Source organism: Peromyscus californicus, unplaced genomic scaffold, assembly GCF_007827085.1.
Source record: "Peromyscus californicus insignis strain IS unplaced genomic scaffold, ASM782708v3 Scaffold_6__1_contigs__length_162567912, whole genome shotgun sequence".
Lineage (NCBI taxonomy): Eukaryota > Metazoa > Chordata > Mammalia > Rodentia > Cricetidae > Peromyscus > Peromyscus californicus.
Window position 1 is genome coordinate 126,953,857 of NW_026294584.1, and position 143,646 is coordinate 127,097,502.

Genomic DNA, 143,646 nt, shown 5'->3' on the forward strand with positions numbered 1-143,646 from the left:
TCGGCCTCAAGGATTATCATGACCATGGGCTATAGAGGAGCCAGACATCCTAACAAACTATTATTTGCTTCCCTGGTTTCTGGTACAGTCAGAAGGAGCCTTCAGTTCCCAGAGGCCAAAGGTTCTAATTGGTTCTTGTTCCAGCCCATAACATCACTAGCACCCCGGAACTAATCATATTATCAGACACCTACGTTAGGTCCAGCATTGCTGTCCGAGTTCTGACTCTGCTTTCCTTATTCCAACATTATGAATATGTTTCTTTTTAGAACGGTGTTTTGGTTGGAAAGCTCTGTATGTCCTCGCTGGAGTCTTCCAGAATTTACTGGCACCTAAGGAGGCCCCTTAAAAAGTCAGTGGCAACAAATGAAATATACCTGCAATGGATACACTTGACAGGCAGGAAATGAGATGAACAAGATCAAGCAAAATGGTAATGGAATGGAAGGGAAAAGTGGTGACAGTCCTCGGGTTGCGGATGTGCCACCCAAGGACCACTCCTCATCCAGCAAGTGGTTGTTTACTTGGCCAGTGTTCTCCATTCCACGGATTTTAGGCATGTTTGCACACTCAATGGGAAAATGGAAGAAACAGGTCATTGAGACCTCTCATTTTTCTCATTCCTCTCATATAAACATGAAGAAATTAAAATGCTACTAAGTTAGGGCAGCCCGAAGATAGTTCAAGCCCACACTTTGGCCATTTATTTCTGTTTGATGTAGCTTTCTTCTCTTGCAACAGATGAAAATAGTGCTTTCCATGGCAACACCATGTAGAGATATGGCAGGCTTTCTTTAAAAACAAAAGAAAGAAAGAGGCCATGCTGTTTATCTTGAATCTAAACCAGACTTTCCCCTTTTCTCTCACACACGGCCACACCAGGGTTGGCAGGTTCTCTCAAGGGCATGTGAGGATGCTTAGTTACCTTCGCCAAAAGATTTTCATCCTCCTTCTCCAGCCCCCCATATTACGCTGGTCTTGAACACTTGAAAACGCTTTCAACGTTGGGTACTCAAGGCCAAGTTCTCAGCTTACTGTTCCTGGCTCCCCACGATTGTCATGCCTCCCTCTTTATCTTCATATCCTGCAATGACTCTCATCTTACCCTCCAGGCTAACACTACTGACCTGGTTATTATATGTACCTAAATGTATTTGGCTTTCATGGCAACCTGCTGTTTTATTATAGTCGATTTCAACCTGACTTCATCACTGCATCCATAAGCTGAAACAGGCATATGCAGAAATACATAGACACATATACATCTTCCCTATCACAAGCCACTGGACAATAAAGTCAAGTTGTACTGAGGGCCTAAGGGGAGAATACTAACAAGGGGATATCACCTGTCAAATGTACTTTACAAATTCCTCTCAAAATAATTCATCAGTTCCTCGGACTTCACAGGATACCTGATGTATCTCTTTCCTCCATTTGCAAAACTGCTGTCTAGTTGACATCAGCTCTTCCTCCCTACCCCTTCCCTAGTTGAATAGTCCACTGAGCAGAGTGAACTTTCCATGACACCACATCATCAGGCAAGTTCTGACAATTCGTCAGTCCAGCGTCAGAGAAAGGTGGATACTGATCTCGGTTCACCAGAACTGGTACTTTACAAATATACTGGGCACCAACGGCTGCATGAGGGAGCATGCTGGTTCCCTCTTCCTGGAATACGTTTCCACACTGCCTCAGTGATGTAACTTTTAAGGTTTCAAGAACCAAGCTGAAAAGTAAAACACTACTGAGAAAACTTGGGCATTTCAGATTCTTTGTTGTTGTTCAAAGGGGAAATGGAAGTAGAGTGTTGATAACTCTGTGGTGCACTAGTTGAGATTTACATAATACACACACACACACACCACACATTAGCACGCTAGCACACTGGCACACATACAAATACATCTTAAAAGAATCACTACTTATCAAACTTCTCTTTGTGGCAGATAGAAATCACCACAAAGGCCAGGCGGTGGTGCCACACACCTTTAATCCCAGCACTCGGGAGGCAGGGCCAGGCGGATCTCTGTGAGTTCGAGGCTGGCCTGTTCTACAGAGCGAGATCCAGAACAGGCACCAAAACCACACAAAGAGAAAAAAAAAGAAATCACCACAAAATTCACAGCCAATAAGAAATGTAGACTTGTAGATCCCAGTCCCAGAGGATACACCTACATCACAATGCCTGTACCCAAGGCTCAGGCATCATTGTTGAAGCATGGGCAGAAAGATTGTTAAAGCCAGAAGAACAGTAAGTTTGATGTGAGATTGTGTCTCCTAGGAATGTCAGAAGCTACACCCATAAAGTATCACCAACATGAATGCCTAAACATGAGCTGAATACAGATAATAATAATAGACATGCTAATATGGACAGGGGCTGGGGGAGCCCAAGAAGCCTTGAACCTACACAAAGAACTACAGGCAACTAAGGAATGCTGAGAATGAGAGAAAAAGTCTTTTCAGGAAAGAGCTCACCAATTGGTTATCCAACACCAAACAGTCAGCCCTGAAATAATACATATAAGCAACAGTATAAAGGTTAAGCAGGTTGTATTTATGCATTTGTGTATGTATGTAATTCATGAAATAGGCAATTAATGTGAAAAAGAGAAGGTAGGGTTTTGAATGAGGAATGGGAAGGAGAAATGATGTAATTATACCATAATCTCAAAATAATAATAATAATAATAATAATAATAATAATGATCAGCTCATGAAGGCCCTGTCTTCTTTCCTCTGGGTCTAAGAGGTGGTGCTCCTCCATCATCCTGAGGCCCAGAGTAGAGATGGTGAGGGGCAGAAATAAATCTGACCCATTGAACCGTATAGCACTTTATTCTGTAAGCCACTGAGATTTTAAGGTTACATAATACCTGCCTCAGTTAACTTAACTGACAATTTGACACAATCTAGAATCATCTAGGGAAAGAATCACAGTGGAAGAATTGCCTAGATCAGGTTGGTCAGTGGACGTATCTGAGGGGGATTGCTTTGATTATTAATTGATGTAAAAGAACCCAGCCCACTGTGGGTAGTACCATTCCCTAGGTGAATGGTTCTGAACTGTATAAAAAAGCTATCTTGGCATGAGCCTTCCTTCCAGCCTCCATGCAACACCCTCCATAATTTCCTGCTTTCTCTTTGTGTCTTTGGCTGTGAAGTGAAGTCCTTGGTCAGAAGTAATGATGTGTGGAATAGCAAGAAGGCCTGCCTTCCAGTTCTTATTTTGGCTTCCCTCAATAATGGACTATGACCTGGAATTGTAAGTGAAATAAAATTTTTCTCCTCTGAAGCCTCTTTGCCCCAATAATAAAAATGAGGCTAGAACATTTCATTGGCAGAATGTAGTCTAAGCAGACTAACAAACTCTAATGCATATATGGTCTTTCTGTAGTGTCCAAATGTCAAACAAAAAGATTAACATCTATCTCTTCATACAAGCATTAACACATTAGCACATCAATCACATTATTATGGTGTTTAAAAGTCATTAATGTCTCCCAATTGATCTAGTTTGGTCTCCCAGGACCTGACCATGCCTTCATCACCAGTCACTTCCTGTCCCACCTTCTCATTTGTCTTCAACAGTCCACCTTGCTAATCTTCTCACTCTCAAAGAAGCCATATTATTTCTAACCTTCAGGTTTGCCTAGACTCCTACCTGGGATTCTCTGGCCTATTCACCTTCATTCTCCATTGCATTATTCAAATGATACCTCTTTGTTGAAGCCTTTTGGCACCCCCTAGTGAGAATTATGGTCAGCCCCACTTATTAGGTGTGTTCTTTGAAGCATGTGTTTTATTCATAATAATTTGCAATATTAGATGTGTTTATAGGGTTGTTTAATGAAACCATTTCCCTTGCTAGAATATGTTTCTGGCAATGGGAATCACATCTAATTTATCCCTACCACCTAGACAGCCAATAGCTTAAACAATGTAGACATTCATGGCATTTTATGGATGAAGGAAAAGTGCAGTGTGAATGGAGACCTTTTTCCAGTCTTTGGCTCCTTGCAAGACTTGAGAAATAAAGTTGCTCTTTCCATTAAGCAAGAATCCAGAAAACTCTCCTCCTTCAGTCTGTTGGGTCAGAAAACTCACTATGTATCCAGGTGCCTCAGAATGTCAACTCATCCACTTAGGCCTTCTGGTCATGGAGATAAAGAAATAAAATTTAGGACTTCTTTGAACACAGGCTCTGAACCAAAAGCTTGTAAGAGGAATGTGAATACTCCACAAGTAGGGCTGGGTTTCCACAGCTCACAGTTAACACACTCATGAGCTAAAATGGACTGTTTGTGTTTTGGAATGTGTCCGGATGGTGACCAGAAATGGAGTACTGGATGCTATTTTCTCTCCATAGCCGACTATGGCTTTAGGCATTCCAGGGGCATGGTCTGAGCAGTTTCATATAAACAACCCCAGAGGCCCAGAGCAGGACCCCTCTGTTTTTCTAGGCCACTGGTCAAGACATTGGCTGTGCCACTGTTCTTATGGACAGGGGTTAGAGGGCAAGGGCTGGGCCAGCTGCCACAAGATGCACTGTGAGCAGCAAGATGCACTGTGAGCAGCAAGCCTTGACTTACTGAGTCCAAAAAAGCAGCCTCATCAAAAGTCACAAGAAAGAGGAGCCCAGGTGAGATAAGATGGTACCACCAATGGACCACATTATCTTTGTTCTTTGGGTTCAAATCAAGCATAGCCAATGATTAGTGATACAAATTTGAGCATGGCACCACACTTCTCTTAGTCATATTATGTTCAAACAGGAGGTGAAGGGGCTGGGAGATGGCTCAGTCAGTAAAGGGCTTGCCTTGCAACGTGAGGCCCTGACTTCAGTTCTCAGAACTCATGTATAAACAACCAGGAATGGTAGCCTGTATTTGTAATCACAATACTGGGGAGGTGGAGACTGGCAGATCTCTGGGTTCACTAGCCAATTAGAGAGCTTCTGGCCAATGAGAAACCCTATTTCAAAACTCAAGGTGGCCGGCTTCTGAGGAAATTACACTAGAGAAAATATCACACACACACACACACACACACACACACACACACACACACACACACACACACACACACGTTCATGCACACATGCACATAAAGATAAGCAAAAATCCTTTCTACTTGCAAGCATATTAAGTGATGTAATGTTTATGAAGCATCTACCATGTAGCAGGCTCTTCATGATAATCCACATCTCTCCACTTGTGTTTATGACTTTTCTCATGGCCAATAGCAGCAATTTAAAGTAGATAAGATTTTGGTCCTTGGTTTCAGAAGGAATGGTCCATCATTGTAAGGAAGGCATGGTAGCATAGTGGATCTGTCCATGGTGACATGAGCATGCGGTGTCTGCTTGTTAAAGCTTGGTAGATCAGGAAGCAGAGAGTTCACTAGGAATTGATATAACCTTCAAGGCCTATCCCCAGCAACCCACTCCTGCTAGCTAGATCCTACCTCCTAAAGGTCCAAAGACAATTCAGGATAAAACCATAAACTATCCCTAACTCTTCTTCTGATCAGGCAGTTGACTCAAATCCTCAGCCAATGTCTCAATAACAAACACGGTGTTCCAGTTTCATTCTGTTGCTATGAAAAAAAACTGATCAAAACCAATTTGGGGGGTATGGGGCTTGTTTCAGCTTACACTTCCAGGTCACAGTCCATAACCAAGGCAAGCCAGGGCAGAAACTCAAGAAGGAACTGGAGCAGAAACAATAGAGGAATGCTGTTTACTGCCTTCTCTCTCTCTCTCTCGCTCATGCTCAGTAGCTTTCTTATATAGCCTAGACCTACCTACCTAGGGATGATGCTGCCCACAGCTGACTGGGCCCTCCTACCACATTTGGAAATCAAGACAGGCATGCCTACAGGTCAATATGATTGAATCAATTCTCCAATTAAATTTTCTTCTTCCCAGGTGACCCAGGTTGTGCCAAACTAACAATAAAAACTAATCATGGCAGAGTATGAATCAAGCTTTCATCCATGCTTTAGCAGAAGGGAACAAGTTTTTAGCTTCTTTGTAAGTATGAAAGTTAGGGGTGAATTCCATGATAATCAATATGACGCAGTAGAAATGGCCAAATATTAGTCAATGGCCACCTCTGCAAGAGCATCCCCCAGGGACCAGGCACTCCTGTTGGCAGTATTTCCTTAGTAAGTTGTTTATCTTTACAACTATTCTAATAGGCATAGTGATGCCTTCATCATTTGTGTGTGTGTGTGTGTGTGTGTGTGTGTGTGTGTGTGTGTGTGTGTGTGTGTATCATTCCTCAGGAGCTATTCACCTTGCTTTTTGAGACAAGGTGTGGTGGTTTGCATGAGACGTCCTCTATAGTCTCAGGCATTTGATTACAGGCAAGGACAAGGAAGCAACTTGTATGGTGAATGTGTATTATGGTCTAGATATGAAATATTTCCCCAGACTCACTTTGGTGATATCCATACTTTGGTCTGTCATTGGTTCCCTACCTGGAGTGAGTAGATATTTGTCTATGTCTCCCCAAGAACAGTGTCACACAACAGAAAAGAAAAACCTAACAGGTTTCTTACATCTTCTAATGATCTCAGAAAGAATCAACATGTCTGACCTTTGTTCTGATATTGCCAGATACCTTTATAATAACATTTTTCTTTCACTCTCTCATGGTGCTTTGCCAGTGTTAACTGGTTTAATCCCAATGACTTCCTAGGAGGTGCTTTCATGGTTTCCCACTTTAAAGATGTGGCAACTGAGGCTGATGGAAGTTATGTGATCACACAGCACAGAAAAGTCATGTCTAGATGATTTCTAACTCCAGCCACTACATTCTCAATCATAGTCAGAAACCATGTCTCCATGATAGCCAGTATTTGTTCCAACTCTCAACACAAGATCTGACCCCTCCTTGGCCCTGGGAATTTAGTGGCACTTTTTCCAAATATTTATAGACAGCCTAAAACTTCACCATGGGAGCAGAAGTCTGCTTGCACATGGGTCTAGCATGTGGAGTTATTCAGTCACTGAAATTCTGACCTCCTGAGACTCTCCTTCAGAGGAACTGGGTGTTGATAGATGAATTCTCGAAGCAGAGAGCCCCAGACTGGTGTGTGTGGGAAAAAGCTACAGAGTGGCTTTGACTTTGTGAATCTTCAGGCATTTGCACATGGAATAAACTGAACATTATTAACTTAAGAACCAGTTTCTTATTTTTTTCCTTTTTTATTTTCCTTAATTTTTTATTTTCTAAGAAACTAGTTCTTAAACACTATGTAGCCAATGCTGGCCTTGAACTCATGGTCCTTCTGCCTCAGCCTCTCAAAGGCTTGGATTACAGACATGTCCCACCACACACAACTGAAGACTGAAACCTAGAGTGTTTCCAGTCCACGAAGTTAGGAGGAAATGAGATAAGACTACCTATGATCTGATTCCAAACACTTCTCCCGCCCTGAGCCCAAGTCCATAGCATCATCAGAGACCTGGATAGTCTTTGGGGGTCTTCAGGCTTTTGTTTATGTGCCCTAAATTCTGTTCCCCACAAAGTAGCCACAGACTGCTTAACCAAATGTAAATAGTACCCAGCTGAAAACCCTGTGTGGCTTTTCAATGGCGAAAAACCATATCCATGCTCTTTAGTGCAGCCCTTAAAGCTTGTGAGATCAGCTCTTGCCTGTGTTCTCAACATCCTCTTCCATCATCTCTCCTTAGTTTCACATACTCAGCCCACTGAACAGCCAATTTTTGGCTCCTCAGACAGAACAAGTTATTTTCCTGCCTCAGGGCCTTTGCACTTCCTGCTTCCCTACTTTCGGGGAGACTTCCTGGATCACCCCATTTAAGGACCTTCTTGTTCCATCCATAATTTAGAACTTCACAGCACTAGCCACTTGCTTGGTGCATTTCTCTGTTTGGCTATTTATTGTCTCTTTCACCTTCTAGAACATAAATTCCAGGAGAGTAGTGACTCTGTGGTGCTCACAAGTGTCTTCTCGGCATGCAGAGTGGTAACAAGCGTTCAGTTAATGTGTGCTAAATGAACCAATGAGTGATGGAAATCCAACATACACCCCAGGTGTGATGGTACACACATGTAATTCTAGGACTTGGGAGGCTAAAACAAGAGGCAACAACAGGATTATAGATCTAAGGCCAGCCTGGGATGGATGCATAGAGAGTTTCAGGCCAACCTGAACTGCATAGGGAGACTTTGTCTCAAAAAACCTAGAAAGCAAGAAAGTAAAATGGAGGAAGAGACGAGGTCAGGGAGGCTTCAACACTGGGACCTGTGGGAAAAGGAAACAATAAACCCTAATTTTCACAGTGTGTGCCTCCAGAGCAAAAGGAGTGATTGGCAAAAAGAAGCCATTGGTAGTTCCCAGGGCAGCAGGTTACCTTCTTCCCATGCCTTTCTTGGAATGAGCTATAAGTTTCCTTATAGCACCAGCTGTTTGGGGCAGGAACTTAGGGCATGAACAGGGTACTCACTGGTGTCCCAGCTCAGTGAGTTGACCTGAACTCCCTGGAAATCCTACTGTGGTCTTAGATCATGCTAATCCTGAGTCAAACTCTAAGAGCAAACTGTGTTTGAAGTTGCCATTCATCAAACTCTTGGTTAAATTTAATGACACACGTGCAATGATCCTGAAGGAACATTTTCATTTTGCGTAAGTCATTCAAACTAGTGTCTTGTGATGGCTGCCTCCAAGCACTACACATACTTTTTAAATCAAAGTTGAAAGATGTAGGGCAGATCCAAGAGAAGATAAACGATCACGAATAGTCAGGAGAGCCACATCCTTCCTAGACGTCATATTTACATGGCCATCCATCTCTACCTTGAGCATGGAATGCTTGACATGGACATCTTTTAGGTGCACCCCAGCCACATTCTGGGTTCTAGAACCTTCTGAGAGCAAGGAGAAGGAAACCCAAGACAGGAAGAGAGGGGTTATTGGGACAGAGTGGAGTAATGGGGATATTTACAGAAGCAAGAAAAACATGTGAGAAGGGAGGGGCATGTGCTGCAACAGGGTAGAGATGAAGTGAAAGAGTGAGGGGGCACTGCACTCAGGCACTTGGGCAAGACCCATAGTCTCTCTCCAGTGGCGATCATCTTTCCTGCAATGTGCACTACCATGCATGGTTTCTGCATGAGTAACATCAGTCCTACCTATATAAACCTGTTGAAAGCACAAATTCTCAAGCACCACTGCTCAATACACCAAGTGGTGTATTGGTTACTTTTCTATTGCACTGATGAAACACCATGATCCTGGCAACTTATAGAAGAAAGAGTTCACTGGTGCTTATTGCTCCAGAGATAAGATCCATGATCACAGAGTGGAAGCATGGAGCTTAGAACAGGAAGCTGATCCACAAGCAGGAAACAGACGGCAAATTAAAAATTGTGCAAGTCTTTAAACTCTCAATGTCCCTCCCCCACCTATGGCATAATTATTCCAGCAAAGCTATTTCTTCTAACCCCACACAAAAACATCACCAACTGAGGACCAAATATTAAAACATATGAGACTATGGGGGACATCTCATTCAAAGCACCACAGTGGAGTTCATTATTCCATGAAAAAAAAAAAAAAAAAAAAAAAAAAAAAAAAAAAAAAAGGCCTCCAGGGGATCCTGGTGCACAACCAAGTTTGAAGGATATAGTTCCTGTCTCTAGTACCCTCTCATAGTCTCCAAGTGTCTAGCTTACAGTCCTGTCTAGATAATCATTTAACTTTGCTTGTATTGTTCTTGTCTCCCTTCATGAATCTTATGAGTACTGTTTACTAGGCCCCTTCATCCCTGCTATGGCTGAACTGAGCCGTCTAATAGATGCTTATATGTTAATGGGAGTCATCAAGTGAATTACTGACCTTAGTTCCTTAGCCCTCCCTATTTCCAGAGTCCTTTTTCATGAAGTAATGAACTTCTTCCACAAAAGGTAGACTAGGTATTGCTACCCTTCTCTGTGTGGTTTGCTTTGGCCAAGAGGAAACTAGCAGATGTGCCTTGAGCAAGGCCTTGAGATGTGCTTAAAATTACTCTGGCATACCTTAATCATCCCTGCACTTCTCCAGGGGCATGCTTCCCCTTAGCCTGGTCCCAGAATGAACCCAGATGAAACAGACATAGCTTGTCCACTTAAGCTGATGTACAATTCCTAGTGAATGAAACACTTCTTGTTGCTAACCATAAGACTCTGGGTTTATTCGTTACCCAGTAATATCCTGTTGCATTGAGCATCAGTGGGCTCTGGTTGCCTGGATGGACTATTTCACTTACAACATGGGCTTTCTGATATCCTAGTGTCTTATGGTGAAGGAGGACTTTCAGAACTTTGCAATTAGAGAGAGGGAAATATATTCTAGGGCAATCACACTGGAGATGGGGAGGGTTCTGCTTCTCTCCAGCAAGCCTGATCATCAGTCTGGGTTCTGGAGTCAGATGATACAAAAGACACTAAGGGTAGAATGGGAGATAAGACGTGGAAAAAAAAAGAAGTATGGGTTTCAGTAGTTAGGACCAGAAGATAGAGACATGGTAATGGGCCGGGTTAATTGGGGCTGAAAATAAAGGGTATATTGTCAGACTAGAGAAGCCCCCTCTGATGGAAGGTGATGGGATGCTGTTTACCTGAAGGAAATGATTTGCTCCAGGCCCAGACCATCCACCCAGTTTTGCTGTGCAACTGGTTGCTCCCTGTGTACTTTCTTAGATGGGGATCATGTCAGTAAAGTGTCATGTGTACTTCCAACCAGCTATCTGGGCACCTGGATGGTGAGACAAGGCATGGGAGTCACATACTATATGGTCATAGGGAAGGTGGAGGCTACTTCTGGTCATCTGGCACTTGGCCTCCCATTGACATTCCAGAGGCATGCATCTTCTAGGTTGATAAAAGAAGAAATTAAGGCGATTTCTGGGTAGTCAGAGGTAGGTACATAGATTTTTTTTCAGTACTGATAGGACACAGATTTAGACATACAGCAATATACCCTTCATTCTCAGCCCCAACTAACCTGGCTTGTCTGGGACATACTAGTACTATCCACCCCACCTTCAGTGCCGTAATAAGGGGATAACCAGCTACGAAATAAGAAAGAAAGAGATGGAATGAGGAAGGGAGAGACAGAGAACACTGTTGTCTGAGGGCTTACTGGTTGCTAGGCACTATGGGTAGTGGTTTACGTAAATCACCTCAATCATATTCCTGATGTTGTATATTTATCCTGTTTACAGATAGGAATCTTAAAACTCAGGAAGGTGAAGCAACTACCCTGTCCTAATTAGTTTCCTGTTGCTGTGATAAAAACACTGACCAAAAGCAACTTGGAGGAGGAAAAAATGTATTTGGCTTGTACTTCTATGCCACAGGCCATCACTGAGCGACATCAGAGCAGAAACTCAAGCAGGAAAACCTGGATGCAGGAATTAAAGCAGAGGTTGTAGAGGAATACCGCTCACTGGCTTGCTCCCCATGGTTTGCTCAGCCAGCTTTCTTATACAACCTGGGACCATATGCCCAAGGGTGGCACCTCCCACAGTGTTGAACCCTCCCCCATCAATCATTAATTAAGAAAATTCTCTATAGACATACCAATAGGCCAATCTGATGGAAGAAATTCCTCAGTTGAGGTTCCATCTTCCCAGATGACTTTAGTTTGTGGCAAGTTAACCAAAAAACTAGTTAGCACTAACTAGATTATAAAACTGCTGCTGAGTAGGGAACCCAGAGTGGAACCCAGGCTTACCCAAATGCCAAGGTTCATACTGGTGCTATAATCCATGACAAGAGCATCTTCATTTTATTTTCAATTATGTTACTGTTGATTCCTTAAAATAACAGGGTGGCTCTTATCTCTCCTGGGTTAAGTTTTATAAACACCATCTCGTGTCTTCTCAAAGCTAGTGTCATCCTCCTTTCATACATGGAAAATAATAAAGCTAAGGAAAGCTGAATGACTGACCTAACATACACAATGTGGTGCTTTGAAAGAAAATGGCCTCCAAAGGGAATGGCACTACTAGGAGGTGTGGCCTTGTTAGAAGAAGTGTGTCACTGTGGGGTAGGCTTTGAGGTCTCTTTTGCTCAGGCTTCTCTCAGTGTGACACTCAGTCCACTTCCTGTTGCGTTCTGATCAAGATGTAGCCAGCACCATGTCTGCCTGAACACCGCATGCTCCCTGCCACGACCATAATGGACTAAACCTCTGAAAGTGTAAGCTGCCACCCCAATTAAATGTTGCCATGGTCGTGGTGTCACCTCACAGCAATAGAAACCCTAACTAAAACACACAATAAGCATCAGAGTCAAGATTGGAACCTATCTCATTTCAGAACCCATATCCCTAGTCAGGAAGCCATCCTTCATGTTGTCAGTGTCAACATACTACAGTCCAAATATGTTCATCAAAAAGTGATTATGAGCCATGAAAAGAGTACTCTGAAGAATACAGCTTTCATGGAGCCACAATACACACCCAAAATCTCATATATGCAAGTGACTCTGGTAACATCTGTGCCTATGGCAACCCTGAAGCACTGAATATACATTGGGAATGAACTCTGCCCCAAACACAACTACACTGTACCATCATCGGAGCTTATTTCTGGGAACATCAATCATGAATAATCATGGCTTCTGGGTGTGTCTGGGTTCCACCATGGTCTCTCATTTAGCAGTGTTGTAGTCTTGGGGCACCTAATAACACACTTTTGGGCAGCATGACACAAGCTAGAGTTATCAGGGGAGAGGGAACCTCAGTTGAGGAATTGATTCCATTGGTGATGCCAGAGCACCAGAATGACCCTCTGTGAAACAAACCACAGTTGGATAGAGTGGTATAGACCTGCCATCCCAACATCAGGAGGCCTAGGCAAGAGGATTACAAGTTCACAGCCAGCTTCAGACAGACAGAGATCCTGTCTGGGTAAAGCAAGGGCTGGGGATATAGCACAGTGGTTGAGTGCTTGCCTGCCACATGAAGGTGCTAGGTTCTATTACAGAAAAAATAAACAAAAGAAGTAAGTCACTCCTTAGCTGAGAAGCAGTTTTAAAAATCTATTTCAAAGGTCCCTGAAAGAGTTATGTTCACAGGCATGACCCAGGATGGTGATTGGCAGGGACTAGAGGGGAGAGGGCTGGAGAGCTAGTATGTAACGCATATGGAGGTTCAGGTTGGAAAGATAAGGAATATTCTAGATATAAACAGTGCTACATAACACTAAGTGTACTTAACATCGCTGAACAGTAAAACTGGAAAATGGCCAATGTAGGGACTGAAGAGAAGGTTCAGTGGTTAAGAGCACTGACTGCTCTTTTCAAAGTACCTGGGTCTGGATCCCAGCACACATATGGTGGCTCACAACCAATTGTATCTCCAGGCCCAAGGGATCTGACATCCTTTTCTGATGTACACAGGCATTGGGCATGCACAAGGTACTCATACATACATACATACAGACAGACAGACAGACAGACAGACAGACAAACAAGCAAGAAAGCAAAACACTCACAAAATACAATACATAAATAGTTAAAAATTTAAAAAGCAGGAAATCTCGCCACAGCTCCCCTTCTGCCTATGGCTCCCCTGAGCTTGTGGATGAATGCACTTTCTCCATTCTTGTGTAGTATGTGCTTCTAAACAGCATTCAGCTCTTGTCTGGTAAATAACAAGACCCAGTTGGTTTGGGAGCAGGCTGTTTGAATAGGGAACCCATGAAGCTGCCGAGATGTGTGGGACCTCCTCTTTCCTTCCTCCCACATGCCCAGCCTGCTCTCTGCCCTGGTCTTCTGTGGGATTTGACCCGGAATGGCCTCTGGCTTCCACCCAGCTGTTGGTAAAAGTTTTCTTGCTCCTCCCACGTGACCCCAGGAACAGAGAAGTCATTTAAGCCTTATAAATACTGGCAGGCTCAAAAAGTAAGTCTCCAGCCTCAAAAACATGTCTCTGTTTCCTTTGGCAGATTGGCAGATCCAGTAATATTTTCAGATAAGAAGGTAAACAGTGGGTGGAGGGGATTAAGGCGTCTAACAAGGCCAGTGTCTTTACAGAGAGAGAAAGAAGAAATACTACTCAAGTCTTTACAGAAAGGGAAAGGGAAGAAATATACTCAAGTCATTTCCTTTGGGGGAGAAGGAAAGAGCTGAGCCCATCAGAGGCCCCAGAGCTTGGAGAAGTGGGGGAGGGTTATGTGGGCATGCCTCTCTGTACTTTCAAGGAAAAAAAATGGGGACACTCGAGGACAGGCTGGAAGACACAATTGTAGCACATCTCACTCTCAGAGCTTAGAGACAAGGAAGAGGGTGAGAAAAGAAGTTTATTCAAAGCCAGGCAGTGGTGGCCCATGCCTTTAATCCCAGCAGGGCAAGCAAATCTCTGAGACTAGCCTGGTCGAGAGAGAGAGAGAGAGAGAGAGAGAGAGAGAGAGAGAGAGAGAGAGAGAGAGAGAGAATTAGTTGAAACCCCAGTCTGAGTTCTGGAGTGTTGTGGTCTTTGAGAGCGCTAGCAATGTCCTACTCCTTACGAAGAAAAAGGATGCCTTGCTTTGTGCTCAGCCCTCGGAAGCTGGGGAGGCAGGGAAGATGGACTCCAAGACAGAGGGGTAAAGTCTACACAGTTCAAGTGTGGGTGCGTGCAGAGCTTCTATAATAGTCCGGAAGAAAGATAAGAAGCTGTAGAAGAGAGAGTATCTTCAGGGCTTGTGTCCCCAACCCTCGCCCCCAAGCTTTCCTTTGTGTCACTGAATTCAGGCTCAGGGAAGCAAGTATTTTTATAAAACTTACGGATACACTCGACCCAGAAGGGAGGCCCAGGGAAGAGGGTGAGTCTGCGTGTTCTATTTACTGTCTCTATGTCCTAACACATATTAGGTACTCAGAAAAGTATTTATGAAGTAGATGAACATCTCTAGCCAGAGCCTCATCTTTTATCTGTTTTTTTGATGTGGCTTGGTGTAACCCACAGATGCACTATGAGGGATCTTGGGAAATACCCATCTTCAGATCCTATCTGTACTGAGCTGGTTGTTAACCCCCACCGCACATTCTAATAATCATGTCAGGAATCCAGTGTCTTCACACCGCCACAGCAAGGCTACCTTCCCCAGTGTAGAAGGGAAGGTGGTAACCGTGGCTCTGAAAGCCAGCTTCATAAAAGGCTTGCTCTGTCCTGGGCTTGCAACCTTTCTGTTATTGACATTGAAACCTAGTTGTGTTGACCTTGGTCTCCAAGGTAAACAAGCTGTGTAGAGGAAATGTTTGGACCTGAAGATTCCTGTTTGTTTCCAATTTGGCCTAATGGCTGGAATCCTCAATGGTTCCATTCTCTTTCTTTTAAAGTGCTTCTGATATGTAGCAAAAGGGACAGTCCCAGACTATTGGTCCTTTTCAAAATCAGGCTCAGGCATACCATTAGGACTCCCCAGTCTCATGGAACTGTACTTACAAAGAAACACTGGACCTATGCTTTTCCAGGGTCCCCAAGATGCTGAAGAAGAGCTAAGGGGACAAGAAGAAGGAAAGAGTGTTGTGGTCAGTAGTTGCTGTTCCATTGTGGAGTTTTTGATTGTATTTTTTATTTAGTTGGTGTGTACATGTGTGTGCCACGTGTGTGTACAAACAGGGGCAAGAAGTCAAAGCCAGGGATCTTTCTCAGTTGCTCTCCACCTTATTTTTTTGAGACAGGGTCTCTCACCAAGCCTGACTCTCACTGATTGGCTAGACTGGCTAGCCAGTGAGCTTCAGGGATTCACCCTCGCCCCTGCAGGTGGGATTACAGATATCCACTGCTGTGCCTGGCTTTTTATGTGAATGATGGGTATTCAAACCTGGTCCCTCCTGTGAGGCAAGCACTTTATCAGCTGAGCCTTCCCAAAGCTGTGTGTGTGTGTGTGTGTGTGTGTGTGTGTGTGTGTGTGTGTGTGTGTGTGTGTGTTTCTGGCAATCAAGGCTTGAACTCGGGACCTTGTGTAAGACCTTGCAGATCTGGACATCGATTAAATACCTGGAGCAAAGTTAAGACTTTCAAATGAGTGGTCTCACTGAATCCTTTCAATAGGCCCAAGACAAAGGCTTCATTTTCTCCACTTTACACATGAGAAAACCAAGGTCCAGAGATGGTCCATGGGCACACAGCTGAGATGGGAACCACAGATGCCTTGGTGCCAAAGCCTTAATCACTAGGTAATGCTGCCTCTCCAAGCTTGTTCCCCTCCCTCGTACCATAGCATTCCTTCCCCTGAGTATGAGGGTTGTTTCTTAATTAAACAGTCAGATCTTGGGCCTGGAGAGAAGAGACAGTGATGGTTGGATGAATAACCTCCTTCTTAGAGCATCCATTCAGAAGACAGAAGATGGCAGAGGCTGGAGCTGGAAGCGGAGTTTGGAGATGGGCAAATGAGCTTGAACTTCTCTAGAGGACCAGAGCAGGCTTTGGATGGGGGCAGGGCATGGCCATACCTGTGTGTTGGAAATAACATGCCTAAAGTGGCATGCCAGGCCTCCTGGTGTCCCAAGCAAGACACACACTGCTGAGCTGAGGAAGTTGTCTCGCCCGCAATTGGCATTGTCGGAAGGCGCCTGCCTGGCAAACCATGGCCTCCTCATAACCCAGTCTGGAAAGTTGGCTTCTGTTGAACTTGGCAGGGAGCCCCTTGATGAGCTCAGCAGCAGAGAATGCAGAGTGTCACTACTTTCCAATGTAAAATGCTCTGCTCAATCAGGACCAGAGCTGGACCATCATATGGGGGCCCGGGAACATGTCCAGGGCCCCCCATGTTTTCTCACACATGTGGTAACAGATGAGCTGAAGGCAGGCTCATCCTTGGCACACAGAGTCTTAAAAGTTTCAGCATGATCCCTGGAAACCTCAGTATTCCACATGCGATCTGGGTACCAATTACATGAGCATCTCTCCCACCATTCATCAGAAATGCAAAGTCCCAGGCTGGGGAGTTGGCTTAATGGCTTAAAGAGCTGGCCACCACACAAGCCGTGGACCCAAGACCTGATTCCCTGAACCTATAGGAAGTCAGGCATGGTTTCATGCACCTATCATCCCAGCACTCCTATGGCAAGATGTGAGTTGAAGACAGGAGAATCCACAGGAGCTGGCAGGCCAGCTAACCCAATGCACACAGTGGAGAAAAAAAAAAAGACTGCTTCAAAAATATGCAAGGTAAGGGTTAGCACCCAAAGTTGTCCTCTGACCTACATACACATACAACATCACACATGTGAGCCCACCCCCACACACAGACACAAAGATAAATTATAAAAGAAAGAAAGAAAGAAGTGCAGACTCTGGGCTCCACAGACCCACTGAATCCAAATGTGTGTTACCAAGCTCCCGACGTGAAGAAAGTGTAGACCTGCTGTCCTTCACCATGTCCTGGTAAGATGAGTCAGACATCCTGAAGCTGTACTTACCCAATCTGTGTTCTTTCTGAGACTGAGCTAGCTGCACAGTGGAGTTTGGATACCAGCACAGGAAACCTTTGAGACACTCTAAAAGATCAATCATGCTACACTGAAGCAATATCTTGTGTATGCCTCCCACAGTCAACAGTGCCACAAAAATTCCCTTTGAAGGGGTGTCGAAAGCATCACCAGACCATTTTTAACCCATCTAATCCCTGCTAAGGTTTGGAGGCTGCCTGTAAGCAGAGGGGGTGGCCTGATGAGGAGAATAAGGGTGTCCTGAGAAAATCCGCAGTCCCATTGCCCATGAATCCACTCTCATGGGAACAGAGCCTGATGTCCTTCAACTGGTTAGCACTGTGATTGCTTTTTTAAATGAGTTGTGGGGGCTGGAGAGATAACTCAGCGGTTAAGAGTGTGCTCTACTCTTGCAAAGGATCTGAGTTTGGTTCCCAGTACCCATGTTGGATGTTAACTCCAGCTCCAGGAGATCTGACAATTCTAATCTCAACAGACACTCATGTGTTCATACAGACACACATGCACACACATAATTAAAAAGAAAAATATTTTCAAAGTTTGTTTTGTTTTGTTCTGAATGAAAAAGCATACTTACCCTAAAACTAAATATCTTAGTTATGGTTTCTATTGTTGTGATAAAACGCCACGGTCAAAAGCAACATTGGAAAGAAAGGTTTGATTCACCTTATATTTAGAGGTAACACAGTCCATCACTGAAGGAAGCCAGGCAGGAACTCCCGCAGGGCAGGAACCTGGAGGCAGGAACTAATGCAGAGGCCATGAAGGAGCACTGCTTACTGACTTGCTCTTCGTGACTTACTCAGTCTGCTTTATTACAGCACCCAGAAACACCTGCCCATAGGTGGAAACTGCCTACAATCAGCTGGACCCTCTCACATCACTAGTCAAGCAAGCAAATGTCCCACAGGCTTGTCAACTGGTCCATCCAGTGAGGGAATTTTCTCATTTGAGGTTCCCTCTTCCCAAATGACTCTAGCCTGTGTCAGGTTGACATAAAACTAGGCATCACATTAGATCACTTGTAACTCCAGAGTCTGGTCTGGGGTGTGTGTGTATGTGTGTTGATGTATGTACATGCATGTGCAGTGTATATAGGTACATGTGTATGTGTGCACATGTGTACACATACATGTGGAGGCCAAGGATCAACATCAAGTGCCTCCTTCCACGGATCTCACCGTAGTTTTGGAGTCTGGGTCTCTCACTAAACCTGAAGTTTGCTGATTTGTCTAATAAGTTCACTGCTGTCCAGTAAGCCTGGAGATTCTCCCAATTCCTCCACCCCAGCTCTAGGATTTCAGGTAAACACACCATACTTTCTTATGTGGGTTTTGGAGATCTGAGCTCAGGTTCTCATTATTTACACAACATGCATTTCACCAGCTGGGCCATTTCTCCATCCCCAGTCTGTTTTCCTTGATGACAGTCTCTCGGCCAATAGAAAATCCCGACGGCTGTTTCCTTCTGTCTTCACCTCCCATCACACCTTGTCTGCACACCTGCAAGGTCCCCCAGCTGATCCCCCTACTGCTATGCCTGCCCCTCTGCTCTCTGCTCCGTGAAGCCACCAGGAGGTCACTGAAGAACAGACATCAAAGATGCTTGAAATCCAGATGAAAGCTGAGACCTTCCTGGTCTGGCTTTCCTCAGCTGCTGTGAGAAGTGACCCCAACCACAAGTGGATTAAGAAAAAAGAATTTATTGTCTCCCAGGTCTGGAGGCTGGAAATCCAAAATCAATCTCATCAGGCTAAAAACACTCTTCTGGGTGATCCAGAACCTATTGCTGACCTGTTCCACCTTCTAGAAGCCTCCTTTATTGGCTAGCTTCTGGCTACATCCCTCACTCCCTGCCTCCACCATTGCATGGCCTTCCCCTCTGTTCTCTGTGTCCTATCTTCCTCTCCCTCCCTTTAACAGGGATGTGTGTACATGATTTCGTTGTGTGCCCCACATGCTTAACCATCCGGACTCCACAAAGCCTGACTTTGTCTTGTCTTCTGACATTTATGATTTCAGGGAGAGGATGTGGGTGTCTTCGGGGAAGGGGCATTTTCCATCTACTGCATGGTCATTCCAATGCACTTACCAAAACCTAAGCTCTTTATTTACTGTAACCACTAAGGTGACATGACCCCTGACCATCTCCGAACTCTTCTTAGTCTACCTTTTTCCTCTCGCAGCCCATTCCTCTGCTCTGCTATCAGCTCGTCAAACAAGTGTGTGCCTGCCACAAGGACTTTGATCTTACTGATTCTTTGCTTGGGATATTACTGCTTTTGGTATCATTCCCTGAAAGAATGCATGAATTAATGAATGAGAATGAATGAATGCATGAGTGAATGTCTTATTCCCAAATATATCAAAAATACAAGCAGCCTCATGGATTGACTAGCTTCATCTACTTCTTAGTTTTTCTCAGTCTGAATGAAGACCTTTCCACCTAATCATTTTTTTTCAGTCACCAAACACTTGGAAACACCCAGAAGTCTTAGCTCTCTGCAGGCTGCCTAGAAAGGAGCCATGCTCTCTCATTGTGATAAAGCCTGAACTGAGGACCAACATAACTAGTGTTGTATAGCACCTTGCCCATCTCTTTGTTCTTGCAGAAGAAAAGCCCAAGGAGTAAGAATCTTCTTGGACATTCAGCAGTGGTTGTGATGAGGCTTTGTCAAGCGGCCAGTGAATACTCATGGCAGCAACAGTGGCTCTTTTACAAACACCACTGCTCATAGGCTTCATCTTACCCTGGAGACAGGATGCCTAACTGTAGCCAAATGACCTTGAATTTCTTTCTGACTCTAAGAGCAGGACTATCATCAGTGAAAATCTATTAAGATATCAAGATAAAAGCATAAACAGAAGTTGTTGTGGTTTTATTGTGGTTGTTCCCAAAATAAGAATTCTAACATATCTAGATCTACAAATTAGTAGCACTTATTAGATTATAAACAGATCTAGAGAGAACAACTCAACTCCCTCTGATTTGTCTGGAATTTTCTCTGTTAGCATTTAAATCCTGCATCCGAGGGAAAACCCCCTTAGTCCCAAATAAGCCAGGACAGCTGGTTACATAGTGGTGGCTTACAGGCCTATCCCTACCACTTGAGGGTTGAAGCAAATGGGTAGAAGAGGGGGCCACGTAATGTATGTCCAAATATGTACAAGTCGTAAATCAAGCTAACATACTATGGAATAAAAATACGTTTCCTCCTCCTACCCATGACAAATGGTCTCAAAACAACATGGGAAATCAGGTCTGAATTTCAAGTTCATGAGTGTTTCTCTAGTTGCTGTTTTTTTTTTTTGTTTTTTGGGTTTTTTTTTCACTTTTTCTTCTTACTCATATCTCCGTGCTACACCTTTAGGAATATTACATAGGTGGGGACGTTCAAATTTCATCTACACATATTAGGATGGCCAGTTCTTAATTATTCCTTGGTCCTAGGGTAAACTGTGGCTTTCTTATACATCCAGGACCACCTGCCCAGGAGTGGTACCATCTACAATGGGCTGAACCCTCCCACATCAATCACTAATCAAGAAAATGTCCCACAGGCTTGCCTGCAGGTCAATCCTATGAAGTCCTATTAAGGCATTTCTCAATTGCGGTTCCCTCTTCTCAGATGACTCTAGCTTATGTCAAGTTGATTAAAAACAACAACAACAACAAAACAGCCAGGATAGGTGGTGAAGACAAGAAATATGGATGTTGAGGTGGATAGCACAGAATTAGGAAGGGTGGATTTAGATATTGCCGCTGAAATTTGTCACCAGTGTGACCCTAGGTGAGTTTCATTGCTTATGTGATTCTTGGTTTCTTCTTAACCAGCATATAGTACATAGAATTGGAGGGAAGATGGGCAGAGATGGAAGAGATAAAGGACATACAACCCGTGCCTATGGCATCAAGTGTCAAATCCCACATCTTCATAGTAACAGGCGTGCTGGTGGCTGTTTCTCGAGAACTACACTAGAACAGTTCTAACTACCATCATGGCACGCTATAGTCACAGTGCTGTGAAGTAGACTAATTAACTCTGAGGCTTACCATTAAGGAGAGACAGCTTCAATGATGACTGAGCTGTCAGGTAAAGAAACCCTGCTGGAACACAGAGAAAACAGCTCTGTTGGTAAAGGACTTGCCTTGCAAACCCAAAGACCTGAGTTTGTTCCCCAGGAGTACTGGTACACATCTGCAATTTCAGCCTGGGGAGGTCGAAACAGGAGGCTCCCTAGGGCTGCCTGGCCATCTGGTCTAGCCAAATCAGCATGCCACATGTCCCTGAGAGAGACCCTGTCTAATAACCAAAGTAGATACCTTCGGAAGAATGACATTCAAGGTTGGTCTCTAGCCCCCATATAACCTACACATAAATTTACACACACACAAAAGAACCTCTCTCCCATTGGAGATGGGGTTGATAGACTAAGTCTTTAATAACTACAGAATGGCCAAGAAGAACCCACAGGGAGACACTTGAACGCACAGATCGTTCATGTCTGTCTTGGAATAGGCAGTACAGGATGAGCAGTGCCCGTGAGCACAGACACATCGCAGACTACATGGGACACAGAAGAGCAGCTATGAAGGGAGCTAACCATGGTATTCACAGTCACACTGACGCCACCCGAGTCACTGCAGCCATTCAGTCACCTCTCACGTAACAGAAAGCAGGTCACTCATGGGCAAGCCCTAGTCACCATCACCTTCAGTGACTGTCCTGAACTTCAGCCAGACATAGGCAATGACTCAAGTTGTGCATGAGTCATTTCTAAATTAAATGTGAACATCACCAAATTAGCTCAAAAATGATCGAACATCTGGACCAATGGACCATATCACTAAGTCGAAGGAAGGAGACATAAGGAATTAAGGGGGAAAAAATAGAAGCTTACATTCTTTGAAAAAAAAAAGTTTGTTTTCTTTTGAAATACAGGACTATTTTTGTAAAAAATGACTGACTCACTTCTTTTTTTATCTTTGTAAAGGAAGGAGAATGTGTGTAATAGATTGCTTTACAACCAAATGAAGATGTCATATGGACATTAAGCTTGCTAGTTTGGTTTATATTATCCTAGCAACATTCAAAATGTGCACATGAGCCTAAGATTGATTCGTTTCTGGGTTAGATTGCTTAAGGTCTCTCCATGATTGCAAGGAACTTCCCGAAAAGCTTTCTCATTCTTCCTGGGAGGCAGAAGCATGGCTTACCCCCAAAATACTCTCTGGCCCGATCACCCTAAGTTCTTACACTTGTTCTCACGGGGTGGGAACCTTATTATGGAATCTTAGGAGTAAACTAAGGTCAAAAGATGCTTCCTACCCTGAGTTCTTGATAGCCTGTGTCAAAATTTTCCCGTTCAGGGGACCGGGACAACAAAGAGCATGAAATCAGACTGACCAAGGCTCCGCTCCTAGTAACAAGCTGCCCGCTCTTTTGGAGATTTAGCTTCCTCATCTGTGAAATGGGGAGACTCAGGATTGTTGGGAGGATTAAGTGTGACTATCTTTGTAAAGGGCTTGGCTCTGTGCCCAGCCACCTGGCACAAACGGCACAAATGCTCTCTCTTCTTTCTAATGTAGGAGTGTTTGGCATTATTTATGCAGACACTCCAGAAGCTAAGCCACTGGAATCTCAACTTTGGGGTCATAGAAAACTTTTAAATCTCCGGCCAAAGGGAACTTTTGCTGCAAGGCTCTTACCCTCCCTGTCACAATGTTCCCCCATTTATCACCTTTTGTTGTAATTACTTGTTTACAGAGTCTGTCTTCACCAGAATAGCCGATCCTATGTGTGTCTTATTTCACTGCCTCCTGCCCAATGCCCAGCACAGTAAGGTGCATAGAAAGAAAGCACACCAGTTATTCATCTAGTTAGTGAAAGACTGGACAATTAATGGACCCATAGAATGGCAGATGGAATGAAGCATGGAACAAGAGTAGACCGGATGAATGAATAGATGTTTCCATTGATGGAAGTAATGAATGAACGAACTAAGAGATTGAGGTTGGTTATGTGTGTTTAACTGAGTCAGATGAAGGTATTTTGCATTCATGATACAAGATGAACCTAACTACACTGCGTCAGGTCTTAGCTTGGAAAGAGTGAGTTCTTCGGGGATAGATGATAGTTATTTTTGAATATCTTGAGGAGTTGGAGTCAGTGCTAGGATAGGTGATAATGCCCTACTGGAAAGCATGACTCACTCCATGCTCATGTGGTACACAAATTGCACGTCCCTCTTACCTTCCATCACAATCCAGGATCTATCTGGCAGCCTCTATTCATGTCAAATGACATCACCACCAAGCCATGTGTCTGGGGCTGTGACAACAAGTGGGGACATCAACAGGAGTCCCTTCCCACCCCCAGAGATTTTAGAACTTGATTTCTGATAACTAAGAATCTTTCCTGAAATCTCTCACCCACCCCTTCTTCTGGGTGAGCTCATCTGGTCTTTCCAGAAGGATGATCATCAACAAAGCATTGCTGGACTCCATCAGGGGGATTTGGTGTCTACATAGCCTGTGCATCAGCCATGGACACACTCATCTTTCAGCTGCTCTGGAGTACTGCCCATGGCTGTCTGGGCATTCCACTGCTTCCCCAGCAGTCTCCACAACGCCCAGGGTTAGCCAAAGGAGGTCTGAATGATGATTTTCAAATTGCAACCTGCCTTGAACTGATGTGTTTAAAGTGACCATTGTGAACTATCCAAACCTCCTCCAAATGTGTGTGACTCTAATGGGGTAAGGGGGAATACTTAATTAATGCCACTTTTATTATCACAAAGGAAGAAAGACCCTACACCCTTGCTGAGTACAGCCTTCAAGGTCACTAAGAAGATTTTTCTAAGGTAAACAAGCACAAGGATCACTCCCTACCTGACAATTAGCAAATCAGCCTTCACTTGCATTTTCCAGGCTAGGCATGGGAATGCATATTCTACAGACCTCTGCACATGTGACCCACATGCCCAGTGCCAGGAGCTTGGTCAGGCTGCCTCTGTTTTATAAGTAGGTGAACTGAGCCGGTGGCCAACAGAGATTTGAACCAAGTCTGCCTGGCTTATGAGCAGGTACTCTTACTGCTCTGTACACTGTAGCATGGCCCACCAAGATAGGAAGTAAGGGTGACATCTCATGGAACACACTTAAGAGAAAGAAAACTGTCTATACCTGGAGGGAAATAGGGGAAAGACCTCTTGAAGATACAGTCACAGTTTCCATGCATGTGTGTGTGTGTGTGTTCATGCATGTGTTCATATTTATGAGTGTGCAAGTAAGTACATGTGCACATATGTGTGCATGTGTATGGATAATAGATGACAACCTCAGGTTATTGTTTGTTGGACATTTTACATCTTGGTTTTTTTTCTTTTAAAACAGGGCCTCTCCCTGGCCAAGAACTCATCAAGTAGGCTAGGCTAGCTGACCAGTGAACCTCAGGCATCTATTGATCTCTGCCTTCTATCTCACCATCACTGGGCTTACATGTAAGTCCCACCATGCCTGGCTATTTTACATGTGAGTTCTGGGAATTGAACTCATGTCCTGTGTTTGCAAAGTGAACACTTTACCAACTGAGCTGTCTCCCCAGCCCTGATCACAGTCTTCTAATAGTTCACTATCTTCACGTGCATAAGGGCAAAGCCTTTCAGATACATTATGAAGGCAAGAAAGGGACAGAGGAGTGACATTTTCAGAGAGGCAGATTGTTGTGGAATATTTGTTTAAGCAGGCAAAGATGTGTTACATTTGTTTATGACATAGAATATTACTTTAACTGTGTAAAGGTGTATTATATTTGTTTATGCTATATTTGTTTAACAATGTAAGGATGTGTGTTTAATTATGTACAGATGTGCTGCTGTTTCACCTTGCCTGCCTAAGGCATCTGATTATTCCAATGAAGAGCTGAATGGCCAATAGCTAGGCAGAGAAAGGATAGGTGGGGCTGGCAGGCAGAAAGAATAAATCTTGTGGGCCACAAGAATATATTCTAGAGATTCAGCTGTATATTAAAGCTATACCTAGATATTTTAAGGCATTTTTCTAGAGGAAGCCATTTATCAAGGAATATTTGGTGTTATTCAGTTTTTAATATTTCAGCTGTCTTCTGCTATGAAATTCTTGTGGGCCCATATACTACTAGGTGAATAGTTTAGCTTCTCAGACCTACTGCTGATCCACTAGGTAACTAACACCCCTACAGAGCCTAGGAGACAGGCTGGCTGTGGATGCATAGCTTTGTTTCTTGTGCAAACAAAGCTCAGACCATCCCTTTCCTTCAGGCCTAGTAGCATCACAGAGCTATTGACTCAGGACAATAGGGCTTTTTGCATAACCAGGTTCAGTAAAGACTGGGGCAGATTTCCTGGCCAGAGCAGAGTCACGTGGCAGGGAGAGAAAGAACATGTGGCCAGAGGAGAAGAGAACAAGGAAAGTTTCTGTAGATGGTAGGCAGAGCCGCATGGCCAGAGAGAAGAGAAGAAGACAGAGTTTCTCAGAGCCAGGGGTAAGGAGCAAGGAAGAAAAGATGAAGGACGAAGGAACAGAGGGTGAAGATGAGGTCAAAAGCATAGGGGCTTAATTAGGACTATGAGAAGACAGGAAAATTAGGTACAGAGAGGAGCTGAATGTGAGAATGGAGCTGAAGCTGTGTAGATAGACATTTGTTATAGAGAAATAAAGTAACGGACGAAAGAGCATGGTGTACGTAGATTCTTTTCCCGCAGAAAACTCCTCGCCGGACATAGCATCTTCCCTAGGACTCTGGGAGGAATCTTCTCAGGACAGGCCCTTGGGAAAATTCTGTTACATAAATAGGAGGAGAAATCTAGGCTCAAAAGGAAAGAAGGAGAGAAGAAGGAGAAGAGAACGAGGGAGAAAGAGAGGGACACACCCAGGGCCAGAAGCCAGGCAGCCACCAGACAGACAGACAGACATGAAAAGCAGTGAAAATAAGATATACAGAAGGAAAGAAAGGTAAAAAGTCCTGAGGCAAAACATAGATGAAGAGCAACAAGTTAAATTATTAAAGCTAGTGGGACAAGCTTAAGATAAGGCTGAGCATTCATAAGTCTCTGTGTTATGTTGGTGGCCCAAAAGATAGCCTGGTACAGCAGATATCAGCTCATGCTAAAAAGAAAACTTACAATAGTGAGATCTTATGTTTACCTAAATGGTTCTAGTATTAATGAAAACTGGGGAGTCATAAATTGAGATAAAAATCCTGATAAAACCAAGAACAGCAAAGAGACAATCGGCTGACACTACTCTCCACATTTTTCCAGTCCAAAAATCCCGAAAATCTCCCTCAGCCCCTCCTGTCCCTCTCTATCCAACTTCCCCAGCCTTCAACATCTCTATGACTAATCCTGGTCAGCCAATCACTGACTCCTTCCTTGATTCAAGGTGGCTTTATTGGCACAGCTGAGGGGCAGTGCAAACAATTCTCCAGCAACCATGAGAGACCCCAAATACCTGGAGCAGGCTAGTGAAAGGATGAGCTCTCACAGACAGCATCAAGCAGAGGATGGCAGATGTTAGCAAGGTGACACGGGTGTAGGAAACAGGATTCCTGAGAGGTTTTGCCAACTCCGTCTCCTCTTTGAGCATTAAGCATCCAAGACAATGTACCCTGCACTGTAACAGGCAGTGACTTCCACACGACTACTGCTGTTTATACCCATAAGCACAGGAACATCTTGGGGAACCAGGCCAAGGTTGCAGTGTTGGGTGCTAGGGAGAAAGATAACAATGGAGGCAACTGGTATTCTGAACCATTTGTAATCGAGGAATAACTGAGTGGACATTAGGAGGGAAGGAAGTTTTAGGAAAGAAAGTAAATTATGATGCCACTGTATGCCAACATCCGTGGGGTACTTTGTTGATGAATTTCTAAACAGTCGTATTAAATAAAAAACACGGAGCCAGATATAGGGGTGAAAGCCTGAGAAGAGAGTTCAGGGAATTAGGGAAAGCCACAGCTAACCTTACCTCACCAACTCGGCAACTTCCAAATATGACTCACTACCTGTCTACCCACACCTGTATGCCTTGCTGTTCTGCCATCTGATTTGCTCTCTCTGTCCAGCTACATCACTTCCTCTTCCTGCCCAGCTCTGTCTCTTCCTGTCTGTCTGTACCAACCTCCAGACCTCCATGGTTAACTAGTGTTGGAATTGAAGGCGTGTGCCACCACACCTGGCTCTGTTTCCAGTATGGACACACAGAGATCCTGCCTGTCAAGTGATAGAATTAAAGGCGTGTGCTAACATTGCCTGACTTCTGTGTTGTGGCTGGCTTTTTCCTCTGATCTCCAGGCAAGCTTTATTTATTAAAGCACAAATAAAGTATCACCACATTTTAGCACAAATAAAATATCATCACAGTACTTTATATGTCTATCTTCCTCTCAGGGGGCCCATCCTCTCCAAGCCAGGCTCACAGTCCCACTTCACAGTTAGGAAAATCAGGATAAAGTACAAAGTGCAGGAAAGCAGGGATTCAGCCTCAGACATTCCTGACTGAAAAGCCACACTTTCCTCACCAGTATCTGTCAGACCCAGTGGGAGAAATATGGGAGAGGACCCAGGGGCAGCAGTCCTCAGGGTAGTCTAATGGTCAGAAAGGACAAAGCAAGCTGAAGCATGGAATGGGTCACAATGGATTAGACTAAAGTGGGATGCTCAGCCAGGGAATCTATTCCCCCAAAGAAAGTTGGGAAACAGGAAATGACTGGATTAGATGCTTGTCTCATCACAGGGTGACTTAGTTTGACTTCTGTGTATGTGGTAAAGCACTGACCAAAAGCAACTTAAGAGAAGAAAGGAATTATTTCACCATATAACTTCCTGCTCACAGTCCATCACTGAAGGAAGTTAGGGCAGGAACCCCAGATCAAGGAGCAGAGAGCTCAGGCTGGAAGCAGGGTTGGCCATCACCCACAAAAATACATCCTCAATGACCCACCTTCACAACTAAGCCCTGCATTCCCCTAAAATTCAGGCTGGGGACCAACTAGATCTGTGGGGGACACCCAGAGTCAAGCCATAATGTGGACCAAATCAGACATCCCCTCATTTAAATCAGAGTCTAATTTGGGCCTCAAACCCAGCCATAGAAACGAATGTAAGTCATAAATGATGCCATAAATGAGACCTCACCCTTTCTGATAGCCACAGAGCACATGCACATCATTCCTGGGGCCAGATAATACACACATGCATTTTTATCAGCATCCCACAGGGAGACATTACCAGGTAATACAGTGTCAGAATGCCTTGGAAAATTAAAATGCCAATATGGCAAACAGGGTAGAAAGTGTAGTCATGGAGAAAGCTATTAATGAAGGGATCAGCATACTGATTTTTATATCTTCTGTCTTTTCAGTTTGCCCCAGAGTGAAGAATGCTATAATATTTACCTCTACCTCTCACTGGTGAGAGATCTCCTGAGGAACTGAATAGGCTCAATTTTCTCCATTCCCTGTGTTCAGATTATTTTAAAATACAACGTTATTTTAAACAGTTCCCTGGAGCTGAATAGATAGCTCAGCCCACAAAGTGCTTGTTGTGAAAGCATAAGGACCTCATATCAATCCCCAGAACTTACATCCAAATCAAAGCCATATGTGGTGGTGTGTCCTAGTGACCCCAGCCGTGGAGACAGGCTGAGACACCCGCAGATCCCTGGGCAGCCAGCCTAGCCAAAGCAGCAAGTCTCAGGCCAGTGACAGACCCTGCCTCAGAAAAACAATGTGGATGGTGTCTTGAGGAACGACAGTTGAGGTCAACTTCTGGCCTTCACATACATTTACACATATGTGCACACCCATATACATAAACACATACATTCACACTCATACAGGCACAATAATAAACAAATGGTATCCATAATTAGGTAATTGAGGGACATATACAATCAACCCACAGGTGTTAAGTGGTGAGGAGGCAAGAGAGAGAATAATTTTCATTTCTAAGCCAGGGACCAATGATATACATATACGTGTGTGTGTGTGTGTGTGTGTGTGTGTGTGTGTGTGTGTGTGGTCACTTGGCACATGGCCAATACCTCATTAGGGGCTGCTGGTGTTTTTAGCTGTTGTTTATAGTCTTAATCAGTATTAACATTGAAATCTTGACACATGTAAGCTCAAATCAAAGGAAAATTACTTAGTGTCTCTAAGGATCCTAGTTAGCATTAACTGTCATTTCAGCATACACAGAGTCACCTGAAATGAGTCTCCATGGAGTAATTGTCTTTACCGGGTTGGTCTATAAACATGTCTGTGAAGAACTGTTTTGATAATCAGGATGCAGGAAGGGCCAGCCTGCTGTAGGTTGTACCATTGTCAAGTCTGGAGTTTTATCAGACAGTGATCTAGAGAGTAATCCAGCAAGCACTGTTCCTCCATGGTTCCTGCCTCCAGTTTCTGCTGTAACTACCCCTGAAATGGACTGTGACCTGAAAGTATAATCCAAATAAAATTTTTCCTCTTCAAGTTGCTTTTTTGATCAGTGTTTTATCACAGCAACCGAAATCAAACTAGAATGCCAGGACTCAATGAGATGGGAACAAGATCACTTTCCTCAAGGAGGTTCCATAGGAAGATTCCATGAAACTTTGCATAGATAGAAGCTGGCCATGTCCTTTCAGTATCAGCCCAGAAATCACACTTGGTACCAACTATCTGGAGTATGTCATTTGAAATTGGGAAGTCCTCTCTTTACCAAGCCACTGGAAATCTATGAGGCAACCCCTTCTAAGCTAGTCCATCTCGACCCCTACCCTCCCCAGCCTCCAAGGCTCATAATGATTTCTAGGCTAGGAATTTTGGATCTCTATCACTGAACTTTAATCCTGATGAATGTGGTTCATCGTTGGTGAGTCATGGCACCATCTCCCTCCCACTGGGTCACACAGAACACAAACAAGTATTTTCCACACATTGTTTGCAAACTGCATACCAGCTAATCACACGGTGATTCAAGCTCAGTCAGTCAGTCTAGAAAACTTCTCTGATAGCCCCAATGTCTCATACCCAAACCTAATCCCTAAAAAGTCAAGATGAGATTGATATTATCAAACTCCTCCACTGAAGAAGACTTTACATGTGAAGAGATGGGTAATATTCCTTTAAACCATGTACTATGGTGTGACTTAATTCTTCACTTTCCTATGGTAAAATTTAAGCCCCACAAATCATATGTTGATGGTGTGTGGAGGCAGTATCTTTGAGGGGTAATTAGGATTAAATGAAGCTGGGAGGATGGGACCCCCATGATGGCATTATATATGAAGAGGAAGAGAGGGACAGTGAGATTGCTCCATACATAAAGGCACCTGATGTCAAACCTGATGACTTTTATTTCCAGAATGGACATAGTAGGACCAACTCCTCCAAGTTGTCTCTAGATCTCCACACATAGACTAAGTAATTAAATACAATTAAAAAGGGAGAAGAGGAGAAGGAGGAAGATAAGGAAGAGAAAGAAAGGGGGAGGAAGTAAGAGGGAGAAGAAATGGAGGAAGAACTGAGGAAGAAGAGGAGAGAGAAGTGGGGAAAGGAGGCAGAGCTGAGATGTTTTCTGCTTCCCCACATAATGCCTTCCACAATGTAACCACGTACCCTGAAGCCCCCCTCCCACTATGTGCCAAATGCATTGCAGTTCCCTGCCCCTGGATTTCCCAGGCTCTAGAACCATCAGCCAAAATAAGTCCATTTTTTTATAAATTACCTTGTTTCAGATATTTTGTTATAGCACAAAAAAATGGACTGTGATGCTAAGCTTTTATCTAAACCCCACATTCCCACATCTACTCCTCAAAGCAGAAAAAAAATTATTGACAGTTATTTTAATAACTTTTTCCTTGCACACCCTTCACCGAGTTTACACAGCAGTTCTGTGTGTAGGCATTCCTGAGCATAAGGCCGATGGCCTAGGATTAAAATAGTTTTCAGCTAAGAGAAAACTATAAAGGAGAAAGGAAACTCCTAGTAAGCAAGAAAGCTTTGTGCACCTGTGGCCTTATCATCCAGGAGCTACAGCCTGTGGTACCTGGTGGTACCCTGTAGTACCCTGGTGCCACTTGCCATGCCTCATGCAAACACTGAGGGTGATAATTGCCTGTATTTCCCACTCTCTTAATGTTCCTTTAGTAGAGTCTCTGCACTAGATATTCTGTATTTACAAATTAATTACTCTTTTTTTGTGACCCTGGGTACAGAACTCAGGGCCTCCACCATGCTAGGCAAATGCTCCACCACTTAGCCATATCCTGGACCCAGCTACATTATTTTTAATATAGGGAGACTGAGGCACAAAGGACATGCATGCCTGAAGCCACACTCCATGGCTGAATAACTTCACAGTTGGTTTCCTGTGACCTCAAAGTAGGTTTTCTGTGACCTCAAAGCAGCCAGTAAGCCAGCCTATAAGGTACCTCATTTTCCACCTTAGCTTCTTAGCATTTCTAACTGATTTTCATGTTCTAATTGATCACCAAGCCTCACATCCTTAAGTTGACTCACATATAGCAGAGAACACAAAAATCTAAAAGAGGCCACAGGGAGTCTGCCAATGAGCTAGCTAGCAGACACCAAGCCAACCAAGGAGCATGGCATTGTATGACAGAGTTTTAGTTAGAAATCTTGAAAGGGAACTAAAGAAGGGATTTCTTATAAAGAAGAAAACAGGGATCAGAAGTTACTTAAAGAAAATGGAAGCATCCAAAGACAGCAGCAATAACTAGAAGCAGCAAGCTAAAGTGGCCAAGGGACAGAGCTGTCACCATAGGAACTGTGCTCTACGGAGGTGTTCTACTTTCGTTTCTGTTGCTGTGTTAAAAACACCCCCAACAGCTGGGCAGTGGTGGCACATGCCTTTAATCCCAGCACTTGGGAGGCAGAGCCAGGAGGATCTCTGTGAGTTCCAGGCCAGCCTGGTCTACAGAGTGAGATCCAGGACAGGCACCAAAACTACACAGAGAAACCCTGTCTCAAAAAAACAAAAACAAAACCAAACAAACAAACAAATAAAACCACCCCAACAAAAAGCAATTAGGGGAGAAAGGTTTATTTCAGTTCACGATTCCAAGTTAAAGTCTGTGCCTTCTGAAAAGTCAAGGCAGCAGGAACTTGAAGCAGTTAATCATACATATCCACAGTCAAGAGCAGAGAGAAAGAGAGGCACACATACTTAGTGCTCAGCTAGCCTTTTACACTTACATTCCTCTGCTTAGGGAATGATGCTGTCCAAAGTGGACTAGGTCTGCCCACATGAATTAACATAAATAAGAAAATCCTCCACAGATATGACCACAGGCCAACCTGATCTAGATAATTCTTTATTAATACTCTATTTTTCAGGCTACGGAAGATAGCTCAGCTGTTAATGGCTCACAGCCAAAACTTCAAGACTCTCTTACTAATTGGTTCTGCATTATGTCAAGTAGACAAGTAGAACCAGCCGTCACAGTGGGGGACAATGGCCAACACAAAATCCTGCCAAGGGAGGACAAGAGGAGAATAAATATGTGTACATCTAATCTACCACTGGCTGGACCCAATGAGAAGACAGCAAAGTACACATGTGTGGAGTCTGGGGAGCTGCTTCTGGCACAGAGCCAGAGGAAGAAGGAAAAGTGGAGCCAAAGGCCATGTGAGAAACATCCACACCAAAGGCTGGGGGTCCTATCTTTGCCCAGGAGGTCCTCGCCCAGAAGCCAGGGATCCCCTGAGTGGCCCCATTGTGAACTTGTATCCCCACCATCTAGGAGGCTTTGAGCAGCTAAACTGACATGGCTGAGTTCCAGATTCTCATCTGGAAATACAAATGACAACCTTTGGCCATTTCAAGGCTTTCACTCACAAAGCACTAAAGATGCAAAGCAAGATGGGCATGTGTTTACTTTCTTCCCGTTACCCGGATTTGTTCTCGAAACAAGACAGAACAGATATGTACACATGAATGCATACACACATGGGGGGCAGATAAATTAGAGAGTCATTTAAACAGCTTATTGAGTTAAATTTAATGTGTGACTTGGTTGAATCTTCCAAACTCTAGCTAAAAATTTCTCCATGATGCTGATTGTGAGATGGTTAATCTTCATTGTCAATTAGACTAGATTTAGAGTCACCTTTGAGGGCATTTTCAGAGAAAATTAACTGAGGCAGAAAGAACCACTCTGAATGTGGGTGACATCATCCTGTGCAAGGGAAAAGGAGGATACCAGCTAAATTCCAGCATCCCCCTTTTCTCCTTCTTGATACACATAGATGTGTGTAAGCAGCCTCATGCTCCTACTGCAACTGATGAAAGCCAATCATTCTGCCATGCTTCTTCTGCATCTCTCGGGCTTGTATGTCCTTTAGATTTCCTGTTCTGGAATAAACACTCTTTATGGATCTATGTGTGTTTGCTTATTGTAGTGTAGGAGATGGAACTCGGAGTCTCAAGCATGCCTGGCAAGTACAGGTATATGAGTGTTCACACAGGTATATGTACATGTGTAGGGAGATCTGAAGTTGATATTGGTATCTTTATCAATCATTCTCTACTTTATTTTGTATCTGCCGTCAGGAAACAGAGAGTGATGATTGTCAGTGCTCAGCTGGCTATCTCCTCTGTATACAGTCTGAGAGTCCAGTCCATGACATGGTGTCACCCTCACTTAGGGTGGATCTTCTCATCTTAATTAACTTAATCTAGATATTACCTAACAAACATGTCCAGAGACTTGTCTCCTAGGTAAATCTGAATTCTATCAAGTTGACCATATCAGCTATCTCAATCACAACAAGTCTATCTTAAACTGAAACTATCTTAAATCCAAAATTCATCAAATAGCCCAAGCAAATGCCCCAGCTCAGCAATATAGCCACTTTGGAGTATCAGATATTCACCCACTCTTGAGATTGTGTGGCTGACCAAGAGTTGTAAATTCCTGCCCAGAAACTACTGGACCATAGACTGATACGCCAGGAAAAGATAAAAATTCAAACACTGAAGTCAAGTTCCTCACTTCCATACTATCATAAAGTTACAAAAAAAGAAGTCAGAGGCCTGGAAGATGTCTCAGTGGGAAAAGCTTTTGCCACACAAGTGTATAAATTTGAATTCAGGTAGCCAGAGCCCATGGAAGAGCTAGATAAGGTAGTGCATATCTGTAATCCCAATGCCCTGTGGTGAGATGGATGGCAGAGTTGGGGAACTCCCTGGAAGCTTGCAAGGCAGCTAGCCTGGCAAAAGCTGGAGCAAACAAGAAGTCCCAATTCAAGTGAGACAGTGAGAAATGATACCTGAGACTGTCTTCTGACTTCCTCATGCTGTGTACCAACACAGAGGAGCATGCACGGACAGACAGACAGACAGACAGACACACACACACACACACACACACACACACACACACACACACACACACACACACACACAAGAAAGGGTAAAAAAGAAGTAAGTTTAAATCACTGTTAGAATGGTTTGGGGGTTCAGGCACACTTAACTGGTTAATTGGGTCCCTGGCTCAGGGCCTCACAAGACTGAGTTCCAGCTGTCAGCCTGGCATGAGACATCCTCTGAGACCTCCTCTGAGACAGGCTCCAGTCCTCTTCCAAGCTCATCTGCTGTTGGAAGAATTCATTTTCTTGCAGATGTAGAACTGACTGATTCCTCAGATCCAGGAAGACAGAAAGAAGGGCTATTTCTGCCATCAATAGACTCCCTTTTCATAGCCTCAGACCAGGTTGGCTGTACACAGGAACATCTCCCCTCTGTCACTTATTCTAGACCTTAACTATGTCTGCAAGATTCCTTCATCTTTGCCAGAAACACAGTATAATCATAGCATGACATAATCACAGCATGATTTCCAACACCTTCACCATCTTCTGTTCATTAGAAGCAACTTACAGGTACAGCATGGGGAATCACTTTAAAATTCTGTATACTGCAAAGGGAGCAAGAAAACCGTGGGTGCATTTGCAATAAGAGGGCAACAACCATCATTATCCTCGGTTTTCAGAGAAAATGAGATTCTCAAGTGTCTTCTTCTAACCTCTTACTTCGTCCATGGTAGAGCTGAAGTGAGCACCCATTCTCTCCCCCCCCCCCCCCCCCCGCTAATTTTAGGTATACACCCTGTACTCGTTTTTTGTACTCCCTTTACCTGATTAAATGGGAAAAGGTTACTATTGCATCTTCAGGTAGATTGTAAAGCTGACACTAAGGACCAACTTACTAGTCCTTCTAGGAACTTAGAGCAAACTTGAGTTACAAGGTGGGGGAAAGCCACAAGATGTTAGCAGAATTGGGATCAATATTCAAGACTCTGGCTCCCGGCATATTGCACTTTTCAAACAGGGAGAGTCTCCTCATGTCTTTCCCCATCCCTGTCAAAGACTGCAAAGCAGAATGCCAGTTGGATCCAGCAATTGTGGTTTTTTAATCCAGATGTTTTGACCCTATAGGCAAAGCCTTTCTGGATCTGGGAGGCTATCCAAAAATCTGGAGAAAATTAGATCTTTATTCTAAAATTAAAGTTCCTGTAAAAAGAAAATAGCAAGAAAGAAACCAAAAATTTAAGTTGTGGACAAGTCACAAAATATATGGCACAAATATGGGTTGAAATTAACACAAATTAAGCTACAGTATGTCACTCATGCATATTTATAACAGCTAATTAAAATAGACTATGTGGTCTGTGGATTATTTATATCTACTAATCCTTAAGTGTTAGGTATTTTTAATGAATATGGGATGTTCTTAAAAATCACAACCAAATAAAAGCCATTATTCATGTTCACACATGGAGACAACTTGGGCCATGACTGCTATACCCTAACAGCAAAAGCACTTGTGAACTGTGATCAGTGGGGATGCTTGAAAGTATCTGGTGTGAAGCCAGGAAATCTGGGTTCAAATCTTGCTTCTACTTCTCCCTGCCTTTGTAACTTTGGAAAAATCATGTGTCCCTCTTAGTGCAGGCTCCACAGCAGACCATAGGAGGCCAGTCAGTAACTGACTTCATAACCCCATAATTTCTCCAAGTGGCAATGGGGGATAGAACGTTAGTTATCAACTACATTTCTATTTGCTGGTCATGGGTTTGTTTAATTTGCAGTGAAGACCTGCTCAGCCTAAGATGGTAGACCCTAACCACGTGAGGCCACTGAATATGTGTAGTATGGCTAATCTTTAGGGAGATGTGCTGAAAGGATAAGATCTTTCAAAGATGTAACACAACAAAATAACAGAAGGGGTTGAAGAGATGGCTCTGTTGCTAAGAGCACTGGATGCTCTTCCAGAGGACCCAGGTTTAATTTTCAGCACCCACATGGAGGCTCACAATTGTCCAAAACTCATCTCAGGGCACTGGATGCCCTCTTCTGGGCATGCACATGGTTCACAGACCTGCACATTGTGCAGGCAAAACACCCATACACATAAAATGAATGGATGAATTAACTTTTTAAAAGAACAGGGAACATCTCAGTGAGTCTTATATCAAGCACAGCTGGAGATGGCAATACTTTGCTGACATGTTAAATAAAATTCATTATAAATGTCTCATCTGGTTCTTTTTGCTTTCTGTAAATATGGCTATCAGGAAGTTTTAAGTGCCACATGTGGAATGCATTGTACTCCAGTTGAGAAGCTGGAACAGGTAACATCTCATTGTTCTCAGAGGGGAATTTTAATTCCTTGATGTGGCTATCAGGGACATTCCCAGCACTGCAAAACAATGAACCTTGAGAAAATCATACCTCACTACTGTTCCACTCCCTCCCAAAAAATTCCAGTTTTCTATTTTCTTCCCCAAAGAAATAAGAGGGAGTTCAGTCCACAAAGTACACAAAACCATAAAGCTACACAAACAAGAACCAGAGTTCAATTCTCTGTACTCACACACAAAGCCAGGCATGGAGGCATACATGCTTATATCCCAGCCCTAGGGAGGTAAAGACAGAGGATCTCTGGGGCTCACTAGTCACCAGCCTAGCCTAGTTGGCAAGATCCAGGTTCAATGAGAGACTCTATCTCAAAAAAGAAAAGGTGTTACACACAAGAGTTTGACTATGAATCTCTACATGTATACCATATATGCACCCATATACACCATACACAGAAAGAGGAGAGGAGGAGGAGGTGGGGAGGAGGAGGGGGAAGAGGAGAAGTGAGATATCTCAAAGATGAAGTACAGTGGCCACATTCCCTTCATGTAACTGAAGAGTTTGGCAGTCACACATGTCTACAGCTATAGGACTCCCTTTAGTACATGGTTCTGCAGAAGGATTTCAAGGATAGGCATCCTGAGCAGGGATGGGGACAGGCTCTAGAGGACAGCAGGGATCTTTTGTCTGCCCAGGGTAAGTCGTTTTCTAGAAAACAGTGGATGGGGCACCCAGGCCAGCAGCTGCTGCATTCTGGTCTGAGAAGGTGCTGTGACATCCACATCCTTCAGTGTACATGGAGACAGAGGTAGAGATAGGGAGAAGTGGAGGGAACCTAGCTGACACGATACAGTATGAAGTTAATGCAGTTACCATGATCTGCAGAACAACGATTTCTCAAGGTGAGGCAAGCAGAGTGACTGGGAAGGGAGTGGGCAGTGACTTCACTGGGAAGGCCTCTGCCTGGTTGGAAAGGGATAAAGCTTGCCTTTGTTATACTCCTGGCTTCTGTTCTCATTGCTCTGAGACATGAAAGCTTCTGGCATGATGTCTCTCTTTAGCACCATTGTTCTGAGGATTTGCCACTCAGAGAGCTGCTCACGGGAAAGCTTCGATCCAGGGCCAGGCTTCTGTTGGCCACCGTGGATGTCTGACATTTCACATGCAGCCCACCTTGTAAGTCTGAACGAAGTGGACAACGTATACCCTTGTGCGAGCTCTGCTCACCTCACCCGGCCTGATCAGTGTTAATGAAAAGTCAGAATCCCAGCTGGGACGAGGGCTTAGTCGGTAAAATGCTCACCTAGTAAACATCAGGACCTGGATTCAATCCCCAAAACCTATGTAAAAGAAGCCTGGGGTTGTGGCATGCTCAGAATCCCAGCACTGAGGAGGCAGAGGCAGGTAGATCCCTAGGAGCTCACTAGCCAGCCAGCCAAGCCTACCGGGCAAGGTCCAGGCCAGTGAGAGACCTTGTCAAAGGTGGCCAGCCCTTGACAAATAGCCAGTGGTGTCCTCTGGCCTCCTCGTGAACACACACACACACACACACACACACACACACACACACACACACACACACACGCCAGAACCAGATCTTTATTCATTCATTCATCCATCCATCCATCCATTCACCTATCCAGTTAATGTGCCCTTATATGCTTGACAGTTGCAGTTAGAGCTAGAAGTAAGCAAAACTAATCATAGCAGAAACCTGTGAGAAAGAAATAGGTTCTCTGTCATCTTAGGAGGAAAAAAAAAAAGGCAAAATCACCAATGGATAGTTTTTTCCAGGAATGTGAAAGGGGAATCACAGTTTGAGGCAGAAGGGGCTAGGGATGATTTGAGATTCCTGAAGATGAAGGGTTAAATACTCAGGAATGAGAATCTTCTGATAAGAAAGTTTCAGTATTCAACCCACAGTCCCAGTCACTAATGAGTCAACACTAAAGGATATACTTTAAGGTCACTATTGAGTCTCCTACAACCAATCTTTCATGTTAGCACACCGGAGCCCTGGTTTCTGGTGGAGATCTCACCAACATGGGTTGTAGAAAGACCACCTCACCTCCTTACAGATGAAGCAGGACTATCTTGAATAAAAAGGTGCTTGTGCTGTTTTCTCTTGGGGGCAGGGGGACCCAAGTCTGGGGGAGCTTCCTCGGAGAGCAACGTGAACTCAGTAGCAACAAGCCTGGCGTAGCTAAGCAAGCCTGGCCAGTTTACAGAGATCGTAGTCAGATGTTACATGGACACTTCAAGGATGGGAAAATTCAGATAGACCCTTGCTCATCCAGACGTGCAAGACTCGATTTGTGTAAAAAAATCACTGATTTTCACAGTATATCATTTCCAGTCTTGAGCCCGCTCCCCCGGCCGGTTCTTTTCCCACCTTTTCAGGTTAAATCGAGTCTTGTTGTAGAGCACAACTTTGATCTCTCCTCATCTTCCTAGTCGGAGTCATAATAAAACTACATGAAGTAATTTTGAAGCTATAATATTGAAATGGCGCCCTGGATGAGGGTGTTTGCTGCAAGGCCTGATGATCTGAGTTCCATGCTGGGAATCCATGTGGTAGAAGGAGAGAATTGACTTCCACAAGTCATTCTCTGACCTCCACACAAGTGCTGTCACACACACACACACACACACACACACACAAACATAAAATAAAGATTGCATTCTTTTCCTCTGAGAAGGCAAGGCCAAACAAGTTATAAAAAGTTATTTTATCAGTTATTGGATGAAGGATCTATTGGCTTTTTGGAGCCCATTCCCTGTGGAGGGGCACCTTGCTCAGCCTTAATACAGGCGGGAGAGGCTTGGTTCCGCCCCAACTTGACATGCTGGGCTTTGTTGACTCCCCATGGGAGGCCTTACCCTCTCTGAGGAGTGAATGGGAGGAGGGTGTGAAGGGGAGGAGCAGCGGGAGGAGGGGAGGGGGGGGGGGAAACTGGTTGGTATGTAAAATGAAATTTAAAAAAAAATCTTTTAAACAAGAAAAAAAAGTTATTTTAAACTTTTTGTTATTATTGTTGTTTTTAAGAAATTTTAATTTACTAGAGTCTCTTCTCTCTGGTGACTAAAGACCTTACCCAGGTTAGGGTCAGGCCAGACTTCTGCCGACCACCTGCCTGGCGCACCCCCTGGGACAAGGGGGAAGAGGGTGGGCAGAGAGGACTGCTCAGCGTTTATTTTTGGGAGCCAGCTCTCTAAAAATACCCTGGCTCTCCTATTTGCTCTCTCTTTTGACCTGAATGGATCTGCCTGGGTCTCGTCCCCCCCCCCTCCCCGCCCCCCCCCCCCCCCCCGCCCTGCTCCTTGCCCTTTAAAGGAGAAGGGCGTGGAGAGGGATTCCTGCCGCCTAGGGGACAGATGTGAGCCCTAGGTGGCAGGGCAGCACTGACGTCAGGGTAGAGCTTAGCCGCTTTCTCAGCCTCCTTGCAGAGGCCACCCTAAGGGAGGGGAGCAGCCCTTTTGCTCTGATTGGCTGGCCCCAAGTGGGCGCCCACGCACATTGGCTGGCGACGTTTTAGAGGGAGTCCCGCTCTCCAATTAAAGCGGACGGCAGCTCGGTGCTGAGCCCAGAGCAGCCCCGCTGAGCGCGCAAACCTGAACTTGACCCATCAGCGGCACAGTCCTTTCTGCACGCCCTTGCGCCCCTGCCTGAGAAGCCAGGAGCTGTTTCTGCATCCCCAGGATGGCGAAGGTGGCTAAGGACCTCAACCCCAGAGTACAAAAGGTGAGCCTGAGCCGAGATTCCTCTGTATTGGTGTATCATCCTGTTCCCCTTGCTCTCAGACACACCGAGTTCCTAGAGACACCCTAAGGGATGCATCAAATCCACAGAGCGAACAGAAAACAGAATTAGGTGGTAATACGTATTTGAGTTAACAGGCACACCCGTCAAATTCACTCTTTAAAAGCCATTGTTAAGGAAAGTATTTACACTGAGTCTTGGTTTTTTATTGATGCCGATTAAAGGTGAATTAAAGTAAAAATGTAGGAGGAAGAGATAGGCACTTGTTTGTGATCACGGGAAATGCCCTGGCTTTCCCCTCCCTGCCCCCTCCACTTCTCTGCCTCCCTGATGTGGCTTTGGTGAAGGTTGGGAGTTTAGGCAGGATACAAGTCCTCCCCCTCTGCTACCCTCCCAGAGTTGTGTGGTTTCCCCAGCACACAGAACAGTTTCTTTTGGTACTGTTGGCAGTAGTAGCCATTCTAGCACAGGGGAACTAATTTTTGTCCCCAGGGTCTGCACGTTTCCCTTTCAAGAAGGACTGGCCCAGAGCCCAGAAGGTCACGGGTAACTTGCTGCAGGAGGGGCCCCCAGCTGTGCCTACAGCTCCAAGCTGGCTGCCTGCTTACCTGAGGCACTCTGAAGGTGGGCTGAACTGTGAGAAGACATGTGGGACAGGAAGGCAGCAGTGACAAACCTATGCTTCCCAGATGGAGAAATAGGGCATACAGGGTCATAGAAAGATAGCTCCGGGGCGGGGGGGGGGGGGGGGACCAGAGTGTTCAAACCCTGGCCCTGAGTCTGGCACATTTTAGCTGTACAACAGTGACCAAGTCACACTTTCCCTATCTATAATGTAGGGAGGAGGGACACCCCTGCAGTTATAATAGCATTGTTGATAGTGTAGCTTAATCTCCCCAAGTCATAGTTATTAAGATCTGCTTTCAGAGTATTTCAGCTTGCAGGGCAAAGTCCTCCTTTGCTGACATTTTTGTGGGAGGTAGAGAGGCAAAAGAAAAAATTAGAAAGACATGAGTAGAGGGCAGGAAGAAGAGAGAGGGTGGAGAGGAGAGGAAGCCCCAGACCTCCTGCCTTCCCACTCCTGAGCCTAGTGAATCCTTCTGCACATGGCATCCAATCAGACCTAATCCAGGTATCCCCCTGACGCATTCACCAGACTGTTTGCAGAATCCGGTGTCACCTCTCCTCCAGAATTCCCAGAACACGGAGACCTGAGTGAGGGAGTATTCAGGTTTCTCTCTTACTGTGCTGTGTATTTTTCTCAAGGGTTTGAAGATAGGCCTCATTCTTCCTCACCTCTGTTCCAATCTAGAGTCACATGCCTACAGTGAGACTCAGAAAACACCTACAGTGCAGAACATCTGGCCGCTAGGCCCACGCTGGCTGCTTAGGGTGCATGTGGAATTATCTTTCCACTTGTGGCACTGTGGGATGGTATGTTTGGTTTGCTGCCCCAAATTCAGTCAAAATACCAGACTTCAGGGATGGTGACAGCATTTCGCCGTCCTCAGAGAGGTCAAATGATTTGGGAGTGTGTGACTATAAGCTGGTTGACATGGTAGAATGTGAGATAGAGTCTATAAAGACACTCCCTCCCTTCATCAAAAGCCCAGGCCATGATTGGAGAAAACCTTGTTTTTATTGTCCCTTGCATAGGAGGGTGCAATTCTCTGGATTAGAGATGGAACATGTTCCTCCTCATGTCACCGTCTAGTGCCAACTTCCTTGCCTGCAAAGGTTTTATTTTCCCTTTAGATCCAATTACAGGCTTAGAGAAAGAATGAAGTGGGTAGAGATGAAAGGGCTGGTATTTTTTACCTCTTGGAATTTCAACCATTGGGAAGATCACCACGGGGTGGATTAACCAATGTCCTCAACCTAAAGAGTGGAGAGAAAAGAAGGGAACCTGAGATAAGAAGGCCTTGCTGAATGGTGCAGCGTGACTAAATACTGTGTCCGATCAACAGCCTGCTGAAAAGAGTTTATTGCATATTTACTTTAAAATCTGCAACTGTCGGGGGGGTTATAACATTTGGCTTCGGAGAGCATAATCACACTTAGACATTCTGAACCAATTTCAGACTCTTGGAGTTGCAAAGGACCTATTTACAAAATGTGAAAGGGCTTAACACGGATTGCAGTGTCCCCATTGCCCTGCCCCCCAAGGATTGGGAGGGGTGGGAATCCCCAGCAGCTGGGAAGTCATAAAAAGGTCTTCAAGAGAAAATATAAAATCCCACACTGGAGTGGCCTTGGAGATCATGGACTGAACCCAGACAGGCTGTCGGCCTTTCTAGCTGTGGGATGCGTCCTCTTGTCCACAGGGGTAGAGGTTGGGGAACAGTCCCAAGCCACTGGCTCTTGAACCATCATTTGCTTTTCTCTTGGGAAAGAAGATATTCCCCAGGACAGACAGGTCCCTGGGCATGGTGAAATTGCCAACATTCCTTGGCAAAAAAAAAAAAAAAGACCCTAGAAGGCCAAATGCCCATCTCTAGGTGAAATCAATTGCTAGGATAAATTTGTTCTTCTGGTGCTTATTAAGAATTCTGCTTACTGCCACAGGCTTTGGCATCAAATCTGAGTTCAAATCCCAGCTCCACCACTTACTAGCTTTGCACTAGAGCAAGGTAACTAACTTCTGTGTTGGTGTTCTAGAGGTAATAATGGCATTGACTTCTCACAGTTACTGTGATAATTAGTGAAGTGATGTATATTAAAGGCTCAGCATCCACACACTTAGTGAAAACCACCCATTAGTAGGAGTAGGAAGATAGTTCATTTGGTAAAGTGTTTGCTACACAATCGTAAGGACCTGAGTTTAACCTTTAGCACCCACAGAAAGAGCCACGGCACGCATGTGTAATCTCAGCACTGGGGAGGTAGAGACAGACAGATCCCTGGGACTTGCTGGACACCCAGTCTAGCCTGCTTGACAAGCTCCAGGTTCCAGTGAGAGACCCTGTCTCAAAAACAGGAAGTGGATGGCTCCAGAGGAAAAATAGACAAGATTTGGCCTTAGGCCATCACAGGCACTTGTACACACACACATACACACACACACACACACACACACACACGCGTGCACACACACACCTGCACACAGGTGAACATACATAAATACTATGCACACATATACACACAGAGGCACACAAAATCAGCCGTTAGGATGTTTAGTGTTTATTTGCATTTTGATAGTATGTGGGTACAAAAAGTACATGCTTTAATTTTTGCTGTCCCAAGTAAATCGTAAGCAACTTGCATTCAGCTATTCCTCAGCTATACCTAAGCCAGATGTGTCCAATACCCTTTGATAAGTTGGGGAAAAGACAAAGGACCTTGCTTTCATTCTCACCCAACACATAGAGCGTGTGTTCATGTAGAATCAAGTCTCTCCTTCTGAACTTGGAGGGCCAGTCAGTGAGTAGTTCACCTCAGAGATATAGAGTTGGGCCCTGGTGGAGGCGGGCGGGGGGGGGGGGGGGGGACTTGGAGCTCTTTATCACCTTTTATCTGTGGAAAGTGAGGCTCAGAGGAGTCAAACTACTGACCAGAGGCTGCTGAAAAGGTGCCTAGAAGCCTAGCAGGCTCTGAAAGATCCCCTGATGGCCAGGAGACCCTTGTAGGGATTTCAAATGAACTAGATAAAGACAAAGAGATTTAACACTCACTATGGTGCATGTACCATTGTCCCTGACTCTAAAGGGCTGTTTTTCACTCTGCAACACAACACCCAAGGAGCAGTGAGAGGTGGGATATCCAGGTTTGTGTCCAGGTTCAACTAGGCATCGTTCTCCACATGTCTCCACATCATATGCTTCCTGGCTAGCCCACACTCCAGGTTAGTCCACAGCGACGTCCAAAGCCCTTCCTGTTTTCACCTCTGATTCCTGCTGTGTGCAAAATTTCTGGCACATGGCTTGGGCAGGCCAGTCCAACATAAACAGGCCTCCTCAAGAGTCGCCATTGGCTCCCTCAGTCTTAAAAACATATTAAGCTGTCACTTAAAGACCTTAACAGCCAACACATTGGAGACATGCCCATAGGTGTATAATGAAAGCAACTTGTCCCCCAAAAGAGCTGAAAGGGAAAGATTGTTGTTTTTATTTTATTTGTGTGTGTGTGTGTGTGTGTGTGTGTGTGTGTGTGTGTGTGTGTGTGTGTGTCACAGCACATGTGTAGAAGTTAGAGGACAGCCTTCAGGAGTCAGTTTTCCCTTCCACTCTGAGTCCAAAGGAGCGAACTCAGGGGGTGAGACTGGTGGGGTGAACGCTTTTACCAGCTGCCTCATTCCACCAGCCCTCTCCAAGTCTTTTGTAGAGAACCACTACGCTGCAGATGGCAGACGCTCATTCTGACAGGCAGGTGTGTCTGAAGCGGCTCACTGAGGAGGTCACAGGTAACCTGCAGCACAGTAGCAGCCACCTGCGATGGTAGGAGGGGGATCTTCTGGTCGTATGGACTGGAGGGTTGCTGAGGCGGGACAAGAACACGCTGAACTCAGCAGAGCAGAAAGCCAGCCCACCCTTCGTGCCACTTCCAGGAGGAGACGACGGGGAGCCAGCTGGGTTCCAGAAGAGGCGCAGGGCGGGAGAATCACCTTATCTTCCCCACTCGCATATTCAAAATAGTCTATGTATAATAAAGCAGAGATTTGCCATGATTCATAGCAGGCCTGGAGTACTCCTATCTCACCACCACTTACCCAACACCATTTAAACATTCATTTTTCTAGCAGGTGGTTGAGTCACTGCAGTTAATATAGGCATGAGAGGAGAGGAGCTTCAGAGGTAAAACATGTGCCTAGCACACTCTAGAGCCTGGATGCTATCCCAAGCACTACAAAATCAATGAACTAAATAACAAATAATCATTACTATTATTCCAGGCATTTACTTGCTGTAGGACTATACACAGGTCATTTTCCTAAGAAGTGGCAGAAGTTGGATAAAATCTAGTTTCCTTCTACCTACATTCTGCTGCTTTTTATGTCCGACTGTCCCCTAAACAACAAGTGATTGTGGCAAAGCAGACCTAACACTCCATTCTTAGGAAATCACAGTATTCAGTAGCCTTCTAGAACATCCCAAAGGAAGAGACAACTGTACTCTTCACTACTATCCTTTGAAACTATTCCTCTTCTTCCATTATAATACAGGAAGAGGATTTGGTCAGCAGCTGCCACCGCCTTGACAGGTGTAGGGCCAAAAGCCACTTCTATGAGATTCCTTCAAGATCAAGGGGCTTCCTTGACTGCACTTGGGACATTTTTGGTGTCCTGAACATTCTTGGTGTCATGTATGTCAACAGGGTAAATTTCTTGGAGCTTTAGAAAATGCCATCTGTGGAATTTCTCTAGGTTAAAGGTAAAGCAGGGGAGTCTGTGGACGCTGAGATTCTTTTTAATAGTAGACACATATTTGGTATCTAAGCTTAGATACTTGAGGCAGACATTTGTTATTTTTCTTACACTTATTTATTTACTCATTTATTTATTTATTTATTTATTGTGTGTGTGCGGGGGGTGTATGTGTGCGTGTGCGTGTGCGTGTGCGTGTGCGTGTGCGTGTGCGTGTGCGTGTGCGTGTGTGTGTGTGTGTGTGTGTGTGTGTGTTATGCTATGGTGCACATGTCAGAGGACAACTTTCAGGAGTTCTTTCTCTCTTTCTACGATGTAGGTTCTGGGTATCTGGCTTGATGACGAGTGCCTTTACCTCCTGAGCCACATTATCAGCCCAGATCCTGGCTTTTACAAAATCAGAAATGACAAGGCAATCATAAAGCACGAAATTCTCACATCAGCTCTGTAGCTGGAGTCTGCTCTTTTATATGAGAAATTAACCTGTCCACTTTTTTTCCAAAAAGACTGTACTTGTTCTAACTGTTGTCAACTGTTCAAATTCCTTCCTCCCAGCAAGCTTGTCTGTTCTCTGTTAAGACAGACAAGCTTGGGGAAAAGCAAAGGGGAGAAAGGGTAGACCCCCCTTCCAGGGTGCTCAGGATGCCTGACGTGGGCTCTGACACCATCACAATTAGCCTTCAGAGCCACCACGTGAACACAGCAGTGTCCTTTCCATGTATGAATACATTTAGGCTAAAAGTTTAAATGGCTTGCCCAACGTGACAGGCTAAGAAGTCAAAACTGGGTCTCTCCAATCACAAACCTTAAGTTCGTCTATCCAAAGAAAGAGGGTGACTATTGCTGTAAGTTTCACACATAGATGTTGCTAATGTTTTCCTGCCTGGCCCACAGTCAGGACAAATCTCTCACCCGCCAGTCCCCAAGCTGACTTTGGAGATGTGTAAAGGTTAAAACCTTCCTTTTTAAGAAAAGAAAAGGGGAAGTGCTGTGGGATGGTCTGTATGTCAAATGTGTTGCTGATTGGTCAATAAATAAATCACTGATTGGTCTGTGGCCAGGCAGGAAAACTGTAACAACACATAGATTAAGTTCTTACAACTCACTAAACTCAGTGATAGTCTGGGAGACAACTTCCCAGCATTTGCCCAATGTCACCAAGCATCTGTTCTCCTGGGATGTATGTGAGCACTACCAGGAGTATACTGTCATCCTCATCAATTCAAAGTCATTCCCAGGGAAACTACACAAACTTTCTATATTCGTCCTGATTTTCTAGAAGGCTGGTGATATCCTATAGTCAAGAATCTTGTACAGGAACCATTCAAGGAATCACATTATTATCCTATTATTCTGGTTCTTAAAATAAATCCTAGCAATACTAGACCCAAAGATTCCAGGCTATATTAGTATGAGGATAAGCTTTTCTAGAGAATGTACATCTCAACATGCTTGGTCAGCTTGACTCATGCTTTGCCCAGGAATATATGAATCAGGACAAGAAAACCACAGCCCAGGTTCCCACAAGGACATGCTTTAAAAGGACATAATATTGCTAAAGGGGAAGAAATTAAAGGCTCTATTTAGCCACTATTATTTTGAAGGACAAAGACAGCCCCGGGTGGCTTTTGTAAATCCATATTGTTTGTTAGTGGATTGATTTTTTTCTCTATTATTTTAAAACATTTGATCTAATGTAAAAAACTATCTATGGAGACAAATGCAAATTTGTCTTTGTGCCAAAGAGCTGAGCAGACTTGAATGGTATTCTCTCCTGCAATCCTAGAACTGTCCTAGGTATAGACAAGAGGATCTCTAGAACTTACTGACCAGCCAGTCTAGACTACTTGGTGAGCCCTTAGGTCCCAATGAGAGGTCTTATCTCAAAAATTATGGTGGAGAGTGATTAAAGAAAACACTTGATATTTACCTCTTGCCTCTCTCTCTCTCTCTCTCTCTCTCTCTCTCTCTCTCTCTCTCTCTCTCTCTCTGTGTGTGTGTGTGTGTGTGTGTGTGTGTGTGTGTGTGTGCACATACTTATACATACACATGTACACATGGGGTGGGGGGAGATCCACATATTGCAGTCATAGTGATCTAGAGAAAAGATCTAATTCTGTTATTTACCAGGTCCATAATTTTTGCCAAGTTACTTATCCTTGCTGAACTAATCCCTCATTTTAGAACACAGGCTAATAGCAGTTCTACATTTTAAAGATAGTTTAGTGAGGTAAGCAAGCAATAAACATGTTCCCCCTGCTGTTATTGGCATTCCTTCCCATCAGCACAAAGCAAAAATCTCATAGGTCATTAAGTACTGGAATGTTGAAAGAGCAAGTTCAGTTTGTCTACATCACATGTGGCAGCTTCTAAGATATCAGATTGCAGGACCTTCTTTTTGTAGCTAAACTTGATCCAGCCATAAATATGTTCGAGCCACACCATATGCAAAATCATGGGAATAGCTGCAGTTCATCTTAGATCTCTCATCGCCAACCTTTCAACAGCAGCCTTCACCTTGTCCAACCTCGCCCTTGTGATCTTACACAGGCACTCACTCTTAGATACCTTGCCTATAAAATAGAGTGAAATATACTCATTTCTTCCTATGCAAATATTTATTTAACATTTACTAGGTTCCATCCACTATCTTGTCATACTATACAATGAATACAAAAGCTCTGAGATTCCTACAATGCTGACTTGAATCTGGTGGAATTCATTTTTCATATGGTAAGAACAATGTCAATGTTCTAGATTTTATATATTCCTTGACCTCCCACCTGATGCACACACACATACACACAAGCATACACATGTGTGAGCACCCTAATCCTCTTTCCTTGGCCATCATCACATCTCCCAGGACTACATACCTTCAGAGAAACCCCAGATATACTGCCTCACTGTAACAGTGGAGTGTATCAATTATTTGCCCACTTTTTAATATCCTAAATAGGACGCTTAGGAAAGCAACATCAGAAACAGAGTTAAAAAATAGCTCCCAAGCCCCATCAGTACCTGGCTTAGCATTCATGCTGATAGAGAGGTAGATCAGTTGTCTAAGTATATGTCCTCAAAGACTGCTGAACCCTAGGTTGTATTTTCTTCATTGTGTTGATTTCAGGGACACCAAAGGATAAAAGAACAGGGAAAGGGCTACTGGCTGAGTAATGCCCTATAAGAAACCTGTCCTTAAGAAGACAGCATCTATTTGGGCCACATGACTAAGTGGCATTTCTAGCTACTGATTCATGAGACTAACCATCAAGGTGACTGGCTCAAGTAATCTGCTGGCTACAGGATGGTAGAAGGAAAGAAGATCCCAGCTTTGCCCCCATCCTGGAGGACAGCCACCCACCCCCTAAGGGATTCCTATGTTCTCCACCTCAGCTGGCTGTGGGGCCATCCAGATTCCTACTTAAGAGTACTTGGCTCTAATGAGAGGGACAGTGGGTAGAGAATTATGTAAGGGAGATTCTTTTGAAATTGTGCTGGTCGATAAAGGAAGGGGTACTTTTCTTTTTCTTTAGTGAAATGGGGTCTCACTGTGTAGCTGAGGCTGGTCTTGACTCAGATTTTCCTGCCTCAGCCTTTCAAGTTCTGGGATTCAGGTGTGTGCAACTATCCTGGGCCAAATCATTTTACTTTTATTTTTTCAGTACTAAGGATTATACCAAGGACACTGAGCTTTTTAGACAAGCCTTCTACTGCTGAACTATATTCCTCAATCATTAGAGAGCTGTGTCTTTCAATGAGAGATCTGTGGCTATAACTGGGGTTACCAGGCAACTTAGTGAACAAAATTGTTGCATCTTCACATCTCTACTCTCTCATTGAAAGTTAGGGCTTCCTTCTATTAGGAATAAAGGCAAAGGCCCTGGAAGTTTAGAGCCCTAGGCCTTAAATACCAACGGATATCAGTAATTATTCAGCTAGGTTGAATTTGGACATGCCATTTATATTCACCCTTGCTCTGAAAAGATAGTCATGATAGCCACCAATATTTACTAATAATATTTTAAAGAACGCATATGTTAATAAACCAAAGTGTAGCTGGAGAGTTTTCTCTCCAGGTCCCGCCAAGCCCAGGCAGTCCGACAGCCCACTTATAAAATAAACACACAGACGCTTATATTATTTAAACTGTTTGGCCTAATGGCTCAGCCTTCTAGCTATCTAGTTCTTACATCTTAAATTAATCCACTTCTATAAATCTATACCTTGCCACGTGGCTCGTGGCTTACCGGCATCTTCACATGCTGTTTGTCATGGCAGCGGCTGGCAATGTCTCCCTCCGCTTTCCTGTTCTCTCAATTCCCCTCTCTGTTAGTCCCATCTATATTTCCTGCCTGGCTACTGGCCAATCAGTGTTTTATTTATTGACCAATCAGAGCAACACATTTGACAAACAGACCATCCCACAGCACCACAGCTCAGAATTTATGTGTTTATATAATTTCAACAATACTGGTTTTCTTTGGGATTTTGACTTATTCACTCAAAACAGTATTCTGAGAAGAGATCCCTTCTAATCGGACAGCCAGGAAGTCCCTTCTCATCACAAATAAAGCTTTAACAGCATTACACACATATATTTATATACATACACACAGAGATATAAATACATAAAAGCTTATATTCATATATGTATAGTGATAGAGAGCTGAGGCTGCTGAAGTAGACAAACAAGACTCAAATTGAGCCCTGCTACTCATTTTCTATTGTCTTGAGTAAGTCATTTTGGAAAGGAGCCTCAGTTTCTTCATCAGTAAATGGACCTAAAACCCCTTTCATTACAATAATCTTTTGAGTCCTTAGCATAGCACTTGACATATAACAGTTGTGTTAAATCATCACCATTAGAAGACATTCCAAGAGTGAAGTCTTAAACAGACAATAAAATATTATGCCAGTGAAACTCTCTAACCCACATTTGACTTGGTCAAGTTAAGAATTTGCTCATTTTTAAAGCTAAGCATGATTGTGCACACTTGTACTCCTAGCATTCAGGAAACTGAAATAAGAGGATTGTCACAAGTTCAAGGCCAGGCTAGGCTATGTAACAAGTACTGGTTTAGCTGGGGCTACATAGTCAGGACTTGTCGAAGGGAGAGAAGGAGGGAGGGAGGGAGGGAGGGAGGGAGGGAAGGGAGGGAGGGAGGAAGGGAAGAAGGAAGGAAGGAAAATGAAGGAGCAAGCATTTAGTCTGTTCACACATGTATTACACAGTTATTACTTGCTGGCCTGAGAAGTGGAGAAATGGAAGAAAAGGACTCACAACCTTGATGATTTCTAAGGAGGAATCATCCGAGAATCCCAGCAGTGTCTTGACTGGAGGTACAAAAATGAGTCTGAGGAGGATGAGAAGTAGTTAATGTCCCTCAGGGAGGTTAGGGAAACCTCCCCAAGAAGGCAATTTGAGCTGTGTGTTGAAAGATGAGGATCGACACAGACCAGGCCACAGTCCCGCTGTGTGCCTTCCAGATCTGCTGCTAACGTTCCCCATCACACTTGCTGTCTAACTTAGGGATACCAGCTGTCTCAAACTGTAAAGATGCATTCCAGGGTAGTCCTCCATTCTAGCCATGAGTCTTTTATTTTCCTATCTGAAAACATGTTCCTTTTTCTCAATGAAGACCCTCTGGGCTGGTGGGATATTAGGGCTGGCCACCATGGCAATGGAGAACATGTCTTGATGTACCCTGAAGATGACAGTCAGCCTCCTAAAAGGCAGATCCTTGGTCCTCAGACTTACAGAATCTTACATCGCAGTGATTTCTTTCTGAAAATTCGGATTCTCTCTTAAAGCATTACAGAGCAGGTGATAAAACATAATGAAATGTACAAGGGTTGAATACCAAAAAAAATCACTAGATTGACTATTCTTGATTTTTGTTAGTTACGTGTGGTGTGTGTGAGTATATGACCTGGGAAAAACCCTCAGATGATTTGCCGCCAAGTGTTTTTGAAAAAATGAAAACACAGTCATCATAGTTATATTTGCAAGGACTTGAAGAAAGGGTAAGATTTAATGGAGGAACTCAAGTCTGTCCTCCTACACAGCTGGCAGGCCCCAACAGCTCAGGAGGAAAACACAACCCCAGAATAAGATTCGTAGCTAATTAGGCTTGCCATCACCGCCTCCACCTCTCCTGGGGCCCAGGGTTAGGACTGTCACAGGGGAAATCGCTGGAGTCTTATTTGAATAATGCTTGTGCTCTGCATTTAAACAATTAAAATTAATTTTTAAAGGGTGGGAAAGACCTCAGAGAGCCTCAGCTTTCTTTCTGAATGGACGAGGCCACAGACCCAGCAAGGCCAAATGACCTGTTCAAGGTTCCAAGGCTGGTCTGTAGAAGGTCAGGAATGTAGCTCAGTGGGAGAGTATTTGTCTAGCATGGACAGGTCTCTAGGATCCCACCCCAGCAATGGAGACAAGGAGGAGAAAGAGGAATAGGAGAAATCAAGGTGCCATAGTATTCAAGTACATGGCTCAGTTGCTGAAGCGCTTGCCCAGCGTGCACGAAGCCCTGGTTCCACTCTTAGCACTGCATAGACCAGGCGTGATGGTTCAGGTGGGAGAGACAGAAGTACCAGAAGCTCAACTGAATAATGAGTGTGAGGGCCACCTGGGCTCCATGAGGCCCTGCCTCAAAAAGAAAACACAACACTATTTTGCCTAAACCTCCATGGTCGGAACCATCAATCAGGATGAAGTGGGGAGAGATGAGGACATCGCTGCCTCCTGAACAGATCTGGTTTGTTTGTTTGTTTGCTTGCTTGCTTTTTAACTTCTCCAATCTCTAGAGAGCTCTTCCTTCTCTTGAACTAGAAACCCTGTCTCTGCAGCTTCTCCCCAGCAGCTCTCTCTGCTTCCATGGTCAGCTCAAGACTGAACTGGCCAGTTGTTTCCTGAAATTCTATTTCCAGGTCTTCTGCCAAGTCTTTCACGCTGGTCAGGTTGCAAACTGAGGCTTCCATTCCCGGGGTCATTTTCCAGCTCCTGGAGACCTAGCATAAGCCTTCAGCTGAGGGACATGGACCTTCCTTTAAGTTTGGTCTGGAGATCACTTTTGTGAGTGTGTCGTTTCTCTGTCTGGGAAGGGCGTTCTCTCCACCCATCCTCGTGCACTTCTGTGCCTCCAACAATCCTGTTCTTGGGAGAGGACTTTTAAAATGGAAAAGCCAGACAGGTAATAATAAGTATAAATGAGTTACTAAATAAATAAATAAATAAATAAATAAATAAATAAATAAATAAATAAATAAATAAACCTCCCACGCTCCTGGGTAATACTTAAGAAAACTCAGCACTGTTGTTCCCAGTGTAACAAAAAGGTGGGGAAGCTGTGTACATTAAACCTGAGAAGACTAAAGAAGGAAAGTAGAATTACTATTAAAGAAAAGTAATAGCACAGTTTTTCAGGTGTGTGGGGGGGTGGGCGGGTGTGAATGTACGTGTGCATGTACATGTAGGACAGTGAGCCATAGGGATCCACCTGTCTCTATTTCTCCAGGACTGAGAAGCATGCATCACCAAGCCCAGCTTTTGTATGTGTGCTGGGAATCAAACCTTCATGCTTGCACAGTAAATACCATCGCAAGTAAGTCATCCCTCAAACCCCTGGCCAAGATATTTATTAATTGCAGAGTATTCGTAATTTGTTGCCATATGGAATGCTAGAATTGTGACACTGTGATCAAGATTGTACCTCTGTGACTCCTCATCTGGAGGGAATATGCAGCAAATAAATGAGAGAGCTGTTCATCAAAATTACCTTGCTTTCACTAAAAGGCACCACCAAAAGGTGAAAGGTAAGACACAAAGAGAAAACATCCCAAGTGTTACACACATGGATGCATTTGACAAAGAGTTGTATCCAGAGTATATAGATAACTTCCACAAACTGATTCTAAATGTTCAACTTAAAAACCATTTTATTTAAATGATAAGCATGGGTGTGGATACCTGCATATCAGTATTGCACCATGTGTGTGCAGGTGCTTATAGAGGCCAGAAGAGGGCATCATATCCCCTGAGGCTGGAGTTCCAGACAGTTGAGAGTTGCCATGTGGATGCTGAGAACCAAATGTGGGTCAATGGCAGGAGCAGCAAGCACTCTTAATCACTAAGCCATCTTTCCAGCCCCCCAAATTAAAGACTGGGTGAGGTACATCAAGAAGAGGCCTAAATAGCCTATATGTGCAGACAAGGGGGGTTGACATCTTTATTTCTCCTAGAAATACAGCATAAAGAAAGAAAGAAAGCATAATGAGGTTGTGTTGGATACTCAGTGGAAGGCTGAAATTAAGTCAGGCATTACCAAGTCTGGGAAAGAAGTGGAGCAACTAGACATCACATGTTGTTGCCAGGGAAAATGTAAAATAAAATGATACTACAAGAAGCTGCTGGTAGCTTCTCGTGGGGTTTAACCTGGGTCTGCCTTGTAACAGTTTCACTCTTAAGTATATGTCCAAGAGAAAGGATCAGGGGGTGTCCACCACAAGCACTTACACAAGAGTGTCTGGAATGATTTGTACCTACAACAGCCCTTGATTGAAAACATTTCAAATCCCCATTAACATGAGAGTGGATATTTAATAATACTGCTAAGTTTTTTTTTTTAATCCAATGCATGAAAGCACCTCGGTAATCTTAAGCAAGAAGTAAGAAACAAAATAATATAATATCATAGAATTTCTTTTGTATAATGTTCAAAACAGGGAGAAAAAGGAATCTACAGTGGTAGAACTCAGAATAGTAGCTATCTTTCTAAGAGATGGGGATTGCCAAGAAAAGGGCACTTGGGAACTTTCTGGAATGTAAGTTTTCTGTATTTTATCTGGTTAGAGATCTTAAGGAATACACATATAAAGTAATCAAGTGAATACTTGAGATTTTTGAACATTTTTAAACTCTAAAGCCAGACACAGTAGCACACCCATCTGCAATCCCTATGATCCTTCTGGAAGATGGGAGTTGAGTCCAGGAGAACCAGAAGCTCGCCACCCAGCTAGTCTGGCATATGCAGCAGGGAACAAGAGACTGTCTCTGAAAGGGAAAGATTCCCCAGGCTGCCCTCTGACATGCACACCATGACATACACAGGTACACACACATGGACATACATCATACACCCAGACAACATCATACATGCACAAAAAGGAGGAAAGCTCTGTGTGAATTTTGCTTTGAAGTACCACTAAAGGTTTTAAGAGACAATATTTAAGAATAAAGAAGACGGATCTGTGAGTAGATGATTAGGGCACCGTAGGCCTGAGGGCCGAGTTCTTGCAGCAGCCTGGTGATACCACACTGAAGAAGTCTGTCTCAAGGAGCTGCTGCTGGAGCTTTCAGATGTCCCTTCCATTAGTCTGGAGTTACCATTTCAGTGATGGTCCCTCTTCGGTCATGGACCTGACAACAGCTAGCCTACCCTGAATGATCTGCCACCAATTCCCTGAAGAGACTTTCTTGTACACTCACCTGCTTGCGGTGTGAGAGAGAAGGCCTTATTCTTCATGCACCCCTCTTCCATGAGGCTGGCAAGTCAGATGAGGCCCTCTCTGTTCTGAACTCCTAACCCTCATCTGCTTTCCTACTGAGCACATGTGTCACCTTCACAAGGGTCCAGGGACATCTGCAATTGTTGTCTTGTTTGTTTTAATTCCTGTATCACAATATCCTGTTTGTTCCGGAATCCCCCACCTGGCCTCTGTGTGATCCCTGTTAGTTTGGCACATGGGAAGGGCTCAGCAGCATGGCGGATGAAACAGAGAAAGTAAGGTGAGAAGGAGATGCATGGAGTTGAGGGAGGGAACGTTGCCCCATCTCCTGACACAAACAGTCATCTCTGGGAGGATAAAAGAGGGAAAGAGAACATGAGGATGGAGGGTATAATGCAGATGTGCAAGAGAGAGAGAAAACCACTTCCCTCTCCCTCAGTGGGGCCCCATGAGGGCTTCGCTGCTGTCTCTCCAGCCTTTATAGTGGTGAGCCATAACCAGAGCCATCAAAGGAGGAGTGGGATGCAGGGGTAGAGGAAGGCAGACCTCTTGATGTCTGTCCTTGGTGGTACCCAGGAGACATCTTAAGACCAAAAGGAAACCGGTGAAAGGCATGCCAAGCCAGACTCAGAATCTTTGACAAATATGTCAAAAGTCAGATTATCTTCCCTCAAACTTTTCTATGAAAGCAATGGCCACAGGATGCAGAGAAGCCACCATGCCTTGATATATTTCTGGTTTCCAAAGAACCAACTCGGGCCTCCCTGTGAATCCAGCAGCTCTTGCTTTCCAGCTAAAGGTCCCCTGAAAACAAACTCTAGGGATTTCCATAGGCTGGGGAGACAGTTGGCCCTAGTCTCCAAACAACAGCAGCCACAACTCAGAAGATCTGGCCCTCCTGAAGGGTGACTGAAAGCTGGCGGAAATTGAGGCCAAACTGCTTCTAGCTCAGACCCATATCTAGTTTAATTTTCTAGCCCTTGATGAATATTTATACCCAAATAGGCCATTGGAAAAGTTCCATCTGTGAGGATTTGCAGCGGTTTGTCTTCCTGTAGCCACCTTGACCAAGCTTAGGGAAACAGTGGACTCGATGCCAACTGTGGAGTCTTTGAAGTACAGGAGATGCTGAGAAGACTCTGGACCATAGTGTTTCTTCTTATCTTGAAGACTCTGAGTTGGCATTCCACCCTTTTTTTTTTTTTAAAAAGATGCTTAGTATCAATGCGGCTTAGTACTTTATAATTTTAGCCAAGCCTTCAATACCACACTGACTATGGTGAAAAGTATTTTGAAAGCGTGGATAACTCTATTAAAATTCTTTTCTGGGTAAAATTGCTCAGTTAGTCGGTGTTTTAAAAATTACTTTAAAAAGTGTTGAGGTGGGAGATAGTTAAGTTGGTGCAAGGCAAACACGAAGGCCTGAGTTCAAGCCCCAGAACCCACAGTTTTTAAAAAAGACCCAGCATGGTGTCATGCTCTTATAATCCCAGGACTGGGGAGGCAGAGACAAGTAGATCTCTGGGACTTGATGACCAACTAGCCTGGCCCACTTGACAAGTTGGTGGCCAGTGAGAGACCCCATCTCAAAAAATAAAGTGAGAAATGACACTCCAGGGTATCCTCTGCCCTCTGTGCACCCACAGCCCCTCTGTCTCTCTGTCTCTGTCTCTCTGTCTCTCTTTCTTTCCCTCTTCCACTCTTTCCACACACACATAAACCTGCATATCCATAAACAACCACTACACGCACCTACCAAATGCTACAACTAATTACTTTCATTATCCTCTTTTTTCCACCCATTATACTTCAAGCCTCCCTTATTCTAGGCAACAGTCCTCTTGTCTTTACTGGTGAAGAAATGTCCCCCAAACTATCTTCTTAGTTTATTATCAGCCATCCCCGACTCCTTAGAGCCCAAACTCCTCAACTCTGCCCTCCCCTCCATTTGAGAGAATAAAACAGCATCCTTGTTCTCGCATAAGGTGTGTTGACTTCTCTTTTGAAGCATAGGCAATGGGCCATGCATTGCACCGGGTCATAGCTTCTCGTATCTTTACAAGAATCTGCTTTTACAAGAGGGTGAACTCAGGCTCTGAGGCATGAAATGAATTGCTTTGGTTGTAGACTCAACTGTTGATAAAGGTGAAAGATAGGAAATTGAACCCTAGCTCTTCCCTCCTTTCCTAGTATGTTTCCAATGCTCTGAAGTCTAGGTCATAAATTTGGTCATGGGTTGAATTTGATCAATACACAGACATGGACATTTACCAGAACCTTCCTCCCCGTTTCAGATCTCAAATCCTCAGATTCTATTGGGGAGAAAGTCTCCTTCCAGCACTGACATATCTGACTTCTCAAACACTTACCCACATTCATGTTAAAGTCACAGTGAGCCAACCCAAGTACTTAGAAGGAAATTTCATATAATTAGAATTTAATGAAGCTGTTTCATTATTCACTTTATTTTTTAAAGATTTATCTGTTTTTATTTTTATGCATACAGCTGTTTTATCTACCTGCATGTCTGAATATCTTTGCATGCTTCATGCCCACAGAGGCCAGAAGAGAGAGTTGGGTCCCCTGGAACTGGAGTTACAGATGGTTATGAGCCACCATGTGGGTTCTAGGAATCAAACCCAGATCCTCTAAAAGAGCTGCCAGCGCTCTTAACCACTCACTGAGCCTTTTCTCCAGCCCCACTTGCCATGTCTTACGATTGCTTTCTATTTTAAATACATTTCAGGGGTAAAGTTATTTTTCAAGAAACAAGTTTTCAAAAAGTGATTTGTGTAACTATAAATAAGTAGATAGTCATACAGATGGCATGTCGAGGACAAAGTCCATAAAGAAGGAAGACGGGGTTCTGTAAACAGCTGATATTTGATTTCTCCCCATCTCCAAAACACTTTGTGTTTTCCAAAATATCTTATATGTATGATCATGTGAGAGTCTTACAACCATGCCATAGAGCTGCTAAAGACTATAATTCATGTTCAAAGACAAGAAAGGACTGGGGATTAGTTCAGTGGTAGGGTTGTATGCCTATCATATATGGGGCCCTAGGTTTCATTCTCAACACTATTACACAAAAAGTATAATAAAGCTGAATGTGGTAGTGCAAACCTGTAATCCCACCATCTTGGGAGTGAAGAGGGTCTAAAGTCCAAGGCCATCTGCAGCTATATAGCCAGGTCAATGCCAGTCTGTGATATATGAGATCCTATGTCTGAAAAGGAAAAGGTGTAATTAATATGGAAAAGTCTGAGATTGAAGGGCAGAAAGTGCTTTCTGGAGTTACATAGGTAGCATGAATAGTATCCAGAGTTTACATTCAATAGCACAAAGTCCAACATGCCCAGAACTTCCCTAACACTCTGTGAGCAACCCACAGCAACAGTGGATAAAGAGATAATACTGAGGTAATGTGCCAAGACCAAAAATGCCATGGAAAATCTAACCAGCTTAACAGGGCTCTCAGATTGGCCTGAGTTTTCACAATTTCCTGAAACTTATATATATTCTATTTCATGGAAAAGCCTGGAACAATCTCTCTACAGAGATGTGCTTTGCCCTTCCCTCTCTCAGGAGTCCCTTTCCAGAAGACAGTGAAGGAATGAGCTTTCCTGGCCAGGCAGTGTCTCCTACATTCTGGGTACTGGCATGTAAGCTATGGCATGAAGTAGAAATGGACCACTCTGTGAGGAAATGTCCAGCTCTGAAATAAGGAGAGCAGTTCTTTCCAAGTTGACTAGCCTTGAGTGGATGGCTGAGATTTGGCACTAGACCCAGATGCCTAGACAGATGGAGACAGCAAAAAGGGAGACAGGTACCAAAGAAGATAAGAGGCAGTTCCATTTGTCGACACTCAGTCTAGTAGCTGAGGAAGTTAGAGGTGAGAGCAGCAAGGGAGAGATGAAACCACTCGGTGGAGTCCAACAGGAGAGAAGAGCAGATGCTAGAACCTGGGAGGAGAGGGGGCAGCTGAGTGGGGCTCAGAAGGGACTGTCTCCATCACAGAAGAGAACCATCTAACGTATTAGCTTTTGATGCCAAGAAGCATAGACAGAAAGCAAAAACTGAGAGTGCAATCAAAGGGGCTTTCTAAACCAAAGTGTGCTGTAAAGAGCTGCCGTGAGCAAGGCATTGTTCTAGGGACATGCAGTGGACTAGTACTCCAGGGACTCTACCCTCTTATAACTTGCAATCTAGCAGGAAGAGTTGCTAAAGATCGTCACAGTGGGCAGGAGGTTATGCCCAGAGTGATGGGGACCACAAAGAAGTGAAAGGCACAAGCACTCCAAGAGCACATGACAGGGATACATGAAATTTTCTGCAAACTACCTTGGGTTCGTTAGTTTGGAATTTTTTCATTTGAATCGCGTCTAGTGAGTTTCAAAGGTGAGACCTTAATAGGGACTTATTTATAAGTGAATGACCACCTCGAATGTCCATCTCTTGTTTGGTTGGTTGGCAGGCTTTCTTCTCTGTTAGTTTTTATTTATTTATTTATTTTTTATTTATGATTATTAGTGTGTGTATGGTGTGTGGGTAGGTGTGTGCATACATGTGTGGTGTGTGTGGTAATTGTGTGTATGAGTATAGGTATGCACATGTTCCAGCATACACGTGGAAGTCGGAGGGAAACTTTCAAGAGTTGGTGTCTCCTTCCACTAGGGTTCTAGGAATCTAACTCAGGTCATAAAGTTTGTGTGACAAGTGCTTTTACCCCCTAAGCCATCTCTTTGGCTTTTGTTTGTTTATTTGAAACATAGTCCCCCTCTGTAGACCAGGCTGGCCTTAAACTCACATAGATCCAACTGCCTCTGCCTTCTCAGTGCAGGATTATAGGCATAAGCCACCATGCCTACAACTAATTTATGCTTTATAAAACTTGGCTTAGAAAAAAATTGACCTATGAACTCCTTAAGGTCCTTTCTCCTCTAAGGATCTACAGCTTTCTCATGTACAGAAGCCAACTATACCTAGTGTACAATTAGGTCCTTATGCAGTAGAGAAGTCAAGGGAAAAATGAAATATTTGGGCTCAAAAAGCTGTATTTAATATAAAATTAATTTAATTTTTTTAAATGTCAACAGAAAGGATAGAAGAGGAGTCAGTTATAAGAAGGGTGCCCTTTGAATGCAGAAAAACACCTCACTAAAGTCAGCATACTGAAACACAGTGTTATTTTGTCAAGGAGGCACTGATGTTGGTTTAAGCAACTCTCTCTCTCTCTCTCTCTCTCTCTCTCTCTCTCTCTCTCTCTCTCTCTCTCTCTGTGTGTGTGTGTGTGTGTGTGTGTGTGTATGTGTGTGTGTGTGTGTGTCTGTGTCTGTGTCTGTGTGTCTATGTGTTTGTGTGTCTGTGTGTAAAGCTTCCACTGTCCATAAGCTAACCTACAATTTAAGCTTGAGGTTCCTAGCAGGAGACATTTGCATAGTGAAACCTGCAGATTTTTAATAGCGGGGCCACAAAACACACTTAGACAGCATGTTTCCTTTCAAGGTATTAAGACTGAGACAGGCAAGATTCAAAGCCTTCCTGCTTGATTTTCTCCAGTTCCCCCTTTCCTAAGTTAAGGCCAGTAAAAGCATGTCCTTCTGAAAATTAGAATTCACACACACGTGCATGTGCACATACACACACACACACACACACACACACACACACACACACACACACACACACACAAACATTTTTTTTCTTACAGGATTACATTCTTAAGCTAGCACAATGATAAACTCACAAGTGTCTCACCAAACTGGAAGGTATAATAAACAGGTATAGCCAACCTTAATATTAAAGTTGACACTGGAAACAAGGTTTATGAAGAGTTGAAATGTAAGAACCATGAAATGAATTAGATTACGAGTGTAACCTGAAGACCTCAGGCCCAGGAACACCAGCAGCTTGTTCTCATTTAGGAAGTGTGGGTACAGGGGAGGAAGGAATCCCATAAAAGGGCCTTATTTTTTCTTATCTTTGCTTCCCCCAAGCTACTTGGATAAGATTCTCAAGGGAGTTTAACGTCTGGTTCATAGCAAGGGTCATATAGCTGTGCTCTATTGTCTGGAAAGCCGCAGATCATAGCCAAGGAAGGAAGGGTGTCTAGGAAAGGGCTGTCCAAGGAAGAAGCACTCGGAAGTGGTCAGAAGCCCCAGGTCAGCTACCACCTCTAGGATTCCCCTTCATAGCCTATGCCCATGCTGTGGGAATGGAGGTGTCTCACAAGATCCATGAGAAAACACAAGGGTGTAGATTAGGAGTGTAGATTTGTGGTAGAGGGCTTGTCTAGCTTGCATGAGGCCCTAGATTCAATTCCCTAGCACTTCCCAAAACATCAACAAATGCCCAAGTCGGGTATGGTAGAGTGCATGCCTGGAATCTTGGAGTTCATAAGACAACTGAAGTAGGAAGATTACCATAAATTCAAGGCTAGCCTGGTTTTACAGACTAGGCCAAACTGGGCTACAGTGTGAGAGTCTTTTTTTAAAAAAAAAAAGTCCTCTGGGGGGTGGGATGTAGTTCAGTCAGTAAAGTACTTGGCTAGCACTCAGAAAGTCCTGGGTTCAAGCCCCAATACATCATACACCATGAATAGTGGTACAGACCTATAACCCCAACACTCAGGAGGCAGAGGCAAAGTTAGTTCAAAATCATCTTCTACTATGCATGGAGTTTGAGGCTAACCTGGGCTCCATTCGACTTGTAACCACCACCACCAGCCCCAGGTAAAGCTGAGGGAACTGACGAGAGGACCCTCTGCTTTGTGCATTTCGCTTTTCATATTAGCCCATGCAACATTGGTAGCTGGTTCAAAGGCAGCTGATGCCAAAGGAAAATCTGAGTTCAGTCTTAAAAACCTGATCCCATCCATCCAGTGGGGTATCGCAGCAATAAGATTTGTGGACCTGCTTTGGATACTGCAGTGTGCAAACATGGGCTATCAGCAAGCTGCTGGCTGCCAAGGAGGCTGGCTTCCCTTCTCCTTCCATCACCGTAGTTCACACCCTGCCAATAGAAAGTTAAACAAAGCTGTCTGTGTCCAGGGTTTGGACCACCGAGCTCCTAGACTTTCCATGTGCTGTCGTCACACACAGCTGGTTGCTCAGCAACGGATCTCTCAGTCTAAGAGTTGGAACTTTGCACCTTGCCTTAACGCCTTTGTCGAAGTGACCCTAATCTCCTGACCTTGGGAAGATGCAGGTGTCTTTTGATGACCACATATAGACCATGTGCTTTCAGGGGCTCCTGCCAAGTCCTAGAAGAGAGGACTTGTCTGTCCAGATCATTTCATAGAATTTTGATAGCTCTCCTTTCTCAGTGTCTCTCATCTCAGGACTTTCTAATGACTGTAAAACCTTGGATGATCATTTCCCTTATCTTTTAAAATGTAAGAGCTAAGAGTACAAAGTAGTGAAATTATTTTTTAAAAGACAGTGGAAAGAAAAAAAAAAGGAATATAGACAACTTTCTACTTTGGCTAAGCAAGCACTTTCTCTGTTATATCCCAGAACTTATGTGGGGAGGTAGACATTACTAATAGACATACATACAATTTTTGTCTGCCAGTTCTACCTCAGTGAGGATGAAACTAAGTTCCCCACGTCACTCACAGTCCATGGACTGCCCTTCCTGGAGAGGAGTGTTTTCAGGAAGTCTGGCTTTTGTTTACTGTCCTCTCATGATGCTCACACCTTCCCTGGCATGGATCTAGCTTGGGAGTTTAAGGACCAAATGCAGTAATTGTCCTCCTAACCGGACACAGGGAAACCACAGCCCTTCCTCTTCCCTGGAATGTTGCTGGCTGCCTGCTCCTTCTCCAGGCTGCCACTGACAGCGACCCTCTGTCCTTCTTGGGGCTGATGGTGGCCCCTGCACCTCCCCAGCTCTAGGCTGAAGGGGACTGAGAGACTCTTCTAGAAGGAAGTATCCAACCCAGGCTCATAGGAGCTCCATGTCTGCAGGCTGCATGGAGAACCACTGCTTTGTATTATTTTCTTAAGAGGTACAGTGTTTTGGGGGAAGTGGTCTGGCTCAGAAGGCTTCTCTCATTCTTTTACTTAAGAACCTCTGGGGTCTTGACAAAAGTCTGGACTTCTACTCTGTGAAGTGTTCCAACAGTTAAAAAAAATGATGATGATGATGATGATGATGGTGAAACTATTCACAGCACATTGTTTGTAATCTAAGTCTGGACTTGCTCTTTTCTGTATGGATGCCAACTGGCCAGTCCCCCCTCCCTGGAGCAGATCCTGTGCCCCAGTGGAAGCTGACTTTTGTATCCAGATGTTTTCCCCCAATGCATTGCAAAATGAGTTCTCCCAATCTTGCCTTTTCCACTCTCAAGAACTGGTCCTCTCTGTTCATCCTCTGCATTGTTCCACACTCACCTCGCCAGGTTTTGGAAAATCCCCAAGTAAAAACCTTAGGCCAGGGCCAAAAAGAATCCTGTTTTCCCAAATATGGGAAGAGTGAGTATAGGCTGTATTCTAGAGGGTTCCATCAGTCCCTTCAGCAGGCTTCGAGGTAACTGACTCAGGACATGACAGCAGGTAAGGAGAGGCATAGAAATGGTCGCTGTCTTTCTCCTTAGTTGAGTGACTATCTGACCTGAGTTTTTCACCATGACAGGGAAACCAACCATGGCCATGACTGCACAGAGTCCCTTCTAGAACTAAGCCGAGTCCCACACAGATAGTGGCAAAGACCTTGTCTTTATTAGGGACACATAACAGGCATTCTTGGCATTCTTTGACTCTCTCTCTCTCTCTCTCTCTTTCTCTCTCTCTCTCTCTCTCTCTCTCTCTCTCTCTCTCTCTCTCTCTCTCCCTCCCTCCCTCCCTCCCTCCCTTGCCCTCTCCTCCTCTCTCCTCCCCTATGTGTGAGCATGGGCTCCTACAGTCTCCACATAGGGCATTTTGGGTTCTCATCTAGATAATCATGGATGAGAGTAAGTCCCTTCAATTCCGATATCCTTTCACTGAAGTGTGTAGTGAGGCTGAAAATTCACAGACTAAACAAACTGAGATTAGCTCTGTTGATCCAGTGCTTAGAATTCTAGGGGTGGAAAACTTCGTGTATTGTTTGTTAAAAACTTATTTGAAGCAACGATTAGTGGGTGACAAGCTGATGGTTGCCATGCCTGATCTGGGCTTCAGGGTAAAACATTACTGGTTTCCTTCTTTTTCAATTGGTTCATGTGGGCTGTAATTATCCCCTGGACCAGCTACAGTTGAGTAGAGGAAATTCTTGTACCCCAAATGTTATTTTACTATTTTCGAGACAAGGTCCCTAGCTGATTGGCCTCAAACTCCTTATGTGGCTGAGAAGAATGACTGAATTTCTGATCCTCCTGCTTCTACCTCCTTATTTTTCAAGACAAGGTCTCTCACTAGTCCTGGAGCGTACCATTTTGGCTTGACTGGCTGGCCATAAAGCCTCATGGGATCCAACCCCTCCCCCTCAGCACTGGGTTTACAGATGTACACTGCTGTGTCTGGCTTTAGCTCTAAACTATAATATTAAAACAAATGCTGAACAAACATATTGTACTCTGTATAAGAAATATTCCTTTGAAATTTCCTAGTTTTTTGACCATCCATTTATTCATCCACTCATTTTTTTTCTCAGTATAGTTTGTCCACATTCAGCTTTGGTACAATTTAAATCACATTCTCCTTGTCATCCTTCCCACTGCCAACATGCCATGCTTAACATGTAAGGACATCTCATTGAGTTATAAATGGCACACAGAAATTGCATGTACATGAGGTCTGTAAGCTCATGTTCCTATATCTGTGGACATTTTTGAACCCCTTGACTAATGAGCCTCCCCTACAGTTACCTTTTTCCTTGTAGTGAAAGTAGCTCTTGGCAATTTCTAAGTACAAAATTATAATCAAAACGCTATACTTTAGATCTCCCAGGTGTATTCTCATTCATAACTCATACTTAGTACCCATTTAGGACCATCTCCCCATTTCCCCACACCCTGGCAGTCAACATCCACTCTGTGTTTCTGTGGGACCCTGTTAGGATACCTACATGAGACCATGCAGGGTCTGCATTTCTGTGCCAGGCTTAACTCACTTAACCTAATGCTTCTGGGTTCATCTGAGTTGTCCTCTATCCATAATTCTTTAATGTTTATTTATGCTTATGTATGCAGTGCTTTGCCTGCATGTGTACCTGTGCACCATGTGTGTGCAGTGCCCCTGGAGGCCAGGAAAGGCATGAGATCCCTTGGGATAGAAATTACAGATGTTTGTGAGCCCACAAGTGGACTCTGGAAGTAGAACCTAGGTCCTCTGAAAGAGAAGGAAGTGCTCTTAACCACTGAGCCATCTCACCAGGCCCTCTATCCAATACTTTTTATCCAATGTTGATGGAATCCATGAATGTGGTATACACCAGTAATGAAGAACAACTGTATTTACTACAATTGCTGTTATTCCTATATATTATGAGAAAGATGGAGACTCAAGCCACTTGTGGGCTTAAAGGTCTCTGAGGGTTAGATACTTATGAAAAGAAGCTTAGAATGTTCATTGAAGACTCCCAGAGGCCCAGGTGACCACAAAAGGAATTTCAGTGGCAACAGTAAATGGAAATAGAAATGGATATATTTGAACTTGTGGCATGAACCTCATCAGGGAGCCCAATGACATCAACCTCAAGGAATCCTTATAAGAGTTGGGAATGAACCCAGAAATGACTTCCTCCTTGGTTAAGGAGGAAGTTTGTTACCTCTTATCTTTGTTAAGCACTGACAGTTTTGAGCAGTAGGCTTTTAGCATGTAGTCCCCAAACCACCATCTGTTCCATTATTTCTGCCATTTGGGTCCAAGATCAAGCTCCAGATCCATGATGCTGTATTAAGTATTTAACAACCTGAGTCTTTTTCAGGCTTCCAGGAAAGGGCAGAACATATGTGCCCCATGATTCTAATCCACTTCCTCTGACTACTACCTTTCCCTCTGTACTTGAAGTCTATCTGTTGCCTTGAACATCTTTTGGTTTATTGATCAAAATAAGAGCAGGTGGTAGAATCCTGAGGTCAAGGAAATTGTATCTGAACCCTACCCTATTTCTCATAAATCAAACCTTCCTAGGACCTCATGTAGTTGGTTTTTTCACTCTTGGAGGCCCACCACCCAGCTCCCAAATAAATACACAGAGATTTATTCTTGCTTATAAATGTCCATCCTTAGCTTGACTTGTTTCTAGCCAACTTTTCTAACTTAAATTATCCCATTTCTCTTTAACTACATTTTTCTTCTGGGCTTTTTACCTTTCTTTATTCTATAGGTCTTCCCTTCTTACTCCATGGCTATTTGTGTGGCTGGGTGGCTGGGTGGCTGACTCCTGGTACCCTCCTCTCCTCCTTTTCTCTCTCCTCCTTCTTCCCTTTTCTTTATTCTCTCTGCCTGGCAGCCCCGCCTATTTCTCTCTAAACTAACTATTTGCCATTCAGTTCTTTATTAGAACAATCACGTGTTTTAGGCAGGCACAGTAACACAGCTTTACAGAGTTAAACAACATAATGCAACATAAAAGAATGCAACACATCTTTGCATCATTAAACAAATATTCCATAGTATAAACAAATGTAACACATCTTAAACTATTATTCCGCAACAACCTCATGACCCTACAGACATGCATTCCCTCCTTTTGTTCCCAGATTCCCAGAATCAAAGACACCTTCAGTGAAAACTGTCTGGAATCTGGAGACTTCTGGTTTGGTAGAGAGTGAGACCTGGATTTTCGTAATTCAAGTGTGAATTATGTCCTAGGAAGTAAATCCCATCAGTTTTCTGGACTTGTTTTCCTCATGAGCAAAATGGAAAATACCTTCCTTGTGGGATCACTATGAAGACCAAGCAAGATAGGGATGTGCCCCCACTTGTAAAATGTAAAGTACAGTATTCTTGGTAGACTGTTCTATAGCACATTGGCTAAGGGAACACATAAAATAAAACCTGACTGGTGTAATATCATGGCTCAGTCACTTATACTCATCAATCTTCCAGAAGAGCATAGATATTTCTGGACCTCAGTATTGCGATCTAGAAATGATAATGATAAAAAGTACCTCTTTGGTAGGGTTGGTGGAATATTACGTGAAATATTATAGTGTGTAAATGCTAGACATTTTCCTGGCACCAAGTATGTACTCAATAAATGTTAGCAACATCTATGATCATCAGAAAAGACAGAGCATCACACAGGAGTAGATTTAGAAGCCCCTCCCTCCTCTAGAGGGCTATATTCCAGACCATTCTGAATGGGAACGTTGCTCTTCATCTGTTGATTAGGAATAATGGCAGTCTTCAAAGGTTGACCCTAATTGTTAACAAAAAAGAATGATTAAGGAAGTGAAATCACTTGGTAGACTGTAAAGCTGTTATTATTGGGATATTTATAGTAGTGGGATCGTTTTAGGATTGGTTTATCTGAATGTAATACTGGCTCTTTCTCAACCCTCTCATAACTTCAACCTGCTCCACTTATCTCTATTCTCACTCCCTGTTTGCTACTGGAATTCTTGTGAGTTTGATTTAAGTAACCTAATAGGTTAATCAGTAATCCTCAATGACCTATATCTATAGGACTTACTTGTAACAGTCCCTGTCAGGTAGAATCCAGCATGTATTTGAAAGATATTACCTCAGGAAACACTCGGGGTAGTCAGAGGCCATGTGCTAGCACTAATAGACCACTGGCAAATGGTAAGACCATGACCTTTATATAATCAAGAGAACCTCTTACTCATAAAATGAGAAAACCTGCAAGACGTTGGGACCAGCTCAAAACCCTTTAAGGAACCAGGTCTTTGCAGGTAATTTAATGTTAAGACAAGATGGATGACCAATTACAAAACTAGTTAATGTTTTCCAAGGTAATAAATCACAATCTTAGAAGTGAAATTTTCAAAAACAGAGAGATTATTTGTGTCTCCCAGGACCAAGAACTGCAACTAGACTCAGCATGCAGGCTAACTAAGTATTAGAACTGAGGGAAATAGATGTCGCTGAATGATTCATGACTCGGGGGCCAATAGCCAGTGTCCTCCTGCCATTATATAGCATTGGAAGATTATGTCAGCCATCTTTATGCCATATTACCAAATTTTTGATAATATTTGAAACAATGGTCCATATGTATCTCATTTTACAAACAACTTTTTCATTGTACATGAGTCCCACAAGGAGAAGGACACTGAGCTGGATACTTCTTTTCTAATTCCCACGTCTATCCTGAATGCCACACTGCAGTCTCCCTCTTAAATCCTCTTCCTCTCAACCCTATACTGCTCTCGGTGACATTTTGTTATCAGGACAATTCCTAGGGAGTGGGGCAGGTGGTCTCGTCTATGAACTGCCAAGCATGAGGGCCCAAGTTTGGATCATCAGCATTCTCATACAAGCAAGGCCCTGAGGAGTGGTGATGCATGCCTGTAACCCTGGGGTGGGGGAAAGGGTGGGGACAGGAGGATCCCTGGAACTTAGCGGCTAGACACTCCAGCTGAATTAGTGAACTACTGGTTCAGTGACAGACAGTGTCTCAGGGGGACAACAATAGAGAAGAGTACTCAATGCCAACCTCTGGCCTCCACATGCACACACACACACACACACACACACACACACACACACACACACACAGAGAGAGAGAGAGAGAGAGAGAGAGAGAGAGAGAGAGAGAGAGAGAGAGAGAGAGAAGAGAGAGAGAGAGAGACCCCAAAAGTTCACCAGAAAGCAAATGCTTAAAGGAGACAAGAGTCCCCAGGCTGTCTCTTGCTCCCTGTACCTCCAGGAGCTACCTAAGTCCTTTAAAGTCTTCAAAGGAGGTAGAGTGGGCTGGGAAGAGGGGAGGTAGGGGAAGCTTTGGTTTGGTAGTAAAAACAAGAAAATTTAAAAAAAAAAATTAAATGAGTGATTCAGTTCCAAGACATGCACCACATCCTACCAAACCAGAGCCAAAAACCGTTGTCAAAATGCACTTTGCTCCCCTCAGGAGAAAACTCGGATTAGACGCTGCATTCTAAAAAACCTTTGTTAAAGGGATGGTTCCCTTAAGCTTCAGTTCTCAGCTACTGGGAGAGGCTGGGAGACACAGGGCCATCCATCAACAGCGTCTACATCAGAGAAGTGCACTGTTTATTAACCAGAGGATCTTGTTTGGAGCTCTGTGGCTGGCTGATTCCCCTCCCCGCTCCTCAACATCATTTTCTCTGTGTTGAAGATACTTAGGTCTGCCTGGCTCCAGTGATCAGCATGCAGTGAACAAGTGACTATTCAGTATGTTGAACAGTCAGCCAGAAAACTCATTGCATGCATGGCCTGACTGCCCAAATGTAACTCTTCCTGGCAAGGCCATTTATTTTTCTTTCTAGAATGTTTGTTGTCATGGAAACTGGGCCACTGGCAGGCTGGAGACTGAGTTCTGCTTCCTATACCCACGTAGCTATGGCTACCTGACTCAAGGATAGACCTCTTGCATCATCGCTTGCTTAAAAATAGTGGCCTTTCTTGGTTAGGAACAGCTTCACTGAAAGAGATGATCAGGTACGACACAGCCATCAGCAGGTGCCTAAGTTGGGCCTGCATAAGCCTGGCCTGTCTGCAGAGAGTCGTAGATGAGAGAGGGGCTCATAGAGCCCTGACCATTTTGCTGAAATCACAACTACTGATAGTCAAGGAAGTGGTATGTCACTCTTTCCTGTTGTGTGTCCACCAGGCTCCAATGGACAGCTCCGAGCCATGGTTACACATACACAACCCTGGTTAAAACTCAGGAAATCACAAAACAGAATGGCATGATGTGAGAAACAGATTTGTAGGGACGGAGGGAGTTTTGGTCTGGTGGGGAAGCAGGTAAGAGGATGGGATGAGAGTATGAGAATGTGTTTATTATACATGTATGAGATTGTCAACCAACAAGTTTAATTAGTAGAAAACAGAACAAAACCAAAAGAGTTTCTCAAGGGCCGAAGCTAAAATCAGCCTTGCTTAATGACTTAATCACAAAGCATGGAGCTTGTGTTGGCTTTGTGTTTTGTTTTGCTTGCTTGCTTTTTTACTTCTTAAATCTAATCATGGAGACAACAAATAGATAAGGAAGAAAGTGGAGAATAAAAAACATATGGGGTCTGCCCTTCCAAAAATAATTCCCCAGAAGTCCCCAAGGAAGCAAGCGCTTGAAAGAAAGTTTCGGAACAACCAATTCAAGGTCTTTCAAACTGTCTTTCATAAGATCTAACGACAACAGCAAATACTCGGTGCATAATAAGTGTGCTAAATCCTTTCCAGTTTCTCATTTAACTTTCTGGGCAACTCCATGAGGCATGTGGGTTTCCTATTATCCCAGTGAGTCAGGAAGAGAGAGACTCAACAAACCCAGCCATTGGCCCTGTACAGTAAGAGGGAGGAACAAAAGTGGTACTAAACCCAGTCCAGCCTGACCCCTCACCAGGGCCCTTCTCCCTGAAATAGGGGCTCACTCCCCCACTCTCTTGGTGCAGTTAGCACAGGCTGGCATCTTAAAGGTTAGAAGCCTTTGCACATCCAGCGGCCACTACTTGTATTTGATCACGTGATCCTCGCTTCCACCCTGCTGCTGTGAACCGCTCTGTAACATCTCACAAGTGACAACTGTCGGGAACACAAGCAAGGCAGCCCCACCCAGGTGGTTTTCCAGTTTTACAAAGCAGAAACCTAATCTAGCAGAACAATGGCTTGCATCCAGTCACACACATAGCTGATAAATGCCAGACCTAACCCAGGGAGGCTGGTCCCCACATCACAGGCTGTCACACTTAGGAACAGCACTGTCTTACATCACAGTTTCTCAGCCGAACAGGAGCTAGCAGCCACACTGAGGCTCAACTCCAGATCAGTCATCAAAACTAATCCTCTCCTGGGAGGACTGTTAAACAGTCCCTCATTAGAAGATCAGCTCTGCTCAGGCCTGTTGTGCCACTTAGGAAATGCTTCGGTGAATGTCTTCTTTCCAGGCCTCTGGGTATATCTGAAACACTCCAACAGTGAAGCCTTATTCGTGAATTAAGTCAACTTGGAACCATTCAAATATTAAGTGTGGAAAGATTGCTATATTTCAGCTAGTATAATTCAAGGTGGAGGGGAGGAGGGGAGGAGGTGAATGGAAGCACACACGCAGGCCAATAGCTTTAAGGAACAAAGTTCTGTCTATAGAACAGGGCCCCCAACTTAGGGAGATAGTGATCTGAGCCATCTCAATGCTCATACTTAGCACAGATCTGTAATCTTAAGCCCCAAAGAGCTAAGGCAGGAGGATCTCATGTTTGAGGCCAGAAAGGAACACGTAGTAGGACCCATTTCGGGGCGGGGGGGGGGAGTATAATATGATTTTAGTAATAATCAGACACAAATATAAACACACGGTCCTCTGAATACCTACGACTAGACTGCTGGTCTAGTTGTTGGGAGATTTGGGTGCAGGAGAGAGAGACTGTAAAGGACCACTGTGCTGAATCCTAACACTGGCAAATGAACTTCACCAGGTCCCCACCTGACCCCCACCTCCACACACACCTTTCTTTTTTTTTTTTTTTTTTTTTTTTCTTTTTCAAGACAGGGTTTCTCTGTGTAGCTTTGCGCCTTTCCTGGAACTCGCTTTGGAGACCAGGCTGGCCTCGAACTCACAGAGATCCGCCTGGCTCTGCCTCCCGAGTGCTGGGATTAAAGGCATGCACCACCACCGCCCGGCCACACACACCTTTTAAAACCAAACAGAAGGCTATAGAAAAGTCACTAAAATTCTCACCTTACAAGCATGAGGACTTGAGGACAAAAGCCAGTGTGGTGATACATGCTGGCAATACCAGAGCAGGAGAGGCCGAAACAAGTAGATAGGCTGACTCACTAGACAGACAGGCTAGCCTGCGCCTGCGTTGTGACTTCAGGACAGGGTAAGACTCTTGCATAAGCAGTGTGGATTGTGCCTGAGGAGAAACAATACCCATCATGGTCCTCTCGCCTTCACACACACACACACACACACACACACACACACACACACACACACAACACAGTGAACCAGAAATGTCCCCAGAAGCACACTCTGATTGCCACACCACAAGACACATTCTGCCATTTGTTCTCTTCACAGTCTCTTCCCACAACCAGGCTTCCCTTCTCTCCATTTTCTATCGATTCAACCTGCGCACGCAGTCTAAATCCCCAAGTGACCTGGTTGAAGAAGCCTCCCTGGTCCTCCCATCTGGGTTTCTTCACAGATGCCTTCTTCCATACATCTGACGTTTATGTCCAAATCATAGCAATGACCATAGCTAGACTTGCAGTCTGGGGCCACAGCCTAGCCCTTGCTGTTACTCAGCAGCCATTTGCAAGTGAGAAGTTTGAGCTTCCCTCTCTATAGCCCCTGGCTTGTGTATGCCTTTAGGGCATACAGCACCTAATGTTAAAGCCCCCATGCAGGGCACAGAGTAGCCACAAAGTAAATGTTATGCCATCTGTGCGTTTGTTAAAATGAGGAGTTTATTCCTTTACATTTCTAATGGGTTGAGCCCTGCCTGCTTCTGATAAGAACAGGATGGCACACACACACTTCTACTAAGTCTTCCCCACCCCCACCCCAAGGGAAAACTAGGTTAAGTTTCTCAGCCTGCAGATTCATTACTAACCCATCGCCTCTCCAGTTTTAACGTAATACATTTCTGGGAATTCTGTTCAAGGGCAGTGTGATGAAAGGGGGCCACAGGAACTGTGCATTTCTGGTGAGCTTGTGGGTATAGTTGCTGGTTCGAGGACCCCACAAGAGCCACTGGATCTAACCACAGCAGCAGCAATGGCAGCCAAATGCACTCCTGTTTCCTAGGGCATGTAATGAAAAACAAAACCTGCCTTGGGCTGCCCTTCCTCCATTTCAAATGCTCATGAGATTGGTTTTGGTACATTAGCAAAATACTGAAGTCCTACTCTGAGCCATAAACAGCTGGGAACAAGTTCCTTTGTTTGTGCCTGTAGTGTTGGTTCAGTCACATCCCATCAATAAATCAGAAGGCAGTGAAGGAGACACTCTGGAAGATTCCGTTCCAGTGATAGACAAATCAAGGAATGAGTAAAGGTGGGGGAAAGAAGCAGATGGTCCCTCACAGGAGTCTTTCCAGACAGCCCAGGCATCCAGAGACAGCCCTGGAGCCTGGCAGCGAGCCCCAGTAGAGCTTTTATTAGGAAGGGCCCCACCCTTCAACACTTGCCACCTATGGCCCCTTTCCCGGATGTTCTTCTCTGTTGCCAGTAAACAGTGAGTGGCAGCATATTGATCAGGAGCCCTTTGAACCCCGCACAGTCCCTTTGCTGTTATGCCAAGTCTCCCAGAGGTCAACGTGAAGGAAAACACCCTCTCTGTGTCTCCTTTTCCAGATGTCCCTGGGCCAGCAGCAGTCCGCAAGAGGAGTGGCTTGTCTGCGGTGCAAGGGAATGTGCTCCGGCTTCGAGCCTCATTCGTGGAGGTAACGCATTTGGTCAAGGGGACTGTCTGCTTTTGTTTCTTGACTGTCCTTTCCAAAAATGTGGGTGGTTCTCTCTGCTGGCCCGGGGTACGAGGGTACATGCTGGGAAGGGCAGCTGGGGAATGGGGGCCCTCCTTTCTGTCCTAATGCAGGAATGAGTGAATGTTGTAAAGATCTTGGGGAGCAAAACTAAGGGAAAGTTGCTTTGCATTTCATAAACCATCTCAAGGTAGATGCTATCAAGCTGGTCCAGCAAGGATTTTTTTTTTTTCTTGCTGTGACCAAACATCTGACAAGGAGCAATCTAAGGGAGGAAGGGTTTCTTCTGGCTCACAGTTGGAGGGGACACCATCTGCCCTGGAAAGGAAGGCATGGGGGCGGGAGTGTGCAGTTAGCACTCTCACATCTTAGTGGAACAGGAAGCAAAGGCCAGACAAGAAGTAGAGCTGGACTATGAAAACCCCAAGGCCCACTCCCATGGACCCACTTCCTCCAATCCAGCAAGGCTCCACCTCTTACCGTTTCTATAACGGTATAAAACAGCTACCAGCTGGGACCAAGTATTCAAACATATGAGCCTTCTGGAGAGATTTTACAGACAAGCCGCAACAGATGACTATGGGATGCCTTTGGGGAAGGACTGTCCCCTCTTGGGTCTGAAGATGGGCTTGCTCTCACCTCACTGAAGCAGCATCTCTGGGGTGGATTTTAGCCTAGGTGTGGCTCCTGAAACAGAGGCCAAAGGTCGAGCTGGGGAAATAGCTCCATCAGTCAAGTGCTTGCTAGCATTTGGACTTGATCGCCCTTTCCAAAACTCGAATGTCTCTGAGGAGGCAAACGCAGGAGGATCCCTGGTGCTTCCTGACCACCCAGGCTAGCTTTCCTGGCAAAGTCCAGTATAACTTCTTTGCAACTTCTAAAGCAATAGAAACCTTGTCTCAAATAACAGGAAAGGCAGCACCTGAGAAATGATGCCAAAAGTTGTCCTCTGACGTCACACACAGAGGCACACACATGCACACACACATGCACACACACACACACGCACACACACACAGCATGCACACACACACGTAGTCAAAGGCATTCTGTCCACAGTGCTGGGAAACCAGATCCTGTGATTCCTATCTTTACATGAGGAGTGTCAGGTCCAGGCAGAGTTCTGGAATTCGTCTTTCTTCTTTTTATCTCTGAGGGCTCTGAAACGATGTTGAGGCTGCCAGTGAACACAAGGGCCCAGCAATCTTCATGTCAGCAGCTGTGGGACGGTAGCTCTAGAGCTGTGCAGGACACAAACTGGGTGACTGTCCCCGCCACCACAGAGAAAGGGGCCACACTCCATAGAACACCACAGCAAACCAAGGGCTTTTGTTCTCAGCATCTTACTATAGCTTGGGCATTCAATGGGGATCAAAATTCCCCAGGTGTTTCCTAAGATGCTGGCATCCATGGTGAGATTACAGTTGAAAAGTATCTGCCATGCATGAGACCCTATCTCAAAAGAAAACAGCCTACTTATAATAAGCAAACTCTTCTATGTTGGAATGTTAGTCAACATTATATATTGATAGTGTTTCTCCTGTTGGCAAGTATGTACAGGGAAGGTGGGTAATTGGGAAGAATTTACTGACATGATTTGAATTTAGGCCTGAATGAGACACAGTCTCATGCTCTTAAATGTCTGCACTATGGCAGATTGTAAGCTTTGGAAGCACTGCTCCATTCCTTAACTCCATTTCCTGACTGGCTTCAGCCTCAGAGGAGCCCACATGGTCTTCCATTGAAGGGGCCCTAGAAGTCATATAACCCAGGCCTCTATCCCTACATAACTTCCTCCTTCAGCTGACTTGACCCCAGCAGCAAGGATTCCATTCATTCCTGCTTTAGCCATTTGAGCAGATTGTAGCCTGGAGGGAAGTTAACTTATCCATTGTGAATCCTACTAGTCCTAAATCTTCCTTCCACCAAGTCTCAGACAATATTGAGGAATTTCTTCAACTCTTTGTGGTCAGGTAGATGATCTCTGTAAGCCTCTTGAGACAGGGAGTAAATGCTCACTCAATGCACAGTCCTGGGCTGCTGCTACCTAGCATCCTAAAACGGTCCTGTGGTATATGTGGTTTGGTCGTCTAGTTGTTTACGGAGGCAAAGCAATCTGGTCCTATCCATCATGCTTCCTAGGAACAGAAGTCTCCTTGCATTGTTTTAACCCTTGTTTCCTTGTCATCCTGCCCATGGGTTGAATATCAAGTGAATTTCTTGAGAAGCACAGATTGAATTTGGAGGTCCTACATAAAACATGTCACCTTGCATTGGAATGACCATATAAGGAGTTTATATTCAACCCATGTTGATGCACAGATGTCATAGCATCTCAGGGGGGACACACTTCCACACATCTTCATGTCCCAGTTTTCACAGTCAGTTGATGAAGATGCTGTGGCAGTGACAAATACCCCAAGTAAAGCAACTTTAAGGCAAAGAATTTATTTGGGCTCCCAGTTCTAGAAGGTATATATAGTCCATCTTGGCGGGGAAAGCATGATAGCAGGAAGATGAGGCCGGCCCATCACCTTGAATCAATAGTCCAGAAGAGAGAGAAAACAGGAGGTGGTATCAGTCCATCAAATTTCACAGCCCGCCCCCAGTGATAATCTTCCTTCAGCAAAGCTCTACTTCCGAAAGTTTTATAACCTCATAAACATCACCATCAGTTGGGGGTCAGTTATCCAAACATGTGAGCCTATGGAGGATATTTCATATTCAAATCACAAGAGATAGTTAAATGGCTGAATTTTTGTCAACCTGGTTTGAAGGGAAAGCCAGCACCTATCTGCCTGTCCAAAAAGGGAGGAGAATTGGCCACATTAATGCCACTTATGTTCTTTGGGGGATGTGCATGTGTCCCTCACATATGGGTCCCTAACAAGAGCTAGGGAGGAGTTGGAAGGTGTCTTCCTCGACTGTCACAGTGCAGCAGTGTACCCAACACTAAGAAGAGCAGGACTATCATGGACACAACCTCAGAGAACATCCCCATGTTTGCTAACGTTTTCCCCATCTCAAATGGGTTGCATTCCCAGTGGCTCAGGTAGGATCCCGGGATCCCACATTAACAAAAACAGCCCTGAGCAGCCTCCACATCGGGTTCCACACATAGGGTCAAGTGGAACACAAAAGACTTACAGTTGGGGCCGTCCTGTGTGCCAACATACTGTGCTTTTCTTTCTATGTCTGCTATTGTCACCTCTCAAGTGAAAATGACTATCACTGTCCATCACTAGTCTTCCAGCCTGCCTCTTAAAAGGAGGGGCAAGAGACTCCAATGGACTGTGAATGAGATGCCCACTTACACAGAACAGGGAACTCCTTTCTGTGGGACCAAAAAGAAAAGACTTGTCATGTGCAACCTGCAGTGCCCTTAAGGTCCGTGGTCTCCTTTGGGGCTGGGACAAATCCTTCAGGTCATAGATTTAACTCTTCTACATGACAATACACCAGATGTGAACATTCTGTCCATTAAGCCACACAAGATGCAGCCTGACACGAAACACTTCCTTAACACAACTGTTTCCAGACTCCAGAGCACAGAGCACCAAACTCTCATCTATGTCCCATCTATGCACATTTGGGAGTGAGTCTAGGGTAGCAGAAGTACCCCATGCCCCCTAATTCCATTGCAGTTCAGCCTTCTCCTGCTTCATGTTACACTTCCCTCTCCTTCTGCCATGCCAGTCGTGAGCTCCTTGGAGGTTCCAGTTAAACCTCCTCTCCAAATGAGATGCACATCTCCACCCCACCCCCACCCCCAACCCACACAATTGAAGTGTTGGGGCTGCTGATGCTTCAATGATGGAGCCTGAAGCAGAGGATGTTTTTGTCTACATCCCAAGCTTTTATCCACTAGATGACAGGGGCACCCTGCCTCCTAACCATGACAATGAAACTGCCAACTGCCAACGTTGCTAACTACCCACTGAGGGACGTGATTTGAGTTGAGTGGCCATGGCTGTAAGACTATCCAGTGATACCCGTGACAGCCAGATGTAAATGCAAACAGGGCTGTTTCAGGTTGCTTTGACTCCACCATGCATCTGCAGTCGAGCCCCCGTGCCTTGCCCCCATCCCTGCGGTGGGTCTTAACATCGCTCACTTTTCTTTTTTTTTTTTTTTTAACAATCTCTTAAATTGCATGCACTGGGGCGTCTGGGACACTGCACAGCAAGCCTATGGTGACAGGCTTGTGAAGGGAGGGGAGAACACTTTCCTTCTCACACCATGGAACTCTCTGGAGCTCTAAACCTTTACAGCATGACACAAAACAGTCAAACACTTTCTTTTATTAATTGTCAGAGGGAGAGGCACCAGGGCTTTCAAGTGAACTTGAAACTTCCCCAGAATGTATTTCCTCCTCCTGGGCCCCTGACAGAACCACCCTCCAGGGACATCAATCTCCCCAGCTGGAAGGTTTTACTCAGTACACTCCCTTCCCCCTGGCTTCTGTCCACAAATCTGAAGAAAATTCCCACCAGATCTCACTTCAGTGGGCATGCTGAAGAATTTCAACCAGAGCTTATGCAGCTCATGAATCATAGTGAACAATTTTAATGATTCTTAAGAGCAGAGAACTTAGCATACTTTTTTTTTTGTAAAGGGCCAAATAATAAATATTTTAGGCTTTGATGGTCAGAGGGTCTCTGTTGTAACTATTCAACTGTGCCGTTCTAGCCCCAAAGCAACCAAGAGTAGGCATACAAATAGATGAGCATGCCGTGTTTCAATAAAACTTTATTTGTAAAAAGAAAGTCAGGGGCCAGGTTCAGACCACAGTCCACACACATTTTGAATAAATTTGCTTTTGTTGTGGTAACCACCAAGAGGAAACTGCAGCTCTTGTTGACAACCATCTTGAAACACAACCTTCTCAGATGATATTTGCATTCTGAATTCCCCAAAGCCAGACAGAAAAGAGTCAGGTGTGCTGCCCCAAAGACCTTGTCTGTCTGCTGCCACTCTTTCCAGGTTAATAACGTGAAACTCTGTGCTTGGGCACAAAACAGTAGATGCTGCTGCTGCTACAGCCAAAGCATGTCTTCTGTAGGATGACCTCACTTCTTTCCACTGTCCCCCAGGAAAATATGCAAGTCTTGTAAATGCAGCCAGGAGGAACACTGTCTGAGCTCCGACCTGGAGGACGATCGGAAAATCGGGCGCCTGCTGATGGACTCCAAGTATGCCACCCTTACTGCCCGGGTGAAAGGTGGAGATGGCATCCGAATCTATAAGAGGAACCGCATGATCATGACCAACCCCATCGCCACCGGCAAAGACCCCACCTTTGACACCATAACCTATGAGTGGGCTCCCCCAGGAGTCACCCAGAAACTGGTAAGAATGGCCTCTTCCTACCCTGTTAAGTGTGATCTGTGTCATGGATTCCTGAAACTCAGTGATGAGGTAGAAATGGCTGTAGTTTCAGTTCTGCTCCTGCTTCAGGTAATGAGCAAAGACAGGCTGGGCCTCAGTTTTCCTCATTCACAGAATGGAGAGAGGTGGTTATATGAATTCTGGAGGGCTTTCCAGTTCTCTACAGGGGCATTCAATATGTCTTTGGGGCTCCTCACTTCTGAACAGTGGAATGGTTTAACACAGTTCTCTGAATGCTCATTTTTCTCTGTGAGATGTTCATTTCCATATGAAATGATCTGGAACCCTCAACAAATCTGTGGGAAAACAGAAGAGCAGTCCTCCCTCCTCAGACATGGAACCCTCTTGATCTTAGATGAATGAATGAATGAATGAATGAATGAATGAATGAATGGCTCTTAAACTTTCATGAACTCCACCACCCTGCAAGACAGAGAGATTCCCTTATACAAGAAACAAAGAGTGATTTTGCAAGTTGTCCAAGTGAAGCAAGGGACTGAAGGCTGGCCACAGAGGGTGGCATCAGAGCAGTGGCAGAGCCAGAACATGCCAGGGGATCCAGAAATCCAGTCTTCTCTCAGCTCCCAGAGTTTGCAAACCATCAGTTGGTGCTCACAAAGTCAGTGGGACACAAGCCATCAAGTCATAAAGATCTGGCGGAGGGTATCAGGAAGCAGCTGGTGAAAGCCCCGGATATGCTCCCCATCTAATCAGGGGCAGCCATCAGAGGGCCATGGTAAATGCTGCCTTGTAAAACCGCCTGACACTACAAAGCCCTCCTGTCTGCCTCACAGCTGGCTGGTCTCAGTTCTGGCACTGGCCAGCTCTCTTTTCATTTACCCTCCCTTCTGTTTTCATTACCAAGTGGTCGAGCCTGATTAAATGTTGGAAGTGGGACAGAATCTGGCTGTCCATCATCCTTCCCTACCAGAATAAAAGCTAGAGGACTCTATCAGCCTTCCAAGCTGGTGCCCATCAGCCTGCCCATGCCTCTGTATCAAGCACTGCTGTGTATTGGTCATCAAACAAAGATTATTTCACCCATAGCTTTATGTAATTTCCTAATGTATTATACTGTTATTGCAATCAGGTACCTAGAGGGAAACTGAGCCTCAGAGGGGACCTTCAACTAGCCAAATGCCCAGCTGATTTAGGTGGAGCCAAGCCTTGATTTCAGACTTCCATGCCCATCCCCATCAAAGCCTATATTCCTTCAACCCCAACCTAGGCCATGCGGGAGAGGAGGCAATCAGGAGAGTTAGCTTATTTGAAAGCAGGCTTCCAAGAAGGGAGAGAAGCTTGAGTGGGCTTTGGCTGCCAGCCAGGAAAGGAGGGGAACGAAAAAGAAGGTGGAGGGAGCCAGCATCTACTTAGCAGTCTGCATGTATGTCTTCTGAATGTCTGCCACTCTTTACGTCACAGCCACTGTGTGGTTGAGTGTGTCACAGCCCATTTGAAGCAGGCACACACCCAGGCTTGTGAGTCCCATGCCTCATGATCTGCTGTCACATCCAAGGTGACCACTGACAATCAGCAGTGATCTGCCTCCCTCTGAGCCCATCATACCTCAGCATCCTACTTAATACAGACTCTGGGTGCAGTCACTTGGGGCTAACATGTGAGATGTAACTCATTTATTGTCCTTAGCTAACAGCCAGAGAAAACTCAGGAAGAGATACCTTGGGCTGCATGTCCTGACTCCAGAGTCCAGGTGTATTCTCCTGCAAAACCCAGGAAACAGCCCTTTGCCTGAGCCTTAGCTCTCAGCATAGCTGACTTTTCTCCTGATGCTTGTGAGCTCTAAAGGCTCTCCACCTGAGATGTCCCCGTCAGATGCAGAGCATTACTCTGGCCCCCAGGAAATTCACAAATACGAGATGAGTCTTTCCAGCTGGGCTGCCTCTCCCTAAAGGTCTGGGTCATGAGACTTTAACTACCTTCCTAGAGAGACATCTGGAAGATTGTCTTACAAAAGCCAGACCAGTGCCAGACATCACTGGGGCCCAGACTTCTAACTCTGCCATCTTATTCTACACTGGGAGTAGAATCCATAGTGAGTGCCTGGAGGCCTGGCCTGAGCAGGATCACAAGCCTTTCATCAAGGATCAACTAGCAATGTCTGTCATGAGCATGGACAGAGTGGTGATGGCAAACAGGCAAGGATAGACCTCACAGCCTCACAGCACGCACTAATGGCAAGTGGATATGCAGGGTTCTTGACAGTGCAAAGATGGAGCCAGCCACACAGTTGCAGCAGGACCACTGAATCCTGAGGAAAGAAACCTCCCATTCCCCAAGGCCCAGTCAAGAATTCACTTGCAGCCACACATACCCATGGGCAATGCAGAGTTGTTAAGGGACACTATAGGTGCAAAGACGGTGAGTATCAATGCTATGGGATTCCTGGCAAAGGATAGGGAAGGTACCGAAGGCCAGAGAAACAGACACAGCCAAGGGACAGGGGATCCTGATACCAGATGACAAGGAAGAAAAGAACTTGAGACCCAAGCTACCGGGTCCAAAGCTGTTGCTATTGCATATTATCTGTGTGAGTCAAGGGCCTACTCAACCCTTCTGTGTCTGTTTCCCACATTATATCAGTACCTTCCTCTTAGGTTTCCATGAGAATTAAAGGGGTCAGCAGCTATATGAGAGCTTTACATTATAAAAATCCCTGGAACATGGTAAGATCCAGCCACCGTATTGTGGTCTATTCCCACCACTGTTAAACCACTGACCTTGGGGGAATCCAACTCCCTAGCAACAAAAGCAATTACTCCCCTCAAGAGATGAATCCTGCGAGTGGGCTTCTCCAACAACTGGAATAGTGAGGTGTTGCCTGAGTAGCAAAGCTCTTGCCTCCACCTCCCCAAACTCGTTCTTTGGATAATGGGGCGAAGACAGTCTCTGGGCAGCCCCTAAAAAGGGGCTGTGTGGGTGACTTGGCCACCCAAAGCTGTGTCCTAATCCATCCCCAGGGCCCTATACCTTGACTTAGACGTTGGCATATTCAGCTATCATTTCTCACTGTCGTTTGATGGCCACAGCCCCTTCCCTGCCACCCTTCAATGCCCCCAGAGAGACTGACCCTAGATGTCCGCTTCCACTATGCACACAAAAGAACCTGTCTGAGGGTTCCCTTCTGCACACGCTTAATGCCCCTCTTATTGCAATCTGGTAATGCATGGAAATCTCTTCACTGCTTCCAAATGATTCCTACACACCCAAAGGACTGAGCCTTGATTCTTGAGAGCCACCTAGGCAACACAGTCACCTGTTATTTCCCAATAACTAAAAAAAAAAGCCACTACACTCATTGCCTCTTAATGCAGAGTAGAGAAGAATCCCTTCAGATGGGACAGCAGCTGTGTGGTGTCTCAAGGAATCTGTTTATCCTTGCATTAGCTAGAGGATCTCAGCCTCCTTGGCCAGGTGGAGTCCTTTGGCCCTTTGGCCCTCTTCAAGCTGGAGTAAACTACTTCTCACTGTGTTGTGAGGAGGGTTGGGCAAGGTTGCCCCAGTCCTCTCCTAGTACTCATGCAGCCTGCCCTGAACTTAGCAGATGACAAAATTAGAGTCCACAGGGGTTAGGCACTTGGGGAGATGAGTTAGTTGCTGAGCCTCTGCCCCACCATCCCAGGATTCTGGCCAGCTCCTGCTTCTGGGAAAGTACTTGAAAAGCAACTGGACATGTGTGGATGGACCTGGAGTTGACCAAGTGCACCATGAGAATTTTGTGTCAGCAAAGACTCAGATGGGGGTTCCTGGGATCTAGGACACAGTCAACAAGAAGGTATCCACAGTCAGATGGCAAGCTGACTTCAGTAGAAGCTGGCCACATGGCTCTTATCTTCTCCAGAATTTAGTTATTTAAAAATCCAGTGACTACCAGGCCTGGGACATACCCACCCCAGGTTCTTCTCCCACATTATTCAGCTTCCTGTTGCTATGACAAATGCGTAGGATAAATGACTTATAAAGAGGAAAAGGTTGTTTGGGCTCCTGGTTCTGGAGGCTTGGGTCTGTGATCAAGTGGGTCCATGTGACACTGCAGTAGGAACATGAGGAAAGCCTCTCACTTCACAGCAAGGAAGCAAGAAAGAAGGGACCAGGGTCCCTCTCTACCCTCTTAAAAGGCTTGTCCCAAAGTGACCTAAAAGCCCCATTACACTCCACCTCTTTTAAGTGTCCACCACATCCCAATAGCACCAAGTGGGAAACCAAATCATTAACTCATGCATCTTGGGGAACAGTGACCATTCACATTGCGGACCCTCTGCTTACTAGTATCCGACAGTATCTTTGGCTGCTCAGTGCGATTTTCAGTGGAAGTTTACATGTTAATCCCCATAATTCCCAATGAGTTCAGCTCTGAGTGGTGAGACTCGGGCCAGCTGGGTTCACAGAGAATGGACAGTGGGAGCCAGGCCTCTCAGTTTCTCATGCTGTGGCCTTGCCCTTTATCATCCCTCTGACCTCCCCATCCCTAAGACCCACTGGGCAGAAGATCTCTGGCTGTGAAGGAAACAATAGTTATTTTAAACACATTAATATTCAGACAATTACCAGTCACATAGATGGGGGTGCTATTGACGTGAGACCCTGTCGATTCCACTCTTAGAGGTGCTGACACATATTTTAAAATTAATAAACCATGAAATACCATATTCCCATAATGATCTAATTATACTTTTCCAAGGAAAGCAATTTTAAACTAGATTGATTTTTCTTTTAATCAGGGGTATTGCCCATGAGGTAAATGAAATAAAAATGTTCATTTTGGAAGGGAACATAATCCACACTACAAAGCCAGCGAACGTAAAATGAGCATTGTTTTCACCAAAAATGAGACTCTGTGGCGAAGCCTCGGGCAAGTAAAAGCTCACGCAAGCCCCTCTGAGGTGTCACCAATAGTCCCAGCACTTCTTCTTGGGGAATTTGTGAGTTTTCAAAATCCCAAAGCATGAGGAACTTGCCTTGCCTCAGTTCCCCCGCTAGGTGCCTCATACATTTGTTTCTTGCTAGTGTTTCATTGAAAAGTGGTTACATTCATCATTTTCCCTTGTTGCTGTGGCAGAACAAATGGCAGAAACAGCTTAAGAAGGAGGATTTATCACGACTCCCATTTTAAAAGGGTGTAGCCATCAAGGTGGGGAAAGCCTGGTGGCAGGAGGGGCTCCTGGCTGTGACTGTGGGAGCATACAGCCAGTGATTATTCACAGCAGAGCAGGAAGCAGAGAGAGAACACTGGAGCTAGAAGTAGGCTATAAATCCCAAGGCATCCCCTCTAAATGACCTACCTCCCAAAGGTTTCACAACTCCCCCCAAAATAACACCACCGCAGGGAACCCAGTTTTTGGACACATGAGCCATGGAAGACATTCCACATTCAAACTCTGATAGTAGTGAAAGGTCTTGAAGCAACTTTCCACCTCGGTGACTGAGACTCGCAGCCAGCATGCAGACTCTTGGGTGCCACAGCTGCCCCATGGAGAACTGGGGACTGTGCTTGAGAATCTCCGTTACCGAGTTTTCCAAAGGCTTCGCGCACACTGTGTCAGTTAGCAAACATGGCAGTGAAGTATAAGTGCATTTCTAAAGGAGGAAAGTCACAGACAGGAAAGGAAGAACAGCGAGCAGCATGCTGTCGGTGGTGTAGGCCTGTCACCGAATCCCAGAGCCTGCTAGACTTGCATGGTGCCCACTTTCGTAACCGTAACCGGGAAACATGTGCAGAGAGAGGGTGTGGAGGTGGCTGAAGTTACACAGCCAGCATGCTTAGGACCAGAATTTCAATCTAACATGGGCTAAATCCAGAACCTTCATTCTCGCTACTAAACTCTAAGGGACTTCTGCCCTTGGGGAGTGGATGGTTGCACTAGAAGGTAAACACACACACATGCATGTGCACACACACACACACACACACACACACACACACACACACACACACAAGCTGGCCAAAGCTTCTAAGCACAGAAGAGATGAGCAGAATTTTGCCTTCATGAGCATCTCCATCAGCAGAAGTAGCAATAAAGCACATCCACTATAGGACCAGAGAGAAGACAGTACCTTGTAGGCCTAGGTCAAGTAAGGTCAGCCTCTGCATTCCTGTTGCCATGATTCTGCAACGGTTTTATCATCTGGTTACTGCCCAGAAAGTAACAACAGAGAAGAAGTTTAAAGAACTGACTTTGCTTTGGTGGTACAAGCAAAATTACGTTCCTTATTTTTCTTGTTGTTGAAACAAAATACCGACCAAACACAGCTGAGTGGAGGAAAGGGTTTCTTATGTTTGTGGTTTTCGGGTACAGCCCATCACAGTGAGAAAGTGATAGCAGCAGGAATGCTAGGTGGCTGGTCACATTGCATCTACAGTCGAGCAGCAGAGAGCGTGGGGGGGGGGGGGGGAATGCCAGTGTTCGCTAGCTTTTTATTCTCTCTGAGACCCACAGCCCATGGGATGGTGCTGCCCACATTCCGGGTGGATCTTCTTTCCGCAGTTAAACCTTCCTAGAAACATTCTCATGGACACACCCCAAATTGTGTTTCCCTGGTGATTCTAAAGTCAGTCAGGCTGAAAACGCACATTCACCATCTCACTTGTCGTCATAATCGTGTCACGTCAGACAACAAAGCAAACTGATCTTCATTTCCGTTCTGACAGACACCGAAACGAGTAGACAGACACCCTTTCTCTTCCTAATGTCATCCCAAAGTGAAAATCCCAGTAGTGCCTGGGGAATGAACAAGGAAACAATGCAGTCACCAGCCAGCACAGCCATGCCTAGTCAGTGAGCAAATGGAGAGCCAGCTGCCGGATTAAGTCGGTGCTTCTTTCTCACCTGTCAAAACCAGTGGCACATTGGTAGAGCACCTGTCTAGCATGTGTGCTGGCTTAATCAAATCTCCCTAGAGATTTAAAATGCTTTGTCAGTCAGTGGACAGCATCATATAGAGCAGGGATTCCCCAGGGCCTACAGCTTGATGAATTCAGACATAGGTATGCATCCATGCCTCTAGCACCAAGCGAAAGATACAGAAGCATCTCAGCACATGCAAGCTACAGGGTGGGCATTTCCCCTTTGCATTCTGTCTCTAACCTATGGATTCCTGTCTGAGATAAGGGATTGCTTTGTGACTTGTAAAAGAAAAACTAAAGTAGAATATAAACATGATGAGGCTGAGATGACAGTTCTGTAACTAAAATGGATGCATTGCAAGCATAGAACCTGAGTTCAATCCTCCAGCACCCATTTTTTTAAAAAAGCAGGCACAATGGCACATGGAACCTCAGTTCTAGAAAAGCAGAGACAAGTGGATCCCGGGGGCTTGATGGTCGGCCAATCTAGTCTATGTGGTGAGTCCACAGCCAATGAGACCTTGTCTCAAACAAAAGGTGGATGGATGTCCTTGTGTGCTTTCTGCTGCTCCACACTCTAACCAAGAGCAACTTAGGGGAGCAAAGCATTTATTTATGTTACATTATCATACTTCCAGGTCAGAGTTCATAATTAAGGGAAGTTAAGGCAGGAACTTGAGTAGGATTTCAAAGCAGAGCCTGTGGAGGAACATTGCTTGCTAGCTTGCTCAGGTACCTGCCCAAAGAATGGCACTTCTCTCAGTGGGCTGGGCCCTCCTACATCAGTTAACAGTCAAGACAATCCCTCAATGCCCACAGACCAACCGATAAAGACAGTTACTCAACTGAGTCTTTTGGGTTACTTCTAGGCTGGGTCAAGTTGACAGCTAGTGCTAACCAGGACAATGGCACTTGAAGAACAACAGCAGCCAAAGTTGGCCTCTGGCCTCTGCATGCATGTACATACATGTGAACACATACATACACACAACACACACAGGAAGGAAGGGAGGGAGACGGACAGGGAAGAAGTACTTGTATTTCAATCACTGGTAGTGGTGGAAGATCATGATTTTTGTTTTAAGTAGCTTGGGTCTTAGCTTCCATGACCATGAACTACAGCCGTATGACACTGTCTCTTCCACTCCATCACCCTAGGGCCTGCAGTACATGGAACTCATCCCCAAGGAGAAGCAGCCTGTGACAGGTACTGAGGGAGCCCTCTACCGCCGACGCCAGCTCATGCATCAGCTCCCTATCTATGACCAGGACCCCTCTCGCTGCCGTGGACTTGTGGAGAGTGAGCTGAAAGCAATGGAAGAGTTCGTCAAGCAGTACAAGAGTGAGGCCCTTGGGGTGGGCGAAGTGGCCCTCCCAGGGCAGGGAGGCTTGCCCAAAGAGGAAGGCAAGACACAGGAAAAGCCAGAGGGCACAGAGACCACTGCCCCAACCACCAATGGCAGCCTGGGAGACCCATCCAAGGAAGTGGAATATGTGAGTGTCCCTTGTCATTGGTCTGGCTGAAGCTGCCCAGGCCAGGGCTATGCTGTCAGGGTCCTATCTTGCCGTATTTTCCTCTCATTCATGTGTTTATTCATGTTCAGTGAAGGAGACAGGTACTTGTTACTCTTTGTCAGACATCACTCATGGAAAATAACACCAGGTTACTGCCATGGAAAGGACAGTCTAGGACAGTGGTTCTCTACCTGTGGGTCGCAACCCCCTTGGCAAACCTCTATCTCCAAAAATATTTACATTATGATTCATAACAGTAGTAAAATTATAGTTAGGAAGTAGCAGTGAAAATAATGTTATGGTTGGGGGTCACCACAACATGAGGAACTGTGTTAAAGGGTTGCCTCAGTAGGAAGGTTGAGAACCATTGCTCTAGGATAATGCCACAAATCAATAAATGGCCACAGCTTAGAGAAAAGGCATCTAGCCTCCCTTGGGGTAGGGATAGGCTTTGAGAATCAGGTTCAACTTGACATGTGTGAAATAACTCAGAAACACCCAAGCCATAGACTTTGAGCAGGAGCCTTGCACCCCCTTAATGAGTGAGCTTGTTCAAGAAAGCAAAGTACAATTGACATATTAATAGCAGTTTCATGTGCATGCTGACACAGCAAGCTGGGGGAGCCAGAAGCGGGGAGTTTCACACTGTTCATGCATCCATCATGGCATCATCTGTTGGGTCCCAGGAGGTCAAGCAAGGAGAGGTCACTGCTCCCATATGGATGGGAACTTTGAGCTGAGGACTTGATCTAAAGGAGCAAGCTGTGGGTCAGATGATATAGGACATGGTTCCAGCTGTGTGCATGCCAATTTTCCCTAGCAACAGTATGGAAGATGCACATACCTGAGCAGAAGGAAGGGCATGTTGGGAAAACACGAAAGAGAAGCCAATGTTTCAGAGGTGAAATCCCTCTGGATGGATTTGCTTTAAGCTGTTCCACAGGCCAAGAGTGGAACCATGGGGCTGATGACCACTATGTTTCTACCCCAAGGGCCTTATCCCTGCCCTTCAGCCAGGTGGCCTTTTTTGCCCCTACTTAACATTTGACTATAAAAGTTCCAGCACAGGGATCCCTTTGTTTCCTAGGTCATCATTTTTGTGGTCAGGTTTCCTGACAGAAGCAACTGAAGAAAGGAAGGTTCTATTTTGCCTTGTGGTTTCTGAGGGTTTAGTCAATGGTCTCTTGGCACCATATGCTTGAGCAGAACATCACAGGGGAGGGATCATGTAGGTGGGTGGGAAGCACCCAGTAGACAGAAAGTGGAGAGAGGAAGCAGAAGAAGTGGCCAAGGCAAGGGACAGATCCCCAGTGACTTACTTACAAGATCTAGCTAGGCCTTATCTCCTACCTTTTGTCACCTCCCAACAATGTCATCATATTTATTAGGTCAAGGCCTTCATGAGGTGATGGTCTTTAGAAATGCCCTTGCAAACACCCCCAGAGGACCACTTTATTAATCCCCTAGACAATTCTCAATCCAGCCAAATGGACGACCAAGATTAGCCATCACAACCCTTAACAAATTCTCCCCAGATGCCTGATCTGAGGAGATTTCTACCAGGGTGCAGAACAGATGCTACAAGTGGCTAGGATACTAACCTGAGGAATATCAAATGAATCTAAGCCCACCAAGCTCTTTAGTCCATTCACTTTATTCTTATAAGTCAATTCTATCTACACATCTTTTCTGTTCTCATACTTAGCTCCTCTCTGTCTCGTCTCTGTTCTCTCATTATTCTATCTAGTTCTTTCCATCTTCCTTCCCCTCTTTGTTGCCCCAAATATATGTGTGTGTGTGTGTGTGTGTGTGTGTGTGTGTGTGTGTGTGTGTGTGTGTGTGTATCTCCATTCATTAACAACTTGTTAGTAAAATCTACAAAGTAAACTCTCAGGGACAAGTATTCTGATAAAAGTCACACTTGGCAAAGACTTGGTCAGCTTAATTGGTGATTGACAACAGCTGTAGGTTGTGAAAAGTTCTGGCTATCTCTTAAAGGGATAGCCACAAGGGCTACAAAGAAAGAAATTAAACCAAGGAGAGATTTAATGAAAAGGCAAAGAATATATGTACCATTTTATATGATTAATAATATCCAGACATGGTTAGTCAGTTAACAGCCTTTTTCTGTTAATCACCTGAATCTCAGGACCTATACATAATTAGTCTACTGAGCCTAAAATCTTGCATTAAAAACTGGTGTAGAAATAAATACAAAGTGTTAACTGATTTTTAAATCAGAGTGGGGAGGTGCCAGTGGAAGAAGCTTAGGGCAACATAGGTGCTATTGATCTTTAGAAGGACTAAGATATACCCAGGCCAGACACCTGTACTATCTCTTCTAGTTCACTGTAATTCTTCTGAAGGGTTTTTACCCAACAAGGCCAGGCACCTGCAATTCTACTCTGAGAGAGCTCTACAAGGACACTTTGTCTGGCCAATTTTGCCTTGTCAGTAGCTAAGGATGGAGAACAAAACCTCCAAGTGTCTACAGTCCACATGGAACAATAGACCTATTATGAAGCATATTTTAGTATGTTTCTAATCATAAAACAATGTACAGTTAAATAAGAAATCATCTTCTTGACTAAATAAGAAACTATCTTCTTGACTATCCACAATCATGTGTGCCCATAAGACTGAGATGGACCTAGAATTACAGGTGGTTGTGAGCTGACAGATGTGGGTGATGGGAACCAAACTCAGGCGCTGAGCCATCTCTCCAAGCCCTGTCAATAATACTTAAAAGACTCATTTCTTAGGATGGAGATATGTGTGAAAGATTTTTTAAAAGAAACTAAATCTAGTTACCATAGTAGTTACTAGTTTTATAAACTGTTCTCCCCCACACCACGCCAGTCCTGCCCACTATCCACCCTTTAATAGCTGTCTGTACTTAAAAAGTAAGTTTTAAAGAATTCCAACTTGGAAGAGAATCTCTTGATGTCATTGTGACTTCTCTGAATTGCCATTCCCAAGGGAGAGATGCTGTTCTGAGAGCATATCTTGTCCTTGACTAAACTCCACATATTTGTTCAACATGAAACTAGAGCAAAGATGCTCTGAGATTCTGGGGCCTTGCCTGTACTTAACTCTGGGGAATATTTGTGATATTTTGGAAGCATTTAAGTAACAACACTGGCCATTAAGTGGCATATTCCATGTCAGAAATGAGCAGGGAATGAGGAGGAAACTGTTAGGATGAATTTGTCTGATGGCTATGAAAGATGGAGTTCTCCATCCTATCCCAACCACAATTTTAACTCATAACTCACTGTGTCATTGGTGGGGTCACATCTGTCACTATCTGTAGATTCTGAGATCTTGTTCATCTCTGCATCTACAGTGGGTATCTTTGATGTAGATGATTGGTGTTCAACAAACATGATCCACAAGTAAATCAATGTTCAAACTACAGTGGGCTCTGGAAGATGGGAACAATTTGGATAGCAGTTTGCCTGAGAAGTTAGTGGCATTCCCTTTTCACACTGTGTAAGCACAAAGCTTCACTCAGACTTTCAGGATCTCTTTAAGTTCTCACAGTTGCCTGGTAGAGTGATTTCATGAGAGTCAGGTGAGGTGTAGACTCTCAGGTGCACAAACAATAAGCAGATTGTCCAAGATCCCATTTCCATAATAGTATGCAGTATTTGTTCAATAGTATTGCTACTTGTTCCAGAATAAAACAGCTGGGTTCTCTATCTGTCTCCTCAAAGCAGGAGAAAGAGTCCCAAAGAAGGCAACTCAGGAGCAAAGCAGGCCATAAAGCTGTGTCCCCAGGAACCTCACTGCCAAGTGTGGGCCTGAACTACTCTCTGAGGCCCATGCATGCACAGATGGATGGATGCATACATGGATGGGTGGATGGGTAGATGATGGATGGATGGATGGATGGATGGATGGATGGATGGATGGATGGGTGAGTGGAAGACCTTAAAGGAGCCCTGCTTTAAAAACTACTACCCAGTACTCTTAGGGTCCTTTGCATTGTGTTCTAGAAACACAAGCATAGAATCTAACATTGTTTTTGATCACTCTCCAACCTACTTCTGCCCTTGACACTGAATCTTGATCCTCTGCCACCCAGGACCTCCCACCATGCAATATTGCATGCTGCTATACACCCTTCACTGCCCCAAAGGCTTCTTAAGCTAGGCCATGTCCTTCCTCTAAAACCTCATTATAGCATCTCACAGAGGAGTGTCATGCCAGAGCCCTTTCTAAACCCCCTGTGGGGAACTCTCACCAAGAGGCTATGATTCATGGGAATCCCAATACTGGACATCAGCCAGGATGCAGGACACAGCTCTGCCTGAATCCACCTATCTAATGGCCACAGTTGTCCTCTAATGAGTCTCAGTTCAGTTCATAGATCCAGACCCCAGGCCTAGCTTTCAAAGTCCAGTACGTCAGGTAGACCCACAAATGGGCATGTTGACTTAAATCAGAAGAAGCTCATCTGTCTATTGGGCAATGAACTAAGAGGCGTGGCTGTCTACAGACAGCCTCAGAGCAAATGAAAAATCACCATCCTCACACTGACAGTGGGAGACAGAAGCACGGTGGAAACACCGTCAGCCACAGAGACCAGTAAGGCCTCTCCATAAGAAAATCTCAAGGTAGAAACACCCCAGTCCCAGACATCAATTCATCGGCTGTCATCTGGGGTGGGGGGGCTGGGGGGAACACTGGCCTTTCAAATCTACAAGGCCAATTAAATGTCCTTAAATCTTTGTGATGACTATGAGACAGCTTGAGGTTGTCAGACAAATTTCCCAGATGAGAAACCTAGGACACAGCCATGGTAGTTTGATAAGGAGCAGTAGGCTAATTCGAACCCAGTCTTGTCAACATAACAGTGCTGTGTGAGCAGTCCTGAGAGGATCCCCTAGAAAGGAGAATATATTTGAGTGCTAATGTCTGGAGTGAGCCACAGTACCTGACATCCCTCAGAGCCAAGCCTGCTGGAGAATGAGACCCTTTTTTCTGTGAGCTGGAAACACCAGGGTAGGACACCCTACCCCAGCCCAAGTCTCTCCTCATGGGTCTCAGGAGCATATTGGGGCTCTGACCAGAGAGCTGTGAACTCTAGCAATTTGCTGTACCCCACCAGTCTGCTCAAAGCTCCTCACCCACTTTCTAAGCTCCCACCCCCCACATCTCCCTCCTGGATAGAGTGTATGGATGCCGGTGCTATGTGGGCCACAGCCTGCATGCTCTGACTGCTGACAGTTCCACAGGCGGCTTTGCTGCATTTGGAAAGCTTGGTGGATGTTCCCTCGGAAATTGAATATACAGGGTTCCCAGGCATGGTCACTGTGCCCAGGCATTTCCGCCTTTCCACCACCCCACACTTGAAACCCAAGAAAGGGAACAGAATGCCAGAAGAGAGCGTGAAATGTACTCTCCACTCTGTTGCTGATCATTCTTACCACATGCCCCCACCACTCCCATCACCTTGCCCCTTCCTTAGGTCAAGTGATCATCCCTGAAAGGCAAGCAACAGAGAGTCAGTGAAGAGGAGCAGGCTCCCCACAGTCCTGAGAATGGATTCCTAAGATCCCAAGATACCCAGTGGGATGCCAGAAGTAGGCCAGTTCTTTTTCCCCCACCTTCCCACAAAAATGCAAAGGGAGGCACAGAAGGCCTTGGACCCCACCCTCCTCCATAGGACGGCCTCTCAGATGGAAACTTACAGCAGCTGGCTGCTCAGGCCGAGGCCCATCCCAGAAGGGACATATTTGTGGGCAAGGGACTTCCAAGTTTTTGTCGGAGCAGATGTTTGGCTTGTGGGCTGTGCAGCCTGGCTGCCTTTCCTGCCAGTCCTACTTGGGGACTTGAAGCCACCTCAGCCCCTCTGTGGGCCATTTCTTTCTGAGCTGGAGTAAAGGTGTGGAGACCAGTGTGGGACCAGGGACTTCCATAGGGGGGAACTTGGGAGCAGCCCTCTAAGTCACCATGGTACCAGGCTCCTCAGCCTCTGCCTTCTTCCTTCTCAGTGGGGATATTTTAATGATATTCAAAAAGATCATTTTTCCAAAGAAAAAAATCCCTTTATTCCACTTTTTATACTATAAATACTTTCCCATGTGGCCATGTGACTTTTACAGTCATTTTTTCTTCCTTCTTTTGAGTGGGCTACATACTATTCCATTGACTGAAACAGCCATTGGCAAGCTCTTTTCAATAAAGGACAGAGGGTGAGTATATCAAAGTTGGCAGGCCTACAGTCCCTGTCACCTCTACTCAGCTCGGGCCCTGGAGCATACTATTATAGGCTCTATCTAAACAAGTGACTGGCTATGAGCCAATAAAACTTTACAAAAAACAGGTGGTGGTCTGGAGTTAATCCATGGAGAAATGTAGTTTGCTGACCCCTGAGCAAGAAAAGCCATCTTCAGCTTTTTCCTAATGATTTGGGTTTTGTTTCTTTTTTCTTCTCTTGCTTTTTGCTTTTATACGTTAATCAATGATGTTGATTGTGATGGTGTTGGCGACGATGGTGGAGATGGTCATAGTAACGGTGATGATGATGGTGTAGATAATAACAATGGTGATTATCATAGTAATGGTGATGATAATGGCGCCAGTGATGATGATAGGGATGGCGGGGATGGTCCTAGTGACGATGATATTGATCCTGGTGTCAGTGATGGTCCTAGTGGTGATGGTGAAATGGTGATGATGATGCTGGTGATGATTAACAGCTGACAATGTTGTACCACCCTTTACCTAAGTTATGTCAGGTACCACGCCAGGAAATTTCCATGTCATTTTATCTAATCCTAAAAATTACCCTATAAATCATATTGTGTGTGTACATGTATTTTTTTCCAATTTTAGAAACATTTTATTTTTAGACTTTTATGCTCACCTACACATATATATGTGCAACATGTGTGTGTCTAGTGCCTGTCAAAGCCAGAAGAAGACCTCAGTTCGCTTGTAACTAGAGTTGCATATGGTTGCGAGCCACCATGCGGGTGCTGGGAACTAAACTCTACAAAAGCAGCCAGTGCTTTTAACTGCTGGTCCGTCTCTCCAGCCTCTTTCTTTCTCTGCATCTTCATAGACTGCATAGCACATCCAATGTTGCAGGTACCCCCTGTGCCCAGATCTAGACATTGTGCCCTGCGACAGAGAATACGCTGAAAACTTTACCCTGCTCAGCTGTGAAGCAGACAACTTACCTTCTGTACCAAGCTGGTCCTTGAGCTCACTGTGAGAATAAATGCAGGCTACTGTTTTCTCTCATGAGAGTAGCTTATGTGCTTCATGCCCATCTCAGGCCTGAACAAGCAAGGAGGATCCAATTAAAAGTACCTGATATTTGGCTTCCCTGGGCAAAGGCCTCATAGTTGTAACCTGCTCCAAGAAAACATCCTTGGTCAAAAGGCTGTTAGTGAAGGATGAGAGGCGGATTTGTAGTTGGTATATAAATAGCAATAGTGGCCACCATGGGTAACGGGTTTCCTGTAAGCCAGGGACCACCATTACTGAGGCTTGAACAAGCCCCGGTTTCTCCTGTGCTTCCCTAGGGGTGAAGCCGTTATACTGACCACATTCCAGGCCTGGGACCCTAACCACTGTGCAGCCAGTGTGCTCCTTCTACGCCCTCTAGGGCCCCAGGAAGACTGGTGTGTATGTAAACAGAACTCAAGACAGTTAAGCCTGCAGAAATGATGCCAGGCCAGAAAATGGGGGTTGGCGGGGGGACCTTCTGCGGGCCACAAGGCTGAGGACTAAGCACCATAAGAGGACATGGGAGATGCTGTTTATAAATAAGTTGTTGAGTGTTTGCATGGGAGCGAAGCCAGTGCCTGAGTTCAAGTCCTTGTGTTAATATTTACTGGAGTGCAGTGGTGAGATTTTCACGAGGCACTCTGGATTTAGACTGGGTAGGCCTTTGGATAAGAGCCTTCCAGGAGAAAAACAGAGTGATTGGGATGTGCTTCTGGCAAGCCCAAGGCAGGGATTACTGTAACTACAGAGGTCTTTCTGGGCCCATGGGTCTCTCTGAACCTTGGTCCTTAGATAGAGTTCTATAGCTGCATGGCCCTTGGCCACTGTCCTGAAGCTGCTACAGCCTGAAATACTCTGTGTACATGTATGCTACAACACATGACTCCATGTATCCCTGTTCAGTGTGGTTCTTTCACTATGCTGTGGAGCCAAGTGGTTTATGTCAATGAGGTCCCTTTTGTTCTCAGATCAGCCATTTGAGCGGAGCTCCATAGAGACATCGTGTCTCTATCCACTCAGCTTTGCTTGGGCAGGGGTCTGCATTCACATTTGGGCCAGACTGGGGAAATTACACAGCCGCGTTGGTCAGGCAGGGTCTCCTGGGGACTCTTCCTCTACTTCTCCATGTGATGATCACCTCAGTATGGAAGATTCTGGATGCTGTAACTTCCTTCTTCTCAGGGGTCCTCAGGGGTGTGTCTTTAGAAACGGAGTCCAAGAAAAGCTGCATACATGATCCCTAACTTAACTAACTCTGCTTAAGGTTATACAAATGTAGACTGTTGTAAAATCGGGATAGGAATTTGGGAGACACTGAGTCTTGAAATTTGGTGTTTTCCTGGATTAGCCATGGGTACTGTTCTCCCTCATGGCACTGGGCAGTGGAGTAGGGTACAGCTGCTGGTCAGCCACTCTGTTGTAAAAGTCAACACCAAGACTCGACTGAACTGTGTTGCTAAGTCAGGGGGCTGACAGTTCACAGTGCTGGGTGCATAGCAACTTAGAGTTTCCACTTCTGATGACCCAACCCTGTCATAAGCAGAGGACCACCTTCCTGCTTTGTGTCATATGGTGGCACTCTGCACATTCTGTTGAACTAAACTGGGACATGATTCCTCGGGGAAAGGGAATTCAATGCCATGCTCATTGGAAGAGTATCCAAGACGCTGCCGATTAGATCTGAACACATCCCAAAGCAGGGAACCCACAGCCCCACAGAGGCTCAGCTACCTCAGCCTTGTTGGGTCACCCTTGTCTTTCTCAAGTCAGATGTTTAAACACTGTCTAGATCCAAGCACAAAATATTCAAAATTGCTCATTTTGACTCTTTTTTCTGTTCATTTACTTGTTCTGTTGCCCTGGTTGGTCTCTAGCTGGTTGTGGAGATCTCCCTGCCTCAGTTTCCTGGGTGCTGGGATTATAAACATGAACCACTATTTTTGACTATTTGACTAAGTTCCTTGTCCTACGTATGTGAGTGAGTCATAGAAAGTTGTGGGCATGGACAAAAGCCTCCTACCAGTTCTACCTCTGAAAAGTTCTGTCCCACCTCCCCTGTCCCAGGGGAAAGTGCTGTGCAGACAAGGTTCTCTGGCAGCTATTGGGAACACTCATAAGCAAGCTGAGTTTGGGCACTTGGGAACAGGAGCAAAATACAGCTGACGTGCTCAAGACAAATGACTTCCTAAAAGCCTTTTACCCTAGTCCCAAGGAAGTTCTGCCTGCCTGCACCACCTCCTTTACCAAAAAGTCCAAGCGTGGCCACACGGCTTCCTTGGAAAGTATTAAAATATAAACTCTCTAGGAATTCAAATTAGCCTGTAGCCCCCAAGCCACAGGGCGGACTTCACACAACACTCACTCAGGTTTTAGCACTCCATGGTGGTTTCTCAAAGTGCAGCCCCCAGCAGTATGCATATCTCCTTGGACCTTGCAAATTCCTGGCCTGTTGAATCAAATGCTCAAGGGAAAGGGAGTAAAGGAGTGTGTTGCTGCAAGCCCTCCAGGGGACCCGAGACAGGATAATTCTGAGAACTAGGGTCTCCAAGGAGGCAGGGTTAGAGAAAAGAGCAGCGGCCACAGGCTCGGGGCTCAGAGTCCCTGGGCATGGGGCTCTGACACAAGCCAGTCAGACTGTGGGAGTCAACTGATGTTCTGACCCAGCTCAGCTGGAGAGAAGGGGCACAGGAAATGCAAAGTGTGGGAGGAGCACCCAGGGAGAGTCCACATGGTATAGCATCATGGAAATGAAGAGCCAGCTCCAACCTTGATCTCAGCACGGCATGGTCAACGTACAGGGATAATTTAACCCCTCTGAGCCTCAGCTTTCTATCCTATGAGAGAAGAGGTATGGATAACAAATGAACCCTTCAAATTCCCCAGTAAATCCACTGAACTCTTACAGTAACCCCCAAAATGCTGCTACTGCTAACAGTGTCCCTGTTTGACAGATGACAAAATTGGGACAGAAAGAGGTCAGCTTGCCTGAGGTCACACAGCAATCATGCAGGCAGCCTGACTCCAGAGCTTGACTCCCTGCCACTCTGTACAGTTAAGAAGCTGGGAGCTTCACCAAGGGTGGTGGTCGGTCGGGGAGGCCAGGATCACAGCACCCAAGTAGGTGTAGGGTCTGATCATTCATTGCCAACCTGTTCCTGGTGGCTGAGAGCCCATGAGGCTGACAGGCCCAGGGTCCTCAGAGTCCTCAGCCTTTGAGATGACCAGGAAGACAGAAGAAGTAGGGGGAGAAGGGAGAAAAGGAGGAGGTCACCCAAAGGAAGAAAGAGAAAGCAGACATGTTGAAGGGACTGGTTACACTACATGTTTTTACAAACTGACAATGATATTGTTTGCTACAAAGAGCTGGTGAAGGGGAGTAACTGTCACCCAAAGAGTCATGGGGAAAAGCATATTCCTAAGGCAGGGACCTGACAGAGCACTGTTAAAAGGTGGGTAGGCTGACACCCAGTTCTGGGAAACTGATTGTTTTCTTCCTCCTCACTGCCCTGGTTATTACCCTACAGTTCAGACCACACCTCTGCACTCCTGGCCTCAAGAACCTGCAGCGGTCCCTGTTGCCTCCCAAATAAAGTCTCCATCCACCATGTGACTTCAGAGTCACCCTTGAGCACCCACTCAAACTGCCTTTCTTAAAAGCTCATATCGGCCGGGCGGGGTGGCGGCGCAGGCCTTTAATCCCAGCACTCGGGAGGCAGAGCCAGGCGGATCTCTGTGAGTTCGAGGCCAGCCTGGGCTACCAAGTGAGTTCCAGGAAAGGCACAAAGCTACACAGGGAAACCCTGTCTCGAAAAACCAAAAAAAAAAAAAAAAAAAGCTTATATCGCCCACTCCCTGCCACACGTCGCCGAGGTGCCGGCCAGCATCCCCAGGCCATTTCTTTTCCCCTGTCCTCTCCTTCCATGTTCAACAACATCTGGGGTTCTGGGGTGTGGTTAGCCAACAGTAAGTCCCTTCAGTCCCTTATGTGTGGGAGGAAAGGACTGGAAATTCCATTCTACAAAACTTAGAAACCAGACAGAAGACGTACTGTATGCTCCAGCCGCCCTGTCCTCGTGCCTTACAATGCCCATGTGGGCACGGCAGGCAGTGTGCAGGAATAGACCTGACTCTCATTTATGCTTTTGACGCTCTGATGAGTCCCAGGCTGGTGGTACTCACTCATGGGAAGAGGTACAGCGTTTTCAGTTAACTGAGGGACTCCCCCTTTTCGTTCAAAGGGGAGAGGTGAATCTGGAAAACTAGAACGTTCTAAAGTCCATTATCAGGCAGTGAACATCCAGTTCAGATCCATCCAGATAAAAATGCCTTCCATGCCTAGACATTAACTCAGTACCTACTGTGCTCCAGGAAGCTAGGTTACATGGAGTAGAGACTCACTTAGTTTCCTTATCCTAATCGTCATCATTTTACTTACTTACTCTTCAGTGTGCAAGAGTATATTAAGTAGATCACTAAAAGAGGCAAGATAGATGCCGGGTGGTGGTGGCATATGCCTTTAATCCCAGCACTCTGTGAGGATTAAAAGGATCTCTGTGAGTTCGAGGTCAGCCTGGTCTCCAAAGCGAGTTCCAGGAAAGGCGCAAAGCTACACAGAGAAACTCTGTCTCAAAAAACCAAGAAAAGAAAAAAAAAAAGGTAAGATAGGTATAGTGTTTACATTATGCAGCTTTCTGTTACTGTAGCAAATACTTGGGAGAATCAATAAGGGAAGAAGATTCATTGAGATCACAATTGCCAGGGTTTCTTCCTATGGTAAGTTGCCCTTGTCACCTTGGGCATATGATAAGGTGGTGAAACCATGGCCAGTGTGTAGTGGAACAAAACTGCTCACCACATGGTATCCAGAAAGCAAAGAGATAAAGAGATGAGCATCCCACCATCCCCTTCAAGGCCACATCCCTGTGACCTCTTATCAGGCTCCACCTCCCATCAATAATGCCGAGAGGCTGAGAACCAAGCTATTAACATAGGGCCTGTAGGGAATATTCTGATTCCAAATTACAGTAGACTTTTAATTTTTGTTTTTTAAATTTATGTATATGCATGTGTGCATAAGCCTGCAGAGGCCAGAAGAGGACACCAGGTCTCCTGGAGCTGGAGTTACTGGCAGTTGTGAACCAACTGACCCGGATGCTGGGAATCACATGTGGGTCCTCTGAAAGAGCAGTAAGCATTCTTACTTCAGTCCCTATAATAGACTTTTAACATATACCTCCCCATCCAAACATGGCAAAATGTAAATATTTGGAATTGGGCCTGACAGGACTTAGTAAATTAAAATTAGCATCCAAAGAAAAGACCAAAGACAGCAAATACTGCAGGGTCAGACAGTAAACATTTCCGGTATCCTGAGCCAACAGCCAAAATGGATGGCACCCTGTGAGCGTTTTACATAACGAGAGAGAAAACAAATTTCTGTGGCATTTTTATTCATGCAATTGAAAATGTAGCCCTTAAACACAGTTCTTTTTAAAAAATCTAGGTTTGACAATAAGGAAAATCGAGTTATTTTTGAGGATAAAGTATTTGTTATATCGGAGCAGCCTCAGGCAGTCGTTTGCTGACACCAGTGTAAAAGCCACAGCACGTGGTCTAGAGACCTGGGCTTTGGAGGTAGCTTGGGCTTTTGCCTTCTGAAAACTGTGTATCGCTGAGCAAGTCACCGAGTCTCTTGGAGGCATAGGTGTCTCTAGAAGGGAAAACAACAGTTTTCCTCACACAGAAACGACTGCCAGGTGTGTGTGAGGCTATTCATAATGGGCACAACATCCAAGCACACTGCAGGGTACAGATTTGCCCTAAGGACATGAGAGGCATCATCATCCTGGGGCTTTGAGGAGCAGAAGAGGCTTTCAAATGGCTCAAGAGAGTTTATGTTGTAAGACTGTCAAATTCCCATTCCTGAGAGGATGAAAAAGACAAGTTTATAAATGTGAAAGGAAGAGAGGGAGGTATGGGAGGATGGATGGATGGATGGATGGATGGATGGGTGGGTGGATAGATGGATAGGTATGTAAGAAGAATGCTGTCCAACACTTATAAATCCAGGAGATATGTCAATCAATGATTCTCAAAGTACCTTTAGGGGAACCTGTGAGGTCAAGGGTTTGTATGATTCGACATAGTGCATGTAGTTACTTGAACCATGAGAAAGTGGAGAGCTCTTTACACGAGGAATATGAAGTAAGTTTCTTGCAAAGAGGACAATATGGAAAGAAGAGGAAATCTTCTCTGTGGAGAAACTTGACTACCAAATCTCAGCCATGGGGTCATGGTCAACATCCTTGTTCAACCACGATCAACACTCCTCCTTAGGAGTCGAAGTGACAGCACATGCCCCTGGTAGCAGGTGAAGAGAGCAGGGTTGGCCTCTGGGGCCCTCACTTCTGTGTCACCCCATGAGAGTGACATCAGGCAGATTCCAACTGGCATACATTTTACCAAATATCTGACCATGACTCCCCCAAACTGTCAAGGTCCCACAAACAGAGACATGTTAAGAAACTGTCACCCCTTCCCCCAAAGGAGAGCCCACAAAGCAGAAGACTAAGTGTGGGGTCCTGGGTGTGTACCAGAATAGAGGAAGGAGGTCACATGAAATCTCAAGGTACCTGAATGAAGTCCCTCAATTGTGTGTTACTACTAGCTCGCTGACAAAGGTGCCTGGCTAATACAAGCCAGTTAAGAACAGAGAAAACAGAATGTGGTGTGTGAGAATTCTCTGCTTTTTTTTTTCTTCTGTAAATCTCAAACTATTCAAGAATTAAAAGGTGATCAGAAGGCAATGCAGGGCAAAAAATCTCTTTAAAGTTGAGTAAAAAGAAGGGTTCCTGTGACCTCATATTATATGTGGTGACATTTTTTGTTGATATTTTTTGAGGGGGACACACATGTGCCACAGCACACATGTAGAGGTCAGAGGACAATTTGCTAGAGTCAATTCTTTCCTTCCACTGTGTGGGTCACAGGGGTCAAACTCAGGTCATCAGCTTGGCAGCAAGCACCTTACTCCCTGAGCCAGCTCAGGCCCGTGACTAACTTCTGAGAAATGGCCACTTGTTGAATTTTGATGTAGAGTCAAAGACGCATATCCTGTTTTCTTGGACGGCTATTTGAATACTCCTCCCTTCCTAGTCCAACTTATCAAAGTGAGGCCAGAGTTCCTCTACAGATTTCAACCAAAATGGCACAAGGCAAAATACAGACATATGAGTAGTTAAGAGAATCCAGCCGTCTTAAGTGAGTTTTTAAAAAGATATTTAATTGCTCTTCTCACTAAGGATTTTGTTTGTTTGTCTTAGAAAATACAGTTGTTTTCAGGCATTAAACACATGTGCTAACACGCCATATAAGCTTATTCCTATCATTGTAAGGAAGTAATTCAAATGTTCTCAGTTTTAATTTCTCTTAAGATGATTATCAATCACTGTTTCCCCCATCAACAAAAACTTTGTGGAAATCTTCATAACTACGAGGACACAAAGAGTGGTGAGGTTAATCAACTTGAGAATCACAACGATCGATAAGTCACTTTATTTAGTCCTCAAAGATTGACAATGCATTTATCCCACTTTGCAAGTGGCAAAACCAAGGAACAGAGAAGTCTTTTAACTTGTTCAAAGTCACACAGGAAGTAGAAAGTGTGGAACTGGGATTCAAACCTACAATACATACCCCTCTTTCCCATATCCTTTCCAGGTCTGTGAGCTCTGCAAGGGAGCTGCCCCCGCTGACAGCCCTGTGGTCTATGCTGATAGGGCTGGCTACAGCAAGCAGTGGCACCCCACATGCTTTGTGTGTATCAAGTGCTCAGAGCCACTGGTGGACCTCATCTACTTCTGGAAGGATGGTGCCCCCTGGTGTGGCCGCCACTACTGTGAGAGTTTGCGACCCCGATGCTCAGGCTGTGACGAGGTGAGAGTCAGTAGGCTGATGGGAGCAAGTGGGCATGGCCATGTTATATAGTGCAACCCCAATACCAATTAGGTATGGCTTTGCTGATGGTGCATTCTTCATTTGAGAAAATTGGGTACCCCAGCCTCTCTTTTCTCATCTACAAAATGAATCTGAGCTAAGAATGGTGACACATGCTTACAATCCCAGAACTTTGGAGGTTGGATGTAGGAGGACCACCCTGATAGCTCACCTAGTAAAAATGCTTGCCCTGCAAATATGAAGAGTTGAGTTTGAATCCTTAGACAACAGCATTTTTTAAAAAGCCAAGTTACATGTAAGTGGAGGAACAGAGAGGTGGTATAATTTGCCAAGTCACAAGGCTGGCAAATGTCTAAATGACAACTCATGCTCATGTCCTATTGTGCTCCAAAGTCAGAAGGCCTGTTAAACCAGGTTTCCATTCTGCCTTTTCTCAGCTCCTGGAGTCATTCTAGGGTGTCACTTTATTCTGGGTCCAAGAGCCCACTCCATGGTTTTTTGTTCTTAGCAAATGCCCAGTCTCTGCTTCTCTGTTGTTAATTGTCGGCCAGGGTCACTCAAGTTATGTAATCCAAACTCAGAAAATAACTGGTCTCTGAACTCACCCAAAAAGTTTCACAAACATAAATAAAAACCTGCCTGTAGCCGAGTATTTTCTTTCTCATGCCTGAAAAGCTGAGACACAGCCATGACCCTCAGATTATGTCAGATTGCTTTGTGGAGGCATTTAAAGGTCACAACACAAATGAGATGGGATAAGCTACTATCCCATAATTTATCCTGTACACACTGCCTCTACTGATGGGCAGAACCTCAGTCATGCCTTCCTCTGTCTCTCTTCCCAGATCATCTTCTCAGAAGACTACCAGCGTGTGGAAGACCTGGCTTGGCACCGGAAGCACTTCATCTGTGAGGGCTGTGAGCAGCTGCTGAGCGGCCGTGCGTACATCGTCACCAAGGGTCAGCTCCTGTGCCCCACTTGTAGCAAGTCCAAACGTTCCTGAAGGGCTGCCCACCCACAGCCAGGGTCTATTGGATCCCACCACGAGACTGAAGGCATCCTCTGGGGCAGATGCAACAGCCAGCAAACAGTGCATAGTCTAGGTTGAGTGGTGGCAGATCCTTGAGGGTCAGTAGTTTTAACAGCAGAGGTTTTCTAACAAGTCTCAGAATGAATTTATTGTTTCCCAACTGCAACCAACTAAAGACACACTGGTATCCTGCAAGGGAGCCCTGGGAGAAATTTCCCAGAATACATTTCTGAGGGATCCAACCAAGTAGCTGTAGGCTGTGCTTCTTTCCCTTGGACATGGGATCCCTCCGGGGGCAGGATGGAATCTCAACTCTCATTTGTTTGCCTCTTTTTCAAGTGGAATCTGAATCTTCAATAAACAATATTGTTGGCATGATAAACATATCAATAAAAGGTTTATGAATTTCTCACTCATACACCTTTGTCTAATTATTTACACCATGATGCTGATTCTGTAAGAGGTGGTTATGCCCAAGACCCTGAACTGGTACTACCAGGAGATGCTAATAAGTTACTTCTATAGACATGCTTATCAGACCCGATTCCTCTCCTCCATTGCTTTCCCCACGCTCCCAGATACCTGATAGCAACACTTACCCATATTTCATGGTACCCTAAAAGTACAAATGTTACTAGAATTAAGGACTGAGGCCTGTGCCTTTGGCAGCCCTCACCAGCCAGGTTCAATCATTCGTCCTCAATAAGCCAATTAAAAGAACCAAATTAATAGTGAAAAACATAAAAAGGAAATTTGTTTAACTTGGCCACACATGGAAAAGGGACAAAGAGATCTGGCAACCCCGCCCCCATACACACAAACAAAAATCCATGTTTGGGGTACTTACAAGAAGAGACTTGGGCTTAAATAGGATGCAAGAGGTGTGCGTGACTAAGCAGCCCATCCATTGTTGCATCTTCAATGACTCTGCCATAGGTCAAGCCAGCTTGTCTGAACTATACAAAACCTTTCCAGGTGACAGAATCCCTCCCTGGCTGGCATCAGGCTTCATTCAGCCTTTTCCTTCTCCCAGGATAAGATTCCTGGGAGGAAATTCCAATCCCCTGGGGTGCCTTGCTTAATAGTCTGATATACAGAGAGTGAGAGAGAGAGACAAGAATTGCTTGTAGAACATTCTCATTCCTTTCAGGCATGCAAGTTACTGGAGCTGATGATGTTCTTTGGCGCTAAGGGCCCAACTCAGCTGTCCTTAGCATCTAGGCAGGTCAGAGTGAGCCTGCCTGGGAGCAAGACCTGGCAGAGTGCTGGGAGCTGCCCAAGGTACCTAGGCTCACCCAGTGGATGGGATGCGGTGCCCAATCAACATAAACCTTTAAAACAATGGCATTTTTATGAGAAATCTCTCAATTGTCACATGTTGCCAACTGAACATTTGGTGAGCCAAATACAGAGTGGAGGGGGGGGGGACATGATTTTATCTCCCTTTTATGGTCTGAGTATTTTCAGTCCTCAAATTTATTTCCTTCCCACAATTTCTAAGCACCACTTCTTTCTCTACCAGATAGACAAGGATGAAAAAGACACTGGTCCCAGGAGCGCATGTTGCAGTCATCAGTGTTCTTCTTAAAATTTCCCATCTGTTGCCCTGACTCTCTTACCTGCCGCAGCTCCATTTACGGGCTTTGCAAGCCTGAGGAAACACTGAGATTTCTCCTCCAGTGGCGGGTATCAGCCTCTGGCGCGTCTCTCCCACCCGCCTCGGTTTGACCATTGTTGGGCTGTCTCAAAGACAAGTTCTAAGCCCCTCTTTGCCCTCAATCAATTCCCACAGCTCCTCAGTGCCTGTCAACTTAGGAACCAGACTTCAACTCTAGCATTTGAAACCTTCCAAAGCATGGTCCATCTGTCTCCAACCTCAGAACTCAGTACTTCCCTCTTTCTCTTACATAGGTACAAACTCCACCCACTACCCCATGCTTCTGCTTCTTCTTGGTTACCTGAAGGCTATTATCAATTAAAAGTTCACATGCCCTACAAGATGCTCCTGGGGCATTATCCGTTACTCAGGTACTTCCCTGAAGTACCAGTAGAATAGTCACATATCCATCTACCAATCTACCCATCCATCTGCCTAGCCAGCCAGCCATCTACTCAGCCAGCCAGCCATCTAGCCAACCAGTCAGCCAGCTAGCCAGCCACCCAACCTAGAAATGTTCAGTATACACTACAGTGTTCAGTCCTTGTTCTGTGTACAGGGGATACCTCTCCCCCCCAAAACAATGACCACTCCTTCCATGAATTTTACAGATTATAGAGACCAGCTTCAGGAAAACACATCTACAGGTCAATGTGAAACTACAGTTACTGTAGGTGCTATAAAAGGAAGATTCACCAAAAAGAGACTAGTCAAGAATGAAAAAAAAAAAGTGACCCTGATCTGACAAAGAGTGAAGGATCAAGGGTTAAGGATGTATACGTGGATACCCAGGACAAAGGCCCTGTGGAAGAAGCCTGTCCATTTAGTCAATGCCCAGTTTGTGGTGTTGGAGATAAAGGGATGAATATGAAGCATAGACAGACAGGACTGTCATACATTGTGTGACAGGGGCACAGAACAGAGTGAGGAGGGTGACCTTGAGGCACAAAAGTGGACAAGGCCAGCCTGCTCCTCCCTTGTGGACAACACAAAAGCTGAGACCCTGGCACAGGAACTGTGGGAGCATTCAGACAGACTCAAGCCGGAGTTGGTGACAGCTGGACAGGGAGACGATGAGATGCATGACCTGTCCTGTTGAAACCTCAACGTGATCAGATTGCCTCTGCCTACAGGTGACCACCAAGTATACCTTCCTGGAGCATACCCCTGTCCATCAATAACCCTGCCCTTGCACTTGGAGTGCCTGAGTCCTCTCTTGGGGATCCCCCTCTCCTTCCAGCGGGCCACTCAGTCCAGTGCCACTCCACCATCCTTTCCCATCATCTCTGATGTCACATCCTGCCTGGCACATATTCTAGCAGACATACAATGATTTTTAATGTTCTCCCTGGCAGGACCTTAGTATCTCTACACTGCTTCCAGACAAGCTACATACACACACACACACACACACACACACACACACACACACACACACACACCCTGCCTCTGTGCCCTCTCTCCTTCAAGAACAATCAGGAGCTCTCTGATTCTCACATAGAAGTTGACATTTCTTTGTTTTGTGATCAGGTTTCTTTTTTTTTTTTTTTTTTGGTTTTTCGAGACAGGGTTTCTCTGTGTAGCTTTGCACCTTTCCTGGGACTCACTTGGTAGCCCAGGCTGGCCTCGAACTCACAGAGATCCGCCTGGCTCTGCCTCCCGAGTGCTGGGATTAAAGGCGTGCGCCACCACCGCCCGGCGTGATCAGGTTTCTTAATTATGCTTAATTGCTGTGTCTTCCAAGAGGACCTGGAGCTGAGGGGCACTGTACCAGCATCAGAAGGACACATGCTTGCAATGCCCAGTGTCATTTGTTGCATGCTATTATCCCTGAATCAGCACAGAGAGTGGCTGCCAACTTCATCACTGCATTCTCTAGGCTCCTTGATCTGTGTACTCAGTAAGCCCCAGGCTCACAGCCTTCTAGCACTCTTATCATACTGCAATTATTTGTTGGTGAAAAGCTCCATTTACAAACTTCTTTCTTTCTTCTTTTATTCTTAATGAACAAATAATCATTGTGCATTTTTATGGGGAACAAAATGTGACATTTTGATAGATGTTTGCAACGGGGAATGAGCCATGGTCTTCCTTACAATAATCTCACCATCACGGTTTCCCTCACCCTCTGTACAAGGCCTGGCAAGGAACGGAAAGCCCAAATAGCCCAGTGTCTGGTGTGGTTCCCTTCGCTAATGGCATCGTGTTCCTGCTGATCAAGATCACAGATACAGATTTCAGACTGAAGCAGACATTGTTGGCTATGTACCATTCCCAGGCTGCACCACTTCCTACTTTTTTGGGGGGGTGGGGTACTTCCTGTGACAAAAAAAAAAAAAAATAACTGGCTCTCACAGCCTTGTTCCAGGGAGAGAAAGGGCTTGGTGCCGACTGTGGTGTCTCTACCAAGGTGCTTATTAACTTCCCTGATGAATAAAGAGCCTCTTTGGGGGAATTCAGCTTTTGCTTTCTTTTTCTGCTGATAGAACTTCAAACTTACTTGAAAAGTGCCAAGAAGAGAATGAAGAATTGCTGAAGAGCTTTTCAGACATCAGGCCTCACCACCCCTGAACCTTCTTCACCATACCAGAGATGGAGCCAGGGCCTCCACAGGTTAAGCAAGTGTACCACTGTCTCACACCCCAGCCTCCCATGAAATGTTAGCAGATGGCATCTGACAAGGATGTTCTTATCCACAAGCCACTGCACAGCCATCAAAATCAGGAAAGGAATGCACAAGCAGTGCTACCTTAGAATCCTCAGACCTAACCCCATATCACCAATGGTCACAATAATGACTTCTAAAACAAAAGTGCAATCCAGGGTCACACATCAATTTACTTACCTGACTGGACATTTCTGAAGCCATTATTTCTTCCAGTTCATTTGAATTGTTTGATTGATAGATTTCAAAATGTTGGTGATGTTCAACATGAGGTTTTGATACAGGCATGAGTCATTTGGTTACCAGGAAACTTGCTCTGAAATGCATCAGTACTGGAACATCATGGAGAGGATGCACCAGACCTAGATGGTGCACTTCACATACTCAGTGTGGCTTCCCGTTGCAAACAAGAGTCAGAAAAGCAGATGTTGAGGCTGCTGCGGGTGCATGTGGCTGTCATTTCATGATGAACTTGTTTTTTTATAGTATAAGGAATGCACACTAATGATCATAAGTCCAGTGCACTAAACTTACAGACCAGTGATTTATTATCATTACCTAGTATTAGGTACTGTACAAAAGGCATGTGGTTGTTTTTAAGGACTGACAATGCAATAGAGTTGAGTATTTGGTAGTGTGTATGTGTGGGTCTATGCATGAGTATGTGCACATTGGTAAAGGTACTTATGGAGGCCAGAAGGGAGCATCAGAACTCTTGGAGCTGTAGTTATAGACAGCTGTGAGCTGCCCAATGCAGGTACTGGGATCCAAATACTGGTCTTCTACAAGGCTAGAAAGCACTTTTAACTACCGAATTATTTCTCCAGTCTCCAGTAGATATTTCTTAACTAATTTTTCAGTGTAGGAAATAATGAGTTTATATATGATTTTGACACCAATTTCACCAGGAATGCTTGATACTTTGTGCTACTGAGGTGTCCCTAGGGAAGATGACTATTCCAACTCCTGAGGCCAAGAACACATAGCAGATATGTATACCTATAGATACCAGCTATGGATTGTGCCCTCCAACTTCCTGCCATGAATGAAGGAAGTACCCATGAAGCCCAAGACCTTTTGAAGCATCTAATGACTATTAATCATGGTTAGAAGAGGAGGTGTCCTTTTCTCTAATGGCATAGCCATAGAGGGACCAGGTAAAAACACATAGCTCATAGAACAGGCAAGAAAGGCAGATATGAAAAGGTAAACATAACCACAGTGCATCTATATATGTAGGAGTCTGTCAAAACACGAAGAGAACAAAGCGCAAAGGCTGCTGGGAGTGGGAGCACATGCCTGACACCTGAACACTTGGATGTTTGAAACAAGAAGACAGGAAGGTGTGGCAACAGATGGACCACAGAGTGAGACCTTGAACAAATAAATAAGGCAGACACAAAGGCTAAAACAGCAATTATAATAGTGAAATGATCTGAAGAGAACAGCACCCTAGGTGTGCCTACTGTCACCTGAAACCTCATGGCACTGTATGCATGCATACAGTGTAAATAGCTCCTGAAAGTTAGTCAGTACCTCTGTGACCTCACATGCTGTTTCCTCGTAGGAGGGCTATCTAAAATCCGCTGTCCTGAGGGTCCTCCCAATTTCTCACCAAATCTGCCCCATGGGCACACAAGCAAGAGTGACATTGAGAAAGACACTTCCTTGGCCATCTCACTTGTTCTCCAAAACCTTGGCTTCCAACGTGGGAAGGTTCTGAGAATAACGAGGTCATCTAGTGCCATGGGGATGGCCAATCACAGCTCCTCTTCTCCTTACAAGCCAAGACTGCAGGTGCTGCCGGGGACTGCGGAGTCCCTGGGGCTTTTGTTTGTTTGGTTGGTAGGTAGGTAGGTAGGTTGGTTTGTTGGTTGGTAGGTGGGTTGGCTGGTTGGTTGGTTTTGTTTTGTTTCAGCCAATGTATACAATGGGTCCTACTCTGCTAGCCAGTTGGAAAGTGATCCTGTGCTCAAACTCTTGGCTTTGCTGAAATAGGAACTGCAGACACTGGTATTATGTTTCTTTGTTCTGTTTGAGATGATGTTGGTTCTTCATAGACAAAGAGGATTTGGATTTATGGACAGGAGAAGTATTATTTATATCTCTCCTGGTATTAGAGAAGATGGTCCAGTTCAAGTCAGTATAACAAACAGACAAAGAAGGTGAGAGAGGATGGACATTCTAGAATTGACTTTCTAGTCAGGCTTCAAGAGAAAGTCCAGCTTTAGGAACAACTGGACCCAGGAGCTCAGGTTTCAAGCTTAGTTCAGCTTCTTTCCTGCACCTCTCCCTTTTGCTTATCATGGTTTTCCTCCACATTGCCTCCACTCTTCTCCATCAAGTTCACCCAGAGTGTAGCAAACATGGCTGCCGGTACCATATAGACTCATGGTCCTCCTTGGAGCCAATGAGCCCAGTGCAAATGGAAGGTAATAGAGGGTAAACATAACCACAATGAGTCTATATGTGTAGGAGACTGTCTCTTTCTAGGGCTTTCTAGGAATGACTTGGGTCACCTACTATTGTAGCTTATATGTTTACCCCTCAACCAATCCCTGTGCCCAGAGCCCTATGGTACTCTGACTAACGGTGTCTCATCATCACCAGGAGGCCAATCTCCATTGGGGAAGGGGAGGGGAAGATCAGTAAAACAGCTACAGCAGCTGGGGATGAAGCTGAGTTGGTAGAGAGCAGGCCTAGCATGCACAAAGGTCAGTTAAACAGTTCTCAGCACCTCACAAAACAGACGTGGTAGCACATGCCTGTAACCTTAGCATTCAGAGGTGGCGACAGAAAGACTCCAAGGTCATCCTCAGTTACATAAGTAGTCTGAGGCTAGCCCAGCCCCCTGAGAGCTTTAGTCAGTAAAGACAGAGAGGAACAGATATCTCCAAGAAGAAAGGCCTGACGGGGAGGAGGGAGGAGAGAAAAAGAGAACCATCTGCCATCCAAGTGACATGAAACTGGGTTCCTTTTGAAGATAGGGGCCCTGTTAGAGGCAACGATGAGAAAGAACCCCCACCCCAGTGAATTAGAGCCGACTCCACTTGCCAAAGTACCAGAAGGCAGTGCACATAAATAAAACAATAGGAACAAGGCACGTTGAAGTCAGAGCAAATGACCCTGGGAGAAGAGCACCTCAAGGAAGCCAAGAGACAGAGGGTGAGTCCCAGGATCAAGGAATGAGGCTCACAGGAGGCCTGGGGAAGCTTCAGCATGCACCCAGGCTGGAAGCCAAGTCCCAGTGCTCATCTTGAAGTAATTAGAATGCTACTAAAAATCTCATTTGTCTTGATATTTTAATTACTGGCAAGATAAGACAAATGTTTTTAAAGGCCTAAATAAAATGGTAATCCCTGAAGTAAATATCTAAAAGGATTTCATAGTGTCCCTGGCCCTTCTTTTTCGGCTGTGAGACATGATGGATACTTACTAAACTGTTTTGTGGGAAAACTCTAATAGACAGGAAAGACATAAGTTCAAATATGGAGAGTTTTAAAATAGAGAAGTGACATGCATAACTAATGATCTCAGGATGTTAGATTGTGCAGGCTGCTGGCACGGGCTCCAAAGCTTCATCAAATATATAAATTATGAAATATTGCTCCAAAGCAGAGCGAGCCTTTGCCCTACAAGGGAATGGTTTGGGCTGCAGCTGACAGAGAGCTGTGTGGAGTTCATCTTCAGCTGATAACAGAAAGGGGGAAGGAGTGGATGGGCAAGCATCCTGGGGACTTCTGGGTACCAAGGCTGGATGAGAGACATACTCCTCAGGCCAGGGAAGAAGATATATGTAGTCTAAGTATATTTCCTGTGTGGTCCTGTCCTCAAAGGAGGTGACTGTGACATCTTGGGCCACAGCATGGAAACACAGAGCATTCTGTTTGCTTCCACCTGAAACACACCCCAGCTATTGCACCTGCCTTTAACTCTCAGCCCTGGAAGGCACTGCCTCCTCCAGGAAGGTTTTGGTGATTTTTTAGATACTCTGTCAGCTTCTTAGACTCAACCAACCACATGATTAATATGGCCATTAACTGGGCAGTACTCACTACTCATATGGTTTGTCTCCAAAACAGTGGGCAATTCATTCACTAGTTGGGTGGTTCTTTTATTCATCCACTTGCCAAGCACTTACTCAACACCTCTTTTGACTTAAACATGACACCGCTGAGCCTTATAAATGCATAGGAGATGCCAAGCATTGTAAATGCATAGGAAACTGAGCAAAGCAGTGTATCCCAGGAGAAGAGCATAGACCTGGCCTTCCGCACTCACCAGTACACATCAAATATGGCAGGTAGCACAGACCCAATACTGTGGGTAGTACAGATCCAACATGGGGAGAGGCACAGGTCCAATGTGACCAGCAGCAGGCACAAATTCAACATGCTAAGCACTGTATATAGAACATGGTGAGCAGCATAGATCCAGCATGGTAGACAACACAGATCAAATGTGACAGGCAACGCAGCCACGGTGTGGCAGGCAATGTAGATCTAACATGATGAGCAACACGGGTTTTTATGTCCTTATGGTGGTTGATTGAGGTCCTGAGAACCAAAGTAACTCTGTCAACATCACACATCAAGCTTAAGACTGAGCCAAGGCTATAACCTGGGTGTTGTCACTTCTAAACCAGAGCCATTTTTGAATCTACTAAGCCAAAGGTGGAGTTTGTATGCCTCAGGAGCTAGGCAGTTTTGTATACACAGGAAGGTCTGGTGCCAACAGCTGGGGCCACAATGCCTATATGACTGTTGTTACCTCCCTTTTTCAGATTCCAACGAGGCATTCCTGGATGCCAGTCCTTGCTTCACCTACTTCCCCAGAGCAGGGTCAGCCGACATTTCTACAGAGACCCAGCTAGTGAAATATTCTAGACTTTAGGTCACAAGGTCTGTGTCCCAACTACTAACTCTGACGCTGCAGTGTGAAAGGAGACACAGACAACACGCACAATACACACGGCTGTGTACCAATACACAACTCAGATCTTTCAGGGTCATTCAATGATGTTTCCTGTACATCTTCATAAAGGGAAGACAGAAGTTAACCATCGTGCTTCCTTGGTTCCAAAGGGAATGAAATAAGAATGATATCCCTCAGAGTCTCTTTGTATGTTGACAAGTAGTTTCTCTCCACACCCTGCCCAGTCTTTGCTTAAGTGAGTGGTGTGTCAGTGTTGATGGAAATTAGCAAATAAAGTGACCTCTGGCCACCTGGAAACCACTTTGTGCAAAAATCATCTTCCAAAGGCTGGTGAGACAGGTTAGCTGGAAAAACCACTTGCCACCCAAGTCTGATGGCCTGAGTTCAACCCCAAAACCTACAATGGGAAGAAAGAACTGATACCTGAAAGTTGTCCTCTGACCTACACACCACCACCACACCAATCACACACAATAATAGATAAACAAATGATAATACATAAATTTTATTTCATTTACTTATACATAAATAAAAAATAAACTAAAATCTTTAAAAAAAATTTTTTTTCAAGGAAAAAGAAATTGTCCCCTAAGAGGGCTGGCTGGGACAGGATGTTGTTCACAGTGTAACAGGCAGAATTTCAAAGTTCCAGCTACCAACACCTTTCCATTTGGAAGAAGCATCCCAGCATGCTTTACTGAGCTGCCTGGGTTTGGGGAAGTTGGGGAGAGAGCTGCTGCTTCCTTTCAGAAGCTAAGCAGTATCTGTGGCCTGTGTTATTCAATCAACTCCAGAGAGGCTGAAGAGTCAAGTTCAAAGTGACAGGATAGACTGAGAGAAGCCATTGATTAAACCTACACATTCACATTTGTAAAAGTGTGTGTGTGTGTGTGTGTGTGTGTGTGTGTGTGTGTGCCATTAAAATAGGGGGCTAGAGGAAAACACCAAAGGTTCCAGAAGGAACGCCCATGCCTTACAATGAAAACACCTTATTTTTTGGAATGACCACACCACACAGTTAACAACTCCAGAGATGCTACTTATTAACGATGAGAAGTCAAATCTTGGAGGTGTGACACTCAGTGGCAGCTCCTGTGGCTTTCTGGATGCCTGCTTCTCTTTTGACGTCATTTTTTCTATATAGTCACAGTGCCTTCTGGCTAGGCCTATAGGTTTGGTTTTTACTTGGCTTAGATTGCCAAGAACCAGTGAGACCCCAGGTGGTCCAGGAGGCCCCTGAGTAGAAGAAATTACAAATGGCTCTACAGGCAGCCATCTTGCCTGTGGAGAGTAATTTGCTGAGTGTCCTGGACTCTTGTTCATATTTAACACAGATGGCAGTGAAGAACAGTGCACAAGGCCCAGAACCTTCTGCCCTGTGTGCAGCCAAAGTGAGGTGGCCCTGGCATGTGAAGACAGAGAGGATCTTGTAAGAACTCAAGAGGCTCTGAAGAGCCCCTTCACAAGGATTTGCTGTGCTCTTCTGGAAAGTTGACTGCTCCTGGAGGACCCAGGGGTCTCATTTGGAAGAAGAGCCTTGCCAAGCTGGCACAGGGGAGGACATGCTACTTGTGTGGCCTGAAGCCCTCAAGTCATCACTGTACACTGTAATGCCATGAGGTCCAGGACCACAGTACCTTCACTACCTGGCAGCCCACTATGCATTCAGAAGGGGCATGCCACTTAGCATTGTCCCCTAGCCAATCCAATTTTCAACTGGTCCCCACCCTCCTGCCCTAATATGGCATATGACTAACAAGCATCAGCTCAGGTTACCCCTGACAGCTCAGTGACATCACACAGAATAAAACCCAGTCTTCTTAGCCTAGCCTAGAGGATCTGTCATGAGCACACCTCTCCAACTTCATCTATTTTACCTTCCTGGCTCACTTTGTTCCAGCATAATGGCCTTTCCACTGTGTCTGAGATGGGTAACTCCTGGTCCAACCTCAAGACCTGTGCACTTGACGTGCCTGTGTCCAGATGCTCCTTCCTTCTCCAGGTCCTTACCTCATTGGCTCCATGTTGCCACCCAGGATCAACTTGGATGTGACCCTCTCTGAGAAGCCATTCATGACCACTTCCTGAACTACACTGTGTCTCCCTGTGTTGCCTTGGCTGCAGCTTAGCTCCCTGTAGCAACCCATCTTCTCTATACATCTGTTTTCTTATTGTCTCCCCAACAAGAACACGAGCTTCAAGGAACAGACTATAACACACAAGTAAGATGTAGAGAGAGGGGGCCATCCATATTAACACTGGAAAGAAAATACTGATGGAGAAAAATACCTAAAGATCTGAGTCAGAGACAGAGCGTGACCAGGAAAAGTGGGTGCTGAATAAACTTGGGAGAACTTGCTGTGTAAATGACCCACAGAGGGCTGTGAGGCTTGTGGCTGGGGACCTCTGAGCTTCTAACTATTCCTGCCCTCTAGCTCTCACTTCTGATCTTGGGAAGGCTTTTCTCCCTCATAATCTGCCTCTTGTTCTACTGATATCCCATGTGTTCCTGATCCAGTTCTTGTTCCAGGACACAGGGACCTGGAAATCCCAGTGGGCTCCTTCCAGATGCCAATCCATGACTATTACAGGGAAGCTTTTCTATGCTTTCCCTGCTGGCAATGAGCAAAGCCTGGCACAGAGGCAATCATCAAATAAGTGCCAAGTGAAGGAATGAATGGATAAATGGATGAATCAATGAATGAATGAATGGGCAAATTAATGAATGTGCAAATAAATGTTTAATTAAGAAGTTGGTGGGAGAAAAATCTTTGTAATCAACTCTCCTACTACTTATTTCCCATAAGACTGCCCTGTCAACTAGCCTTGAAGTTTCTCTAGGGAAGGACCATGTCTTCTCAAAGTGAGGAAATACGTTTATGAATGAGCTGTACCTTTGTGTTTTCTGTCTTCTTGATACCCTGGTATCCAGGGCTTTGCTGACAAAAAGAAATAACCTCTCCTAGGCCCAGCCAGCCCCAACAGGCATAGACCACCTGTTGTGGCATATTTAATTATGTAAAGATATGTTGCTGTTTCACCTGGCCTGCCTAGAGCACCTGATTTGTCTAATAAAAAAGCTGAATGGCCAATAACTAGGCAGAAGAGGAATAGGTGGGGCTGGCAGGGAGAGAGAACAAATAGGAGAATGAGAGAAGAAGGAAGAGAGAACAAGGGAGAAAGAGAGGGAGATGGCCCGGGACCAGCCAGCCAGGCAGCCAGAAGCCAGCAGCCAGCAGACACAGAGTAGGACATACAAAAAGAAAGGTAAAAAGCCCCAAGACAAAAGGTACATAAAGAGAAACAGGTTAATTTAAGTTAAAAGAGCTAGCCAGAAATGAGCCTAAGCTAGGCCAAGCATTCACAACTAATAATAAGTTTCCATGTCATGATTTGGGGGCTGGTTGGTGGCCCAAGGAAATCCTGGTAAAACTACCTTCTAGTCAGCCTGCCCTAAGTCACCCAGGGGCCAGGTACCAAGAGACAAGGGTCTTCTCCTATCAATTATTCTAAGTGTACAACTCTGAGCCTGCTCAGTTTGCTTACCCTACCATGCTCATACCTCTCAAAGGCCCAGTCTGTGCTTCCTCCACACTTCCTCTGCCTCCTGACCAACCCTGGACCCCTGCCACACACACACACACACACACACACACACACACATACACACACACACACACACACATACACACACACACACACACACATACACACACACACACACACACACACACACACACATACCTCATCGCACACACATATGCCTTACCCTACACACACAAATGCCACACCCTCCCCACACACATGACATGTCCCCTCATCTTGGGAACTGTAAATAACAAATTATATTTCCATGTTAGTTGTCTCCTGATCTGTTGGACTCACCAAACCTGAACAATAATAAAACCAACACTGAAAATCAGCTCCTACCCTGACACCGAGTCCGTACTCAGCTAACACATCCTACAGATGAAAGGAAGGCAAGGGACACCTGCATTGCCCGCTGCTCTACACCCAGAGCCCAGCAGGCTGGCACACAGTAGGTCCACAATAAGCATAAGCTGAGTAAATAAATAACATTGCAGAGAACCTACTGCATGCTAGAATCTTCATAGCAACCATGCAGCCCAGTGGATGTGAACCACTATTGGAAATCCTAGGCTTAAACTCTGGATTTCACTCTACCTAGATATGTAAACTCAGACAAGTTACTTAATTTCTCTGGGCTTCTGTTTCCTCATGTATCAGCTACTTTTCTCAGGGTCGTGAGCCTGGAATAATAACTAGAGAGGGAGGGCTGGTTTTTACCTTCCGTTTTAGAGACTTTAGTCGATCATGGAGGAGAGGGCATGGCCAAACAGGAACATACACCGTGGAAGCTAGGAAGAGAAGCAGAAGCAGGAAGAGAAGCAGAAGCAGGAAGGAGCCAGAACACGATGCACCCTCCAATGACACATCCACAGTGACTCACTTCCTCCAAGGCCACACCTTCCAGTTGCCACTGTTTTCCAATAGCCTATTCCAATGTTGACTATATTAATGAATATAAGAATATTAATAAATAATTAACCACCCATTGGGTCCTAGTGAATCACTTCTAGAGATGTTCTCCCAGCCACACCCAGATCTCCTAGGCATTTTTCAACCACCCCAAATGACTGATCACCTTACCCCTAGGAGAAAGGAAAATGCAACAGCAATCGCACAGAGCAGCCGTAAATATGGATCGAATCCCTCAAGCTAAGCACACAGAATATGGTCCACAGTCATCCTGTGTGAACCATTATATTTTATTGTTTTCTCCACCTAGGAGCTCTGAAATGTAGGCACTATTATTCTCAATATGCAGAGGAGGAAACAGCTTCCAAGAAGGCAAGAAGCAGTTTGGCCAAGCTCACACACACAGAGTTTGGCAAAGCCATGTCTTGACCATTGTTAGTCATGTATCCGGATCCAAGGTTCTCCCAAGTAAGGGCAGAAGAACAGGGCTTTTTATCCCCATGGGGCTCACGATTTCTCCTATCTCCTTGGCCTCCATACGTCCTGGTCTTGTCTCTGGGGTGCTGTATCTTTTGCTGAACACATAAAGCATTCAGAGCGATGCCTGGATTCCAGGCATTCAAGTGAAGTTACAATTAATGCCTATGAAATCTTAGTGGTATTATTCTTGGCTAGCATTACAAAGCTGCTGAGTGGGTTAGGCCACAGCTGTCCCCACAATACAGCTTCAACATTTTTTGTTAGCCACCACCAGTGCAAAAAAAATTATTTAAATCTAGGCAGAGCATCTAAATGTCTTTATTGTGTTGAAAATTCATAAGGTCCAGCCACACCAGCCTTCAGGGACCTGTTTCTCCAATCCTACTGCCTCTGTAGCCAAGTCATCCATTCTCTCTCAGGCTGTAACAGCAGCCCCATGCAGAAGTCTACTCTACCCCTGCTCTCCAATACTCCCTCTCACTACAGAGAAGCACAAGGAATTCTACTCCCTGATCTTGCACTGGGGTCTCTTAACTATTGATATCATCATGGAAGTCAGACCCTGACTCTAAACTGCAGATTTATTTTATTTTTCTACAACATAATGTCCAACCTTCATATTGAGGCATTCCAACTCTTGTCTGTCTACTCTCTGGCTACTATTTCAGCCCCAATTCTTTTCACTCTGTGCAAAACCATCTTAAACTACAACCATATTCTAGTGAGAGAGACACAAAATAAGCAAAAGAAACAACATAAGAATAAGAAGTAGAAGAGCTAAGAAGGAGCGTGATAGTCTGACAAGAGGTGATCACAGGTCTCCCTGAGCTTCAGGGATCTGGTAAGGCTGCTTGGAGGAGGCAGCCTCTGAGCTGAGATTGGTGAACAAGAAGTGTCTGATGAGCACTGACCCCTTCTCAGGGTGCATTGTGGTTGCTTGGGGTGGGAAGTTCTACAGTGCGTTCAGTTCCTCACATCGCCCTCTACCATGACCAATGCTCTACAGCTTTGCCGATTTGTCTAGAGCATGTTGGCCTGTAATCGTGTCTCTAGGAGATTGCCTTGGTTGTCTTAACTAATGTGGAAAGACCCAACCTGACAATGGGCAGTGTCAAAGGTTTGGGCCATGGACTGAACAAGAGTAGAGAAAGCTAACTGTCAAGTAGACATGAATGCATTTACTCACCTCTCTCTTACTTCTAATAGCGTACTGCCTTGAGCTCTTGTCTTGACTTTCCTGCAGCAATGGACTGCAACCTGAAATTGTGAACCAAAATAACCCTTTTCTCTCCTAGGTTGTTTTCATCTGAGTGTTTTATTAGAGCAGTAGAGGGGAAGCTAGGACACCCTGGAACTGACAAAAACAATAGACGAATTTGGCAAGAATTGAAATCTCAGCGGTATTATATTTTCTAATCCATAAACGTAGTATATTGCTCCACTTATTTATAATTTCTTTTGCTTTACTTACCTCATTGTAAAGGTCTTAGACATCTCTGGTTACATGTACTTCTTATTTATTGATGATATTTTTTTAATTTCATTTTCTAGTTGTCTGTAGACAATATGTACTAATACAATTGTTTTTTGTTTGTTTGTTTGTTTTGTTTTGTTTTTGTTTTTTATTGGGGGGTTGTTTTGTTTTATTTTGTTTTGGTTTTTTTGGTCCTTAAATGGGTGCTGCCTTTCTGTACTTCTCATGTGTTCTGCTAAGGCTGGGGGTGGGGCTCATCATCTCTAGCTCACTGTCATTCAGAGTTCTACTCCCACTCTTTAGTGATTGTAGAAGCCCCTGGGAGACAGGGTTTCTACTGAAGTTTTTATCTGCTGTTCCTCTCACTGTGACTGCATCCTACCTTCAAGCAAAAACACCCAAAGGAGCCTCGTAACTGGCACAATCCTCTTTCAAGTCTGACCTTCACCAACCCTTCTAGCTTGGGTATATTTATTTTCAGAAACTTCAAATATTATTTATTTGTTTATAATATCTAGAGTCTGTCACTAGTTGTCCTCTGTTAAAACATTAGCCTCTTAGGCTCCTACTCTGTCATTCCAAAAATGAAACTCTCTTGTTCGATTTTGATGTCTCTGATTAAACAATTATTAAAATCAAACACACAAAAAATGGAGAATCGGAGAAGCACCTCAGTTGGTAGACAGCTTGACTAGCATACACAAAGCTCTGGGTTCAGTCCCCAGCACACATAAACTGGCAGAGGCAAGAGGATCACAAATTCAAAGTCATCCTTGACTACATTCAATCCAGTCTGGGCTAAGTGAGAATCTATCTCAAAAAGAGAAATAAGAAGAGGAAAAGAAGGAAGTGATTAAGTGTTGGCAAGGACTTGTAGAAATTGGGCCCCTTGTGCTTTGCCCTAAGGAAGATTGTACAGCCACCATGAAAGAGTCATGTACTTCCTTAAAAAATTAAGCATAGAATTAGCACACGGTGGAGCAAGTCCACTTCTGAGTAAATACCCGAGACTGGGTGACATAAGCAATAGAAATATATTCTCTTAAGCTCAGGTGGGCAGAAGTCTTACATCAGGATGTGACTGGGGATGGCTTTTTTCTCATGACTATGGGAATAAGACCTGCCCCAGACCTCAGTCCATGGCTTATAGATGGCTTCCTTCTCCCCCATCTCCATGTCATGCCTTTCTGGACATGTCTGTGCCAAGTCCCTTCTTCTTAGAAAGACATTAGTCAGATTAGATTAGAGCACACCCTAATGACCTTATAGATCCTTGATTTTTCTTGTTTCTGTGACCAAACACCTGACAAGAAACAATTTAAGGAGGAATGGTTTATTAATGCTCATGGTTGGGGGGAATATAGCTCACCATAGAAGGCAGTGTACAGCTGAGACCCCTCACTTCTCACATCTAGATGAACAGAAAGTAGAGAGCAAGAACAGACAGGAAGTGGGGCCAGGCTATAAAACCCCAAGACCTGCCCACAGTGATGTACTTCCTCCAGGGAGGCTCTTCTTCCTAAAGATTCCACAGCCTTCCAGAACAGCACTGTCGGCTGTAGACCAAGTGTCAAACACAGAAGCCTGCAGAGGATATTTCACACCACTCATTCTAATGCAAGGCCACCATGAGACATCACCTCCAAATGTGAGAACATCACAGGTACTGTGGCTTGGGAATTCAACATGAATTGTTGGGAGGTAAGGACACAATCCAGTCCAGCACTGCTACAGCATGGCAGATCTTAGAAGGCTTAGGCTAAGAGAACAAGTCAGACAATAAAGTACAGATAATTTCTGAATGACTAAAGCGATCAATCCATGGAGTTAGAATGTTGGACAGATGTAACCATGGTTTGGGGCAGATGTAGTGGGAAGGTACTTCTGAACAGAGACAAGGTTCCAGTTTAAGGTGATTAAAAATTCCAGAAAATGGAGAAACCCTGTCTCGAAAAATGAAAAAAAAAAAAATTCCAGAAAATGATGCTAGTGACTGCAGAACAGTACTGGGGATGTGTGGTGCCCTTAAACCACACACTTAACAGTAGTCAGAGTGGAAAATTCTACGTTGTATATATTCCTTCACAGAAAGAAATAATACTCAGTGAAATCCACAAAAAGAAATTATTTGCAGTTTATTCTCTCATATCTGAAAATTGTTGCCACAGCAAAAAAATTATTTCTATTTTTCTCACTTCCTAAGACAAGAGATTTCTATTTTCTCTTAATTTGTTCCCCTGTATTGTGTGTCACTGTATAATGACACCAGCCTTTAGTTTAAGATAAGAGGCAGGTCCACTAAAAGCAAAATAAGAAATAAGATGACTGATTAACAAATCGTTTTTAAATATGGTATTAAAGTCAGCTTTTGCAGCTTAAATGGACAATGTTTAATTTAATTTTGACAAAACAATATTTAATTTAAAGAGAATTCTCATACCAGAGCCTACCAGTGCTCCTGAAAGCTCTAGAACAAAAAGAAGCAAACTCACCCAGGAGGAGTAGACACCAGGAAATAATCAAATTGAGGGCTGAAATCAATAAAATAGAAACAAAGAGAACAATACAAAGAATCAATAAAACAAAGAGTTGGTTCTTTGAGAAAATCAACAAGATAGACAAACCCTTATTCAAACTAACCAAAAGGCAGAGAGAGAATATCCAAATTAACAAAATCAGAAATGAAAAGGGAGATATAACAGCAGACACTGAAGAAATCCAAAGAATCATCAGGTCATACTTTAAAAACCTGTACTTCACAAAACTGGAAAATCTAAAATACATGGACAATTTTCTTGATAGATACCACTTAACAAAGTTAAATCAATTTAAATAGACCCATAACCCCCGAAGAAATAGGATCAGTCATTGAAAGTCTCCCAACCAAAAAAAGGTCAGGGCCAGACAGTTTTAGCACAGAATTTTACCAGACCTTCAAAGAAGAACTAATACCAATGTTCCTCAAATTATTCCACAAAATAGAAATAGAAGGAACATTGCCAAATTCATTTTATGAGGCCACAGTCACCCTGATACCCAAACCACACAAAGGCTCATCAAAGAAAGAGAATTACAGGCCAATTTCACTCATGGGCATAGATGTAAAAATACTCAATAAAATACTCAGAAACTGAATCCAAAAACACATCAAAAAGATCATCCACCATGATCAAGTAGGCTCCATTACACAGATGCAGGGATGGTTCAAACATACAAAAATCTGTTAATGTAGTTGACCATATAAACAAACTTGAAAAAAAAACACATATGATCATCTCACTAGATGCTGAAAAAGCCTTTGACAAAATTCAACACCTCTTCATGATAAAAAGTCTTAGAAAGATTAGTGATACAAGGAACATAATCAAGCAAGTGAAAGACCTGTATGTCAAGAACTTCAAGTCTTTGAATAAAGAAATTGGAGATGATATAAGAAGAGAGAAAGATCTCCCATGCTCATGGTTTGACAGGATTAACATAGTAAAAAAAAGGCAATCTTACCAAAAGCAATCTACAGATTAAATGCAATTCCCATCAAAATACTGTCACAATTCTTTACAGACTTTGAAAGAACAATATTTAACTTCATATGGAAAAATAAAAAACCCAAGATAGCTAAAACAATCCTGTACAATGAAAAATTTTCCAGAGGTATCACAATCCCTGATTTCAAGCTCTACTACAAAGCTATAGTAATAAAAACCACATGGTATTGATATAAAAATAAATAGGTGGATCAATAGAACTGAATTGAAGACCCAGACATAAATCTACACACCTATGGACACCTGATTTTTGACAAAGAAGCCAAAATCATACAATGGAAAAGGAAAGCATCTTCAACAAATGGTGATGGTCTAACTGGATGTCGGTATGTAGAAGAATGAAAATAGATTAATATTTATCATCCTGCACAAAACTCAAGTCCAAGTGGACCACAGACCTCAACATAAAACCAGATACACTGAACCTGATAGAAGAGAAAGTGGGGAATAGCCTTGAACACATTGGCACAGGAGACAATTTCCTGAACAGAACCGTAATAGCGCAGACACTAAGATCGACATTTAATAAATGGGACCTCAAGAAACTGAAAAGTTTCTGTAAGGCAAAGGACACTGTCAACAGGACAAATGGCAGCCTACAGAATGGGAAAAGATCTTCACCAACCCCACATCTGACAGAGGATTAATTTCCAAAATACACAAAGAACTCAAGAAACTAGACATCAAAAAACCAAATAATTAAATTAAAAAGTGGAGTACAGGGACTAGATAGATGGCTCAGCAGTTAAGAACACTGGCTGATCTTCCAAAGGACCTGGGTTCAAATCTCAGCACCCACATGGTAGCTCACACCTGTCTGTAACTCTAGTTCCAGGGGATCTGACACCCTCACAACAGACATACATGCATGAGTGAGCATAAAATAAAGATAAAGTTTTTTTTTTAAGATTAAAAACTGGAGTACAGATCTAAACAGAATTCTCAGCAGAGGAATCTCAAATTGCTAAGAAGCACTTAAAGAAATGTTCAACATCCTTAGATGTCAGGGAAATGCAAATCAAAAAGACTCTGAAATTCCATCTTATACTTGTCAGAATGGCTAAAAGCAAAAATATAAGTGACAGCTCATGCTGGAGAAAATGTGGAGCAAGGGGAACACTTCTCCACTGCTGGTGGGTGTGCAAATTTGTACAGCCACTTTGAAAATCAATATGACAGTTTCTCAGGAAATTGGAACGCTATCTAACTCAAGACCCAACTATACCATTCCTGAGCATATACCCAAAGGACATTCCACCATACCACAAGGACACTTGCACAGTTTGGTCATAGGTCATAATAGCCAGAAACTGGAAACAACCTAGATGCCCCTCAACCAAAGAATAGGTAAAGAAAATATGGTACATTTACACAATGGAGTATTAGTCAGCTATTAAAAACAATGACATCAGGAAATTTGCAGGCAAATGGATGGAACTAGAAAAGATCATCCTGAGTGAGGTAATACAGACCCAGAAAGACAAACATGGTATGTACTCACTCATAAACGCATATTAGCTGTAAAGTAAAGGAGAACCATGCTACAACCCACAGACCCAGAGAAGCTAAATAATAAGGAGGGCTCAAGGGGAGCGGGGGTGATACATGAATCTCACTGTGAAGGGGAAATAGAATGGGCATTGCCAGTGGATGGGGAGAAGGACCTGGAAGGGGGAATGGGAATGAGAAGAGGAGAGATCAAATGGAGGGAGGATGGAGGGAGAGAGTACTGGGAGAGAAAACTGGAATCTGGGGGAATCTCTGGGATGAGCTAGAAACCTAGAACAATGGAAACTCCCAAGAATCTACGATGGTGACCCTAGCTAAGATTCCTAGCAACGGGAGATATGGAGCCTGAACCAGCCATCTCTTGTAACTGGGCAAGACTTGTAGTGGAGAGACTTGGACACCAACCCAGCCGTAAACCTTTGACCTACAATTTGTTTTGCCTACAAGATGTGATGGTTATAAAGATGGCACAGAAAGTGTGGGAGTAACCAACTGACTGGCACAGCTGGAGATCCATACGCTGAGAGGGCGCTCACCCCCTGAGGGCCAGGACCCAGGAGCAGGATACCCCAGAGACCTAGGACAGAACCAAACACGAATGGGGGAAAAGTCAATGGAATGATTCCTAATGATATTCTACTATACTCATAGATTGGTGCTTATCCCAACTGTCATCAGAGAGGCTTCACCCAACAACTGATGGAAACAGATGCAGAGACCCACAGCCAAACATTAGGCAGAACTCTAGGAATCCTGGGAAAGAGGGGGATGAAGGATTGTATGACCCAGTGGTGTCAAGGGTATCACATGGAAACCCACAGAACAAACCTACCTGGGCTCATAGGGGTTCACAGAGACTGAACTGTGATGAGAGCCTGCATCTGACTGACCTAGGCATTCAGTATATATGTTACAGGTGTGTAACTTGGTCTCCATGTGAGACTCCTAAAAGTGAGAGCAAGGGCTGTCTCTGACTCTGTTGCCTTCTTTTGGGACCCATTCCTCCTACAAGATTGCCTCATCCAGCCCTAATAGAAGAGAAGGTGCCTAGTCTCACTGCAGCTTGATATACCACGACTGGCTGATATCCACAGGTATCCCACCTGGATCTGAAGAGAAACAGTGAAGAAGGCGTGGAGGAGGCTGAGGGGAGGGCAAGAAACTAGGAAGAGGAGAGGGAGGGGAAACTTTGGCTAAGATGTGAAAACAAAAGGAAAGAAAAGGGAAAAGGAGATTTGAAAAGACTTTAATAAATCTTTGTTCAGCATTCACACTGAGTTTGACAGACTTCCTAGACTCCACACTGAACAGACCAGAACACAGGGGCCCCAACTTCCTTCAAGAAGCCATGTAGTTCATTATCCAGAAGGCTGGATGCTAGTGTAACTTATCTGACGAAGGACTTTATCCTTTCCTCTACCAGTTCAAAACCAGCCTTCACTTCCTAGTGGTGAGACAGGAGTTATTTTAAGATTTATATTTATTTTTACTTATGTGGGTGGGTGGGTATTTGTGTGTATAATATGCACTTGTGTGCACGGGTGCCCGTGGCTAAAAGAGGGTGTCAGATCTCTCAGAGCTGGAGTTACTGGTGGCTGTGAACCACCTGATGTAGCTTCTAGGAACCAAGCTCAGGTCCTTTGGAGAGCAACAAGTGCTTTTAACCACTGAGCAATCTCTCCAGCCAAAGAGGAGATTCTGTGACATGGTTATATATAATCCACGCCTATGGTACAAGTTTGAAATGTCTTTTCCACTGCTTTAATCAATATAATCTCACTATCTTATGCCTATCTTTTCTCAGTTGTGGGATGAGGATGATAGCAGACATGATAAGGAACAAAGTATGCATTCAGTGAATCACTCAATGAAGAGAAGCTAATGTTTCATAGTGGTGGGGCTTTTCTCATATCTTTCAGAGTTTTACCAAATGCTTAAGCATACTGACACCTACTTCATCTCTCTATCTATAGAGCGATGTTCACAAAAGGGGAAGCTGAGGAACTAAACATTAAGTGAATTCACCAAAGTACTGTAATTACACCAATAACCAGTTTATTGTTTTGAAGTCTAGGCTTCGAGGGTAAGATATGAGCTTAGAGATCCAGTTCCAGCACCACTTATGACTGTCAAACCTACTCTGTGTTTCCCTCTGCCTCTTTCCTCATCCAAAAGATGCAGATACTCTCTTCCTTGTATACAATTTGCTATGAGTCAGATAAAAGTTGGTTGTAGAAACACTTGATCATGATTTATAGTCTTTAAACCCAGCAATGTCCTGAGGGTTGGTAGTGAATGTCTGTTTTATTCATCACAGTGCTCTTGGGTCCTGGTTGTTTGACTAGAACACAGTAAGTACTCAATTAATAGAGGTGGATGTAAGGTAGGCAAGTGAATTATCATTGCTTCTAGGTGGATTTAGGGTAGGCAAGTGAATTATCATTGCTTCTAGATGGATTTAGAGTAGGCAAGTGAATTATCATTGCTTCTACTGAGCAGAAGTTTCTCACAGCAAATGTTTCCTGAATAGCCTCCAAACTCTTGCAATCCTCAGGACAAGGACTTGAGAAGGTGGTTGTCACGAATCCCCACTCCTGTATATCTTTGACTCCAATAATAAAACAGATCCCAGATTCCAGAAGGGACTGGAGTCCCTTGAACCCAACAACTGTAGAGAAGAATTGGGTTGCTAGATGGCTATCATTGTAAAGGAGGTTGTCATTGAGGCTTGGAATGCCCAAAAAACCCTTTCCCCAGGACAAATCTATTGACTGTCTCATGACTTCAAGTTCACACAGAAGAATACATGTCTATATCATCAATGGTACCAGGTCAGAGCATAGCCCCTCTGTTAGTGTCTTTGTTCAGGGGATAAAGAAGAGCACTCAAAGTCACTCTCTGACTGCTATATGGTCATCCTGATGTTCAACTTGGCTTCTCCTATGTTGCTCAACAGAGATCAGGCTGCCCTGGGGAATCCTGCCTGGAACAATGAAGAAATCCTTCTAGGAGCCACCATTTACTTAGCTACAAAGAAAATTAATGAATGCTATTCTAAGATTCATATTCAACACCCAGTTCATTAAGGAGAATGAATAAAGAAGAAAATTAGTCGGAAGTGGACAGGATAGAGTCCAGGGAAGACTCAAATAAGTTTTCCTACTCTCTTTCCCCCATAGACTCATGGGCACTTTCCTCACTTAACATCCATTTGTAACAAATTGCATAGAGCATCATCAAACAGTGAAGCTTACCGGAGCCTCAGAGTTCAGAGTATTTACATAGGCATTATGTAAGCAGGATGAAAGGATGAATAGATGGGTGAGTGGGTAGATGGTTGGATGGATGAATGGATGGATGGATGGATGGATGGATGGATGGATGGATGTGAGGGTGGATGGGTTCATGAGTGAATGAGTAAGGGATGGGTAGATGAATGGAAGATGGATGAATATATGTTGATAGATGAGTCTTTGAGTGGGTGGATAAGTGAGTAGATGTACATATGTATGTATATGTACAGATGGGTGGATAGGTGGATGGATGGATGGATGGATGGATGGATGGATGGATGGATGGATAGATGGATGAGTTGGAGAGTGGGTGAGTAGATGGATAGACGATGTAATTCTAAGTTAATGATCTAGCTTACAGATCATCTGGGACCTCAAAGTCCAAAGCTATACTCTAAAGCCCACAACTGGTTTTTCTTGTGTGTTCATTGCCAACTTGTAAACAGATGTTTTCTGTCCTGACCGCCCAGTCATAAGTAACAGACTCAGAGGCTAAATATGAATTATAAATGCTCAGCCAATAGCTCAGACTTGTTACTAGCTAACTCTTACATTTAAATTAACCCATTTCTATTAATCTATGTATTACCACATGGCTTGTAGCTTTAACTGTCCTTTAGCATGTCTTGCTCCCTGAGTGGCGGGGTAGCTTCTCCCTGACTCTGCTCTCCTTCTTCCCATCATTCTTAGTTTGACTTTCTTGCCTAACTTCCTGCCCACTTACTGGCCTAACAGCTTTTTTTGACCGATGAGAGTAATACATATTCATAGTTAGAAAAGAATTGTTCCACAGCATCAACCAAAATTGCATTGTTACTTTCTGAATAGACCAAAGAACCAAGCAAAAAAGAATTATCTTCCAACAATCAAGGATAAAAGCCAGACTTTCTTTAGAGCAAAAAGAAATGCTTTACTGCATACATGTATGTGGTGATATTTTATTTGTGCACCCCAATAAAGCTTATCTGAGGATAAGAGGAAAAAGCCAGCCGCTATACTAAACATAGAGGTCAGGCAGTGGTAGCACACACCTTTAATCCTAGCATTTGGGAGGCAGCAATTCATCCAGATCTCTGTGAGTTCAAGGCCACACTGGAAACAGAGCCAGGTGTGGCACACACCTTTAATTCCCAGCACTAGTTAACCATAGAGGTCTGGAGGTCTGGACAGACAGATAGGAAATCGTAGAGCTGTGCAGAAAGAGGAAAGTGATGCAGCTGAGCAGAGAGAGGAAGCGAGATGCCAGGGCACAGAAAGCATATAGGCATGAGTATACAGAAAGTAGGTCTCTCTGGAGGCTGAGGAGTTAGTAAGGTGAGGTTGGCTGTGGCTTCTCCTATTCCTCTGATCCTTCCGTTTTCACCCCAATATCTGATTCCAGGTTTTTTATTAATAAAACCGTCTAGCAATTCATCTTACACATACATTAACTGTATTTGTGTTCGTACAGGTAATATAAACTGTATGTAAATTCATAGGTAAGAGGCCAGTGACATTGCTCAGTTGGTAAAGGAGTTTTCCACTAAGCCCAATGACTTGAATTTGATTCCCAGGACCCATATGGTAGAAACAATTCCTGAAAGGTGTCCTCCAGCCCCCATGCCCATGCCCACACCCACACATATGAATACATAAGTATATAATAAATAAATATAAGTTTTGAAAATTAAATCTACAATAAAAATGGAATAAACCAAACTAAATTCTTAGCAGTCAGCTTTGAATGAAGTAGAATACATGCACCCTTTCTGTATTTCTCTGCTATTTGCTAATGATACTGTATCTTCATGCTGTTGATGAGAATAATTACCTTTAAGCATGTAGAGAACAAAGGACAAGAGGAAGCAAAGTCTATTGAGACTGCCAGGCCAGCAGATGTGACACCAGGTCTGAGGGACACATGAGACTATAAATAGGATGGAATCTGCTGGCTCACCTTGGTGTGGAATGGCATGGGCTGGCTATGTCACAGGAATCCAGAGTTGGGAAATCCCAATGAAACCACAATGCTGGGGGTCAGGAGCAAGCAAAGGGAAGGGGGACCTGTCCAAGAGAGAAGGGATCATCAGCAGAGGAGCAGGTTGACCTTCAGCGAGCAAGCAAGGTTGCCCTGAGTCCTACCAGAAGGTCAGCAGGGACAGTGGCCAGGTGGAGATGGTGGAGCTCAGGATTTGGCCTTGAAAGTGAGGAAAGGAAAGTGGGGTCAGAGGAGTAGTAAGGACTTTGTTTCTTCCCTGTTTGGGAGTTCCTCTGCCTAGGACCCTGACCAGTAGCCAATAGAAGTCAGTGGCAAGGTCACATGTCCCTCCCAGAGGTCACTCTATAGTCTTGATCTGTCCTCTTGTACAAGCCACACTGAGGAAAATCCATCTGAGCTCCCATAGCTTCCTGATATATCTGCTACCACAGTACAGAACAAGGTGCATCTGCCTACCCCTACCCGCCCAACAAAATGCATCTCTAGACCTTTACTTTGCAGGGCCCAGCACTCCCACACAGGGAAGGTCTGACAGTTTGACTTGAGAAATACAGCCACAGTCTCCCTCTACACAGACTTTCTCTCAAAACAAGATGGCAAACAAAGGAGACAAACAAACAGAGCCAGGGAAGACCACATGATATGACATCTTAGTCTACACTCTGGTCAGTAAGAGCCACAACCTGTGGGTTTTTCTAGACTCAGTCTTCAGCTTGCCCTGGCTCCTCTGTGTTCCACCGAGCTGTGCTTGGTAGAGTCCCCAGAGGCTTTGTTCTCCAATTCAACACCATCTTGATCCTCAGACTGACCTGGCTGACTCCAAGGTCACCTATCATAGAATTATATTTCCAGAACAGTAAAAGAAACTGAGTCTTCCCAGAGAAATTTCACTCTTTTTCAAGTGTGAACATCAAGCTGAGAAATTGCTATTTGGCTACCAACACGTATCCATTCTAGGCACAAGCCAGTGGGTCTTGGACACTATGGGGTAATGCTCAGAGCACTAGAAAGATGGCACCCCCATGTGACTCTGAGTGCACTTTGGACCCAGCTCTTAACATGGGCACAGAGGATGCTGATTAACATTGGCTTCATCTGACCATTGGTGAGCCAAGGACAAGGACAAGGTCTGGGTTATTTTGGTACCCTAAGCACCAGAGCCATGGTGAGCACAGAGACAGAGAAGAAAATAACTGTCAGGAAGAGGGAGAGAAAGAAAGGAAAGCAGAGGAAAGGAAGGCACGAAATGGGTCCTGTCCTCCCTCTAGCTGTAAAACCATGAGCTCAGTCTCTACAAGGTGAGGAATGACCCTCCCCTTTCCCTACACCTGCCACCCAGAACTCCACCTTCAGGGGACCTCAGCCAGGAGTCTTTAACGCCTGTCCGTTGAGTCTCCAGGACAGAATCAATTACCAGAGCTTATTTTTTCCTGCCTCTGGAGAGAGCTGGAGGTCTACTGAACAAGATGACTAGGAGGTGGCAGGGGTTAGAGAGGCACACAGACTTGGTAACAACACCACAGAGTACCTCACTCAGGGTTCCTGTACAGATGGAGAGGACTGCAATTGCTACCAGTGACAGGGTGATGAAATGGGAGCTGAATGACTTTTCAAACTGTAACATGCTGGATGACAACTGTCCCCATGGATGCTTGAGGATGGCTCCATGTGAAAGAGGTACACACACCCAGCATCACACAGCGGGCCATCAATGACACAGGGTGACATTGGCTGTGGATGGAAGATAGCTGTGGAGAGAGGCTGCCAAACATTGAATGAGAGAATTAGGACCCCCCAAAACATCTGGACAGCCTGAAACAGGATGACCAATGGGACAGATGGGGCAATCTCTGTGCTTGGGTCCTGAAACATTGCTGCCTGTCCAAGGGTGGGTAGCATAGCTTAACAACAACACATAAGAGAAAAGACAGGGCGAGAGGGAGGGTTGGGGACATGTGCAGGGTATGGGATGCCTGGCAGGCAGGGCTGGGCTGGGAGAGGAGGAGGGTCAGAATGGTATGACCACCCTGCTCTATGTTTGGAGTGGAAACCTTTGAACTTTAAGGATTGGAAAATTCTGAGCACAGTGGGAGAAAGGGAACTGGAGCCATGCCATGTGAGTGACAGTGGAGTTATGTTTAACCTGGGGAAGCAGCTCAGCAGGGCAGCAGAGCTACCTTCAGCCATGTGAAGCACTGTCAGGAAGGAAGAGGGATTGAGACCCGTTCTGCCTAGTGCCGTAGGGTGAAGCCAGAGCAGTGCCGGTGACACTGAGGCAGATCTGGCCTCTGGGGAAGAGAGACTGATGCTAACAGGTAGTCAATATTTACTGATGACACAGGTTTTCCTCAGAGAGACTGAGCTCCCCATCACCCCAAGGAATCAAAGATAGGCAGGTAACTACCTCTAACGAGTCCTCCAGTAAGCCTAAGCTAGCAAAGACCACCTTCCCAGGGCTTTTGACCTCTAGTAATTGAGTCTTTTCCTTGGAGCCTCTGGAGCAACTGACTGAAAACATCCTTGTCTCAATTGTCTGGCTAAAGAAGGGAGGCCACACACTTTCAAGCCCTGCTGTCCACAGGCTCCTTCTCCTCCACTCAGTCCTCAGGGCCTCACATCAGCTGGAGCCCAGGAACAACAGTTTGAGGCAGTCCTCAAGGTAATTAAGTCCATGCCATCCCCATAGAAACCTCCAGGGAGGGCATGTTTCTTCAAATTATCATCCTTAGGGCAGACTACAGACTTTTGTCTCCATGGGCTTGTACTCCAGGAAGGTAATCTATGCCAAATTATGACCAAAATAGAACTGAGCACCAGGACCCAGAAAGTGAACACTTAGCCAAGGACACAAGTCAGTGGCCTCCACTATCCCTGGTCACTCTTCTCTCCACTGAAACCGTAGGGCACTGTCTTTTCAATAAGCCATGTTAAGTTGGGGATGACATCCAAACCCAAACCTGATTAAGAGCTGGGACACACCACAGAGGCAGGCAGGTCTGTGCCTGAGTCTTGCACAAGGTTGAACAGCAGGGCCTCAGAGCACAAGTGTGTCCAGAAGGTACCTGCTCCCCTCACTTAGCAAGTTATGGACACATGAGAGGCAGTGGTCTCCATTGTGACAGGCAGAAAAAAGAGAATAACAAAGCAACTTCCTCTCTGGGTATCTGAGGACATCAGAGCCCACAGAGGTTGTGTGACCTGACTGGGGTCATGAGGCAGCAGTGCTGAATGACAATTTCCTCTGAATCGAAACCTTCCATCCTGAACAGAAGCTTGATAAGATTCTGAAAGTTCTAAAGGAAAGCTAGCTCCTTAAGACTCAAAGCAAACAACTCACAAATCTCAGGAAGTCCCTGAAATTCACCAGGCCCCTCTTTCAAGGTTATATAAATAATACGAAAAAGAGATTCCTCAGTCCACCTAGCTGTCTGCAAGTTCAGCAATGTGCTCCAGGCTTTCAGCTTCTGTGAGCGTCTCCCATGCTGAGATGGATTTTTGGTAATATGATTGCCTTTCAGCTCTATGCTCTCCTTGTGAGTAACCCCTCATCCATACTCCTAAAATGAATCTCAGTAAGCTGACTAGTTCACCAAGCTGGACTTTAATGATAGCATTACTTTGCTTGGTCTTCAGTTCCCTCTCTGGGGTAAACATACATTTATTTATGTCCCCCCACCACAGAAAAGTGTCACAGCAAAGCTAAAGTTGAGAACCAAGTTTCCTTCCATAGTCAACATTCTCAGAAATGTCACCCTAGGGGCCCAGAAGCACCAAGTCATCCCTGAACCCTCTGCTGTCTGCCCCCCCTCATCTCTGTGACCCCTTTTATACAGGCTATAATGTGCTGAAAACAAAAATTCCTGTGGGAAAAGAAATACACAATGTGTCTGCTTTAAAGGAGGCAAGTAGGAAGCACACTGTTGCCTCCTTCCCAAATGTCCCCTTCTGGGGACAATGCAGACAGAGGGGAGATGAGAACAAAAAGATGGAAACATGGGGGGGAAATAAGATGAGTGGACTATGTCCAGATCCTCAAGTAAATAAACTAACTTGAGGTGGATTAACAGACCAGAACACTAGGCTTCAACCTCATCCATTTGGAAGTCCTAGCAATTAAATGATACAGCGCCACAAGTAAGTAAGCAAGGTGCCGACAAGGGTATTGCAAGAGCTGAGACAACCTAATAACGACTGTTGGAAGTGTGGCACAGGCTAAGAGGTGCATTGTGCTGATGACCCTCAGTGGCATGTGTTTGAAACTGTCTGCAGCTCAGTATTAAAAGATGGACATGCTGTGGGTATTCTGAGCATCATCACTAGTGTCACAGCCTAAAAGGAGAATTTTAAGTGGACAGAATAAGTGTTTTAAAAAGTAAAGGTCAGTGTTGGCATCCACAATTACATATGCCTATGAGTCTTCCCCGGAAAGCATCTGGGAAAATTGCTACTGAGCAGGACATGAAGTGGGGAAATTGCTCATTAACAGATGTGGCAAAAAATGTTGTTCCTTAAAAACAAAAAAAGTGAAGCATGCCTGTAATCTCAATCCTGGGGAGGCAAAGACAGGCAGATCCCTAGGGCTCACTGGCCAAGCAGCTGAGCCAAACCAATAAGTTCCAGTCCCATGAGAGAGACCCTAGCTCAAAGTCAAGGTGGACAGTGTCCTGAGTAAGGACACCCAAGGTTGTTGTCTGGCCTCCCTATATAAGTATACATACATGAACCCATATATGAATATATATACACACACACATGCACATGTATGTGCACATGCACACACCCGTGCAGGAATGCATGCACACATGCACATACACATATGCACAGGCACAGGCACACACACACACACACACACACACACACACACACACACACCCCACAGAGTATTGATCCTAGTCATCTCTTCCTGGAGACCGGGTGCCTCATTGGCCTCCTTGGTAGGAAGAAGGTCCTCTGGAAGACTCTAGAGATGGAAGAGGTTTCTCATCCCTTGATGATCCCTGTGCTGTGTTACTATGCCCAGGCTACAGTGATGTCCAGAGCAAGCCTGCTTTGGGGACTTGAACAGCCCTGGACAGAGCCTGGCCCAGCCTACACCCAGCCGCTCACATGCCTTCTCTAAATAGAAGCCTCATCTGACAGTGTCTGCCCTTCAGTTGCCTGCAGAAGCCAGGCATAAGAGTCCAAGCTGATGAGTTACAAGCTAATTTTTACCTGGGCCCACCTGTCATTGTCAGTTTCCATGGGTCTTGAGTAGTGCAGAGGCATGGCGTGTGATACCATAGCCTGTCTCTGGGGCACACTGTCCAGTGAGTGTGGTAAGAATCATTGGCCACTGGGAAATGGGTGTGAAGGGTCTAAAATCTGAGGATTAGACAAATCCACCACATTGCACCCTCTCTTCTCTTCAGATCCTGATAGCTGAGTCAGGGTCTCACTTTGATACAGCCTGTGTTTAATACCTATCTAGCACCAGTTAACAAAAAGTGAGGCAGCCATGGCCTCAGTGAATCTATAGACAACAGGCTCAGCTAATATGAAATAATTTAGTTTGACCATCAACATTTCTGGTTCTGCTGCTACCTCCTATTGATGGGATTTCTCACCTACATGATAAGACAATGGAAAGAAATGTCACCTAATAACAACTCCCATGTTATGCAAATCTTGAAGAAACAGAGACAATTGAAGGCAGAGCTACTGATGCTGCTGTGAATCCTGCATGAAGCTGCTTAGCACCACTCAACACAGAGACAGCACACAGGGGCAGTCCTGATGGAAAGAGCCCATGGAGGATAGTCTGTCCAGCTTCCTCAGCTCTACTAGGAAGCTAGGACCACATGAACATAATTTGTAGTTGTTTAAAGGCCTTCCTCAGTCACCAACCAGAAACCATGTTGAAGTCCATGATCCATGCTCCCACTGACTATAAAGAGCAAGGAAGCTTCTATTGCAGTGCTATCGATGACAGCAGACTCACAAATGAGACATAGAAGGTTTCTGTGACAAGCTCTATTCCCACCCTACCCCCCACCCCCCCGGCCAAAAAAAAAAGTTACAGCTTTGACAGGAAGCCATCAAAGAGAATCTTTAAAATGTGATAAGGATGCTGTAATGTAGCTCTCCACAACTGCTGGCTTCTGGCAGGGGTTAGGATGGGGAAGGACTCAGTTTTCCTTAAGGGGCTGGCACCTGGGAGTTTGATCATGCTCCATTGATTCTATGGACAACACAAATTGGATTCTTCTTCTTCTTCTTCTTCTTCTTCTTCTTCTTCTTCTTCTTCTTCTTCTTCTTCTTCTTCTTCTCCTCCTCCTCCTCCTCCTCCTCCTCCTCCTCCTCCTCCTCCTCCTCCTCCTCCACCTCCTCCTCCTCCTCCTCCTTCTCCTCCTTCTCCTTTTTCTTCTTTTCTTCTTTTTTGGGGGGATGTCACAAGGGTGGGGGTGGACCTGGGAGGACTGAAAAGTGAGTGTGATTGGGGTACAGTATGTGAAACTAACAAATAATCAATAAAATATTATGTTGGAAAAAAGGAGAAAATGGGTAGCTGGATCTGACTTGGAGCACAGGTTGTAACCAAATTTGGTAGCCTCACTGTTCTCACTATCACCGCCACACCCACTGTCCTCGCCATTCCCATGATGGGCACGATCAGCACTGTTACCACTGTCTTAGTCAAGGTTTCTATCACTGTGAAGACACAAGGGAAAACATTTCTTCAGGGCTTGTTTATACCTTCATAAGTTTAGTCCGTTATCATGCAGGAAGACATGGTGCTGGAGAGGGAACTTTAGAGTTCTACATCCTGATCCACAGACAGTAGGAAGAGAGAAAGCCACTGGGCCTGGCTTGAGCTTCTAAAAACCTCAAAGCCCACCCCAGTGGCATACTTCCTCCATAAAGGCCACACCTTCTGCAACAAGGCCATACCTCCTAATAGTGCCAGTCCCTGGTGACTAAGCATTCAAACATATGAGTCTATGGGGGCCATTCCTAGTCAAGCCACCATCATCATTATCAGCATCATCTCCATCCTTACTATCACCACCATCACTAACATACTTCCGCCACCCCTGCCACATCCTCAGCATCAGTACCACCATAACTATCAATAGCATCATCCTCACTGTCGTCAACAGCATCACCATCCGACAGTAGCCATCTTCACCACCCTCCCTATAGCATTTTCACTGTTGCCTTATCATTATCACTGTCATCATAACCAAAAACATTATCAGTTATCATTACATTATGCTTACCATCAACTTTTCATCGTCATCACAATCCACTGTCACCATTCTTACCATCATTACTAACATAATAGTTGTCATCATTATCATACTCACTATTATCATGATCATAACTATCAGCACCATCACCACCAACAATCTATTATTGTTCTCATGGCTGTTACCACCAATAGTTAACCATATTTACCCAATATCATGAGTCAGATGCTGTGCTTAGCATCTCTCCAGTTGTATCAGTGGACACCACACAGTTCTGTCATCCAGCCACAGATGATAAAACAACCTTGGAAAGACCCAGTCATTTGCCCATGTGAAGTAAGCAGTGGAGCCAAGTCTATGGTTGGATCTCAAGCTCTTCACCATTGCACTCCTGGTCATTGGTTCAGCCTATGACCCAGCTTAGCTTTTCCTGTTTCTTCTCTGAGCCTTGATGCTCCCTAAGCAATCTGCTTGCCTCTTGTCTCCCTTTACTCCCATGGGAACTAAGCCATCATCTCTAAACCACCAGCATTGTCGGCACAGGGTTGAATATGTCCTGGCACTTGTCTACCAAAGTCTGTTAAAGGGACTCCACCATCCACAAGATTTATATAAACTCCTTGCAGCTGTTGGGATTCATCTATAGGCACCACCAGAGACAATTCTGAGTGAACTAATAAAGGACAAGCTCCAAGAACAGACAGTTCAACAGAAGGACCCTGTGGATCACCCTTGGGTTGCAGTGTGAGGCACAAAGATATAGCAAGTACTCCTGATAATTTGCTGGGCAGAATAATGATAAATAAATGGGAGAGTGAGGAAATGAATATATCAGTGGTTCTAGGCAGCACTGTCCACATCCCAGCCATTGCTTCAGATGCTCCAAGAGCATGAGGCTCTAGATCACACACATTCTCCACCCCTCTACTTCCTCTGCTTGTGAATGGAGAGGATTCCCAGAAAGCTCATTTTCCAAAGGCTTTCACTGCTTTCAAACCATAGATCAAATCAAGAATAAACCACCTGGGGCCCAAGTCTCTTCTACTTCTGGTTCCACAATCACCAAGTGCAAGACACAGCAGCCCTCTTCCCTCAGGCTGTTCCCATAGGACAGTCCCACTCAGCATCCTGAACTGTCCTATATTGAAGAAAAATAATCACATTCCACAAACACTGTATAATACCAAATTAAATTCCTACATATCATAATCACATGTTTTATTTAATATCAAAATGAGCCACACCTAACTATAATAAGTGATGAGATGCCAGGACAGTGACACAGAGAAAACTTGTTCAAGAGAACTCAGAACCCTGCATGTGAGCATTCCAGGAAGGCACTCTGCCACTGAGCCATGCCCTAAGCAAGAAGCCCTGGGTTTCAGCAGCTACCACTGACAATTTATTAACTATATTCTGAGCATTTATATAAGTAGAAGGACGTTGAAAATTAAACAGGTAAGAACTGGAATTCACCACCCAGCAAGTAGACAGTGCAGTGAACATAAATTGGGGTATATTTGTGTACAATATAACACAGAGTATTCACTCAATGTTTACTCAATGAGAAAGGCCTTAGAAACTTTCCCAAAATTAACCAACACACAGGAGACCACTGAGACTCGGAAAGGCTGGGTGTCTTGTTTTTTGACTACCCATGGTTTTATATGAAAGGCCCGCACAGCCTCGGGGCTTCTGGTCTTCACCTCTAGTGTGTGCCCACCTTTCCTTCCATCTACACATTCCAAAAATCCTCCCTAAATCTTCTGTACATTCTCCTCCAAGGGGAGCTGGCTGCTCAGACATCACTCAGAGGAAGCTGTGGGACAGATGTGTGAACTCAAGGCACAGTGGCTTTGCTAAGTGCTTGGCACCAACACACCATCAAGCTGCCAAAACTCTCCTGCACACATTGGGCCTCAAGTCCAAGGTCATCATATCACTTTCCCAAGAGTGGTGAAATGGGCCTCACAGGGGGAAAACATCTGGAAAGCAGAAAGCAAACAAACACTACATTTGGAGCCAGAGAACCTCTCCCACACTGTACGTGATCACTAACAAACTTTGGTATCGCTTTGGAGATCAATGGAAGAATGGCTTTTGAGGTGGGAGCAGGAGCTAGAGGTGGAGCCAGGATCTGGAGCAGAGCCAAGACCTTAAAGAGAGCCACTAACAAATTCTGCACAGGAAACCCATCCTCATCCACCTTAGTTACTTCCCAAAGGTGTCACCTCCTAATACCTTAATTCACCATATTCAGGGTTAGGGTGTCAGCTATGAATCTGGGGAAAGAGATACAACATTTCAATGTTGCTTGCCAGACAAAGTGGCTTGCCAACCAAACTCAAACGAAGCATTTGAATCAAAGGCAAAGAAAGCATCTCATTGGTCAAATGCAAAGGAAGTTTCTCATTGATCAAACACAAAGGAAACTTCCCATTGGTCAAACCCAAAGGAAGCTTTCCATTGGCCAAACCTAAAGGAAGTCAGAAAAAAGGGAAGTCCAAGTAGGGTACCTTCAGAGTACGCAGAAAAATATTTTTTTTAAAGGCTAAAGAGCTGATGGGGGTAGAGATAGAAAAGATCCAGTCTCCCATGCATATGGGAGTTCCTGGATAGTTTCTGCTGACATCATGCAAGTTCCCAGCACCCAGCACACTGAGTTCCCCTCAAGTCACCACCTGATTCCTCAGTCTCCTTCCTCACAGCATTCCCCTTTTCTTGAGTCAGCTCCTTTCTCACTTTGAACTTCTCCTTCCCTAACCATACAGATCCACTTAGAAAGCATCCTGCCCTTTGTTCCAAGGGGTCACCCCAACATCTCTCCTGACTCTGCAGCGCCCTCCCGGGAGGTCATCTGGCAGGCAGCTTTCTCATCTCGTTTTACATATTTGTCCTTCACACTGCACTGCTCAAAACCCTTATTCCCTGCAAACCCCTGCTTGGGGAGGTTGCAATAATAATTTTCCCTAATTGATCTGGATAAACATGGGTCTGTCATCACAAATCCCACCCCTTCGTGGACCATTGTTTAGAGAGACGAGCTCCAGGGCAGAGCCAAGGTGGCTTTGCTGTCACTGTGAGGAGCAGCCAGTGAGCAGATCTTTCTTTGAAAAGAATGCTCTCTGAGCCTAGTTGGAGGAATGAGAAAAATAAGCAGATGCTTGGAGCCAGGAGGATTTTCATGTTTCTATAATCAGATCAGATCTGTTTCCCAGTGAGAGTTTGGATTTCCTCATGCCCACAAGCAGCCACAGACTCAAAGCCACCTGCCCATATCTATATACCAACGTCTGAGGGGAGGTCACACTGGCTTCTGCAGCCTGGCTGGCCTCGAGTGCATTCTGGAGCTGGAGAAGTGGCTTGGTCGTTAAAGTACTTGCCACACAAGCATGAGGATTTGAGTCTCATCTCTAATATCCATATAAGAAGTCCAGCATGGCTGAGAACCTATAAAACCAACACTAGGGAAAGCAGGGACAGGCAGATCTCCAAGCTCACTAGGCAGCCTATCCAACCAACCAGTGAATTATGAGCACAGTGAGAGACTCTGTCTCAAAAAATAAGATCAAAGAAGACACACAATACTGACCTTTGGTGTCCATGTGCATACACCTGAATGACCACACACACACACACACACACACACACACACACTGCACTCTGCACCAAGGAAGAGAATACTCTCTCCCATAGAAATATCAATGTCTGTCTTCCTCAGCATCCTCCCTCTAGCGACAAGGTGATCACTGTCAGATAGAAGAGAAGCTAAGACCTTAATATTCCTGACCAGCTTGAGACAGGATTCCAGCCAATGTAGACAGAAAGTCTTTGGCCCATACTATGTATCCTCAGAGGAACTCCCCGAGCCTGGTGGTGCCTTACCAAGTTCATGTGTGACCTTGAACCAATGCAGACTTTCTGTCTTCCAGTGAAAGAAAGTACACTCAAAGTCCAGCGTGTACACAAATGCTGGCCTGGTCATTTAGTTGTTTTGCTGACTCTGTCCCCTCTCCTGTGCATGACATAGCACCTCTATTTTCCCAGGAGAACTAACTATGCTACTTAGTTTTGCATTGTTGTGACATACAACACCTGAAAGAAGAAATTTAAGCTCACTGTTGTGGAGGGTTTCAGTCCGTCATGGTGAGGAAAGCATGGCCAAGCGTTTCAGTTCATGGTGATAGGAGCATGTGGCAGAGGTCGTTCCCATCGCTGCAGACCAGGAAACAGTGTGATGGGAAATGGGAACCTGGAGCCCAGTGTAACATTTGAAGACCTACCCCCAGCCACCGACTTCTACTAACAAGGTCATACTTTTTAAAGTTTCCATAACCTTCCAGAACAGATTCACCAGCTGGTGACCATGCATGTTGTATGTGAGCACTCTACATACTATACGGTATCATGAGTATGTTCCGTGAATGGCAGACAGCAAGAACCTCCACACAGGACATCATTTTGTCTAGGCAATGACAGAAACAGAAAGTCAAAGTTAGAATTCTATGCTGGGAAGTGGCTCAGGAGGTGAACTGGGCCCAGTCTAAGTTGCCAAGAGGCAAAGTCAGCTTTGACAACGAGGTATGGCAAATCCAAAACTTCCTTCCATTAAGACCAGTCCACTTCTAGTCAGTAGCTGCCAGTCAAGGTCTCCTAACAATCACTACTGCTCCCTATGACCCCAGAGCAAGCACACTGGTCTCCTGCCCAAGCTTCATCCATCAAGCCTTCGGTTGAAGCTGGGACCTGGGGTAAGTTTTCCAAACTCTCTAGGCTTCAACCTCCTGATGTTCTGTGAAATGAGGATAACACAGTCCCTGAAGCCAGGTGGCACAGTAAAGCATGAGGTGTCACCTTTACAAAATGGTCCCAGTGGCACTTGGCATCTGGGGAAACTGTGGGTACAGTAAACTTGCCATGTTTAACCACTGGGATCAGAAAACAAGACAAGCCCTGGTCAGGGTTCATGTGTGTGCATCTGCTGCCCTCTGGTGGGCAAAAGCTGTGGCCTCGTTGCTTGGGTCTGCATGTGTCCTGCAGTCCCAATCTTGGGGTCTTGTGTGGGCCACCCTCCCCGCACCCCCCCAAGAAAAAACCCTGATAGGCATCTAGAGTAAAGCCATTTCCTAGTCCACAAACAAAGAAACTGAGGATTCATAGGAGAACATATATAATATGAAAGAAGAAGGGTGGAAGACTCAGGGTGAAAAGTTTCAAGTATGGGGGAGGGAGGGGAGACGAGGTAACCACAACTAGGGGTGCACGACAAATTGGAAACCCACCATTTTGTATGTTTATTTAAAATGTAATTTTAAAAATAAAGATAATAATTTGATTAGAGGTGCCCTTATGGGTGCCCTTAGAGAAGACAATACTTCTCTAAGAAGCCATGGGGTATTCAATGAAAATACCTCCCTAAGTTCTGTTGGTCGGGGAGGCCCCAGTGTCCCCCTGAAAACAATGCAGGCTATTAAAATTGATTTCAGTAGCCCACCAGTACTTGATGATAAGATTCTTTTTCTGACTACTCTAGCCACACGCTTTGAATGTGGAACACAGAGACATCAAGCTAGCACTAAGCCAGGAGCTCCCTCCCCACTGGCTAATGTTCACAGTGCCAGGAGGTGCCTTACACATTGCTGAAGGGGGAAAGCTGACAGCAGCCCTACTCACCCCTTCAGGGAACAATCCTGACCCACCAGGCAAGCTGTCCCCACTGGGGAATAGTGGCATGGTTATGATGGGAGTAACCAACTACTTTCTAATTGGATTTGAGGCCCATTCCACATGAAGAAACCCATCCCTGGTACATAAAATCTGGTTAAGAGCTCATGGGTGGGGAAGTCATACGTCATAGAAAAGAGCCTCGTACTATTGTTTTTACTAAATGGGCATGTTGTCCAGTTGCCTTCCGAACACTGCTCTTGACCCAATAGAGGCATGCTGCTGTCAGCCTGCTCCAGAGGAACTTCTTACTGTGGGCAGTGCTGAAGACCGCAGCTCAGAACTGCTCAAAGTACCAAGGATAAGAGATGGTGGAGAGCTCCTCC

The 143,646-nt window shown here is 44.8% G+C and overlaps 1 protein-coding gene across 1 annotated transcript; it reads left to right on the forward strand.

Moving 5' to 3' along the window:
• Positions 1–40,575: 40,575 nt before the first annotated feature.
• On the forward strand, positions 40,576–104,750 carry Lmcd1 (LIM and cysteine rich domains 1). The gene is made up of 6 exons (XM_052721250.1): positions 40,576–40,888; positions 74,213–74,301; positions 79,434–79,689; positions 87,749–88,084; positions 103,067–103,282; positions 104,149–104,750. Exons 1-6 carry the CDS (start codon positions 40,847–40,849, stop codon positions 104,305–104,307), a joined length of 1,098 nt encoding a protein of 365 aa, XP_052577210.1. The 5' UTR covers positions 40,576–40,846; the 3' UTR covers positions 104,308–104,750.
• The last annotated feature ends 38,896 nt before the right edge of the window (positions 104,751–143,646 follow it).

Bases quoted from the DNA above. Each gene is read 5' to 3' on its own strand.
- Lmcd1 (XM_052721250.1), top strand. From the start codon at position 40,847: ATGGCGAAGGTGGCTAAGGACCTCAACCCCAGAGTACAAAAG. The intron at 40,889-74,212 runs GTGAGCCTGAGC...CTCCTTTTCCAG, and splicing joins TCAACCCCAGAGTACAAAAG to ATGTCCCTGGGCCAGCAGCA. The intron at 103,283-104,148 runs GTGAGAGTCAGT...CTCTCTTCCCAG, and splicing joins GATGCTCAGGCTGTGACGAG to ATCATCTTCTCAGAAGACTA.